Source organism: Nycticebus coucang, chromosome 7 (assembly GCF_027406575.1).
Source record: "Nycticebus coucang isolate mNycCou1 chromosome 7, mNycCou1.pri, whole genome shotgun sequence".
In the NCBI taxonomy this organism is placed as follows: domain Eukaryota; kingdom Metazoa; phylum Chordata; class Mammalia; order Primates; family Lorisidae; genus Nycticebus; species Nycticebus coucang.
The window spans coordinates 83,635,506-83,751,506 of record NC_069786.1 but is presented as its reverse complement, the minus strand read 5'-3'; the positions used below and the strand labels follow the sequence as shown (position 1 = coordinate 83,751,506).

General features: G+C 37.1%; 1 protein-coding gene and 1 non-coding gene across 4 annotated transcripts; both read right to left on the bottom strand.

Annotated features, from left to right (window-relative positions):
- Nucleotides 1–22,413: 22,413 nt before the first annotated feature.
- LOC128591047 (small nucleolar RNA SNORD56) lies at nucleotides 22,414–22,484 on the bottom strand. Its single transcript, XR_008381486.1, has one exon. It is a non-coding gene; the product is annotated as a small nucleolar RNA SNORD56 (small nucleolar RNA).
- Nucleotides 22,485–22,872: 388 nt separating this feature from the next.
- ITGAV (integrin subunit alpha V) lies at nucleotides 22,873–98,517 on the bottom strand. Of its 3 annotated transcripts, none has more exons than XM_053597730.1 (30): nucleotides 98,048–98,517; nucleotides 86,887–87,017; nucleotides 74,649–74,740; nucleotides 71,410–71,524; nucleotides 66,833–66,894; nucleotides 64,086–64,131; nucleotides 61,503–61,628; nucleotides 60,315–60,359; nucleotides 59,165–59,208; nucleotides 59,021–59,077; nucleotides 56,308–56,360; nucleotides 55,698–55,900; nucleotides 52,894–53,085; nucleotides 50,550–50,595; nucleotides 48,566–48,673; nucleotides 46,832–46,890; nucleotides 45,188–45,342; nucleotides 44,370–44,507; nucleotides 40,401–40,468; nucleotides 39,395–39,542; nucleotides 38,831–38,923; nucleotides 37,316–37,395; nucleotides 36,719–36,799; nucleotides 36,169–36,274; nucleotides 35,442–35,600; nucleotides 34,494–34,607; nucleotides 27,740–27,853; nucleotides 27,516–27,623; nucleotides 26,836–26,958; nucleotides 22,873–26,577 (listed from the first exon to the last, which is right to left on the bottom strand). In XM_053597730.1, the coding sequence occupies exons 1-30, from the start codon at nucleotides 98,227–98,229 to the stop codon at nucleotides 26,482–26,484; spliced, it is 3,144 nt and encodes a 1,047-aa protein (XP_053453705.1). In that variant the 5' UTR covers nucleotides 98,230–98,517; the 3' UTR covers nucleotides 22,873–26,481. The 3 variants fall into 3 exon arrangements, with proteins under 3 accessions (XP_053453705.1, XP_053453703.1, XP_053453704.1); XM_053597728.1 differs by having other exon boundaries at nucleotides 86,887–87,014; nucleotides 98,048–98,410; XM_053597729.1 differs by lacking the exon at nucleotides 44,370–44,507 and having other exon boundaries at nucleotides 98,048–98,429.
- Between the last annotated feature and the right edge of the window lie 17,484 nt (nucleotides 98,518–116,001).

Sequence of the window (116,001 nt, the reverse complement as noted above, 5' to 3'; positions counted from 1 at the left end):
TATATAATTATTAATAATAACAATAATGGGGATTTTGCAGCCATCATCTCATTTCCTTAGGGCAGCTCTACAAACTAGCTCTCATCCTGTTTAGCAAGTGGAAGCGCAGAGGCTCTCTGTCTTCCCAAAAGTTATACTAGTAGTATATAACTTTACTTTTCTGCACGTCTGCCATGAAACTTCTACAACAAATTTCTGTTGCTATTTTAGTGATTTCTAAACAAAAGTAAGCTTTGTGGACTGCATCATTTTGGGAAAAATAGATGTCAAAGTGAGGCCTCTGACACTAAACATTGTTTCGTCAGGGCCTGTGTCTGTGTCTCAGCTGTGTGACCGGAGAATTTCCATTAGTCTCATCAAGCTGTTTTTGCTGCAGTCTCTTCCAGGTTACCTTGCTCCTGGAGAGAAGAAAGGAGAATATAGAAATGGCTCCAAAAACCTGACTGGTTGATCAGAAGGAAAAGAATGCTGCCAAGATTTCTGCTGTCTTGCATGTGGGGGGCAACTCATTTTTAATGTATTCGAAGCAGGCCTTCTAAGGCAAAGCCACTAAATCATGACCCCTGGTAAAAGCTGGACCTCAAAGGCAGCACCTGTAGCTTAGTGGGTAGGGCGCCAGCCCCATAAACCAAGGGTGGCGGGTTCAAATCCAGTCCCGGCCAAACTGCAACAAAAAAATAGCCAGCTATTGTGGCGGCGCCTGTAGTCTCAGCTACTCAGGAGGCTGAGACAAGAGAATCTCCTAAGCCCAGGAGTTGGAAGTTGCTGTGAGCTGTGACACCACAGTACTCTACTGAGGATGATAAAGTGAGATTCTGTCTGCACAAAAAAAATAAAAAAGTTGGACCTCAAATCTTTCAAAACTATGGACTGTTTAAAGAAATAATAAGTTTTGTCAAGCAAGAACTTTGAAAAGATTTTTAAATGCTCTATTACCATATAGTTTATGCTAAATTTCTGTGCAGTATACAAAAGCCATGTTGTTTGATGCAACTGGGGCTACTAGTTGGTAATCAAAAGGGTTGATCAAGAGACATAAAAATCAATGTATCTTAAGTATATCTTATGCCATTTATTTTCTACATATTTTTGAAATGTATATCCATTCACCAATCTTTTGGTATAAGGCCAAGAATTTTTTTTTTTTTTTTTTTTTTGCAGTTTTTGCAGTTTTTGGCTGGGGCTGGGGTTGAACCCACCACCTCCAGCATATGGGGCTGATGCCCTACCCCTTTGAGCCACAGGCGCTGCCCTGACCAAGAATTGTTTTTTGGTATTTAACCACATCCCACGGTTTGAAATCATAAACCACAATTATAATATACCTTTATGATTTGCAGTTTGAGCTTAAGTGGAAGTTCTGTAAGACTCTTGCCATGTAATTTGAGTGCAAAGTCCTTTAATGTTCAATTTTTTCCTCAAATTTTTACAATTTTCTTACACAGTATGAAACTTAGTTTTCATAGAAAAGATATATTTCTTTCAAATTCATATTTAATTCATTCCTTTTAACACATAGAACTGGTGAAAAAACTCAAATTTATGAACAAATATAACTGACTTTTGGCACAGGCACAAACCCACTAGTGGGGGTAAGCACAGGTGAACATTCAGGAAAATGTATTCTGCATACTACATTTGCCTTAAATGTCAGTGGGTGTTTTACAAAATAATAAAAATCAGTTATTCCAGCAAGTTATTTCCAAGTACATCATCCATGATAATGTTTATGCAAAATAGAATGCAATGATTAATGTTAGAAATTCTTCATTTTTACAAAAAGGTTGCAAGAGCCATTGGAAAGCAAAGTACAATACATACATAATTCTTCCCTGTCTAAGACCAGGGCCTTCCCATTGCTCTTAACATAAAATCTAAAATTCCTAACATGATTTACAAAGTAATCTTTCCTGTGACTACTCAGGCTGCTCACACACACACAACAGGAGTAGGCATTCTTCTACTAATTTCTTGAAAATAGACTTTTTGATAGACCTTTATGTATGTGATATCCTGTGCCTGGAACACTACTCCTTCACCCATTTAGCTGGAAAGCTCCCATGGAGCCTCCAGGGGTCATCTTAGATATTATTTCCTCCAAGAGATGTACTCTGACACTCTTACCTAGCAGGATGTAGTAGCGTAAATATAAAAAGAATTCTTAATAACTCAACAAGAAAAACACAAGCATAATTTTTTAAATGTGCAAAGAACTTGAATAGTCGTTTTTTTCAAAGATACACAAATGGCCAATAAGCACATGAAAAGATTCTTGACATTAACAGCAAGAAAATGCAAATCAACCGCAAACATGTACAACTTTACCTTCACGAGGCTATCTGTAACTATTTTTCATGGAAAATAAATGTCAGCAAGGATGTGGAGAAATTGGAACCCTCACACATGCCTGGTAGGAATGTAAACTCATGCAGCTTCTGTGAAAAAAAGTTTGGCAGCTCCTCAAAAAGTTAAATATAAAAGCATTAACCCAGAAATTCCACTCCTATGTACACAAGAGAAGAACTGAACAAGCGTTCAACAAAAATTTGTACAAAACGTCCATAGTAATGATATGCACAATAGTCAAAAGGTGGAAACATCCCAAGTTCAGCAACAGAGCACTGGGCAAACACAATGCAGTATCTCCTAACAGTGGAATATTATTCAGCCCCCCAAAAGAATAAAGTACTTGTATATCCTTCAACATGAATAGACCATGACAACATTATGCTAAGTGAAAGAAACCAGTCACAAAAGACCCCATTTGGTATGATCCTATTTACATAAAACACCCAGAACAGGTAAATCTATAGAGATAGAAAGTAGATTAGTGGTTGCTTAGGAATGAGGACGGGGTATAGAGGAACAGAAGAATGTAACTAAAGGATAAAAGCAAGGGGTTCTCTTTGCTGTAGTAAAAATATTTTAAAATTGACTATGAAGATGGTTGCATTAACTATGAATAAACCCAAAGCCATTAAATTGTACGCTTTAAGTGGATGAATTGTACACATAGTATACATATGGTATGTGAATGGTAGATCAATAAAGCAGTTTTAAAAAAAAATTCTGGATCTAAAATGGAGGCACAGAAGCAAGTTGGTTTCGCTCCCCACCACAGAAAACAAAAAACAAATAGACAGCACTGAGATTATCACCAGAACTGAACCCTGAAGATGAGACGGTCTTTGGGGCCACAGAGAAGTAAAAAAAACTCAAAGCAGGTGGCAAGATAATCAAACTTCCACATCTGTGACAATCTTTCCCCATTCTACCAGCACCAGGCGTGGAGAAAATCTTCCCCCAACTCACTGTCCTTACACAGGAGAAAGAGTGATTGAGGTGGGCAACAAGCTTCTCGGGTTCCCTAACAGGAAACCTGAACCTGCCTTAACCCACGGGAAGCTTTGCCAGTGCCTGAAGGGAGAAATGTCCCTGAAGACAGACAGAGACGAAGTGGGCAGCCATGACTACAGCCTAGCCTTGGAAAAAGGCGCTATCAGAGGAGACACCAATCAGAGTGGCTGTTCAGCAACACCAGCAGTGCGAGGTCCGTGGCACCGGGCCCCTGGGCACTATAAAAAGGAACTCCTAAGCAGCCTTCCTGCACTGCTGGGAAGTCCCCCGGGACCTGCTTCATTCAGAGAGGGCAACACTCCAATCTGGTACTAGCGCTGAGGCAAACTTGATCTTAAGGCACCACCTAGAGCCAAAAGCGAGGCAATGACCTCTCCTAGTAGTCACAGGAGAGATTACTTTGTAAATCATGTTAGGAATTTTAGATTTTATGTTAAGACGGGTCAAGAACCTCTAAGCAAATATCAGTAAAACCTCTGTAAGTTGACCACCCAAAGTGCTGTAACAAACTGGTCAGCATATGAAGGTGGTCAACATAAGGACTGGACCTATGGTACTGATACATACATGTGGTGCATGTCTGGTCTATGAAAATTAGGTCGACTTACGGAGGGGGTCAAAGCAGGAAAGTGGTCAAGTATGGAGGTTCCACTGTGTAACTAATAAATTTCAAAACAAGCCAGATAGAGAAGACCGAAATAAATGACTATCCCTTCACTGCAAAGACTCAGACACACACCCACAAAAAACAACAGAAAACAGGAAGCCACAATGTCCACAACTGGAAAACACAGGGACCCAGTGATTGACCCTACGGAGGCAGAAATATGTGAGCTCTCTGACTGGGAATTCAGAACTACAGGTTTGAGGAAACTCAGATCTCCAAGAGAACACAGAAAATCAATTCATACATTTATCAGGTAAATTTAACAAATGAAATTTTAAAAAAAATCAAACAGAAATCTTGGAACTGAGGAATACAGTTGCTAAACTAAACAATTAGTGCTTCTCAACAGCAGAATGGATTGAGTAGAAGAAAGAAAGACAGCAGATGGAGACTTTACCTCTTTCAAGTTTACATGGATGGAGCTGGAACATATTCCTCTTAGCAAAGTATCTGAAGAATGGAAGAAAAAGTATCCAATGTGCTCAGCCCTACTTTGAAACCAATTTATAAACACCCAGACTTTCATATGAAAGCTATAACTCAACTACAGCCCAAGATTGAAGAGGAAAGAGGAGGGGAGGGGGTGTGGGTGGAGGGAGGGTAATTGGTGGGACCACACCTATGGTGCATTTTACAAGGGTACGTGTTAAATCTACTAAGTGTAGAATGTAAATGTCTTAACGCAATAGTGAGAAAATTCAGTGAAGGCTATGTTAACCAGTTTCATGAAAGTATTTCAAATTGTATATAAAACCAGCACATTGTACATAATTGCATTATTGTACACAGCTATGATTTAATAATAAAAAAAGAGTGAGAGCAAAGACAGCAAAAGACAAATGTATTAATATAAAAAGGAACAATATTCACCAAAGAGATACAGAAAATTACCCTCAAAATACCAAATCTAAGAATTATTGGTGTTTATGGGCTTGTTGAGCAAGAGCCAGGGGTAGAAAAATCATTGAAAGAAATATCAACAGAAAACTTTCCCAAATTTGAGACAGACACAAATACCCAGATGCAAGAAATTTACAGAACACCGAACATATTCAACCCAAATAAGATTATCTCAAGTGTATAATAATCAAACAACTCTCAAAAGTCAAGGACAAAAAATAGATACTAAAAGCAAGTAAAAAGAATCATAACATTTAAGGGTACTCCAACTCATCTGCAACGGATTTCTCAACAGAAACCATACAGGCCAGGAGAAAGTGGGATTAAATTTTCCAAGTGCTGAAAGAAAAACCTGGTATCCAGACAGAATAGTGTAGCCAGAAAATTTATCCTTCAAATGTGAAGGAGAGATGAAGTCTTTCCCAGACAAACAAAAACTGAGAGAATTTATCACCACCAAACCAGACATGTAAGAAATGCTGAAGAGAGGCTCAGCGCCTGTAGCACAGTGGATATAGCATACACCAAGGCTGGCAGGTTCGAACCCAGCCTGGGGCCAGCTAAACAACAATGACAACTGCAACAAAAAAATAGCTGGGCGTTGTGGTGGGCACCGGTAGCCCCAGCTCCTTGGGAGGCTGAGGCAAGAGAATCGCTTAAGCCCAAGAGTTTCAGGTTGCTATGAGCTGTGACACCAAGGCACTCTACCGAGGACAGCATAGTGAGACTCTTATCTCTAAAGTAAAAAAGAGAAAGAAAAAGAAATGCTAAATGCTAAAGAGAGCTCTTTAATCTACTGGTAAAATTCAATATGTTAACAAACTCAGAATCCGCTAATACTGTTATTGTGGTGCATAATCCACGTAAAACTCTAGTATGAAGCCCAAAAGACAAATCTGTCAAAATCGATAACAACTACGGGAACATAAGATATAGTTAATATACAAATATGGGAATTGAGACAATTAAAAGTTAAAATATGGAAAGGGTGGACCAAAAGTGTGAATTTTTTTTACTTTTTCTTTGTTTCTATTCATTGTTGTATGATCTAAGTTGTCATCTTGTTAAAACAACTTGTTATAAGATGTTTTTTGTAAGGCACATGGTAACCACCATGCAAAACCTATAATAGACTAACTAAAACTTAAACGCAATAAATTAAAACATATTACCAGAGAAAATCACTTAACCACCAAGGAAGACAGTAAGAAAGAAAGGAAATAAGAGGAGTTATGAAACAACCAGAAAACAAGAAACAAAAATGGCAGTACGAAATCCTTATCAATGACAACACTGAATATAAAAAAAACTTAATTCTTCAATTATAAGACATAGAGTTGGCTTGGCACCTGTAGCACAATAGTTAGGGTGCCAGCCACATGCACTGAGGCTGGTGGGTTTGAGCCCCGCCCGGGCCAGCTAAGCAACGACAACTGCAACAAGAAAATAGTCGGGCGTTGTGGTGAGCACCTGTAGTCCAAGCTCCTTGGAAGGCGGAGGCAAGAGAATAGCTTAAGCCGAATTGAGGTTGCTGTAAGCAAGCCCATTGAGGTTGCTGTGAGCAGTGACACAACAGCACCCTACAGAGGGTGACATAGTGAAACTCTGACTCAAAAATAAATAAATAAATAAATGGCATAGAGTAGCTGAATGGATAAACAGGACCCAACTACAAAGGGTGTCAAAAAATGCATTTTAAGAAAGGAAAAAAAAATTTTTTTTTTAATTGCTGGGGATTCAATGAGGGTACAATAAGCCAGGTTACACTGATTGCAATTGTTAGGTAAAGTCCCTCTTGCAATCATGTCTTGCCCCCATAAAGTGTGACACACACCAAGGCCCCATCCCCCTCCCTCTGTCCCTCTTTCTGCTTTTCCTCCTCCCCATAACCTTAATTGTCATTAATTGTCCTCATATCAAAATTGAGTACATAGGATTCATGCTTCTCCATTCTTGTGATACTTTACTAAGAATAATGTCTTCCACGTCCATCCAGGTTAATACGAAGGATGTAAAGTCTCCATTTTTTTTAATAGCTGAATAGTATTCCATGGTATACATAAACCACACCTTGTTAATCCATTCCTGGGTTGGTGGGCATTTAGGCTGTTTCCACATTTTGGCAATTGTAAATTGAGCTGCAATAAATAGTCTAGTACGAGTGTCCTTATCATAAAAGATTTTTTTCCCTCTGGGTAGATGCCCAGTAATGGGATTGCAGGATCAAATGGGAGGTCTAGGTTGAGTGCTTTGAGGTTTCTCCATACTTCCTTCCAGAAAGGTTGTACTAGTTTGCAGTCCCACCAGCAGTGTAAAAGTGTTCCCTTCTCTCCACATCCACGCCAGCATCTGCAGTTTTGAGATTTTGTGATGTGGGCCATTCTCACTGGGATTAGATGATATCTCAGGGTTGTTTTGATTTGCATTTCTCTAATATATAGAAATGATGAACATTTTTTCATGTGTTTGTTAGCCATTCATCTGTCATCTTTAGAAAAGGTTCTATTCATGTCTCTTGCCCATTGATACATGGGATTGTTGGCTTTTTTCATGTGGATTAATTTGAGTTCTCTATAGATCCTAGTTATCAAGCTTTTGTCTGATTGAAAATATGCAAATATCCTTTCCCATTGTGTAGGTTGTCTCTTTGCTTTGGGTATTGTCTCCTCAGCTGTACAGAAGCTTTTCAGTTTAATGAAGTCCCATTTGTTTATTTTTGTTGTTGTTGCAATTGCCATGGTAGTCTTCTTCATGAAGTCTTTCCCCAGGCCAATATCTTCCAGTATTTTTCCTATGCTTTCTTGGAGGATTTTTATTGTGTCATGCCTTAAATTTAAGTCCTTTATCCATCTTGAATCAATTTTTGTGAGTGGGGAAAGGTGTGGGTCCAGTTTCAGTCTTTTACATGTAGACATCCAGTTCTCCCAACACCATTTATTGAATAGGGAGTCTTTCTCCCAAGGTATGTTCTTGTTTGATTTATCGAAGATTAGATGGTTGTAAGATGTTAGTTTCATTTCTTGGTTTTCAATTCGATTCAAGTGTCTATGTCTCTGTTTTTTGCCAGTACCATGCTATCTTGACCACTATGGCTTTGTAGTACAGACTAAAATCTGGTATGCTGATGCCCCCAGCTTTATTTTTATTACTAAGAACTGCCTTAGCTATATGGGGTTTTTTCCGGTTCCATACAAAACGCAGAATAATTTTCTCCATATCTTGAAAGTACGATGTTGGTATTTTGATAGGAATGGCATTGAATAGGTAGATTGCTTTGGGAAGTATAGACATTTTAACAATGTTGATTCTTCCCATCCATGAGCATGGTATGTTCTTCCATTTGTTAATATCCTCTGCTGTTTCCTTTCTGAGGATTTCATAATTTTCTTTATAGAGGTCCTTCACCTCCTTCGTTAGGTATATTCCTAGGTATTTCATTTTCTGTGAGACTATGGTGAAGGGAGTTGTGTCCTTAATCAGCTTCTCATCTTGACTGTTATTGGTGTACACAAAGGCTACTGACTTGTGGACATTGATTTTATATCCTGAAACACTACTGTATTTTTTGATGACTTCTAGGAGTCTTGTGGTTGAGTCTTTGGGGTTCTCTAAGTATAAGATCATGTCGTCATCAAAGAGGGAGAGTTTGACCTCCTCTGCTCCCATTTGGATTCCCTTTATTTCCTTGTCTTGCCTAATTGTATTGGCTAGAACTTCCAGCACTATGTTGAATAGTAAAGGTGACAGAGGACAACCTTGTCTGGTTCCAGTTCTAAGAGGAAAAACTTTCAGTTTTACTCCATTCAGTAAGATATTGGCTGTGGGTTTGTCATAGATAGCTTCAATCAGTTTTAGAAATGTGTCACCTATGCCTATACTCTTCAGTGTTCTAATTAGAAAAGGATTTCTAATTCTAATCCAGCATTTGCTGGATTTTATCAAATGCTTTTTCTGCATCTATTGAGAGGATCATGTGATCTTTATTTTTGCCTCTGTTAATATGGTGGATAACGTTTATGGACTTGCGTATGTTAAACCAGCCTTGCATCCCTGGGATGAAGCCTACTTGATCATGATGAATGACTTTTTTGATGATAAGCTGTAATCTATTGGCTAGGATTTTGTTGAGAATTTTTGCATCTACATTCATGAATGAGATTGGTCTGAAATTCTCCTTTTTGTTTGGGTCTTTTCCTGATTTTGGTATCAGGGTGATGTTTGCTTCATAGAATGTGTTGGGGAAGATTCCTTCTTCCTCAATTTTTTGGAATAATTTCTGCAGTACAGGAATAAGCTCTTCCTTGAAGGTCTGATAGAATTCTGGAGTGAAGCCATCTGGACCAGGGCATTTTTTGGTTGGAAGCTTTTTTATTGTTTCTTTGATCTCAGTGCTTGAAATTGGTCTGTTCAGGAGCTCTATTTCTTCCTGGCTGAGTCTAGGGAGAGGGTGTGATTCCAAACATTGATCCATTTCCTTCACATTGTCAAATTTCTGGGCATAGAGTTTCTGGTAGTATTCAGAGATGATCTCTTGTATCTCTGTGGGAACAGTTGTTATTTCCCCTTTATCATTTCTGATTGAGGTTACTAGAGATTTTACTTTTCTTTTTCTCATTAGTCTGGCCAATGGTTTATCTATTTTATTTATTTTTTAAAAAAACAACTTCTTGTTTCATTAATTTTCTGAATGTTTCTTTTGTTTTCAATTTCATTGATCTCTGATTTGATTTTGGATATTTCTTTTCTTCTACTGAGTTTAGGCTTAGATTGTTCTTCTTTTTCCAATTCCATAAAATGGCTTGTGAGATTGTTGATGCGCTCTCTTTCTGTTTTTCGAATGTAGGCATCTAAAGCGATGAATTTTCCTCTCAAAACTGCTTTTGCAGAATCCCACAGGTTTTGGTAGCTTGTGTCTTTATTGTTGTTATGCTCAAGGAAGTTAATGATTTCCAGTTTATTTCTACCTGCATCCATCTGTTATTCAATAAAAGATTGTTTAATTTCCATGCCTTTGGGTGGGGTCGAGCATTTTTGTTAGAGTTGAGTTCCACCTTTAGTGCCTTATGGTCTGAGAAGATACAAGGTAAAATTTCAATTCTTTTGATTCTGTTGATATTTGTTTTGTGTCCCAGGATATGATCAATTTTGGAGAATGTTCCATGGGGTGATGAGAAGAATGTATATTCTTTATCTTTGGGATGGAGTATTCTATATGCGTCTATCAAGCACAGTTGTTCTAGGGTCTCATTTAAATCTCTTATATCTTTGTTTAATTTCTGTTTAGAGGATCTGTCCAGCTCTGTAAGAGGAGTGTTAAAGTCCCCTGTTATTATGGTATTATCAGATATCATATTGCTCAGACTGAGTAAGATCTGTTTCAAGAATGTGGGAGCATTTAAATTGGGTGCATAAATATTTAGAATTGAAACATCTTCTTGTTGTATTTTTCCCTTGACCAATATAAAGTGACCATCTTTTTCTTTTTTGACTTTAGTTGCTTTAAATCCACATGAATCTGAAAATAAGATTGCAACTCCTCTTTTCTTCTGAATGTCATTTGCCTGAAAAATTGTCTTCCAATCCTTGACTCAGAGCTTTAATTTGTCTTTTCAAGCCAGGTGTGTTTCTTGCAGACAGCAAATGGATGGCTTGTGTTTTTTAATCCAGTCAGCCAATCTATATCTCTTCAGTGGGGAATTCAAGCCATTAACATGTATTGACATAATTGATAAATGTGGTAGTGTTCTATTCATCTTATTTTGTGAGAGTCCATTGCTTAGTTTTATCTTTTGCATCAGTGTGGAGGTTAGGTTCTGTCCTTTAATTTCTGAGTTCTTATTTTGCTATGATCCATTGTGGTGGTCAGGGTGCAGAACAGGTTGAAGTATTTGCTGTAGAGCTGGTCTTGTTGTGGCGAATTTTCTCAATGTTTGTATATCCGTAAATGATTTGATTTCTCCATCAAATTTTAAGTTAGCTTAGCAGGGTACAGAATTCTGGGCTGGAAATTGTTCTGTTTAAGTAGATTAAAGGTAGATGACCATTGTCTTCTTGCTTGGAAAGTTTCATTAGAGAAGTCTGCAGTCACTCTGATGGATTTGCCCCTGTAGGTGAACTGGTGCTTACTCCTGGCAGCTTTCAGAATCGTTTCTTTTGTCTTGACTTTGGACAGGTTCATCACAATGTGTCTTGGAGAAGCTCGGTTAGAGTTGAGGCGACCTGGGGTCCGATAGCCCTCTGAAAGCAGTGTGTCAGAATCTTTGGTGATATTTGGGAAATTTTCTTTTATAATTTTCTCTAGTATGGCTTCCATTCCTCAGGGGCATTCTTCTTCCCCTTCTGGGATTCCTATAACTCGTATGTTGGAATGCTTCATAAAGTCCCATAATTCTGTCAGTGAACATTCTGCTTTCTCTTTCTTCTTTTCTGCCTCTTTTACTATCTGAGTTATCTCAAGAACTTTGTCTTCTACCTCTGAAATTCTTTCTTCTGCATGGTCTAACCTATTGCTGATACTTTCCATTGCATCTTTAAGTTCCCTAATTGACTATTTCAGTTACTTTAGCTCTGCTATATCCTTTTTATATTCTTCATATCGTTCATCTCTTATTTGATTCTGTTTTTGGATTTCCTTTTGGTTGTTTTCCACTTTATTAGCAGTTTCCTTCATTGTTTCCATCATTTCTTTCATTGTTTTCATCATGTGTATTTTAAATTCCCTTTCTGTCATTCCTAACATTTCTTTATAGGTGGAATCCTCTGCAGTAGCTACCTCATGGTCCCTTGGCGGGGTTGTTCTGGACTGGTTCTTCATGTTGCCTGGAGTTTTCTGCTGATTCTTCCTCATGAGTGATTTCTTTTATCTGTTTCCTTGCCCTAATTTTCCTTTCACTTCCTCTTGCTCTTTAAGTTCTCGTGCCTGTGGACTAAGGGGTAGATGAGTCCTTTTGGTACAGGACCAGAAGGGTGAGAAGATTGAACAGCAAGAAAGGGAAGAAAGAAAGGAGGACTGAGTGAAAAGAAAAAAAAAAAATAGAGAAAGGAGACGGGGTGGGTAAAAGGAATATTGACAAAAAGAAGAGAGGCACAGAAAGAGGGAGACAGAGCAACATAAGTGTACAGTAGGGTACTTTGACACAACCTTAAAAAAAAAACCACCTTCTGGGGGTGCCCAGTTGGGTGGTTCCCTTGAGGTCAGCAGCTGTTTTCTAACCTGATCAGTCACAATACCCCACCTCCACCATGTAGAGAGGAGAGACAAATGCTATAAATCAAACCAAAACAAGCAAACAGAAAACTTCATGGGAGAAAATTGGGTGAAAAACCAAATAATAGTGGTAGAAACACTAGCGAAAATGAAGTTCTAGTTATTAAAAAAGGCAGCAATGGGAAATTATAATTAAACTAGAAAAATTGAGAAAGAAAAAAGATCTGTACGGAAAAGATTGAAATTAGACAACAAAACAACATCAACAACATCAAAATAAACAAAAAAAAACAACCAAACCAAAAAACAAAAAAAAAACACAACCAAAAACAAAGCAGTATGTATATGTTGTTGAATATTGTCTGGGCAACATGTGGTCTTCTGTTAATCACATTTCTGATAAGACTGGAGGCTACTGATTTCTCAAACCCCAGCAGGTAGACACCCTAAATCTCTCTTCAGCCCACTTAAAAGGCAATTTGAACTTGTGAACTTGCTGAGCAGAAGCTTTCCCAGGAAAGTGCTTGTCGCTGGAGTCACTGCTGAAGTGGCTATCCACATATCCAGTGTGCCAAAAACAGTTTCACTCTGCCCCTGAGGGTTAGAGCTGCAAAGCGGCTCAGACCCCACCCTTAGGCTACTTGGTCACTGGGTTACCCACTCCCACCCGATTCTAGCTCTGCGACCCTGAGGGCGGAGCTTGCCGGGGCAGATCGCTCACAATGGCTCCCTGTGGCCCACAGCCAAACACTATTAGCTCTGTCTGGCTCAGCGGCTCAGACTGGGACCGTAGACAACGGCCAAAGTTCTCCACATTCCTGCTCATGCTCTCTCCAAGACAGTTCAACTGAGTGCCAAATCCAAAGACACCAAAACAGTTCACAGGTAAGGCCTTTTCGGTTGCAGTCTCGCTGCTACTGACCTTACAGTTGCAGGCGGGTTTAGACCGATTGAACACATGAGACCACTTGCCAGTTTTCCACTGTTTTAGTCCTCCTCTTGGGGTCCAGAAGTCTCTCGCTGACTCTCTGTATCCTCACAGGGGTGATGATAGGCAGATCCCACCAACCAGAGATGCCTGGAGTCCTATCTCCCCAGACTCATGGTGCCCAGATGCAGGGAAGCTGTTACTCGGCTGCCATCTTGCTCTCCTCCCTCCCAAGAAAGGAAAATTTTAAATTTCTAACATTCAAATCATATTTGACTTCTGCAATTACAAGAGGTGCTCAATGTGACTTGTATTCATTGTTTCTTATGGGTATATATTATTATAATTTTTTTTTTGAAGCAGAGTCTCACTATGTCACCCTCAGTAGAGTGCTGTGGCGTCACAGCTCACAGCAACCTCCAACCCTTGGGCTTAAGCAATTCTCTTGCCTCAGCCTCCCAAGTAGCTGGGACTACAGGCACCCACTACAACGCCTGGCCATTTTTCTGTTGCAGTTGTCAGTGCTGTTTAGCTGGCCTGGGCTGGGTTTGAACCCGCCAGCTTCGGTGTATGTGGCTGCCACTGTAACCACTGTGCTACAGGCACTGAGCCAAGTATTACAACTTTAATACAGTTTTCTCCTTTCTTAAAATGTGTATGCACAGGTCAAAGGTCAGCTGAGGAATTGAGGGAAATATTTTCTTCCTCCCACCATGTGGCTACTTCCTTTCTGGATTTTCCTGCTTAATTTCTAGCTGTTATGTTGGTCCCATCATTCCAGGAAACAGGATAGCTTTCTGTTTCTATTCTATCTATACCACCCCCAAGAGAAAAGTGTCCGTTCCCTTCTAGAAGAGTCAAATCCCCTCCAGTTTCTGCCTCTAGTTGAATGAAGAAATTCAAGTGTCTTAGAAGGGTTTATTTTTTCTCTCTGTTTTGTACCAAATTTATTATTGATATCTGATATAAGCTGTTCTATCATTATTAGAATTGGAAACTTCTTTATAATTTTAAATGTCTATCTTCCTATCCTAGGGCATTGAAATTATTTAAATTTTTTCTGTGATCAAGTTAACCCTTTTTGTAGATCTAGCTTATGTAAATACCTGAATTGAACAAATATGGAGGGCATTTTAGATATAACCTAGCCAAAGAGTATTTGATATGGCAAAGTTAGCACATAATTCTGATCCATGCATGATTTCAGTTGGCTCTTCATCCAGTCACAAACTCAAATTCCTATAGTGACCAGGCAAATTAGGCAAACACGTAACAATTCTAGTGGTATAAATAGAAGTCTTTCTGGGGTTTGTAGTCATTAAAAATTCTTTAACCATCTCTGAGCAGAACTTTTTCAGCTCTAATACTGCATCCACGCAAGAATGCAGGCTCCCATCCTTCATGATGCTGCAGGTTTTAAGAGAAGCTGGAATCTCAGTCTTTTGGGTACACTTTTATAATATATTAATGTTACCAACTAGTTCATTTATTTTTAATATACCTTGCATGCCGAATAAAACATATCGGACTATTGCTTGCAACATGTGACTCTTTTCCTGACCCAAGATATTCCCTGGAATTGTTTTACCCCTCCCTCCTTTTTTCCCCACAGCGTGTCTTAGACCTGCCTTTGTTTTCTTACCTACATCATATTCTTTTAAAATGTTTTTAACCTCAATATGTAAAACTGCTCAATTATCATATGGCTGTAAATTAAAATTTCCCACTATTATTTTCACGTCAAATTAGAGCCCTTTCTCTTTTTTAGGTCAAGTCAAGCCTAACTCACTTGTTTACTTCCTATCTACCAATTGACCAACTGTAATCTGAGTTCAGTGCTTGATCATACCACTGAATTCTGTAAGGTCTCCAAAAATCTCTTCTCCAAGCATCTTACTTGCTCTCTTCATGGTGCTTGTGTCACATCCTACCTTGAGTTTCCTTTTACTTCTATAATCAGTATTCCCGGAGTCTCCTTGCTATCTTATCTTCCGTAAGTTAATTAATAGAAAGGTAAGGTTACAAGTGCAGCTTTGTTGCATGGGCCCATTGTGTACTGTTGAAGTCTGGGCTTTTAGCGTAAGGGTTACTTGAATAATGTACATTGTAGCCCATTAACTATCCCTCTTTTAAATGCAAAAATTCCCTGCACTGCCTTCTTTTTGTCTTCTTACTTGACACCTTTTTCCTGAACAATCTCATTTGTGACTAATACCTGCTGCTGTTACCCATATTGCAATTCTGAAATTTGTTTCTCTAAGAACCTGCTGGAAATTTCCATCTGTATGGGTTGTAAGTATCTCAAACTTACTGTACCTTTTCTTCCCCGCCCCCTGCCTCTCTGCTCTTCCCCAAATCTTGGTTCCTTTGCCCCCATTTCCTGTCTCAATTCTCAACCCAGCCAGACACTCAAACCTGTGGATTCATCGTCATACATACATCCTAAACATGCCCTTTTCTTTCCATTCCCATGGTTACTGTCCTGGTTTAAGCTCTCATAACTTCTCGTTTTGGCAGCAATATGAAAATGTTACCAGCCATTATCTAAGTCTTCTACATATGCTAACATTTTACAAATAAGCACTTTATATAATATTCCAAAGATAACACTGCATAATGTTCCTATTATGCTGCCCATTACACAGTGTATAAGAAAAAGAGGTGGAGAGGGGTGGCTTGTGCAAGGAAAGACACAACTGTAGAATACATTGATTAAGACAGAATCAGCCTGAGTACATACCCACACTCTACTACTTGGTAGCTATGAGGTATTAGTTAATCACACACTCTGAGATGATTTTCAAACCAATAAAATAGGTATCAAAATGGTATCTACAATATTAGCTGTTATTACTATTCAAATTATTATTTTTTTTTTGAGACAGAGTCTCACTATGTTGCGCTCAGTAGAGTGCTGTGGTGTCACAGCTCACAGCAACCTCAAACTCTTGGGCTTAAGTGATTCTCTTGTATCAGCCTCCCAAGTAGCTGGGACTACAGGCACCTGCCACAATGCCTGGCTATTTTTTGGTTCTAATTCTTGTTGTTTGGCAAGCCTGGGCTGGATTTGAACCCAACAGCTCCCGTGTATGTGGCTGGCACCCTAGCCACTGAGCTACAGGTGCCAAACCAACTATGAAAATTATTCATGAAAGAAAAAGTAAACAGAAATATTACCAAGTATAGTGGTTTATGCCTGTATTCCCAGGACTTTGGGAGGCCAAAGTAGGAGGATCACTTGAGGCAGGAGTTCAAGGCCAGCCTGAGAAACATAGTGAAACCCCATCTCTACAAAAAAATAGAAACTTAGATGGATGTGATGGCACAAGAGTATACTCCAGGCCAGTTTGAAGGCTGAAGTGTGAGGATCAATCACTTGAGCTCAGGAGCTTGAGTTTACAGTGAGCTATGATTGTTCCACTGCACTCCAACCTGGATGACAGAAACCCTGTTGCTAAAAACAAACAAACAAACAAAAAACTTATTAAATCTAAAAAAAAAAAAAAGAACAACAGGGGCTTTATTATAAACCAAGCTACTTCTCAGAAATAAATGTTATAGTTTCTCCTTCTAAAATGCATACAGTTCTGTCACTTCTTAAATTCAACAATAGTTGAATTTTGTGATATTTCAGACCTGCTCAAGAAAGAGACTCTCTAATCAAAGGCTTGCCTAATTAATGATTTATCACCATTGTAAGTTTCAGGGAATATTTAAAATTAACCTGGGAAAAGAAGTTCACAATTCAAAGTTCTCTTCTTAGACCAATAAAGTGAATGATGATGAGACTATTATTTTTTATTTTCTGACAGAGTCTTGCTCTGACATCCAAACTGGAGTGCAGTGCACTATCATGCCCAACCTGAGACTGTCATTTTTTTTTTTTTTTTGAGACAAGTCTCAAGCTGTCACCCTAGGTAGAGTTCCATGGTGTCATAGCTCACAGCAACCTCCAACTCTTGGGATCAAGTGATCCTCTTGCCTCATTTTTTTTTTTCCTATTTTTAGTAGAGACAAGGTCTTCCTTCTGCTCTGCTGGTCCTGAACTCAGGAGCTCAAGCTATCCACCTGCCTCCCAGAGTACTAGGATTACAGGCCTAAGCCACCGGACCTGGCCTTTTTTTTTTGAGACAGAGTCTCACTTTCTTGCCCTGGGTAGAGAGCCGTGGTGTCACAGATCACAGCAACCTCAAACTCTTGGGTTCAAGTGATCCTCTTGCCTCAGCCTCCCAGGTAGCAAGGACTACAGCCTCTCACCACAACACCAATCTATTTTTTCTTTTCAGATGGGGTCTTGCTCTTACTCAGGCTAGTCTCCAACTCGTGAACTCAAATAATCCTCCTGCCTCAGCCTCCCAGAGGTTGGGATTATAAGCATGAGCCACTATGCCCAACTAACACTGTCATTTTGACAGGCACTTAACTTATGCTCTTGATAATCCTTCCTTGCATTTTCTAGTAAAGTTCTCACAATCTTAGACATAGATGGTTCTTGGGAAGGGCTCTGAACACAGGTTTAAAGTTTCATAATGACTGCATGTATGTTATCTTACGTGATCTTAAAGAGCATCTAGTAAGTCAGGTCAGACAAGACTGACCAATTTACAATTCTCACATTCATAGCAAAGGCTTGATTACCTTGTGGAGGTGCTATGAATTTTATATCTTCATTACAACCCACATATCAAGTATGGGAAATATAACATCTAATTAAACATGTAGTGTTAGAATTGAGGGCAGTGGTTACATTTGTAGAATGGGATAAGAGTCTGACCAGAAATAGACAGAAGGGCCATCTGGATGCTGGCAGTGCTTTATTTCTGAAGCCATGTGATTTAGATAGGAATCTATGGCAATGTACTATGCTACTTCTGTAATTTCCCAAGCATCTTAACACTTCTTCATTTTCTTCTGTGCTTTCATTTATGAAAATAGACATTTTGGGCTCAGCACCTGTAGCTCAGTGAGTAGGGTGCCAGCCATATACACCAAGGCTGGTGGGTTCAAGCCTGTCCCGGGCCTGCTACACAAAAATGACAACTGTAACCAAAAATAGCTGGGCGTTGTGGTGGGAGCCTGTAGTCTTAGCAACTTGGGAGGCTGAGGCAAGAGAATTGCTTAAGCCCAAGAGTTAAAGGTTGCTGTGAGCTGTAGTGCCACAGTATTCTACCAAGGGTGACATATTAAGATTCAAGATTCCGTCTCAAAAAAAAAAGAAAAAGAAAATAGACATCTTGTTGTGGGGGAAAAAACAATTCATTTAGCTCCAATCTAAGTTTGTCTCCCAATCTAGGTTTATCTTACTATTTAAGAAACTTGTACAATATTAACATTTTCATATGGGCTCTTCAAATGTAACATATTATTCCTAATTACTCCATTTGTTCCCCAAGTCAAACATGTAAATCCATTTAAAATTTATATCCTAATTTGCTAACTTATTTTTTAAAACATGTCCGTTAGCCTACTCCAAAATTTATATAAGCCCAGTTACCCAGAAAGTACTACTTATCAGAACATCCTATCCACCAATTCCTTCTCGATGTTTATGAACTTTAGCAATAGTGTTTTAAAAAGCTCACACACACACACACACACACACAGCATTTACCTCTTCTCAGTGACCTCCATAATATTTTGAACTGGCCCTTCCTCTACCTAGTCATATGTTCCCTTCTCATTTCTACTGGATTGGTCTCCAGGCCCACATTTATTATTCTGCTCATGACATATATATATTTGCACTACCAGTTTTACAACAGCAGCCAGACTATAACTTTCCACACTTAGTGAATACACCTACGACAATAACAGACCTTACCACCACTACTTTTCTTTCTGGTTATTGGAAGAGTATTTGCCAAGAAGTAACCATCTGAGGACAACTCACATTCAGCTGTATTTATTAACCAGGGTATACAAAAATACATTTTTGGCATTACCAAATTACCAATACCAAAGGTTTATAGTCTACCTGTCTGCTAATTGGCAAACACCTGACTTCCAATCTTCCTCCATTGCATTTTGGAAAAAAAATTCAAAAAATTTCCACTGTGATTAGCAGGTGGCAAAATGCTACTGTTACCAGTGCTGACAACCAGATATAGTTAGATTCAGACATATTTAACGGCATTACCTTTCTCTTTAATTAAACCTGTTTCCATTTGGTTTCAGGCAATTGTCTTTATTTATTTATTTTATTTATTTTTTATTGTTTGAGATTCATTGAGGGTACAAAGAATTAAGTTACACTGATTGCATTTGTTAGATAAAGTCCCTCTTATAATTGTATCCCACCCCCAAGAGGTTCCATACACCATGACCCCCACCCCCCCACTCCCTCTTTCCCTTACCCCACCCTGTGTATTAGCTCCTCTACTGCCTTCATATTAGAATTGAATATATTGGATTCTTTTTTCTCCATTCTTGTGATGCTTTACTAAGAAGAATGTGTTCCACCTCCATTCAGGTTAATACAAAAGATGTAAAGTCTCCATCTTTTTAAATGGCTGATTAGTATTCCATCGTATACATATACCACAGTTTGTTAATCCATTCCTGGGTTGGTGGGCACTTAGGCTGTTTCCACGGTTTGGTGATTGTAAATTTAGCTGTGATAAAGTCTAGTGCAAATGCCCTTATGATAGAAGGATTTTTTTTCGTCTGGATAGATGCCCAGTAATGGGATTACAGGATGAAATGGGAGGTCTAATTTGAGTTCTTTGAGGATTCTCCATACTTCCTTCCTAAAAGGTTGTATTAGTTTGCAGTCCCACCAGCAGTGCGAAAATGTTCCTTTCTCTCCACATCCATCCCAGCATCTGCAGTTTTGAGACTCTGCGATGTGGGCCATTCTCAGTGGTGTTAGATAATATCTCAGGTTAGTTTTGATTTGCATTTCTCCGATAATTAGGAACAGTGAGCATGTTCTTCATTTATTTGTTAGCCATTCATCTGTCTTCTTTAAAGAAGTTTCTATATACAGTCATCTGGTATTTGATAAACCAACTAGAACCTACAGTGGGGAAAAGAATCCCTATTCAATAAATGGTGCTGGGAGAACTGGATAATCACCTGCAAAATACTGTACCTCTCACCACTTAAAAAAATTGATTCAAGACAGGTAAAAGATTTAAATCTAAGGCATGAAACAATAAAAACTGTCAAAGGAAGTGTGGGGAAAACACTTGAAAATATCAGCTTGGGGAAAGATTTTATGAAGAAGACTTCTGTGGCAATTCCAACAACAAAAATAAACAAATAGGACTTAAACTGAAAAGCTTCTGTACAGCTAAGGAAACAACAACCAAAGCAAACAAATAATCTTCAGAATGGGAAAAGATATTTGCATATTACGAATCGGACAAAAGCTTGATTACTAGGATCTACAGAGAACTCAAATTAATCAACAAAAGAAGAGACAACAATCCCACATATCACTGGTCTTCATTTGTTTTTAAGGATCCTAAAAATACGAGGTCACACAATTAAGTTAGCAAACTCATCTTATAAAAAATGCTTTGAAGGGTAGACTAGGCACTGGCATTGATGTGTAGCTTTCCAAGGTACTCCTCAAAGGCGACTGTAGATATTTGGCAATGGGTATGTAGCACCTTTGCCGAAAGTTTCGATGCTACAAATATTTCCTATACTATTGAAATAAATTACCATACTAAAAATGGTAATATCCTTTATGTGTCTATGGCTTTTAGAAACATTTTAAACATTTCCCTACCAGGAGTGGAAAACCAGTCTTATCAGCATTTTTTTTTTTTTTTTTTTACTGGTTGACTTTGTTCGTATCTATTCCCCAACCATGAAAATAGCCAGTTTTTAAGATCCAATAAGGGATGAAAGCCTAATTTTTACCACTTTTGCCTTACCTAATAATTTCAATCTTTATTACCACACTTGCACTGTCATTTTTCCAATTTTCGTTTTTTTAGTGACAAAGTCAATTTTTTTAAATTAATGGCACAATTGCCATACAACGATGCTGTTGTTGCTAAAACTAACCTACCTTTTTGTCTCTGAGAGGACCACTCTGCGATGGGAAAACATGTCTAGTCATCAAATAAAGCCTAATACCCCTAATGTGTACCTAAGTGTAGATTATGCAGGAAGGTAATTTTTTCCCCCAGCAACAGCAAAAAATAGTATGCCTTCACAATTTGAAGGTGGAGAAGCACAGTGCAAAACCAAAACTCTCAAAAAACCAATGGACAGCATAACTGTATTTTTGGGAAAAAATACTAGTAAAATGTCATAATTATATTAATTCACACCTTCCAGGGTAACTTTTATTGGAGACTGCTGGGCGTAAACTATCTCTTTTTTTAACAATACAAAATCAATCGCTGTTCACTCAGTGGAAAGCAAACCACTAGATGTATGAAAGGCTATTTTATTGACACATTTAGTGAATAAAAATAGGTTTCTATGTTTGCCCTTGTATCACAACATTAATTTAAAATTGTATTTGTAACTAAAATCATTGTGCTTTTCAACAAATAGTCTCACTTTTCAGAACAAGAGCTTTCTTTGGATAAAAAAGACTTAGGAGTTATTAGTTGTCTATTTTTTGAGACTTTGGGAAAAAGAAAGTAAGAACTAATGACTCCATACTGACCCTCAGAGTCAAAGCATTCTATAATAGACATACTCTTATCTGACAATGTGAATGCTACTTTCTTTGCATTATTATTATTATTGCTTAATATTTCGATGCAGTAATCACCTGATTTTTTAATGTATTTATTGTTGCTCATGCTTTACGAGGTTTTTGTTTCTAGTCCTTATCTTAAACATTGTTATTGTTATTAAATTTTAAGCCTTTTTAATTCTGTGAAGGCAAAAGTGGAAACCTAATAAACATATGTATATGTAAAAAATTAAAAAATAAAAAAAAGACTTAGGAGAAAGAAAATCTGTCGTATTTGGAATGATACTTCAACAGCATACTAGTAGAAATTATAAAATGTTTTCTTTGAACAAATAGTTGGTCTGAATTCCCTTTGATAAACTCTAAGAGGAATATATATTATTTTTCTGCTACTTAAGAAAGGTATGTAATTATCAGATATGTAAAATATTAGGAAATAAAGAGGTAAATAAATGAAAAAATTTTAAAGCAATATGGAAACTTAAAAATAATAAAGGTCAATGTAACAAAATCTAGAAATAAATTTGTTTAGAAACCAAAGAATTTTTATATTTCAGGTAAATACGTAACATACCTTTCTAAGAATATACAGTACGTTAATATTTGGTTCCTTTTGCTCTTTTTGTATTTCCTTTCTTCAAATAACTGACACTCTTAAGAATTTGACCTTTTTCTTTTTCATTTCTTCAGCTTCACTCAGAACCAAAGTACCAACATTCATTAGGTGAACTATTGTTGATGAAAAGTACTACTATCTTTGTAGCTGCCTCTAAGGCAGTCAGCTCCCCACCTCAGCCTCTTCTCACAACCACCAACCCTCCAACCCTACCAGAGAAGTAATCTGGCGAGGCAATACTGCATTTGTTTGCCAGGTAACAGGAGATTTGACCTTTATTCTTGGCAGCTGCTTGGCCAATGAGAGTGGAATGAAGGAAAATAAGTCCATATTTTGGTGTGTTACCCCTTGTCCTCACAGCTCTGGAAACTTGATCCCTTTGCCTGGCCCTGGGAATGAAGAATTTGAACTTTTCGAGACGTGTATCACTTCTTTGAGATCATCCTTTTAGTGTATTATTGCTGAATCATGCAATCAAAAACCAAAACAAACAACATCAAAGAAAGGAAGAATAAAATCCACACACAAAAGTGGCACCATATGCTCAAGTTTATTGTACAGACACAAGTTACATGTTGGGAACTAAATAGAACACTGTACCAGTTTTCACTAACTCAAATCAAGTTAGCAAATGACAAATTTTAGAACGGACTCATTCTATGTCTCGCCCAATGTGGGTGATTACAAAAATATTTACTTTCTATGTTATTAGTTAGCAAATTAATTTGATATACTACACAGCTTGCAAGTTACCTTAAGATATTTCTAACCTTTTTAAAACTGGTAGGGAAAAGTTCATGTCCACCCTGAAATAAAATGTAGAATGGACCAACTATTTAGGAATAAACAACTTCACTTGTTTATCTACAGCAGAATCACTCTCTCCTGCTAACAGTAATAATAAATCTCTGTTTAGATGAGGCTTACTAAATTAACAATGATTTTGAAATTATCTAGGTTTGATTACATTGTTATATTGCACTTGAGAACAATGATGATGACTAAAAAAAACAAAGATTCAGTACCTTCCCAAAGAATTCATTATGTATCAGAAATTAAAATGCAAGCATATATTGCAGGCTGCATATCCACAGATTCATTCTTCAAACTAGCCACTTAACAAGTTAAAAAGACACTCTCTAAAACACTGAGTATTAAGAAATTTCATTCACCTTTTTTTGATCCTATAATTTTCAAAATTTTGTTTCTTTAAAAAGCATCAAACTACAAGCTACCCAAGATTACAGAGTGACACTGAGATGGACGATGCTACACATCGCTACTCCGAGATTTACTTACCAAGTAAATCTTCTCTACCAAACTCGTCACTACATTCTGCAACATAGCAACATCACAAATTCTGTTTGCCTTAAAAAACCCACCTGATCTATTGTATACTATAATTCTCCCCCTTCGGATCATGATTTACTATCAAAAATCTTTCAGAGCCTCTTAAAGAAGCTATTAAAGGATCTTCTAATTCTTCAATTTTCTCTTTATATAAATACTATGTGTCAAAGAGATTAACTATGAATAAGTAGTTTCAAAACACAAGTAGAATTGCGGTAATAATATTTTGATTAATTGTTTTGCCTTTCAGAATCACTGAGAACTTAATCAGAATTACAATGATAAACAGTCATGAAAGAAAGGCAAAGGGAGGGGAAAAAAATGACCCTACCACAAGTGTTTTTCAAAGTATCAATTCTGAAATAAATATCCACGTAACAAATCAGTATCAGCATCAATGCCAAATGCTTTAAACATCATCTAGCTCATTCTCATTTTTTAAAAACCAAATCAGATTTTAAGAACTTTATCCATCGAAAAGGATTTTAACTCAATAAATCCCAAACATAGTAGTATTTAAAATGCTTGAGATTAAAACAGTTTTCATAGGACATTTTTGATAATTAATCAAATATTCTCACATGCTACTTTAGGGTAAAAAGAATCTCAACATTTTTCTCACAGAGTAGACTTTCAAATTATACTTCTCTATAGTTTTGTAGAGATATAAATTTTCATTTTAAGAAAATCTATACTATATTGGTTAAAACTACACTTCATAAAGGAAATTGAGGATATCATGTTAATTTCTAATTACAGCAATTTCAATCTCCAATACTAGATTATATCTTGAGATAGAGGCCATTAAGGGAATAGATAATGCAAAAGCAATTATTAATAACAATACTTTTATTAAAGAGTGAATTTCTATCCAATGTTTTCAGGAATGACTGGTATTGAGTTAAAAAACAGACAAGGTGAAATTTGTTGTAGACTAACTTAGTTGCCTGTTCGGTGGCAGGCAACACTTGGCCCTAGGATAAATATTATTTTTTTCTTAAGAAATTTTTAATTTCTGGTAATAAAAATACTTATTGGATATGATTAGGCCCTTTTAAGTTACTAATAAAGTCTATACTCCAAAATCTATTCATTTTGAAATTCCTTAAAGCTATCTATAGGGTCTTGTCTATGTTCTGTCTTGTATAACACAAATAAAAGTGCTTCTATTTTATGAATACATCCTCAAGATTAGGAAAGCCACTATACATGGAATTTAACACAAGACAAGAAAAATTTATGGCAAGATAAATTTCAATTATTTTTAAAACGTAGAAAAATAGTCAATGATTTAAGGGAAATATTTATCACTGCCTAATAAGGACAATAGTTAGGAAGCTACTAAACTCTCAATTTCTACTATACAACATGATGTAACTGCACAAAAATAGGCGTAACTGACAGTCATCCCTGGCATTGAGGAACTGTAAATAGATCACATACTCCACTAAAAAGATTCATCACCCTACAGGCGTATAAAACCACAACTTGCCACCACCTATGTAGCTTTTATTAAAAATCCTATATAAGTAATTTATGTTAACAAATCTAAAAAAGTTTTCAATCACTTGAACTACTTATAAAAATATCTTTTAGAAGTTATTCTGATAGCCAAGCCTGGTTTTACACATTACCTTTCTTAAACTGAGGGAATATTCACATGAGTAACATCATGCTATTACTAGAAATAAACAAGCAAGCAAACAAGTTAAAGAAGAGTTTTGATTCTAAGTATTTCTCATGGGGTAGGAGTGAGGGATTCCTATAAGAATTCCTATAAGTTGTAAAGATTCTTCACGGATCTTGACTCATTCTCAGTAACAGTTTTAGAAACATAAGGAAAAATGCATGTATAGGAGGAAAATAAATTAATACCAACTAAAATTCTACTCTAAGAATGCACTATTATATTAATAAGTACCTCAAAGAACTACAAACAAGTATTTTATTAAAATGCTTTCTTTTTTGTATTGTAAATAGCCAGACTAAAACATTGGAATAAATATGCTTTGGAAATGATTTCCAACTCCATATGGCTTTCAGTATCATGATACTTAGATAAAACTAAACATTACACAAAAATAGCATTTGTGATTACAGGATTCATTTTTAGTTTAGGCTGGCTTACAGGATTTGACATAAAACAAACTATACAAAGTAAAATGTAATGAAATAAATTGAAGTTAAACATAAATAAAAATTTAATAGCAATAACCCAATTTTCATATTAAAACAAAATATTCCACCTTTGCTATTACAGGCAAGAATTCTGATATTATCATGTATTTTTTTTTTTTTACTAAAGTTCTCCCTTATAGGTGATATTCAAATCTAAGTTCATGCAGTTATAAAATCTTTAGTAGTTTGAAAAGTCAACTGTAGTGTAATGTATATTAAGTACTTGCACAAAAGACATGGATGCTTATGTCCAAATTTGGGTTGCTTAAAACAACAACAGCAAAATCCAACATCCTAAACAGAAACAGTAATTGTAGGAGGTATTAGTCTATATAAAGTAGTATCTGAGGCACTACCTGTCTTATGTACACTGAATAAGAAGGTCTCTTAAAATTTTATTATTAAATACCTAAAAACACAGGTTACTGTACGTGTATTAAAAGTGTATCTGAACTTATTTCTAATGAGAAGACTGACAAATATTGTTCTCATTTTGTGGTTTATGCCAATAGGCATGATGATCAGTACAGTCTGGAAATTTCATTCCTCGTGAAGGAAATTTAAATCTACAATGAAGCCGGTAATTCTAATGAGTCAGGAGGTGCCATAAAATCGGTTAAGTTTCTGAGTTTCCTTCACCATTTTCATGAGGTTGAAGCTGTTCCCTCTCTTGTTCTTCTTGAGGTGGCCGGACACGTTTAAAAAAGCCCATCTGTCAGTTGAAGAAAAACCAACATTATCGTCACATCACTGTAGAATTTTAAAAAATATTTTTTGAGTGACTGTGTTATCCCCAAGAAAATTTAAATAGCACTTCACAAAATTTCTTTCCTTCCAAAAATAACTAATGCTCATCTATCATTATTATAGGTTCCTTTCCTCCCTTACTTTTTTATTCTCTCTTTCCCTCCCTCCCTTCTCCTTTTCTTCAGCTTTCTTCCCTTTTCCCCCTTTTAAGTCTATTACTTACCCTGTACATTACAAATACCAAAACAGCCAGTAGCAACAATCCTGCTAGCACTGCTAAAATTATCACCCACACGGGCACAGGCATGGGTGCTGGTTGAATGCCCCAGGTGACATTAGTCATAACCTATGGAGGAAAAGTTTTCAGATTTGAAAATAGTTCACTGACGTAATCAACAAATATTTAAGTGGCTATTGCATTTTATTATATTTTTAATTTAATAATATTCGCTTTATGTTCTTTCTTGGCATATGATAATTTAGTGAACTCATGATTGATATCTATAGTATGCACATATGCCCCATGACGGGGTAATGTCTGATCGGATCTGAAATCATTTTTAAATAATCCAACTTAGTTTATGATGTGCTCTTTAACCTTTAAAGATCTTTAAAATATCTCACTTGTCGTAGTTAACTTCCAACTTTCTTATTTATTACTAGTATATACCAGGAAATCTCTTACATAGAACAAGATGCTAAAGTGAAAGGTCTAGCTTTAATAATTCTAGGGTGGAATAATAATAATAAAATAATAATATTACACTAGGGGATAATCTTATCAAATAGCTTCATTACTTTAAATAATCAAAATACTTAAACTGAAAATTTAAAAAAAAATGAAAACATCTACAGCCCTTGAACTCAGTGCATTTATTCCATTTCTGTAAATTTATGACTTACAAATGTGGAGTTGCCAATATCCTCAATTGGAAGGTTCTTATATGGAAACTCTATGACATTAAATAAAGCAGATGACTTCAGAGAGTATGAATGATTCTGATTTTCCTTCTGTAGGGAAAAACAGTGAAATGATTTCCCAGAAGTTAGGTCTTTTGTATTTCTTTGGGGGAAAAAAAAAAAAAAAAAAAGGACACGTTCGCTAAATTCCATATCTGTTTACTTACATTCATAAAGGTCTCCGTCCACAGTAGAGACTTTACATACAGGATAGCACTCTTTCCTCTATCTAATCGCCCCACCTGGCAGACAATCTTCAAGCATTGAGCGATTCCACAGCCCTGCCAAAATGAACTCTTTACTTACAAAGAATGGTCATCCTATCATTTCTTTAACACTTAAAAATTAGGTGTGTTTTTCCTCTTACATGACAAAGAGAGATTATCCAGAGAATTATCTTATACGAATAATGCTTAAAATGAGAAGGCTAATAGCTCAGTTTATGAATGTTTTTTATTAGGAAGGGGGTGATCAAATGTGTTTTTTAATAGAAGAATAAGATTTAAATATTAAAAAATTCATTTATGACTAGAACTCAACATTTTTAGGCAAAGCAAGGTGATAATGGTAAGGTAGGGAAATCAAATCACAACATCCTTGGGGTTAAAAGAAAAGGGAACAGAGTGCACTTGTAATGATTATTCTATGTTGGACCTGTAGAAATCAAATGGCATCCTGATGGCCTCTGCCATATTTAGTGTTTTGATCAGTAAACTTAAAGGTTGGCAGCCAAAGGAAACCAATATTAACTACCTCCTATGTGGGGTCAGACTGCATTAGACATGTCACAACACTGCTATCCAGTAAGTGGTACTGTCTGTCAGTGATTAGGAATAAGAGAGCTTCCTTGATTTGATAAAAGGGATCCTACTGCCCACATCATAAGAAGAGTGAAAGACTAGACAGTTTTTACTCTCCGCCTAAGATTAGGAACAAGACAAGGATCCCCATTCATGCCACTTTCATTGAACATTGTAGAAGGTTCTGTAAAACAGAAGGTTTTAGCGAGTGCAACTAAGAAAGAAAAAAAATAATTAAAGCCATCCAGATTAGAAAGGATGAAGTAAAGCTACCTCTTCACAGATGACAGGATCTTAAATATAGAAAAAACTAGGTAATCCACCCTAAAACTTAATATACAAATATGAATTGTACTTCAGTATAACAGCAATGAGGAATCCAAAAAGGAAATTAAGAAAACAGTTCCTGGGCGGCGCCTGTGGCTCAAGGAGTAGGGCGCCGGTCCCATATGCCGGAGGTGGCTGGTTCAAACCCAGCCCCGGCCAAAAACCACAAAAAAAAAAAAAAAAAAAAAAAAGAAAACAGTTCCATTTTAAATAGCATTGAAATGAATAAAATACGTACAAGTAATTTAACCAAGGAAGTGCGAGACTTGTACTGAAAACTACAAAATATTTTTGAAAGAAATTAGTGACTAAATGAGTGGAAAGACATGTGTGCTGATGGCCTGAAAGATGTAGGTTGTTAAGATGGCAACACTCCTTAAATTGACAAACAAACTCAACAAATGGCTATCAAAACTCCAACTATCTTTTTTGCAGAAATAGACAAACTAATCTTAAAATCCATATGAACTGTAAGGGACTCCAAGTAGTCAAAACATTCTTTAAGAAGAAGAAAACGTATTCAGAATTCCTAAGTTCAAAACATACTACAGAGCTCCAAAGTCAAAATAATTTGGTACTAGTATTAAGGATTCAATGAAATAGAATTGAGAGTCCAGAAATAAGCCCCAGACATCTATATAGGTCAATTCATTTTCAAGAAGAGTGCCAAGACCATTTAAGGGGGAAGAGTCTTCAGCAAATGTAGCTGGGACAATTGGATAGCCACATACAAAAGAATTGATTTGGGCCCCTACCTCACACAATACATGAAAATTAACTCAGAATGAATCTGACATGTAAATATAAGAGCATAAAGCATAAAACTTATAAAACTGAAAAACAAAGGTAATAAATCTCTATGACCTTGAGTTAGACAATGGCTTTATAAACATGACAATACAACTAGAAGCAACAAAAGATGACAGAGATAAATTATATTTCTTCAAATTTTAAATCTTTTGCATATCAAGCCAAGTGTGGTCACTAATGCCTGTAATCCTAACACTGTGGGAGGCTGAGGCAGGATTGCTTGAGGTTAGAAGTTTTGAGACCAGCATGAGCAAGAGGGAGACTTGTTTCAAAAATGTTTCAAAAAATAGAAACATTAGCTCAGCATGGTGGCACATGCCTAAAGCCCTAACTACTGCTTACTCAGTAGCAGATCACTCGAGCCCAAGAGTTTGAGGTTGCAGTGCACTATGATAAGACCACTGCACTCTAGCCCAGGCCTGTACAAGCAAACCCACTTTTGTGCAAGACATTATCAAGAAAGGGAAAAGATAATTCATAAAGAATGAGAGACAATATGTGCAATCAGATATCTGATCAAGCAGTATCCAGGATATTTATAAAAAAAAAACCTTTTACAATTCAACAATAAAGGGTAAATAACCCAATTTAAAAATGGGCAAAAGATATGAATAGACATTTCTCCAAAGAAGATGCAGAAATGAAAAGATGCTGAACATGATCAGTCAATAGGGAAAGGCAATTGAAAACTACAATGAAATACCTCTTCACACCCATGCTGATAATATGAAAAAGCAAAAAAATAAACAAAAAGATAATGATAAGAGTTGACAAGGAAATGAACCCTTCATACACTGCTGACTTCTACTGTAAAATGATGCAGCCAGTATGGAAGCAGTTTGGCAATTCTCCAAAAAGTTAAATATAGAGTTTTCATATAACCCACAATTCCATTTCTAGGTCTAGAGAATTTAAAAATATATATTTGCACAAAAACTTGTGTGTGAATATTCACAGTGGCACTAGTCAAAATAGATAAAATGCCAAAGAAGATCAACTATTTGGGAGTATACCTAACAAAGGACGCGGAAGAACTCTACAAAGAGAACTATGAAACTTTAAGAAAATAAATAGCTGAAGATGTTAACAAATGGAAAAACATACCATGCTCATGGCTGGGAAGAATCAACATTGTTAAAATGTCTATACTGCCCAGAGCAATATATAATTTTAATGCAATTCCTATTAAAGCTCCATTGTCATATTTTAAAGATCTTGAAAAAATAATATTTCGTTTTATATGGAATCAGAAAAAATCTCGAGTAGCCAAAACATTACTCAGCAATAAAAACACAGCAGGAGGAATCATGCTACCAGACCTGACACTGTACTATAAATTGATAGTGATCAAAACAGCATGGTACTGGCACAAAAACAGAGAAGTAGATGTCTGGAACAGAATAGAGAACCAAGAGATGAATCCAGCAACTTACCGTTATTTGATCTTTGACAAGCCAATTAAAAACATTCAGGGGGGAAAAGATTCCCTATTTAACAAATGGTGCTGGGCAAACTAGCTGGCAACCTGTAGAAGACTGAAACTGGACCCACACCTTTCACCATTAACTAAGATAGACTCTCACTGAATAAAAGATTTAAACTTAAGACATGAAACTATATAAATACTTGAATAAAGTGCAGAGGAAACGCTTGAAGGAATCGGCCTGGGTGAATATTTTATGAGGAGAACTCCCCAGGCAATTGAAGCAGTATCAAAAATACACTACTGGGACCTGATCAAACTAAAAACCTCTGCACAGCCAAGAACATATTAAGTAAAGCAAGCAGACAGCCCTCAGAATGGGAGAAAATATTTGTAGATTATACCTCCGATAAAGGTCTAATAACCAGAATCCACAGAGAACTCAAGCGTATTAGCAAGAAAAGAACACGTGACCCCATCTCAGGGTGGGCAAGGGACTTGAAGAGAAACTTCTCTAAAAGACAGACGCATGATCTACAAACACATGAAAAAAAGCTCATCATCCTTAATCATCAGAGAAATGGAAATCAAAACTACTTTGAGATATCACCTAACCCCAGTAAGAATAGCCCACATGACAAAATCCCAAAACCAGAAATGTTGGCGTGGATGTGGAGAAAAGGGCACACTTCTACACTGCTGGTGGGAATGCACACTAATACGTTCCTTCTGGAAGGATGTTTGGAGAATACTTAAAGACCTAAAAATAGACCTGCCATTCGATCCTATGATTCCTTTACTAGGTTTATACCCAGAAGACCAAAAATCACAATATAACAAAGACATCTGTACCAGAATGTTTATTGCAACCCAATTCATAATTGCTAAGTCATGGAAGAAGCCCAAGTACCCATCAACCCACGAATGGACTAGCAAATTGTGGTACATGTATACCATGGAATATTATGCAGCCTTAAAGAAAGATGGAGACTTTACCTCTTTCATGTTTACATGGATGGAGCTGGAACATATTCTTCTTAGCAAAGTATCTCAGGAATGGAAGAAAAAGTATCCAATGTACTCAGCCCTACTATGAAGCTAAATTATAGCTTCCACATGAAGGCTATAACCCAACTATAGCACAAGACTATGGGGAAAAGGCCAAGAAAGGGAAGGGAGGGGGGAGGTTAGGGTGGAGGTAGGGTAATGGGTGGGTTCACACCTACGGTGCGTCTTAGAATGGGTACAGGCGAAACTTACTAAATGCAGAACACAAATGTCTACATACAATAACTAAGAAAATGCCACGAAGGCTAGGTTGAACAGTTTGATGAGAATATTTCAGATTGTATATGAAACCAGAACATTGTACCCCTTGATTGCCCTAAAGTACACAGCTATGAGTTAACAATATAAAAAAAAAAAAATAGACAAAATGTGGCAACATTCCAAGAGTCCATCAACTGAACAGATAAACAAAAGGTGTCTGTACACACAACAGAGTATTATTCAGCCATAAAAATAAAGTAATAATACACGCTACAACAGGGATAGCTCTTGAAAACATGCCAAGTGAAAGGAGCTAGACATAGAAAGCCACATATTGTCTGATGCTGTGTATATGAAATGTCCAACACAGGAACGCAGGTTAGCAGTTACCAGAGGCTGCGGAGAGACTGCTTAAAGGACATAGCATTTTTGTGGAGGGAGGGAGTGACAAAAATGTTTGGTGTTATAGTGGTGATGGTTACACAATGTTGTGAATGGTTAAAAGAGCACATTTTATGTTATGTAAGTTTTGTTTCAACTATAATGCTAACAGAATAGAGAGTATAGAATCCAAAGTAGGGAGGGGGGCATAGCTTGTTTCTATCTCACATGGGTTAGGCAGGAAGTCCTCTGTCATAATTTGACATTTAGGGACATGGGAAGAAGATAGGCAAGTAAGCCACCATGACTTCCGGACAAAGAGTATTCCAGGGTGACGGAAGAGCTATTTTCAAAGCCAGGAAGAAGAAATATGCTTGGGCTGTCTGTTTGATGAAAACCAAGGTGGAGAGTGGAGCAGCAGAGTGAGCAAGGAGAGGAGACGCGGGCAGGGAGGCAGGACAGGCCCAGATCACGCTGGACACTGGCGCTCTCTGCGTTAGATGGGAAGGCCCTGGGGTGACATGACTTGACCTATATATTTAAAAGGATCCCTGTGGCTTCCGTGCAGCAAATAATCCAGAGTGAGGAGAAGGGTAGAAATACAGAGACCAGCTCGGGGTCTGGCCATAGTCCAAATGCCAGAGTAAGGTGGCCTGGGTTAGCTTGTGGCAGTGGTGGAAGGAGCCAGATTCTGGATATTTTGAAAATAGATACTGATAGAATTTGCTGAAATATAGAATGCGATGATTTGAAAGAAAGAAAAGACCCAGTGTGAGGGCAGGTTTCAGACAAAGAACAGAGTTGATATTTAATAACGTGTAAGACACTGTGGAAAGAGCAAAGTTGGGAAAACTCAAGGGCATGTTTTTAGAATTAAGTTTGAAATTCCTATTAGATATTGAAAAAATTCTAATAGGTTGTTGGATATTGGAGTTTGGAGTTCAACACAAAGGATCAGACTAGAAATACAAATTAAGGGCATCCGCACCAGATGATATTTATAGCCACAGAAGTCGATAAGACCATTGAGTGCAGCACTGTCTGCTACAACTTTCTATGATGTAAATTGTCAATATAGGAGATGCCCATACTTCCTGATAGATGGACTCATGCGGCTACTGGACACATGAAATATAGCTGGTGTCTAGGATACTGGACAGCACAGAGCCAGTGAAAGAATGCAGATAGAGCAGAAATAACCCCCAGAGATCTGAGCCACAGAATACTCCAGAGTTTAAAGGTCTGAACAGAGAGATTAAGTAGTTAGTGGTAGGTAGAGAACCAGAAGAGAGTGGTGTCCTTGAAATGACTAAGGAATGTTTCACGAATGAGGAAGTGATTGAGCTAGAAGCCACTGCACGGTTGAACTGGATGGGGACTAAGAAGGACCACAGAATTTGGTGAAGTCAAAGTAACTGGTGATCACTACTGAACATAAACCCATATGGGGCTTTTCTACTAGATGATGATTTGCGGACCTGTTAATTTTCAAACACATAAATAATAAGCTTCTTTATAACATTATACAGGCTGACTCAATATAAGTTAATCATGATGATAATTATTCTTCTAATCTACAGTATTTTTGTTGGGGTTTTCTGGTTTTTCCTGCAATATTGCACTAAAGGCTCAAAAATCAGGGGGAGGCCAAGAAAGATCAGTTGAAGGAGTGCAGCCAGAAAATTAAGGTAGAACGTAAAATATTTTTATTAGTAATCTAGAAAGATCATTTAAAGAAGATTTGGCAGGAATTTGACTAGGAGAAAGGAATGTAAGTAAACTGAATGGTATAAAAATATGTGTGCTTCTGTCAGGCACAGCTGTTGTTATTTTTGAAACGTTCATTGGCATTAGTCCTCTAATCACATAGCTGAAAATGCTTACAGAGCCTGTAATTGAAATGGCACTTACCAAAGTGTGAATATCTCCTTCACTGAGGGCGAGATCCCGCTTGGTGATGAGATGGTTCCGGTCACCTTGCCCAGCACTTGTGTCATTCTTTTCAGTTGTTTGCAAAGATGAGATCTAGGATTGTATTAATAAAATGGTAGTAATGAAAAACATTCCCACTGACATTCTACATTGTCATTTTACATTGACACTTTGACATAAGCTCTGATATATGACTAAAATAGAGTGAATGAAAATTTAGTATGACACAAAATTCACTACTTGATGTACAATCAACAGCAAGTACAGAAAATGAAGTCCTTAATATGTACCAAAAAAGTTGGCTCTCTTTAGCTATTCCTTTCTCCCCTTGCCCAGCTGGAGAAGAAAAAGTACATATAATTCCATAAAACCACATTTTTCTAGGTCACGTGAGTCAAAAGTCATGAAGAAATGCTGTATCTTATCCCAAAGATGGAAATTCCAACAACAGAACACCCTTGATGCAATATTATATCTTAGATAAACCACAACGCAATGAAGCAAGGTTAACTTGAGTCACTTAAGAATATCCCTGAGGCCGGGCGGTGGCTCACACTTATAATCCTAGCACTCTGGGAGGCTGAGTCCAAAGAATCACTTGAACCCGAGAGTTTGAGGTTGCTGTGAGCCATGATACCACAGCACTCATACAGAGGGTGACAAAAGTGAGATTCTGCCTCAAAAAAAAAAAAAAAAATCCCCTGACTTACTCCATAGATACATGGTTTACCAGGACCTTACAGAATTAATTCTTACCCATTATACAAATAATCTAATCCTCAGTATACTGGTTATGAACTAACATATTTTTACAGACTGGGTTTTTGTCTTTAAATGGTTATTTTATTTCATAACAATTCTTTTAATAGTTTTGAAAGAAAGCAATAAAATACTGTCATAATGAAGAGCTGCTATTAAGCACATTACCTTAATCTTCAAAGGGTTGATCTCCATGTCTGAAGTGCAGTTCATTGGCCCATCAATATCATAATGAAGGATGTACAACAAAGTGTTATTGTTATATTTGTAAGGCCACTGAAGATGTAGCATTGCCTTGCTGAATGAACTTGGACCACTGTTTCTCAGCTAATGGAAAAAAAAAACACAGAAGAAGAAGAAAATGTATATACCTTGGGTAAAAATTTATTCCCCTACATCAACTTTAGAAATCATACTAGCAACAAAGTTTGAATAACATTACTGTTTCCTCAGTTAGATTCTAATATTAAAATGTGATCATATTTATGCAAAAAAAAAGAACGCTCCACATATGTCTCTAGAGTAATATATGTCAGGATGAAACTATAAACAAAAGAGGATAACATTAAAAAGTTATTCATATACAATGACAAAGAAAATTTTCTTCCTACAGGAACAAAATCTTGATTATTTACAATGAATTATTTTTTTTTATTCAAGTAGAATTAGCTTTACACAACAAACTATATAAATTGCTTTCTTTAAGCACAACAAGCTATTTGTCAAATGAAAACAAACTTATGAATAGGAAAATATCCAAAGAAATCTAATACATACTTAACCTATGCAGAGTTTACATAAAAATTACATAGAACTATTTTTAAAAAGTAGCTTAGCTGTTCCTTTCGTTGTTGGCTCTCTCACTAGGTTTCAGTTAAAACCAACAGCTGCAAACCTCATAGATGTGCTGAACAACTGGCCCAACATCATCTTCAGTCTCTGGGTTCTCCTTGTACTCCCAATTTGGAATCGGAAGAAAGATATGATCAGGACTTGAGACTCTAAACAATGACCAAAGAAAACCTACCATGAATATCAAAATGATATAGTCAGTTCATTTTCAAAAGCATCTTGTATTCAAATGAATAAAATAAGATTTAATTGTTAAAAGTTTTAAGAAAAAAACCAACAAATGTACATATACAAGAAAAGCTCCTATTTAATGTACAGGTGAATGGCTAAGTTACTTTTTGCAAAAGTTCAATAAACTTATTGCTTCTTCTTGGTATTTCTCATTCCTTTTACTCCTTTTCAGAGGATCACCCAGTAAGTATTTAGAGCTTTGGAACACACCTAGGACCTTATTTCTACATATGCTATGGCTCTAGGAAAACCACCACCAATTGTGGAGTGTCTACTATCCTGAAGAAGCCAGGGAGGGCCTAGTAGTTACTTTTGAAAAGCAATCATGAGAATGAGATACTCAACTTAGAAATCATACTGACCCTCTTATCTCCACAGCAGCTAAAACAGCAAGATCAGCTTTGTAAGAGACAAGTGGGCTTACTTTGTCAAAAAGATTAGAGCTGAAAAAAAAAAAAAAAAAAAAACACAAACATATTTAGGACTGAATTAAACATAACCACCATCAAAATCATACAGAAGTAAACTCACTAAAACTAAAAATGAACAAATCAAAAGCAATAAATGAAATACTCACAAATCAACATAATTATTTTCATTAGCATTTAATTATAAGAAAATGATCGTTTTATTTCTTTTGTTTTGTAAATTTAAACCTGACAAAATTATTGTTACAATATAAATACTGATTTTAAAAAATGCTATAATAAAGTGCTAATTTTTTTTTTTTAAGAGGTGGGGGTAGGGGAGTCTTGTTATGTTGCCCAGGCTAGTCTTGAACTCCTGGCTTCAGGGGATATGCCCACCTTGGGCCCCCTATGTTGTGGCTACAATAGACACAAGCCACTGAAATTTTAATCTATCCTGTTCTACAATATTTAAAGTGTATTACACAATATATTTATAAAAGTAATATTTACTCAACAGTTATTGTAAGCCAATACAAGTTGTTTTCATACCTTTGAATTTGTAAATCAAATTTCACAGAAGTATCCATCTCTGATTGCTGGTGAACACTGAAACGAAGACCAGCTAAGAGCTAACGAGGAGAGGAAAGATGAGAATGTCAGTCAATGAATCATTAGTGAGCTCACAAGGTAACTGAACAAAGATAATTAAATCTGATTTTCTACCAAATCTCTTTAAGATGCTTGGACCAATCCACAACAGAGCCTGATTAACAACAATTATTAATCACAACTGTACCTCCTTATATTACATATTTTCCTAAAAAATGCAAAAGTCGATGTTTGTTGATCCAATTAAAGTATGGTAACTAGACACAATGATTTGGTAACAAAAAGATAACAAATGAACTGTGCTGGGTTAACGGGCTAGGAAAGAAGAAAGGAATGGTTTGTACGACTGAGAGAATCCAGTTAAAGAAGGTATCAGTAAGGCCAGACCAGAATTTCTCCTCTCACAAACCCCCAACACCAAATATCCTACCTCTCCCAGCTGGAAAACTCATAAGTTTTAAAGAAAACAGCTGAATTACAAGGTACAAGAAAGCAGGCTTCTTGGGGATAATATTAATATAATAAAAACTGTATTTCTTGGGACCTGCCTCCGGTTTTACAAAGCCTGGAGCTGGCCACTTGGAATAACCAGGAACTATCTGTACTGAATGAGGCATCAGCCGGAAAGCTAGGGAGAAGTAGACATGAGAAAATAAAAGGGGAGCTCATTTGTCAATGAGACACTGAATACAGGAGAACAAGTGAAACTTCAGGTCTGTGTTCTTTCCTGAGATACCATACATACAGAAATAATAATGCCTTTAAAGGAAAATATAGTTAAAGAAATAGGCAATATTTAGCACCATATTCACGCAGATCTTCAAATTACCAATATCAATGTGCCATTAAATAAAATAAGGTCTATTTTAAAAAGTCATAAAATGTATACTGCCATTTTTTTTCCTTGATACTAGGAATTCTACAAGGTATGTTTTGTTTACTTTTTACAGGATTTGGAAAGAAAACAATTAGATGCTTCTTCTCGAGCTTCTGGGCTCCCTGCTCCACCATCTGCCAGGGAGCCTAATCCAGCTAAACTTCTTATAAATTCTGTGTATGGGACCCCATTATAGTGTTCGAGTTAACAAGGTCACTCTATGTCACCTAAGAATGACAGTCTTGGTATTTTCTAGAGTGGCTTTTGAGATTCCATTAACGCATCCATCTGAAATACCAAAATTATAATTTCAGTTTTTAGTTTAAACCATGCTCTCACCCCTTTACCAAACTGAAGGTGGTATAGGGTGGCTTATTAACACAGTGTAACAACATAACCCATTATTTTAGCATCTTAGGTAAAACTAAATAAAACTCTGCTAATCATTTAACCTTTAAACCCACTATTTTAAAGTGTTTATTAAGAAAAATTACTATGAACAAACCCAGAGAAAAAAATATGCTATTCTATTTGTGGCAAAAAAAAAAAAAAAAAGCCATTTAATTAAAATGTCTTACTTGAGTTCCAGCCTTCATTGGGTTTCCAAGGTCACACACCACCTGGCGGGTTTGGTTTTCTGTCTTAAATGCACAGGAAAGTCTTGCCAAAGCCTTTGTTTGACAAAGAAAAAGAATGTAAAAGAGAATAAAAATGACATGCCATTAGATATTTTTCTTTTTTTTACAAAGCAAATAAATCTATTTGAGCAAACTGGGAGGAAGGGAGAAGTCAGAAAGGTATACAGTTGCCATACAGAAACATAAAAGTGTCTTGAAAGATCCCTAGAGACTTAGATACATAACCATACTGTGTCTGACAAATAATTTGATGGGCAAGCTTAGATACTTTATCTATCTGACCTCCTTTTCAGGCACTTAGCTAGCAATTCTAAAAACGCCCTATCAATGCATTATGCGACTTATTAGGCTTGAAAAGAACTCTGTAAGATAGACACTCAATTGTCTAGCAATCTAGCCGGAGGTAGAATGCCTAAGCTTGTGCTTCACTAAATAGTGGAGCAGCTCATTAATGTTAATAAGACTGGTGAGTGCTTTCGATTTTTAAAGAGGCAGCTTGCTTACTTCACTGTTTCGCACCACCCCGATAAAATCAGCCTGCGGTGGTATGGAAACGAGGAGCTCGGCTTCGTAGGCACCTTCTCCTTGATTCTGAGCCTTAACAATCAACGTCAGGGGGTTGTCATCCCCAATGTAGATCTTCTTCTGATCACTACAATAAAAATCCACACTAAGCAAAAAGACTACATGGGAAGCACGTGATTGTTGAAAGAAACAAGACCATACAGGGACACCACTGATGTGTTCAACAGTGTCTCAAGATATTTTAAGAGTACTTCACAGCTCAACAGAAAACAGAAAATAGCACACTGGGTGTAAACCCAATGTATCAGTAAAAGAAAACATTGATGCTACTAATATGTCACTATTGTTTATATCTATGACTGAAGTAGTTTTCTATCTCTGTATGTACTTTTTAATTCTCTGATTTTTTTCTAAAAGCTGAGTTACCCATTTTTCACGATTTTTGACAATTATTCTTTATAACTTATATGCCATATAAATGGTAAGGACAAGGTGGGTGGATTGCTTGAGCTCACGGGTTTGAGACTAGCCTGAGCAAAAGCAAGACCCCATCTCTACTAAAAATAGAAAAACTGAGGCAAGAGGATAGCTTGAGTCCAAGAGTTGGAGGTTGCTGTGAGCTAAGATGCCATGACACTCTACCCAGGGCAACAACTTCAGACTCTGTTTCAAAAAAAAAATAGTCAGGATACCCCTTGAGCTCAGAGTATGTCTACAACAAAGCAGATCTTTAAGATCATATAATATTGCTGTGTAATACTACCCAAAGCTAATTGGTAACAAATCTGTCAATCTAGGTAACTATTGAAAACACATTGGATGTTCTTTTTGAAGCTCCACATTGATAGTTTTATTATTATGGAAAATCATACATGTATTCCAACATAACTAACTCTTATTAAAATATATTAGCACTTTGAATAGAAAAATGGGCTCTTTTGTTTGTATTTCTGTTATAGTGTTTATTATTTGGGGCAAAACTTACCTATCTACAGAAACTTCCAGCTTGGGTTTACAAACATTGTCTTCACCACAGTCAAGCAGAATATGAGCCTAGAAAAACATTTTATTTTTTCTACATGAAAAAATAGCAATACAGGTTGCATATAAAATGTATATTAGTATACATGTGGACGTATATGTATTCATGTTATATTTATACACACTCATCAGCTTATTTCCATACCTAAATGAGCAAGATTATGGCCACTTATTTTTAAATACGTCAGTGTAGCTAACTTAAAATGAGAAAGAAAACAAAAAGATTCATAGGCTATAATACAATTATCTGGAGACGAGAGTTCATTTTGACTCTGTTGCTAAGTTGTATGATATTGGGCAAAATGCAGTCTCTTCTGCATCTCTGCCATTATCCTGGATCCAGAGAAACAATTCAGACAGGCAGACAGAACAAAGGCGGACAGAAACTGGATAAAATGAGTTCCGTGTGTACGTGGCCACGTGGAAGGAGATGCGGGAAAGGAATGAGAAGTGTTACAGCTAGCTAATCAGAGTGGGGAAAATGAGCAAAAACCAGAACTTTTTCCCCTCTGGATCTGGCCAGGACAATATTTTAGCTAAAGCAGTATGGAAAAGCCCAAAAAGAGAATTAGTGGAAGGAAGCAGAAGAGCTCAAATAGGATGCAAATATAAAATTAAGAAAAGAAGTAAAAATAAAGATGAAGCCATTCTTGTTTGTCCATTGTTAACATCCAAAGGCCTTTAGGAGCAGAGGTAAAGGATAAGAAAGAAAAGCATTTAAACAGGAAGAAAATGAACAGAATTATTCAAGAGAAAGGTAACGATTGTATACATCTAAGTCATAAGAGTATCTGTAATAAAAATATATGACAGAAATCTTTACTGTCAGTTTAATTGAGAGGAAACCCCAACATATATATGAATTAATTCAATTATCTAGACATAAGCAGTTGATATAATCCTCAATAAAAAAAAGGTCAGAACTATTAGAAGAACTTTATGGTGATTCTTCATCCTTTATTATGCCAAGTATAAATCACTGCTCAAATGATTCAGGAATAGAGCATGGATTTTGGCGATGATAAATGAACCAGTGAGGTGTATGTGAACTATTCTCATGGTGTATATACCATTCCCAGTTGCAATGTTAGATGAGTATCTGCAGTTTGGAATGAAAAATATGTATGAAATACTAATACAACTTTGATTAAAGAATATTTGGCTAACTACTACAAGGAAGAAAAAGGATTTACATGACACTGGAACAGCTGTAGTATTAAAATATGCTATTGGGGAAGATAGTTCAGAAATGGAAAAGCAAAAAGCAATATATCCCAGGCCCAGAGAACCAAATCTCTGCAGTTACATACTTTATATCTCTCACAGAGTAAGAACTTAAGATGTATTTGAACAAAAAATAGAGGGGAAAAAAATAAACTCTGCACAAAGCACTAAATCTCTAACTCTAAAGGATTAGGATACAGAGAAGGAAACTCTAGAGCTTCGCTGTCCAATTTGGAAGTCAATATGGAAGGAACTGATTTTTAAATTTTATTTAATTTTAATTAAAGTTCAAGATAGATACTTAGTTCTGTTACTGCAAATGGTTAGTATGTTTAGAACAACTTGAGTGTGGGAATACACTTTTTCAACTGTAAATTATATGAATTCTAAATATTTAAATTTAGATGCACTGTAAGTGTTTTATAATATCGTCTGCATTTTGAAGACAATAAGAAAGAGAACATAAAATATTTCACTGATAATTTTTTTTTTAATTTGTTTTGAGGCAGGTTCTCACTCTCTTGTCCCAGGCTGGAATGGCTTGGTGATAAAGCTGATAGCAACCTCAAACTCCTGGGTTCAAACTATCCTCTTGCCTCAGCCTCCCGAATAACTGGGATTACAGGTGCCCACCACAATGCCTGTAGTTTTTAGTAGAGATAAGGTCTCATTTTTTTGCTCAGGCTGGTCTGGAATTTCTGAGTTCAAGCAGTACACCCACCTGGACCTCCCAGAGTGCTAAGATTATAGGCGTGAGCCACTGTACCCAGCACACTGATAATTTTTAAATTGATAACATGTAGAAATGATATTTTAGATACTAGGGGGCAAACTGTATCCCCTCAAAATTCATATGCTAAATACTTAATCCCTGGTATCTCAGAATCTAACTATGTTTGGCAATATGGTCTTCGAAGAGGAAATTAAGTCGCAACAAAATCTTCAGGATGGGCCCTAACCTTCCCTAATCTCCTCTTACCATACTTAAGACACACACACCAAGGGAAGACCATGTAAAGACACAAGGAAAAGATGACCATCCCCAAGCCAGGGAGGGAAAGAGACCTCAGGAGAAATCAGCACTGCTGAGACCTTAATCTCAAGACGTCTAGCCCCAGAATTGTGAGAGAATAAATTTCTTTTAAGCCATCCAGTCTCTCTGTTATGGCAGCCTTAGCAAACTGTTAATAATACAGATATATAATTAAAATTAATGTCACCTATACTTTCTCTATACTTTTTAAAAGTTGTTAACCAGTAAATTTTAAATTGCATTATATTTCTGTTAAGACAACCAAGATAGAGGCAGTAGAAGAGTCTGTAATATAACAAGTGAAAATGAAGGACCTGTTTTAGAGAAAACAATATAAAAGGGCAGGGTAGGTAATTAATATAGAAACAAAAGTAAATAATAAAGCTAAGAATACAGAAAGAAAGATGCTTAACTGCAAATAATGTCACTGTTGGAACAAATGTAGGACTCTAAGGAGATTAAAATAAAATAAAATAGATTCAAATAATGGAAGAATGAAAATTGGTGGGGTAAAAAGGTGGGGCCAAATATTACTGAAGTTATTTTTGCCCCCCAACAAGGTCCCAAAAGTTAACCTATTTGATCAGCTGACTTTAAAATGGTATTGGTATTAAAGAGATTGGTGAGTTCAGAAAGTTAATCAAAAGTAAGGGTAACCATAATAATAAAAGATTTCTCTTAAAAGGTCTAAAAGTATAAAGAGTAAATAATCATAACCTATATATCAAAATACATAATGTAAAGGGACAAGTAACAACTAACTTTTAAAGAAATCATAATATTGAATGGCAGACTGTAAGAGGCTCAGATGGCCATTATTAAATTAGTAATCAACATATTGTGTTATCCACTAAAAATTAAAAATACAAAGAATATACATAAATCAACACAAAATTATGGTTATAAGTTCTATAGTAATGGACAGTTAAAAACCAGCACATACACTATGATTATGCATGTGCAAAATTAAGCCTAAAAATAAATTGTTAAAATATAAAAATTACAGAAAACTTTTAAAATATTTTAATTTTTAAAAGTTTTAGCTGCTGTCTTATACTTACAAAAAGAAAAAAAACAAAAAAATAACTTATGAGATCTTAATAAAAAGAAATGACAACCTACCTAACCTAAATTTAGGGTAGATTCTATGAGAGAAGAAATATGAATGTAAAAATATGAACATGTTAAAAGAAAGAAATAAGATACACAGTAACAATATTTAAATACGCAAGTTTACATAGGAATCTCTAAAATTACAATATAACCTTTATAACATTTTATGTTGCTTTAATTGGCTTATGAAAGGAATCATTTATGTACTATACATATATATGTACTTTTTTATAATTAAAATATCCATAAAAGATAGTATCAGTATCAAAGATGTTTGGCAAAATGCTAAAACACTATGTAAATAAACTGGTGTTTTGCTGTTTGCCTTGAATTATTTTACTATTTTATGGACATGAAACGTGACCCTGACTTTCTCTACATAACAAATATCTCTGACATGAAAATTCAGATTTCTTTCCCCTGACTTTAACATCTACCAACATTATAAAAGCATTCTCTAAAAATATTTAAAAATATAAATTGTAAAATCTTAAAAAAAGGTCAAAGTATGAAATTCGTGATAAACTGAGAAAGGAAAAGTACCTGTCGACTAACGTTGGCAGGCGTGAACTGGTTAAGAATGGGTTGCAAGCCTGTTGTATCAGCAGCTGTTCTATAATCCAATCGATACTCCATAAAAATCGTAATTGGAGTAAGTTTGTCTCTGAACTCAGATTCATCCTAGAACGCGAGAGCTGTGATTAATGATGACTTCACCTAAATTATCTGGAGAAATCCCTAAGTGTACATCACAAAGGCAGATGTGTTCATCCCTTGATCCTTCAGTTCTATCAAAAATATCTGGAAAATTAACTTACATGGGGATAGAAGACCCAAAAAAGAAGATTATTGTTATCCACTGAGAGTTCTCAATCCCTTAATGTTTCTGTTTTATACTGCAATATTTGATTTGCACACAAATATACAAAGCATGCTAATAAAATGAACATTCACACACTCCTAATAAAAAGAATATTACCAATATTTTTAATGATGCCTAAATGCCGCTTTCTCTCTTCTTCCCTCTGCCTTCCTTCTCAGAGATAACCACCTTCCTGAATTTCAGGTTTGCCATTCTTTTGCTTTATGGTAGTAAAGCAGTAGTTTTGCTATATTGTACAGATCCCTAAACAGTATTTTTCACCTTTTTCTTTTTTTTAATTAAAAATGGGATCACATGTAGTGTTCTGTGATTTTTCTGTCCAACATTCTTTTTTACAAGATTCATCTATGTTATCGCATATAGCTCACGTTAATTTTTATTGTCGAGTAATATTTCATAAATACACCCAATTTATTTATCCATTCTCATGTCCAGTGATGAGAAAGAAATGATACTATAGCAGAAAAGGATCTCTTACCCGCAGATATGCTATCAGTTCCTCACACTGCATCTGTCCCCCCCTTGAAATAGTCATGTTCTTGGAGTGACCTGGGGACCTGTTATGGAGAAACAGTGCTCGTCGAATTGCTCCCTTTTGCTTGAGTTTATCCAAAAGAAGCTCCACCTGGAAGTCTATACAAACCAAAGGATTTATAACCAAGATACTCTGACAGACACCTGTCTGTCCTATAGTATTCATGTAAACAGAGATTATCTACTCTTCAAGAAGTCATTTGCCTCTAATTCATTAAAAAGTCTGTACATTGTAAATTACAAATATTTAATTATATTTAAGTCATTATCCCAAAAGAATATCATACACAATTCCAAATGATACAAGTAAAATAATAATCAGGCTGAGGAGAAATTTTGTCTCTTAGGCCAAGAGGAGAGAGTCCAAGATGAAGCATGGGAACCAAGATTTCTGCCATTAATGCAAGTTGCAAGAGTTTTGCTGATTTTGATTAAGAAGTATTTACGAATATGCACCCACACTGGTAAACACTACTGAACGAACAGGGTGCACACCTGGTAACTACTGCTTCTTACGACGCATACCAAATCAAATTGTACCATATTGTACCATATCAAATTGTAAGAAAAATGGACCCCTCTGGAAGCAAGTAACCAGACAGAGGTAAGCAGGTCAAGAATCATCTTCAAATGAACGTGAGGCGAAGGGTTTGAAGCATGGTTGTTAGGATTATGGCCTTCTAAGATTCAGTTCTTTAGTTTCTTAAAAGAAACAGAGTACAAATCTTTGAAAACACAAGTTTCTCTAAATATTGACCCTCATCTCAAATTTAGGTATAAAACCGGGGTAACGTGTGTTCTGTTCTACCCAGCCCCAGTGTCCTCTCTCAGTTTCTCAATACTGAGCATGCTCCTGCTTCACCGCCTCCCCTCTGTGTGAAACAGCCCTCCAGTCCTGTAGGTCCCCCGCTCCCTTCTGGCCTCTACTGAAAAGTTCTCTTCCCATGAGACCTTGCTTGGCTGCCCTGTGTAAACGCTCACACACAAACACACACCCAAGAGCTTTGTTATCTTCTCTGCTTTATCATTCATTGCTCCTTAGCACTAGCCACTGTCTAACATACTGACAGAACTTGGCAATAATTACTTAAAGCTCCTACCTTGCTCTCAGGGACCACATCAACCATTTTAGGAAAAGAAGAGAGTAAAGTTTGCGGTGTGGAATAAATTTAGTGACCAGACTTTTTTCCCTTCTCACTACTTCTAAACTGCCTCTACTCCTGAGATTGCGGGAGCTTCCCCAAGACATAAAATATAAACTTCTCAGGAAATCATCTACTCATAAATAATGATCCTCATATTTCCCATGGAATTCATTTATCTCATGTTGGTAACTGACCGTCCAAAGATCATATGCTTAACATTCGGTGAGCTGTTTTGCTTACAATGTCCATAAATAAGTGTATCATTTCTAAATTGCCTTAAGAATTGCCAAAGTGATTATGTTGCAATCTTAAATATCATTAAGCATAAATATTCAAATAAAAAGCAATCAAAATTTTGAATAGCCATTCAAATATCCTAAAACATTTTAGGTGCTTTATATGCAGTATCATTAAAATACCAAGATTTTCCATAGAATACTTACTAAGTTTCCTGGGAAGTGCCCCTTTGCCATCTGCCTTTAAGCAGAATTTGACATTAAAACTGTGGGAAAATAAAATATATAAAAATCCTATAATCCAGTTTAGACATATTTTAATACGTTTCTAATGCACGGTTTATATTGTGAAGTCTTATATCTTTCCTCATGTCTTAATATTATTCTTAAAACTCAAAACTATACAGATTAAACTAATGCATCCTACCGTAATTTAAGCACATTTCCTTTCATTGTATCTTAATGAGAAAAAGAAAAAGAATTTCCTAAACTCCTCTCAAGTTTATAGAACTCATTGATAAATCTAAATAAGGAAAGTGATAGTTCACATTTAAAATACTGTTTCATTTAATAAAAGGATCCACCAAACTTCCTTTAATTAGCAAGTTCCTCTGGAGAAGTGTTTTTCACAATTTATTAACAAGCTGACATCTATTTAATGTGCTGTGTCCAGCATCTTAAAAAAACAAATTAAATAAATCAAATTGACTTAAGTATCAAGAGTATATATATGATTTCACAAAACTATTATTTTATTACATATGTGTTTACCGGAATTATAATGCAAAATGTATTTCTTACCAAGTCATTTAGGCAAAAATTGTATGAAAGCTAATTCTACACTGACATGTGCTGTAGTTGTGTATTTGTAGCCTTTGAATTACTAGCATAATTATAAGCATATTATTGGCAACTTCACAGAGACATTCAGGGTGAGTGAGGGGAAGAAGGTAGTAACACTTATCAATAAAACCAAAATCTTGAAAACAACTTCATTGCTAATCATAAAAATGAAGACTATTATTAAATTTCTAATGTGCTCTAATAAAAAATTAAAATTTCTCACATTTAGTAACTATAATAATTTTAATATAATTCAAAATTAATGCACAAATAAAACAGGAAAACTATTTGATTAGCTCTTTTGAAATAAAATTTTTCTAGCTACCAATCTTTCTCCTCTGCAGTTTTTCTGTGTGAAAAAAGGTTTCCCAAAATGGGCTACACATAGTGATTTTAATAGTATATTATGGGTCAAGATTTTTCATTAGTTTGTATTTATTTTGACATGTATGAGAAAGATACTGGTTTCTACGTTTCATTTTTAAATATTTTGAAGAAAAAGATGAGTCAATTTAAAGAAAATATTAAAAAATTATAATACACCTAGAATAAAAATAGAGCAAAATTCATGAAATTTGCATACAAATGATGAAGACTAGAGAAAGAAGGGGCCGGAGAAGAATTCAATTCTGATAGTGAATTTGTGAAAAAAAATATTATATTTTTCTTTGGAAACTAGTAAAAAACCAAGTAGAAGACCAATATACAATAGCAAAATATTTTTATTCATACAGCTATTCACAGATATTAAACTGAAGAGAATACAACTTTTAAAAATTTAAATGTTCACAAACCTATCTAGAATTAAATATATATGAACTCTGACATATTTGCTTTTCCTTCTTTTTGAAAATATTCATTAACCATGAATTATTCTTTAAAAACTAATTTTATTACTAATTGATAGAGTAATTTTTAGAACCTTCTAGATATCTTATTTGGAGCACTATTTCAATAATCCAACCCATGACATAAAAATAGAGCATATTCACACAAACTCTTTTAGCAATATTTCAGCCCTACTGCCTTCATTTCCATTTATTCTTACAATGATTGTCATAATCACAATAATAACTATTACTAAACAAATATCCTTACCAGGAAACTTTGAGAGCTGTCCCTGGCAGTGGGCAGGTCTTATTGTCTTGATTTAAAATGCTAGGGTATACTTCAAGGCCAGCATTTACGGTGATCACTGGTCTGGCCCTAGTTTGAAAGAGAGAGAGAGAAAGAGAGAGAGAGAAGAGGAAAGGAAGAAAGAAGAAGAAAAAAAGAAGACAAGGAGGAGGAAAAAGAGGAAAATAGTTATTTAAAGTCAGGTGATTCTAACCATTCAGGTTCCCATTCACTGCACACACAGAGCAGTGTCGTCTGCAACAGTAAAAAGAGAAGCAACAACCTACATGGAGATCACCAATTGCCTTAATTTTAACACAGAAAGTCCTGTGTCCTGGGACACTGCTCAGTTCCAGGCAAAGTGGGACAATTGGACAGTGTATCTAAATTCAGTCCCTTAAAGCAGAATGGTTCAGTACATTGTGGAAAATCTACCTAATGCAGCACACTACAGTGGCGAAAACGTGCACATAAATCCATCTGTGTTGGATGGGGTGAACTGCAAGATATAGTGAAAATACAATTGTACTTTGGAAATACAATTTCCAAAATTGTAGGAGGGAAAAAAGCCCACAAGGTACAAAAGATGCCTGTAGACAAACACATGATTTGTTAATGCACAGAATATTTCTGGTAGAATATACTAATAAATGAGTAATTGGTTTGAGAGAAAATAGACTTTTTAGTGTATGCTTTTTGTATTGTTTGAATTTTTACCACATGCATGTATGTACCTATCACTTCTTAACAGTGGTTTTAAGAAACTAAAACAGTAAGTTCCAATAAATATAATTTTCCAAATTCAGATACACAGGTCTAAATCCTATACCAAAAGATAGGAGGCTTACTTCAATGTGCCTGTCTCAAAAATGGTAAATTTGAAATCTGTGAAGTGCACATTTTCTACCTATAGCTATAATTAAACTGATCTAACACAAACTCTGAACACAGCACCCACATTAGCTTTCTTGCCATGTATAAACTCAGCCCACAGAAATGTAAATATCTTAATTTTCTTGGGATGCCAATTGATACTCCAAGTCAGCAAGAATTCATGAAAAACAGAGAATAACTGAGAACATGTATGAAGCTAAGAAACAGAGACACACAAATTCATAGATACTACGTAAATAAAAATGTTCACTTGGGGATTCATTACACACAGCTGTTGTAGTCACAGAATATGGAGACACAGCAGCAAGTTAATTTCCTGCTTCTTACAGGAAAATGTAAATGCATACAATTTTTAAAGAGAGATTTTAAAAAGCATAGGACAGTATCTTTGAACATAATTTAAAAGGTAGAAAAATTCTGACTGCTTTTCTAAATAAAAAAAAAAAAAATCCACAGCTTTCTCTTCTTTGGAACCTCTGAATGTTACCTGCATAGTTAGATAGAAAGAATAAGTTCTAGTGTTCAATAGCACAATAGGGTGACCATAGTCAAAAATAATTTATTATATATTTCAAAACAGCTGGAAGAAATAGACGGGCCTTGTGGCAGGCGCTTGTAGTCCCAGCTGCTCGGGAGGCTGAGGCAAGAGAATCGCGTAAGCCCAAGAGTTAGAGGTTGCTGTGAGCCGTGTGACGCCACAGCACTCTACCCGAGGGCGATACAGTGAGACTCTGTCTCTACAAAAAAAAAAAAAAAAATAGCTGGAAGAGAGAATTTTGAATGTTCCCAACACAAATAAATGATAAATGTTTGAAGTGAAAATATCCTGATTACCCTTCTTTGGCCATTAAATGCTGTATGGATATATTGAAATATTATTTGTACCCCATAAATATGTACTACTATTACATATCAGTAAAAAAATACTATTTGCCTGTAGCAAATCTTGAATAAGAAGAACAAATACTATCATCACTTCAAGACAATTTAACTGGAATTCTAACATTAGCACTTACTAAAAAACTGTCTAATGCAGAATATTCCTGTATTACAAGATATAAAACATGCTCACCTGTACAAGACAGCGCGATCTACACCAAAAGCTCCTACAATTAAGTCTTGAGAGAGAGTGAAAAAAACATGTTAATAACAATAATGGTTTTAAAAATTTATATACTATTCTATAAAACTTAAAATGCACATAAAAGATTTAAACATAGTCTCAAAACTATTCATTAAGAGGTGATAAGGTAATACATACAGGGCTAAAAATATATGAAAACTATATATAAAGTAGCACCTGTGTTAAATGTTCATCACAGACTAGTCTTTCATCTAGGTGGATGTAAATATTTTTTAATAGATACTAGTAAAAAATAAGGAAGTATATGTTTCCAAACATACATAAGCTCAAAGAAAAAAACCTTTAAACATGCCTGTGGATTGGATTTTATAATTTCACTGTAAAATTTCTTTTTTATTCCTATTTCTCATTTCAAAAACAAAGCAAACAAAACCAAAAAGCACATTACATATATGTTGAATAGGATACCAGATAGCAACAAATCAGCAAAAATAGAATGTATTAACTTTTATATGTCACTGGTTCAACTGGCTCATGATTCAGAAAAAGCAAACTCAGAGCTCTGCCTCTGTATACCCAGGATAAATTTGAGGATGTCCTTTCTAAGCAGAAAAGCACACGAGAAAACATAAAAAGAGGAAGACTGAAATACATAAAAATTTAAAACCTCCCCTTACACCCAAAAAGCTAATGCGACAAACTGGGAAATATATAGAAGGATTAACAAGTTAATATTCATGATATTTAAGGCACTGCACAAGTTTTTAAAACTGAATGAGTGAGAGAAAAAAAATACAACATCCCAATAGGAGGAAAAAGACACAAAAAGGAAATTCGTAAAAATTTCAAATAAACAAAATAAAGAAAATAAACAAATATAACAAAAATAAACAAAATAAACAAAAATACTTATAAATAAACAAAATATTTACCTTCACTAATAAGCAAAAATACTTACCTTCACTAATAAGCAAAAACGGTTACTTAAAATAACTTTACTTATTATATAGTAAAAAAGATTATTTAAAAAAAGGTACAAGTGTAGGAAAACGATCACTCATTTACCTCTGGTGAGTACTCAAAAAAAGTTGACAAAAACCTTCCCAGGGAGGGAATAGGACTACAGTTTGACAATGTCTTAAAAAAAAAAAGAAGTGTACATCTTTAACACAGAATTTAGTCCAAAGGATATATAATCAGAGGTATGTAGCAGAATTATAAACAAAAATGTAAAAGCTCCCAAATAAGGAAGAATACGATATGGTACAGCTATTTGTTACAATGAAAACACAAGATTCGTGTTTTAGAATAATAAAATGAAATGTTTCTTGATACGTTAAATGAATAAAATATACTACGAACAGCACATAAACTATGATACCACTTTGTTTTAAAAAAGTATATCAGTACCTAGGGAAAAATATTTTATAAAAGTTCTATAATACATTGAATTTATAACAAAAAACTCTTTGTAGTAGTGCTAATTTATAGGTGAGAATCACCTTCGTGTCGTTTTTCCAGAAGCACTTCAGCATGCTCATATATTGAGCTGATATTAACTATCTCAACAACAAAAGTCATTTAAATGTTCTGTGTTATGTTTCTCTTAACAAAAGGATCCATTTTGATCCTAGATCTATAATAATACTCTAAAGTGTGTAAGAACCAGAAGAAGGGCCTTACTACTCTACTGGATTAGCCCAGTGGACAACCGTGGGCAAATTACCATTCGCAGTCTCTTCACATTCAGAAAATGGTATTAATAGGGAGCTACCCCAGCCTTATTGTGAGAATTAAATAAAATCACAATGACTAGTCAAGTCCATAAAAATACTGGATAATTAAAAAGAAATAAAAGTGGCTAACCTCTGATGGCTATATACAGATATTAAAATATAACATGTACCCTAAAAACATGTACAACTGTTATATATCAATAAAAATAAATAAATAAAAAGAAGCTCTGGGTACATCAATAAATGAAATGTATTTCTAGTTAAAGTAAAAAAAAACAAACAAACAAACACATAGAATGAGCATTTAGCTTTTTTTTATAGCTTCTACAACATCTTCCTCCGACACTTTATTATAGACTTCCGGGAAATAAAAAAAACTCAGTGTGTTTCAGTTGTTTATCCTCAGGAAGTAAAGCCATCTTTTTTCATGTCCCCGTCAATGATGGGACCAATGCCTTCAATATAGTAGAGGGATGATCAATACTTGAAATATTGAATTGAAATGGTTTAAAATATAAATCAAGACAACGGTAACTAATACTTCTTGCAATTAGGACTGAAAAATCTCCAAGATGTATGTATTTATAGGAAAGCACCTGGATATCCGTTTTTGTCTATGTCTGTAGCGCCTTTCATTGAGTAGCCGAAGCTGGGGGGCATGCTTCGAGCAGCCCACTGCCCTTCCAGGATTTGAGATGGTGCTGCGTTCAAGCCTGTCAATCTTCCATTAAAGATATAAACAATTCCTTTTTTATCTTCACCCCCATATGGAGCAGCAATTGCAATATCTGTGGGGCAAAATGAGGAAGAGAAAAAGAAAAGAAAGAAAAGAAGGAGGATAAGGAAGGATGGAGAGAAGAGAGGGAAGAGAACAGAAGGGAGAGAATTGTTTACTTACAATTATTTATATGAAGATCTCAATATTTATAAAACCCATTTATCATGATAAGTACTGATTCAAAGTTCAATAGGGAACTCTTCATGCATAAGGAACAATCTAAATCAAGGAAATTCAAGCAAAACTGAGTAGAAATGACACTAATTTAGAGCCAGAGATTCTGGATCTGACCTTCGATAAATCACTTAACCTTTCTGCACCTCAAATGCTTCATCTTTATATTAGGAAGGGGGGAGGTGTGGAAGGAAGACATCAAATGTTCATCTAAAGTTCATTTTGGTTCTCAAAACTTTAGTTAATTTATTTATGCATTTTTTTTTTTCTGAAAAGAAGTCAATCTGGCTCAGGAATTTAAAAGTTAGGATTTCATCCTGATCTTGCTCAACTTATACTGAAATAACATAATTTTAAATGAAGAAAAAATTAAACACCAAATATGTTGATGTGGCTGTGTCTTGCTAAGTGGTGTTCATTGTTGTTGCATGCTTTTGTGGGCCGTATAATGATGTCTCTGATGGTCATTACAAAAAAAAAGCACTGGCATTGGTGCACAGCTTCCTTAGGGGAGTACTCAGCAAGTACTGAGTGGTGGTATTCAGCAAGGAAGTATGGAACACTTTTTCCAGAATGAGTTCATGAACTTAATTGTCACACATATGTAACTACATATCATAGCGAAGTAAAATGAAAGTAAATTCATTTCCCACTGAAGGTATTATCCACCAAATCTCCTTTGGGACAGTAAGACCCAAGAAGAAACCCTGGGAGACCAGAATCATCCTCTATGGTATCAATTTTAAAAAGCAAAACCTTGCTGTAAAATCTTCATAAAGCTTCACTTTTTTTAGCTCTTATTCACATTTGTTGTGTTAACAGATAATGTATTTCAATAAAAAGAAAGCAGAACAAGATGTTGTCTGGATCATGACATTAAGAAAACTCTCCATTAAAGTGGCTATGGTACCCTTAAGATATAGTGACAGGTCTTCCCAGAAAACCTTAGAGTCAGACGCCTTGCTGTATGACAAAGAACTCCCTAACATCTTTCAGGGTAGAACCTCAGACATGGCTTTGTATTTTGCAGGTAGTTTCAGTTATCAGTAAGTAGTGATTTGGTCTATTCTATAGTTTTATTTTCATGTTTTATTATGAAATTTATACTATTACTTGACTTAATTTATGTTACGCTCTCTTGATAGTAAAAAATACAGTATTTTAAGGAGCAAAATGTACCTTTCAGCAGTTCTTTACTAACATTGAAACTTCTTGGGTTAATCTTAAAGATGACATTTCTAGTACATGACATATCTACTCAAAAGGCAGGTGTGGAATCTTGAGGCCAAACATTTCCTTTTCTACTACTTTTTCAGACCTGTAAATCATTTGTAATTTTGAAGTTTTCTTCTTAATATAACCTTTCTTTAAATTTTAAGGGGACTAAGGCCTTTTATAATAAATTGTTATTGATCACAAATCTCCATCTGTGATCTCTACAAAGGTTTTTAATAGTGTCTTTAAAAAAAAACTTGGTAATTTGTCACCAATATTTCATGTTTCTGAAAAGAGTTCTATAGTAAAAGCCAACTTTATTTTATAAACATAATGACAGCTATTGAAATGGGAATATTATAAAACAATGGGCTTAGCACTCTGGGATGCTGAGATGGGAGGATTGCTGGAAGTGAGGAGTTCAAGACCAGCCTGAGCAAGAGCAAGACCCCTGTCTCTGAAAACTAGCCAGGTGTTATGGCGGGCGCCTGTAGTTCCAGCTACTTGGGGGGCTGAGATGAGAGGATCACTTGAGCATGGAAGGTTGCTGTGAGCTATGATGCCATGGCACTCTACCAAGGGCAACACAGTGAGATGCTGTCTCAAAAATAAATAAATAAGCAAACAAATAAATTAATAAATAATACAATAATGGGCTTATGACTTTTAAGGGACCAATGAAAAAAATATAATTGCTGTCAAAACATTTCAGACAGCCAGAACAAAATTATGCCTTTAAAAATATTAATGGCTCGTTGTCTGCTAGTCAACTGGTAAATTAAAAAAAAAACTCCAAACATAAAAATATACAGCAATGGCAAAGCATAACTTTGAGGTTTGCATTGGTCAGAATTGCCTTGACAATGAGCCAAGGAACGTTTTTTTACAATTGTAGCCAAATAGCCAGCAGAGGGCACTACTGCCAAGCAGGACACAGCGACCCATGCTAATCACAACCTAGCCCTCTCAGCTGGCTCCAAGGGGATGAAATTTCCTTTTAGAAATTAATTGTTCTGACACTCTAATTTGAGGCTACATGAATAATAACTCATGTGAGTCAATTTTTGAAAACTCTGATCTGATTTTTAATAAATCAAAATGGAATCTGCTTTTAAATTTTGTGTGTCACACCCAATCCATCTTTCCAGGAAGGTTTGCTCATGTTGCAGTCATGGGACTTTCCAGGTGAACATGGGTAATCGGGGACACACAGTTGCTGTGCTTTAATTTTACCGTTGAAGCCGTCCTGGTCCAGATCTCCCAAAGGAGCTATGGCACTGCCGAACCGTGCAAAGACCTCAAACCCATTCAGCTTTGTCATCTGGAAGTCTCCTGAGGCTCTCTGCAGAGACACTGAGACCTGCCCCACCTCTTGGAGTTTGCCATCAGAGCCGCGATCCATGAATAAAGGTGCTCCAATAAACACATCTGCATAACTAAAAGAACACAACCTTCTCACCAAAGCCAAGATCATAGTCCAACTACCAGTAGGCATTTTCTTTGCTATTAAAAACTGTTTCCCTCTTTCTGTTCCTCTCACAGTCACACTGAAGCACAAAATGATTACCATAGCAGTCATTTTAAATTCAAACCTTCCTTAATTCTTTCAAGAAACTGTGAGTAATTCATGAATTTTTCTTATCTTTTCATGTTATAAAAGCTATTGAAAAAAATGTGACCAACGTAGAGGTTTTCTAGTACTTGTGAAGCTTCAGATTGCTTCCTTACAGAGAAAGATTAGCAGGAAGGGTACAGACAAACAAAAGAAAGAATGTTTAGTTTTAGTAAAGCGTTCATAAACATGAGAGAAAAACTGTTTCTGGAAACATTTTTTTAAACTTACTCATCCCCATTAATGTCAGTGGCAGCTACAGAAAATCCAAAATATGCAGCCATCTGGATAACAAGATGAAAATGAAATGTTTATGTCTCATCCAACTAGTTTAGATAATTAACATTTGTAGTACATGTATCAAAGTGAAAAGGTTTTTTTTTTTTCCTATATATACAGTGCTTCGAGCTAAATTTCTTCTCTTATTTATTCTGACAACACAATGACAATCAGGTAAGGAGGCTTGTTTGTTTTCCTAGAGCGAAAACATACTCATATATCGTTTCAATGTCATCAACACATGCCACTTAAGCCCAAGTATAAGTAACTCTCTTTCCAAAGACTAGACTAATCACCCTTTCTTCCCACTCCCCAAAGCATATCAGACACAGGCATACGAACAGAAAGACATGCAGCTACAGACACATTTTTTAACTGAACCAACAAGTTATACATAAATGCCTATGCGGTGAGGATAACAGATAATAATTATTAATGATAGATAATAAGGAGCTCTCCCTATGTGAAATTATTACTACTCTAAAGAAATTGCTGTTTGTAAAAATGTGGACAGAACTCAACTTTATCTCTCATCTCATTCAATAACTTGACAAATGGTTTTGCTTTTGAATTACATACAGTACAAACGTATTTGTGTTTATTATGAGCTTAGGATGCACATGGGAAAGAAATGTCTTCTCCCCTACCCCAAGGGTACACTGGCTATCATAGACAGAGAAACCTAGCTGGAAATTAACGTGAAAAAAGGAAGTTCTAAAGAAAGTCCAACATGCAAAACAAAACTAAAAGAGATGATAGATAAAATACAAACCAAGGTGAAGAATAAGTCATACCAAAAAGAAAGGAAAGTTAGGAATTCTTCCAAAATTTGACTAGCTCAGATATCAAGAAGGGATGATAAGGGAGATTCCCACATTACCTATTTGGAGTTGGCACAATGTAGCTGAGAAAATAAAAGGTGTGTTCTGTATTCAGTGACAAGATGGGAGCCCGTGGAACAGTGTGCTATGTTTGGGGATGTTGATGTGCTGACTGGAATGTAATGGAAATATCCAGGGGCCTGAGTCTCTTAGGGTGTTGGCCTGAAGGCATAAAGAAATGATGCCATTTACTGAGACAAGTTTTGCCTTGCACCCTATGATAAAGTTTTCAAGGGATTCTTACAACTCCCCCAGGAGGAAGTTACCAGCGTCCTTATTGGTAAAGACAAGGAATCAGATTTACAGTGGTAAATACCATGTCTAAGGCGGTAACAGACTAAGCAGAGACAGTTCAGGTTTGTCTTCATCCAAAACCCCTTTCCCTCTCCGTGCTCCCCGACAGTTGAGGAGGAATAAAGCAAGCATCACTCACTGACCACGTGCAATAGGGTTCAAAGACAAACAGGGACACGAGACAGGAGGAGCTGTCTGACCTGACGACGTCAAAATAGCACAGAGACCGGCTGCCGAGCAGCGATGCTACCCGCCTTGCAGTTACAGCCTCTCCATGTTCCACATAAGTCCTGGTGACCACACAGACGGGAAGAGGTTTCTGGGGACTCTGAGCTAGTCACCCATTCAATCAATCCTCTCCCAAAGCCCCACAATCTCAACCAAACGGAAGTCGGGCTTGAATCTCAGACACGCAAACTATGAGGTTTTTCTTCTCTACTACTGTTTAATTTTTCCTTTATCTCTACCAACTTATTTAAGTCTCTGAGATATATAATATAAAACATTATAATATGCCTATACTTGCACAGAATGTCTACTAATTAAAATACTTTTTTCTAATTTGACCATTCAGATTGTTCTTTTCTTTTCTTTTTAAATTATTATGGGTACATAGTAAGTGTGTATCTTTATAAGATACATGTGATGTTTTGATACAGGCATATAATGTGAATTAATCAAATCAGGGGAATTGGAGTATCCATTACCTCAGACACGTATCATTTCTGTGTATTGGGAACATTCTAATACTGTTCATTTTATCTAACTATATTTTTGTGCTCATAAGGTGGGGATGGCTAATGGGTGCAAAAAGTACTACTTCTTAACTGAAGAATAGTTTATTTCAGGCAGTACAAATGAACTTTGCCTAAAATACCTATAATTTACACATGTGTGCCATGATTTCTTCTTTAAAAACTTCTTCTTAGCTAATAAAACTAAAAGGTATAGATTATTCCTTAAAGGAGACTGTAATGTCATTATCAAAGAAAAGAAAGCTTTAAGGTTTTATTTGTGAGCAATTTAATTTTGTATTTCCTAAAAAAGAAAATAATGACAATAAAAATAAGCCAAAATACGGAAATACAAACGGTTTTGCTTATAAAACTACTTTGGTTAAAACTAAGGTGAAATATTTAAAGCTTATCTTATATCTACAAGGTAAGTGATACAAAATCATTAAACCATTCTGATACTGGCCAGAAAATTTTCAAGACATTAGAAAATGCAGATGATAAAATGTTGAATGAAAAAAGACATAAAATTAGAGAGGGAGCAAATCAGTTTGTACTTATGCACACAAGAGCACACGCATACACACAAACTACAGAAACATACCAAAATGATAATAGTTTGATAGATTATCTCCTTGATTGGATTACAGGTGGGATTTTTTTCATTTTATACTTTTCTTTCTTCCCCAAATTTTCTCCACCGAATATGCACTGCTTTTATAATAGAGGGCAGGGGATGACATTTTAAAAGCATACCTGCTCACCAGTAAAATTGTATAAAGAGGACATGTTCTTCCCATCATAAATATAAACCTGTGCAGGAAATATAAAAGTATATGAAATATAGCAAAATAAGACAACTCAGAAATTTTTTTAAGAAACACATGTTAGCTTTCCTACCATTCCCAAAGTCCTTGCTGCTCTTGGAACTCCTGAAACAAAATCTGGGGAAAAACAAAACAAAACAAAACAAATCATTCATTTTTAAGACCAAGACTGAAAATTACAGAAGAAAGTGGCTAAGTCAGAAAGCTTTAGGTTTTCTTTTATTACTTGAGTAGAAAATAAACAATAGATTTATAAAAACTGATACTCCAACCTAATAATCGCAGCATTTGTTCTACAAAATCAAAATTTATGAAATAAGAAATATTCTTAAAGATTCTCAAATATATGCAAATAAGCTCTTAAGCCTTTTTTAATCTTGTTAAACAAGAACAAGATATGGCCGGGCACAGTGGCTCAGACCTATAATCCTAGCACTCTGGAAGCCAAGGCAAGAGGATTACTTCAGCTAAGGAGTTTGAGACCAGCCTTACAGCAAGAGCAAGACCCTGCCTCTACCAAAAACAGAAAAAGTTAGGCAGGTGTCATGGTGGGCACCAGTAGTCCCAGCTACTGGGGAGGCTGAGGCAGGAGGATTGCTTGAGGCCAGGAGTTTGAGGTTGCTCTGAACTAGGCTGATGCCAGGTCACTCTAGCCTGGGCAACAAAATGAGAATCTTCCTCACAAAATAAAGCGACCGACAACTGAAGAAAAGCTATACTTACAGTAATGGGGAATAATACAGAGCAAACTGAAATGTAGACGTGGCTGTGCCACAGACATGTGATGAAAATCAGGTAAAGTCTCTGATTCCTAAACTGAGCTCCCATGGAAGATGGATGAGCAAAGACAGGATGGGATAATAACCTTGCAGACAAAGTCCAGAAGATGGCAAATCATGGCTAAAGAAAGAAAAAACCAAACCTGTCCCAGGATTGAATTTCCTGAAAACAAGGAGGAAGAGGCTTAGGAAGTCCCTGACAGTGCTAGAGACTGGAAAGGAGCAGAAGAAAGAGGCTGAGGCTGACGGTGGCCCTGGCAGTCTCAGTGGACACTGAGCAAGCTCACCACAGACCACGCTCACCGTACTACTACCACCCCCCTTGTTTCTCCTTCTAAATCCATAACAGTGGTTTCAAATTGCTGAAAATTTTCGATACAGATGTTTCAAATGCTTAATCTAAATTTTTTAAAAAGGATTAAAAATAGTTCAAATACTTCATACCATCTACACCATCACCATTGAAATCTCCTACAGCCACTGAGTAACCTAAATGGGAAACCAAAGGTAAGACACCATTAGGGCAAGGAACAACTACCTTCAGCATACTTGCTGGATAACCTTTTCTTACAAATATTTTCGAGTAGGCTCAAGGCCCGTAGCCCAGTGCTTACGGTGCCAGCCATATGCATCAAGGCTGGTGGGTTCGAAACTGGCCTGGGCCACCTAAACAACTATGACAAGTACAACAAAAAAATAGCCGGGCTTTGTGGCAGGTGCCTGTAGTCCCAGCTACTTGGGAGGCTGAGGCAAGAGAATCGCTTAAGCCTAAGAGTCTGTGGTTGCTGTGAGCTGTGACACCACAGTACTCTACCAAGGGCGAAATAGTGAGACTCTGTCTCAAAAAAAAATTTTTTCGAGTAACTCCTTTAATTATGTAATAAGTTTGTCCTCGAGGGGTAACAGATTCATATACCTGAAATAAATAAATTTTATAAGCAAATTTGAGTTAAATATGGAAATAGTATCCCTCTATTCAAAAAATATGATTGTTTTATTAACTTTACAAAGAAGTTGGTTAAAAACAGAGAATATCTACAATTCATCAAAGTGAAGCAAAAGACTCTTTTAGTCAGCAAGGACTATTTCTGTCATGTATGACGTATTCTAATAATTAAATAAGAGAGAAATGTAAAGAGAGAGGACAAACATTAATAAATCCTAAAGACCAAAACTGTAGTTTAAAATAATGAATAAAAGTTCAAGAGTCAGACTGCCCGGGTCTGAATCTCAGAACAGCAAGCAAGTTATAAACAAGTGACTCTGGGCAAGTTATTTTGCCTTTCTGTGCTTCAGTGTTCATGCCTACAAAATGAAAGTAATAACAATATATTTTCACAGCCTGATGAAGATTAAATGAGCAAATACAGGTAAAGCCCAGTACCCAGCACATAGTAAACACATTTTAAAGGTCAGCCATTATTGCTATCATAAATAAATAATTACTCTTCAATTACTGAACTGTAACATAACCTAAGTACTCAAATAATAATTAGAAATTGTACATTTTTTACATCTTAAAAAATCAGTCTATTTCGCATAAAAGACATTCCTATTTAAAGTAACATATAAAGATACAGGGTAAATATACTACAGCTCCACAAAATAAGTCTATATTTTGGTTTTACTTACCCAAATAACTGTCATCAAAAATAGCTTGTGCAGTCCGAGTTGCTAATTGGTTGTTATACTTGATGCTGTAAACCCTGGGATCGTATTTAGATACAATTTCTGCCACTTGATCTGAAATGAGCTGACCTTAAAAAAACAAAAACAACAAAAAACAATATATATATAACTTCCTAATGATAACTTTATGCTGACAATAGACGACTCCTGCATGAATTAAAAATAGTATTAGATATCAGTGTTTGTAATTATTAGTCTTCAATAAATATATTTGATAATACTAAACCTGAAATTTGATATTCTCTTTTAACTTATGATTGTTTCTATTTAAGCTAGTACTTAAAATTAGTTGCTGCTAATAAAAATTTTAAAAAACAGGATGTCTTACCTCACTGAGAATTAATGTTCAATAAATGAAATAATAAAATCAGAGACTATTTCACAAAAAAAATTCATTGAAATTAAGATTTTACAGAAACAATTCAATACTGGTACTGCTACAATGAGAATAATTGGTTCAAGTGATTTTTTAAAAACTAGCTCTTTGGTCACCTTCATGAAGCAATGTGAATGGATAAGTTCACTTCTGAGCACAACTTTACATTATTAAGTAGAGAAGAAATCTAGATGACGTCACAAAAATGAGGCTGCCCTCCAGCCCAAGAAAGACTGGCTGATTCATCAAAGGTCACTTCCATAAAACGGAAAAAATAATTTCTTCTTATTTCTGCTATTTTAGAAAAAAGTTCTCAGCAGTTCAAGTTTTCAGTTCTATTCCAATCTGTTCAGTCAATGGGACGACTCTATAGAGCAGAAACACTTTGAGATACTATTTTATCTTCTGTGCCTAAAAAGTACTGGAAACATAAAGGGAATTCTGAAAGTATTTCATGACTCAAAGAGGACTGGAAAATTCTCATCCTTTTTGAATACAACAATATTACCATTTTCTCCATTCTTACAAAGACAATTGTGAGATCTATAGAAAAATTCATTCTTACATACCTCCTTATCCAAGGTGAAACCTACTGATTTTAATCTTAACTAAAACAAAATGTTCTCTGCCAGTTTACTGAGTCTTAGTTACATTTTACACACAAGTTGACCACCTACAATAAAATGTCAATAAATATAATATCAGGAGTATCTATCTGTCCTAGCATAATAAATAGGAATCCATACAGACATTGTTTAATACCCAGGTTATTAAAAGAACACATCGTTTAACTATGTCAATTAAAAAGATAGAGTTAATAAGCAGTCCTAACCAAGCATCACAAAATCTAACTTTCTTGACAGTTTTAGTTCCCAGGAAGCTATCTCCTTCTTTACCCATGGAATAGTCAGCAAAAAAGAAGAAAAATAAGTAAATCCATGTTTTTATAATTAGAGGAATTTATATCCCCTAGCTTCTGCTATGCACTTTAGAATTGTTATTCTGTAACAGTAGAATTCAATTATAATTTTGCTAAGTCATTTCATTTCCCAATGAGGTAATTTGTAGAAAATCAAACTTTTCAGCTTTAGTACATCCCACATACTGATCTTTGACAACTGATTTTTCTTTTCTTCATTCCTTCCTTTGCCTTCCCTTTCAACTTTACACTTACTGATATTTCTCATTCCTTCTTATTCTGCCTCCATCCTTCAACAAATATATTTCTCTAGTTTCCTTCCATATAAAGCAAAAGCAAGTATGAATTTTTCTGCAGAGGAGGAAGTAAAGGAAGCATACGATAGGATAAAGAAGTAAGGTTTGAAACTAAACAATGCCATCAAATTAATATAGTCATAGGTTTTCCCATTCTTACAAGTATGCTTGAACATCATAATGCTAAATAAACAAGAGTTCATCTTGTAAATAACGCTTTTTAGCAAAAACTAAACATTCATATATTAATGAAATAAGTAATTGTGTATCTCTAATGATAAATGAAACAAACATTTTTTAGTTACCTGTTTTCAAACTGTTGGGAATAATGATCTGTTGTACAGTTGTTCACATGGTAACTAAAGCCTCCCAGAATGACTAAACAACACAGTATTGCATCTTTACATCAATGCCAGTTTAATAATTTTTTTAAAAAAAACTTAATAAGGTCCTCTATCTTTAAAAAAACCAAACTATGTAAAGAGATCATTCTTGATGTCAGAGATTAATGAGAAAATAATCATTCAAATATTCCAATGAACAACTTCAAAATACTTTTACAATGCTGAGCTTTCAGAATATCATAATTTGCCTATGTTGATTGGTTCCACGTACTTTCTAATGATTATATCATAGTCTCTAAAGTACAGAGAGGGAGAAGTATTTATCACACACAATATAAATAAATTTGAAATTACTTAATGCATTTGCTTTTAAAATGTTCAATATATTTTCTATTAGGAATATATATATATTCAATATATATTATATATGTTATACTTTTTTAAAAAACACTCTGTAATGGAATGTTTATACACTTAAGTTGTATTTTCCATTTCTTTCTTTAAAATAATTTTTAAAATGTCATAGGCACATGATAAGCAAAATCAGAAACACATTGTCAGCTTTGGGTAATTTAAAAATTATTAACCTACCTTGCCAATAAAAGCTACCAGGACCACCAAGAAGTACTCGATCAGCCTAGAAGGAACCAAACAACAAAAATATATATTCTTAAAAACAAATAGCTTTAAAAATAGAACAGAAAGGGCATATACACGTGTGTGTATATGTTATTTATAGTATGTACTCATCATACTATATACTAGTCTATATACTAGATATATATATGCATGATATATAAACACACACTATATACATGTCTAAATACTAGAGATATATATACATATATGTTAAAGCAAAAAAAAATTATAAATCTCAAATTCACCTAGTTCAGTTTCAATATTACCATTATTGGAGGTCTCCATTGTACCTTCTCTAAAATAAAATTTTTTTTAAAGTTATAATATATTCATCTAATATATGACAATAGAAAAACATACTTTTTGTTCCTGTGGATCTTTCCTGCTTCACACATTTGGAATAAGGTATTAGTGCAAAATATTATTGAACTATAATTAAAAAAACGCTTCTCAAATTTTGTATATTAGATTCGTAACTATATAAACAAATTTTCTTTCTAATAATCACTGAAGAATTTCCTGCTGAAATAAAACTATTTTTAGTGTCTTACAGATCTAAATAGGACTTAAGTTAGAAAGTAAAATTTTCAGGGTATATTATACATATCTAAATTATGGGCTCGGCGCAAGTAGCTCAAGTGGCTAGGGCACCATCCACATACACCAAAGCTGGCAGGTTCGAACCCGGCCCAGGACTGCCAAACAACAGTGACAATTACAACCAAAAAATATCCGGGTGTTGTGGCAGGCACCTGTAGTCCCAGCTACTTGGGAGGCTGAGGCAAGAGAATCGCTTAAGCCCAAGAGTTTGAGGTTGCTGTGAGCTGGGATGCTACAGCACTCTACTGAGGGTGACACAGGAGACACTGTCTCAAAATAAATAAAAAATAAATAAATTCAGAGTATTTTGAGTTTCAGCACAGTACTTTGAAAATTCCTTCTTGCTGGAGGTCAGAAAAAAAAAATTTTTCTCCTCTAAATACACATACAGAACTTTAAAGCTCTCATAATCTCCTGCCTTAGCTATATAGGTTAAAAAAAAATCCTTCTAAGTTGTCTGCCTCAAAATGACATCATTTTTCCTGAAATGGGTTTAAGAAAATCAACAGCAAATTCAGCAATGACATTCACAACCTGAGATTACTTCTAGGATTACAGTTATATAGGCATAAGTATAGAAAATATATACACACATTTTTCTGAAAACAAAACAAAAGCACCTATCTGGAAATTTATCATGCAAGTTTAAACCAAATATTTATTAATATACTTTATTTCTCTTTGTTTGGCTTCCTTAACTTTTGAATTATGAGTAACGTAATAAGAAATTAAGTGTATTAAAAATCAACTGCCTGGGCGGCACCTGTGGCTCAGTGGGTAAGGTGCCGGCCCCATATACCGAGGGTGGCAGGTTCAAACCCGGCCCCGGCCAAACTGCAACCAAAAAAAAATAGCCGGGCATTGTGGCGGGCGCCTGTAGTCCCAGCTACTCGGGAGGCTGAGGCAAGAGAATCGCTTCAGCCCAGGAGTTGGAGGTTGCTGTGAGCTGTGTGATGCCATGGCACTCTACCCAGGGCCATAAAGTGAGACTCTGTCTCTACAAAAAAAAAAAAAAAAATCAACTGCCTGGAAAAGAGAGTTAAATATAATTATCAGTACCTAGCCTAGCAAAAATAAAGGTAAAACACAAATTTTTGAAAAATAAAATGTTAATTAATTTTTCTGTATCATATGATTTTTAGTTTCAGTTATTTTTATGAATTTAAGACACTCCTCTTTGTTCACATTTCTAAGAAAGTCATATTAAATTTTCTAAGGAAATTCTACTGTTAAACAAATAACATTATTTTCCTTCTCTAGAAGGAATTAATTTTCTCAAAATTGGATATTCAAAATGTTCATATATCCCACTAAAAAATAAGTAAATAATATATAAAAGAAAAGTACTTAAGAAAATTTACCTTTGAAAATATAAATGAAAAAAATGGGCAAAAAAAACATGATTGCAAGAGGGACTTTACCTAACAATTACAATCAGTGTAACCTGGCTTATTGTACCCTCAATGAATCCCCAACAATAAAACGAAAACAAAAACAAAAAAAAAACGTATACACATTTTAAGAGAGGAAAAACAGTATTAAAATTGTGATATTCAATATATACCAATAACGTCTGTTATCTTGCATATTATATCATGTATCTCTTGTAACTGCAGAAGCCAAATGTTGACTTGAGCATTCCAATTTTAATACAGTTTTTTTCTTAAAAAAAAAAAATGGGCAAAATAGGCAAATAAGCATGTTTCTCTGAATTTGTGAAACTAAACTCTATTCAGTAATAAAAGCTCCCACTGACAGCTTTGGTGAAAAAAACAATTTTAGTTGAAAATAGAAACTATAATATTCTATAAGTTCATGTAACTTGAAATTTAATACTAAGTCGTCATATTTACCTACCATTTACTAAGGAGACTCTCTACTTCTCCCCCCTCCCAGCGTGGTGTTTCCCTAGTTCAAGTAAGTAATGTTTAGTAGGGAGGGAATATAAGACAAAGCATGTCACGTTGAATGGGTTATTTTATTAGCTGTTTTCATTAAACAATAATTATAAAGTAGCTGAAATAGATCACTTTACTTTTAACTGTACTTTAGTCAATAAGAATGATCTGAATCTCATTCAATCTTAAATGAGAACTTACTTTAGTAAAATCAATGCTGAATCCTCCTTGACAAAATCCCTGTCCATCAGCATCAATATTTTCTAAAATAAAAAGATTGGAAACATACACAAAACCAAAAACAAATAAATAAATAAATAACACAAAATAAAACATGAGAAAACCTGATATCACTATAATCTTAACAATGTACTGATTTCTCAAAAGGATAAATCAGGTGCTTCATTATTAGCACATTCTAAAAAAGGTAGTATGCGTGTTACCAGCATCATTTCCTCAGATGGAAAACAGAGGGATCAAAGTACCTGGACCCGACTCCAGGAAACAAAAAGACAAACTGAAATGGCAGCTTTCAACTTTTTTGGGGGGGGCCACAACCCACAAGACTATAACTGAAAACACATATTGTGTGTTATGTGTAATATAACTTAGACAAAATTTTGCAAAATAATATTACTATTACTGTATACAATACATTCTGATATTTTAAATCTCCTTTTTTAAAAACTTACCAGTTATGACCCACGATACTGATTTTGTAAAACATTACTGAGTTATGCCCTGCAGTTTACAAACTCCGATCTGTCATTCCTTTCTCTCTATCATCTGATATCAACTTCACTATAACAATTAATAGCAAAGAGATACATACATTTTTATAGGCAACAAAAATTAAAAACTATAAATAATATATTTAAGAATTTCAAGAAATGCCAAGGCCAGAACTTAACGTTCTGTGAAGAACAAAATATGAAACTATCCTCACAACACACTTAGTACTGGGGTCTAATTAAATTGAACATCTTTTTAAGAGTATTTTTCAATGCTAGTAGACTCAATAGTTTTGCTCTTTTAAAGTTAACCCTCTTTTCTTTACAGGTCTCACAAAAAGGGACTTATTCTGAACAATTAACCAATTAATCTAAAAAAACTTTAATTATAAGCAATACTGTACCTAGAACATAAGTATGAATGAATCAAGACTCTCCCCTTATTTTATTTTGAGAATAACAAGGAAGAATGAAAAACACTACCCCTCAGTTAAGAAAGAATTCTTGTAAGAAGTGTTAGAAATATATAAAAAGTTTTATTACTACTATATTTTCCATCCAAATACAGAAACCAAAAATACTTATTTTCAGCCATAAGGAAAAACTTCCAGAAATTTTTATCAAATAATCCCATCAAAAATTTTCAACACATTTTTAAAACCTGGAAACTACCCCAAGATTATCCAGTTAATATCTAAATTTTTTTTAAAGTTTTTTCTTTTAGAAAATAGCCTCAACAGCATGATGTTATACCAATGTAAATTTTTCTAACCAAGAGGGAATGGGAAAATGTGGGACTGGGGTTTCCAGCATCTAGTGAATCATACGAAAGAATTCTGCTCTAACCTCAAACAGCCCTTTATTTTCCTTATTCAGGCTGCATCTGGGGAACTGTTTCAGGCTATTTTTTCAGATGTCTTTTTTTGATTAGCTGTATAATTACCTACTTTATTTGGATTCCCGACATCCAGCTAAAAAATATGACTGTCCAGCTGGGTGCATGCAGTGGGTCACGCCTGTAATAGCACTCTAGGAGGCCAGGGTGGGTGGATCGCCTGAGCTCATAAGTTCAAGACCAGCTTGAGCCAGAGTGAGACCTCATCTCTAAAAAAATAGCCAGGTGTTTTGGCAGGCACTTGTAGTCCCAGTTACTTGGAAGGTTGAGGCAAGAGAATAACTTGAGCCCAAGAGTTTGAGGTGGCGGTGAGCTGTGATGTCATGGTGCTCTGCCGAGGGCAAAAACGTGGGACTCTGTCTCAAAAAAAAAAAGACTATCCTTTAACATGTGCTTAACAGGTACATATTAAACTGAGTGTTTTTGCCAATTTAAAGACTGTCGTGTTGAATATAACCTAATCCAATGATGGCTATGACATTTATTTCTATAGATGATTAATACTTCTCTCATCTGTTAAGTCCGGCAATGATATTATAAATAGTAGTATAATTGATTCTGACAGTAACATCAGCTAGTATTTATGAAGCCTTACTGTGAGCCAGGTTATTTACGGTTACAAACAGAGCCTCATTCTCTCACCCAGGCTAGAGTACAGTGGCATAATCATACCTCGCTGCAGCCTTGAACTCCTGGGCTCAGCAATCCTCCTGCCTCTGCCTCTCCAGTAGCTAGCACTACAGGCACATACCACCACACCTGGGTATTTTTTTATTTTATGTGACATTATCTTTTTAAGTAATTAATTGGTTAATTTTCATTGACAGGGTCTTTCTATGTTGGTCTCAAACTCTTGGCCTCAAGCAGTTGTCCCACCTCTGCCTCCTAAAGTGCCGAGATCATGGGCATGAACCACTAAGCCTAGTGGCATTACTTTTTTAAGTCTTTATAGCACTCCTATGAGAGATATTATTATTATTCACAATTTGTACTGGAAATTCACACTTAGGGAATTTAAGTAACTTGACATGGTCAACCAGCTACAAAGAGAGTACAGACCTGAATCCATGTATGGCCGTACCATTTCACTACATTAATCTCAAATCAGCAATGTATTTATCATTCCCTAAGTAAAAAGGGAAGGGAAAGCCAGCTAGACATCATAACTGAGAAAGTACATGTTCAAATAATATTATCATCAGCAAATAGACAGAGGCATGAAAGATTCTGTCTGACCATGCAGTGACCGTGCAGTTACATCCTATGATTTGTGGCTTGGGCAGTATTAGAGAAGGAGAATGTGCAGCCTACTGCATAATACTGAAAATGGTCACAGATGCAGTTATAAAAAGCCCAAGCAAATGTAATGATTAATAAGGTAACTTGGTGAAACAATGAAATTCCTTGTCCAGGGTGTCCACATAGATCATGCTAAAAACAAAACCAACCTAACACATACACCCAAAACTACAAGTAAAATGATCAAAAAGTTAGCAATATAGCTCTACAAAACTAGCATCAACATGTGAAATTAATTGTTGGTGACACAATTTACTGAAGAGTGGTAAAGACACAAAATCAGGGCGGCGTCTGTGGCTCAGTGAGTAGGGGGGCGCCAGCCCCATATACCGAGGGTGGTGGGTTCAAACCTGACCCCGGCCAAACTGCAATTAAAAAATAGCCAGGCATGGCAGGCGCCTGTAGTCCCAGTTACTGGGTAGGCTGAGGCAAGAGAATACTTAAGCCCAAGAGTTTGAGGTTGCTGTGAACTGTGATGCCACAGCACTCTACTGAGGGTGACATAGTGAGACTCTGTCTAAAAAAAAAAAGACACAAAATTATAAATTTGTACTTCTTAAGTTTTTATGTGAATTAGTGTTTTACCAATAATGAAACAAAGGCCCAGAATGGTTAAGTGAATTACTCACAGCTATTAAGAGGCTGTCAGCAGAATGTGAGAATATGACCCAGGTTCTCAAACTCCCAGTTGAGTTTTTTTTTTTCCTGGACAGGCTGCCCCTTGTAATTAAGGGCTATAGAAAACTTACTATTTAAAAGGTTGAATCGAAAAACATAGACACTATTCAAAGGTTGCTGAAAGTCAAGCCTTTTAAGAAGAAAGGCATTCACTTTGTCTTTTTGTTTTTGAAGCTGTTCTCTGAGCCCTTCTTTTTTTTTGCAGTTTTTGGTCAGGGCCAGGTTTGAATCCACCACCTCCAGTATATGGGGCCAGCTTCCTACTCCTTGAGCCACAAGTGCCGGCCCTCTGAGCCCTTCTTAAGATTTGAAGTTTTGTTATTTAGATGAGGGTTTGGCAAACTTCTTCCATAGAGTACTATATAGTACATATTTTAGGCTCAGGGGCCAAACAGTGTGGCAACTATTCAACTCTGAGAACTCACCTTTCCCATTAAACATAAGATGTATATGGGTAGGGCTGTGTTCCACTAAAACTTTATTTACAAAATCAAGTCCACAGGCTACCACAGCTTGCTGACTTGATTTGGGATATGGTTTAAAGTGATTTTATAATCTCTGTACCTAAAGCAAATAAATAAGACCATTCATTATGTGACACTCAACAGATCATCACTAGAATACATGTTTTTAGGAAGTTTCTTCATGCTCGTACATATCAGGGGTTATCCAAACCTATACTCATGAAAGCAGGATATATTCTATGTAGAGAAGATGTGCTAATTTAGAAGTAACTAAGAAGGGAAGCATTTTCTGTTGTTGGTAATGCAGGGGAACGTTTCCTTTGAATAATAGGGCTGGGTTCAAATCCTCCTTTGACCCCTTGATTCCATAAAATGTTGAAAAAAATTGCTCAGTTCCCACATCTGCCAAATGAGAATAAGAGTAATTTTGTATGCGTGTACATCATATAACTAGTAATTCACAAACGTGATGTATATACATATGAGTTCTTAGGGAAGAAAGGTTGTCTGTTTACTTCACATTTGCAAATTCTTTATATGAATAGGATTACTTCTTTTTTTTTAGTAGGACTGCTTTCATTTTTGCTCTCATCAATGTCACAATATGTCTACATATTCTCTCTCTCTCTCACACATACATGCACACACATTTTTAATAAACTAGGATTCCCATCTCTCTTCCTAAAAGCTGGTACAACTTAATATACGTACTTGATCTGCACGGAGCATACTCAACAGTCTTTGTTCCAGCTTGAAGAAAGCATGTTCCCACAGGCTCTCTCTCCTGTTTCACCTCAGTCCTCCAGTGGTACAAGGGAGCACAGGCCTAAAATCAAACATTTAGTCTATGACATAAAAATTGTCTGAAAAGTGTTTCACGGAATCTATATTCCCAAGCGCTAATCAAAATTAACTAAGCCTATCCTATACCTAAAATCTTATCATAGTAGTGGATAAAGATTTTAAAGGAAGTATTTTTCTCACATTCTTCTGAAGGCCACATTTTGGGTACATATTTTTTTTTTCAAAGTAGCAAAATTATTACTTAAGTTATATTATTTCTTTTCTTTTTCTTTTCTTTCTTTTTTTTTTTTAGTCAGACTCTCACTATGTTGTCAGGCTAGAGTGCTTGGCTTCAGCCTAGCTCACAGCAACTTGAAATCCTTGGGTTCAAACAATCCTTCTGACTCAGCTTGCCAAGTAGCCGGGATTATAGGCACCCACCACGACTCCTGGCTAATTTTTATGTTTTTTTTGGCCGGGGCTGGGTTTGAACCTGCCACCTCCGGCATATGGGGCCGGTGCCCTACTCCTTTGAGCCACAGTCTTACTCTTGCTCAGGCTGGTCTAGAATTCCTGAATTCAAGTGATCCTCCCACTTGGGCCTCCCAGAGTGCAAGGATTACAGACATGAGCCACAGCACCTGGTCAAGTATCATATTTCTTGATGTTATATACTAATCAGATTGCCACAAATGAATCAACTTTTGAGCTAAATAATATTCGTCCAGATAGGATATACTCCTAATACAGCAAATTATTAAGAAACAAGTAAAAGACTTTGCAGTGCTTATTTTATTTACTTTACAAATAAACTGTTACCTTTTTGTTTTCACAGTTCTGGATTTTCATACCATGTACAAGTAGAATAACCGATGTTTAAAAGCATAGCAATGTACCAAATAGGTAACAATTTAATTTACTAGAAAAAAGCTCAAAGGATTTTCTGTTATAGTTTTTGAAGCAAAGAGCCAACATAAGCACTGCAGACATCAACACTGGGCTATTTTGTATCAATCCTTAAAAATCTGAAGATAGGTAATCTTGCTACTTCCTTACCCTCACTTTATGCTCTGGAGGGGATAATTTGCTCCTTTTGCTTACTTCTGCTTGGTTGTACCTTTTTCTGCCTAGAATACCACCACTCTCAACCCCACTCTTCACTTTCAAGTGCTAAAACGTAACACATCCTTCACAGACCTGCAGACGCTTCACCTCCTAAACCAAGCCTGCCTTACACAGTACCTCATGATCAGATGGGGAAAAAAGGAAAAATAAATACTATGTATTGATAAGCAATTAAAATAGGAAAGGCCTCTCTGGGGAAATAAAATGAAAGCCAAAAGCTAAGTGAAAATCAACAAAGACAACAGATACAAGCAAAGGGCACACAGACAGTAAGGTGCCAACTGAAATGATTTGGCCTGTGGAAGAGTCTGCCGTGGCTGAAGCAGGTGAGATGGAGTGAGAAGGTACCAGATTGCCAGCTACCTGACCACGGACATGCTTATATGCTAGGATGAGCTTCTGATTTAAAGAATGATGGAGAGTGATGTAACTATTTTAATCAAAAAGATAAAACATTCTGGGGTTCTCTCTGGTCCCTCCACAGAGAACAGATTATAGATGGAGCAAGAGAGTAAGCAGAGAGATGAGAAGAACCATGGCCTGGGCCCCTGTGAGTAATGATGGTGGCTTGGTGTAGGGTGGAAATAGTGGCGATGGAGCTCTATAGATAGATGTAGGATGTGTTTTGGACGCAGAATTGACAGGACTCATAATAGGGTGGAGAGCCATGCTTCCTAAAAAATTGAGGAAGATTTGTACGACAAGAGTTATTTTTTGGTTTTTGTTCTTTGAAAGAAGGCAATAAGAGTTCTCTTCTGGCCATGTTCATTTTGAATAATATATTAGCTATCCAAATGGAAATGTCAAATTGGTAGTTTAGAAACATGCATTTAAGGATCTAGGGAGAATTAAGAGCTAGAGGTATAGATTTGGAAATTATGACCTACAGATTTTACTTACAGCCCATGGGAACACCTAGGTAAAAGATGTAGTTAGAGAAAACAAAGGGGCCCAGAATAGAGTTCAAGGATACCATAATACTCAGAAAATGAGAAGAAAAGCCATTAAAGAATGCGGCAAAGGAACAGCCAGCAAGATAGAAGAAAAACCAGGAAAGCACAGCATCAGAGAGACCGAGGGAAGAAAAGTACTATTTTTAAAAAGGGGGAGGGGGGTGAGTGGCTACTTCGAATGATGCTCAGAGGGCAAGAAAGATAAAATTTTTACCAATGGGGGCAGCGCCTGTGGCTCAGTGAGTAGGGCGCCGGCCCCATATGCTGAGGGTGGCAGGTTCAAACCCAGGCCCGGCCAAACTGCAACAAAAAAATAGCCGGGCGTTGTGGCGGGCGCCTGTAGTCCCAGCTGCTCGGGAGGCAGAGGCAAGAGAATCACGTAAGCCCAAGAGTTAGAGGTTGCTGTGAGCCGTGTGACGTCATGGTACTCTACCCAAGGGCAGTACAGTGAAACTCTGTTTCTACAAAAAAAAATTTTTTTACCAATGGATAAAATAAAACATCATGGATTCATGGATACGTATCACACATACATGCACATACATAAGCAGATATACACCCGCAAATGTTAGCAACCTGCAAGTCCACAGTGACCTTGGCCTTGCCTACATATTCCTGATTGGAGTGGCTGAAAAGAGAAGGAAAAGTGAAAAAGTAGAGATGGTTACTACAGAAAACATTTTCAAAAAGTGTTTGAGAAGAGAAGCAGAGGGGTAGGGCAGTGGAAGAGGTACGGGGACAACAGCTGTTAGCTGTCACCTATACTTTTAAAGAGCGGCAGTACTGAAGCATTTGATAATCAAAAACATACTATGCTTAAATTTGACTGGATGGAAATAAACTGATAGGAACTATCAAGAAGGGCAGGAAAAATGAACAGTACAGGAATGAAAGTGAAAAGCAAGAAGCCCTGTCTGAAAAGGATAAGAGAGATGATCATCTGAGATGAGGTGGCCTTTGATCAGAGCTATCTTATTTCATTATGCCCTGCACCCTTGAACTTTACTGTCAGCTTGAAAACATAAAACTTCTTGCATTTCCACATAAATTGACTAAACTCACCTGTAAGTAAATATACAAAAGACTTACCAAAATTTTATCCTGTTTTGACCTCACAGATGCTCCAAACCACTGGTGGGACTTAAACTCCAATGGATCATCCTTGGCATAATCTCTATTGCCTAAAAAATATATTGTAAGGAGTAAGAAACCAAATATACTGTTCTTAGCATAACAAAGTTCATTTCTATCCAGCCAGGTTAAGAAACACTATACCTCTGACTAACCAAATATTAGACTCGCTAATCAAATACTACTATGTCCTCACATTACATGAGAGACTTTCAACTAATCAGAAAAACAGAAACACATGATGACTTAGAAGGGTCTCAGGGTTGCTATTAACCTCATCAATTATCATACTGCAGGTGTGAAAAAACAATTGTAAATGAAATGTTCTAGTAGCTAAACTGTTGATAATTAACTATAAAGCAAATATTTACGATGATTTAACCATATTCTCAACAGTTCTTTCTGTGGCATAAAGATATGAAAATTAAAGGCTATGAAACACTGGTAGTAAAAGACAAAAATAGGATGTCTGTCAATGACATTTTAAGAGTGAGATCTGAGGAGACATGATTCGGCCAGTGGAAAAAAAGAAATCTAGCATGCTACTTTCAAACGTTTATTTTTATTAGCCCCATTATTGAGAAAATTATGCCCACAGTCTAAAATTATGCCCATAGTTTGTGTCAAAACAAGCAGATGCCATGGGATAGATCCAACATCACTACATTCTTGCCAACACAAATACTCCTGCCCACAAGGTACCTGGATAGATTCCTCAAAAATGTCACTATCATGAAAGACAGGAAGTCACTCAAGACTTAAAGAGAGCAAGAGAAACAGCAATGGAAGATGAGGTCCTTGACTGAATCTTGTGTCGGAACGTATTTTTTTTTAAAGTTACAAAGAACTTTATTAGGGTGATTGTGGAAATTTGAAATATGGACTGTACATTACATAAAAGTATCATAATAATGATGCATTTCCAATGCATGGTGATCATATTGTGGTTATAGAAAGGAAATGTCCTGATTTTTAGGAGATAATATGCTGAAGTATGTAAGAGTAAAGTGTCAGTGTCAGCAGCAGTGAGCGAAGCTAAGTGAATGGAATACTGATCTCTGTGTTCTCATTTCAAATTGTCTACAGGCCTGAAAATTTTCAAATTAATTTTAAAAAATAGCAAACAAGTACATAATATGTGTACTACAAGACTAACAACAGGATACCTTCTGTTTCTTTTTTAACTCTTTACTATATTTACTCTAATTATAAAGGCTTACTCATTAAAGAACATAAAATAGAGCTATATGTAAAGGTGAATATACCCCAGCCTAAAAACATTTCATGAATATATGTATATCCTTTTATATGATAAATAGATGCTGTAAGTCACTATTTAAGTTAACATTACAATTTTACTATACATAAACACATGTATGTTTTCCCCCAACTCTCTGCCAATAAAGGTAGACACATAGTTATGATTTTCATTACTGTGGAGTGCCCCATTATACAGCCATATAATAGCTTGTTCAATCGATTTCCTATATCCTTCACTTTCAAATTTAGGATTATTTCTATTTCAATTTAAGAGATCTACATATTTCATCAAAGCCACATCTACTGTCTTCTTTAATATACAGCAAAGCATATCATTAGGGTCTGAGACAGAGGTTCCTTATCAAATAAAGGTGATAAGCCCTCTATGGTGTATGATTCAATGGTATCTAGTACGAAATTTTATTCTGATGGATAAAATCTACTACTGAGGCTCCAAGGTATACTTATTTTATCCATCAGTGTTCCCTTATCATCGGTTCCCAGTCTGTAAATCAAGTCATGCTCATTCCGACCCACAGTCCTTTGCACCCAAGGCCCTCTTGCCAGGAAAACTTTATTTCTTCCATTCTGGATACACACCTTACCTCAAAATGCAGTTAATTATCCATTCATGACACTAACTCATAATGAAATGGTAGACTACTTGTTAAAAAATGTTTGTCTAACAGAAGAGCCATCATAGGAATAAGCAATTACTACAGAGGAAGAGTAGAGGAAGGTGTAAAGAGTTGTGGAAGAGGGGCACACGTGAGGGAAGCCTTCCTGGGCCAAGAGAAACTCTTGTGGAAAGAAACAAAAAAGATAACTTTGGATACTTTAGAGAATTGTGTTCCCCACTATAACTAGAAAGAAAAGTCAGGAGAGGAGTGGTAGTGGACATCATGGTGAGAACAGGCTTTGTGGGAGTTGTGAATTGCTCTCTATGCTAAGCAATTTTTCATCAATATAATTATTCCAGGAAAGTTAAAGAGAAGATTCTTCTTTTTAAAATGTTATCCAATACTCCTCCAGGCACTTAGAAAAACTGTCTCCATAAATGTTTCTCTGAACAAATACATTTTCTCTAAATTTGTATAAGTGGCACAAGATGCTGAGGTGCACTGTCAAGTAAAGCTGTGTTTGTCACAGCTGCCATGCTCTAGTTCCTATTTTAAAAAAATGTATCAAAAACATTCTCTGCCATAATGATTGTGAATATCTTTCTTTACGAACATGGTGAATAGCTGAAGTTAGAAGATTCATAGAAAATAAGCACAAATTTTACCTTTGAAGTTTTATATTCATCAAGAATTGTGTAGCACTGGAAGGATGTTTGGAGACTACTTAGAGATCTAAAAATAGACCTGCCATTCGATCCTATAATTCCTTTACTAGGTATATACCCAGAAGACCAAAAATCACAATATAACAAAGACATCTGTACCAGAACGTTTATTGCAGCCCAATTCATAATGGCTAAGTCATGGAAGAAGCCCAAGTGCCCATCGACCCACAAATGGACTAGCAAATTATGGTACATGTATACCATGGGATATTATGCAGCCTTAAAGAATGATGGAGACTTTACCTCTTTCATGCTTTCATGGATGGAGCTGGAACATATTCTTCTTAGCAAAGTATCTCAAGAATGGAAGACAAAGTATCCAATGTACTCAGCCCTACTATGAAGCTAATTTATAGCTTTCATATGAAGGCTATAACCCAACTATAGCACAAGAATATGGGGAAAGGGCCAAGGGAGGGGAAGGGAGGGGGGAGATTAGGGTGGAAGGAGGGTAATGGGTGGGGCCACACCTACCGTGCATCTTAGAATGGGTACAGGCGAAACCTACTAAATGCAGAATACAAATGTCTACATACAATAACTAAGAAAATGCCATGAAGAAAGCTATGTTGAACAGATTGATGAGAATATTTCAGATCGTACATAAAACCAGCACATTTTACCCCTTGATTGCACAAATGTACACAGCTATGATTTAACAAAAAATAAAGAAAGAAACAAAGTCAATACCAAAAAAAAAAAAAAAAGAATTGTGTAGCAGAAAAAATCCACAGTTCTTTCAATAGGAAAAGCTATTTACCAATAATATTTAATGAGAGTGAAGAATCATCAAAGGTGAAAAAGCATCACTTAGCTTTCCATGATGAAAAAGTAAATTTGCAGTCAAATGTTCTATCCCTGAACCATCTCCTCGAAAAAGTAAATTTGAAAAACTAACTTAAAAAGTAAACTGAGAGCTTTCCTAAAACTGAGACACACTCAAAACAACAAACTTGTCTTAATATACCATATAATTAAACTTGTTTTCCAGTGTATCATCAAAATCTCCCTCTCCTTCTATAAGCAATTCCAATGGTTATGCTGGAGCCCAACGCAAAGAATACAGTCCTTTTGAAAACCCTCTGCTGTATCAATGCTGGTTTGTTTCCGCTTGGTGATGACAGGAAGTGATCCTGAAAGCATCTAACATTCTAAAACAAAACTCTTTAGTGGAGATTTAAAAGAAAGAAAAAAGCCAATCCAATGTTAAGTCTTAGAATGAGTATAAGCTAGGTCAAAGTGAACAGGGAAGAGGATGAACTTTAAAAGATCATGTAAGTTTAGCTTCAGTAACACACCAAAAACTGCTTGAAAAGATAGTAATTTGAGATTTTAACTTTGTATACTGAAGCAGAAGGCATTAAAAGCAATGAATACTTTTTTATATTTTTAAATAATATTGACTAAGTTTATAGTGCCAATGTATGCCAGTGCATTATATCCAATTATATTTTATTTATTTTCTTTCATAAACTAATTATAGGATTGTTAGACAATTAATAATAATGGAATGGAACTGAATGATTTCTAAAATGCTTACCAGCTTCTAATTGTGTAATTCTGTAGCAAAGGGTGACAGATTATATCAAGAGAACATTTTCAGTAAAAAAAAATCCTTAATATAAATTTATTTTCTATTAGCAAGGTAAGAAATTATTTTATTTTTCATTTTTTAATTTACAGGGCCATTGCAACTGAAGAAATACCTAGACACAACTCTGAAAGACAGACTATTTCACCAAGAGAAGAAGTAAACTTGGGAGCAATTCTACAGTCTGAGTGCTCTAACTGCAATGAGATAAAAATTGTATAGCACAGATGCCAGAAAACAACTAAAAGTTTTATATTCTCTGTTAAATTCAAAGCCTAGTAATATTCAGAAAATACTCCACAGGATTTTTCTTGACCAGAGAACTGGCATGGCTAGGGTTTACCCACACCCTACAGCCAAGCCCTTCTGGAAATAAACGGTAAATTTTCCAGCAAGCCATGTGGGTGGGAAGTAGAGTAATCTGACTTCTGACCTTTTCTAGCACAAACATGGTTGGCAGAAGTTGACATCTATTCGCTATATTTTGAATATAAAGACAGGAGGCTCTTTTTATTTTAAAAAACATGTAACAAGCATGCAGGTAAGTTTATATTTCTAAGCAAAGAGATTTTTCTAAGCCAGTGATACATATTCTCCCACTATATAGAGTGGCAAACTACAAAAAAAAAAAAAAGACCTATTATTATTATTGAGAAAGCTGAGCAATGATGAGTCTGTTAGTAACATCTGCTTCCCTGGAAAAGGAAAACATGTTGCAAGTAAGGGTTTTTCCCAAGTGTCACACTAATGGAGGTTAAAATGCAAACCAAGATATAATCCATTTAAATCTGTCTATAATTCTCTATACTTCTGTACTTTTCCCACAGTTTTAGTACAGACATTATCTTATTTGGATATCTGACCTCCAGAACTAAAGATAAAAATATACCTGAGGCTGGGTAATTTATAAGGAAAAGAGGCTTATTTGGCTCCTGGTTCTTCATACTGTATGAGAAGCATTGTGCCAGAATCTGCTTCTGGTGAGGATTTCAGGCAGCTTCCAATCCAAAGGGATCAGGTGTGTAACATGGCGAGAGTGGGACAGAGAGAGGGAAGAGGTGGTGCTAGTCTCTTAAACAACCAGCTTTCTCATGAACTAGTAAAGTGAAAAACCACTCATTATCAAGGGGGTGGAAACAAGCTGCTTATGAGGGATCTGCCCTATTAACCAAACTCCTTCCACCAGGCCCCACATTCAATATTGGGGATCAAATCTCAACATGAGATTTGGAGAGGTCAAACATCCAACTGTGTCACCTGCCCTTCTATATTATATACTATATTCCTGGGGCGATCATGAAGAGTTAAGTAGTTCATTTACTTTACTTTATTGTGTTTCCCTGTCCAGAAGAGATTCCAGTGTCTACAAGGGTTTTATCCTCAGGTTTTTAATATTTGGAAAATAATTTAATCTATAAAATAGGCTCAGGAAAATTAGCCCGGATATATGATGTGGTGGAACTCATCACGTTTCTAAAAATTTTGTGTGCACTCAAACTTGAAAACACAGAGGAAATGAACAAATTCCTGGAAGCCCACAGCCTCCCAATACTTAGTTGGGAAGAAACAGAACTCTGGACCAATAATGAGTAACAATATTGAAGTATCAGTAAAAAATCTTTAAACAAACAAAAAAAAAAAGCCCTGGAGCAGGTGGATTCACAGCTGAATTATCTCAGACCTACAAAAAAGAGTTGGCACCCATACTGCAGAAATTATTCCATATTATCAAGGAGGGAATCCTCCCCTCCTCATTCTATAAAGCCAGTAGCACCTTGATACCAAAGCCAGGTAAGGACACAACAAAAAAATAAAACTACAGACCATACTCACCATTAAAGCCTAGTGTGTATCGACTATTGTATTTAAAATAGAAAGATCTTGATAGAGTTCAGTGTGTAGATCTTGTATCCTTGGTTTCATGTCATGCTAAGTAGATTAGACATAAAATTACAGAAAAACTAACTCAGTATGCATTTTAATTTTCCTAGTCATTTTTTTGTAAAATCATACAAGCTATGGGAAATAATGAATATTATCATATGGATATCTTCAACATATTATAGAAATATCTTCTACAAAGTGGAGTTCAGTAATGAAAATTTAATTTAGGGTGGTGCCTATGGGTCAGTGAGTAGGGCATTGGCCCTGCCAAAAACTGCAACAAAAAAGTAGCTGGGCATTGTGGTGGGCACCTGTAGTCCCAGCTACTCGGGAGGCTGAGGCAAGAGAATCGCCTACGCCCAAGAGCTGGAGGTTGCTGTGAGCTGTGATAGCTGTGAAAGCACAGCACTCTACTGAGGGGGACATAATAAGACTCTGTCTCTAAAAAAAAAAAAAAGAAGAAAGAAAATTCAATTTAGTGGAAAATTCAATCCAATACTAAGACTGTTCGTGTAACAGGCAAGGGAGTATCTGTCACATCCATTTTGTCCTCGTGTGGCATTTGTTTCCTGTTGCTGCTGTTGTAAGTTACCATAAACTTGGTGGCTTTGGTGGCTTAAAACAACAAATAACACAAATTTTTATAGTAATTCAAAATGGACTAATACAGTTGGTAATTTTCCCAAAGTAACCTGAAAAAAAAATGACAGATCCTGGATAGGAATTCAAGTCTGTTCGACCACAAGGCCTATTTCGACAATGATAAATATACAAATTATGGAATAAGTGATGAAGGAACAGCCAAAGAGAAAAGTCTACAAAAATATCAAGAAGCTTAAGAAAGAAGAAGGACAATGACAGTTCAGGCAAAGAGAAGAAACTCTAAAGTAAGAGGGGGTTTAATGGGGTGAATTATAACAAAGCAGTCCAGGAAGATAAAGACGTAAAGTACCCTTTGAAGTTGGTAACTAGGATGCTGCTAATGATGCCAGTTAGAACCATGCCTGGGCTGGGTAGGTGCCAGACTGAAGTGGCTGAAGCATGGGCAGTAATGAAGAGAGAACAGTATTCAAAAATCACAGATGTGAAGAAAAGGCGAGAAAAGGGGAAATGACTAAGAGAAGATACATATTCAAGGGGAAGCTGTTTTCATGAATTATTCAGGTAGAAAAGATTTAAATATACTTGAAAGGTGGGGTGGGGGAAGGGTAAATATTGTAGGGATATAAGAGTAAATGGAGAAACAAGCAGAATAACGACATAGAACACCTGTGTTTACTGAGCCATTGCAACATGCCAGTCCCTGTTCCAAGCACTTTATGGGTCTTTACTTATATATAAATGGACCCATTTGGCTTAATCCACACTTCTGGAGTAGGTGTGATGATAATACTCTCCAGGGGAGTTGAGAGTAACCTGACGGCAACATGTGCAAAACCAACAGCTGGTAAATAGCAGAAACAGGGTTTGCGCCCCTGACAGTTTGCTTCCAGAACCTACATCCACTCAGCCTCTAACTCCCCTGAGATGCCAGAAAATCAGAAGACATTTGTGGTGCCAAACGCATAAAAATCAGAGATATTTATGCATTTGAGCAAGAACGGAGTGACTGAGGTTTAGGAGGATGCTATAAATGATAAATACTTTCTCTATGAAAGTATTTCCATATATACATTTTCTTGACTATATTATCAAACCCTATATTGTCCTCTTAAGTTCGAATAAATACCATTTGGATAAAAATTCTAATGTAAAATAATGAAGTCTTAACTTGTATATTTCTTCATGAGGGTATCTCAGAAGTTATATAAAAGATTATAGCAATATAACAAGCAAGGGCAGGCTCAGCGCCTACAGCACACTGGTTACAGCACCAGCCACGCACACCAACCATGCAGGTTCGTACCCGTCCCGGGCCAGCTAAACAACAATGACAACTGCAACAAAAAATAGTCAGGCGTTGTGGTGAACGCCTATAGTCCCAGCTACTTGGGAGGCTGAAGCAAAAGAATCACTTAAGCCCAAGAGTTGGGAGGTTGCTGTGAGCTGTGATGCTACAGCACTCTGCACTCTACCGAGGGTGACACAGTGAGACTCTTGTCTCAAAAAATAAACAAAAACAAAAAAAACAAGGGCTAAAGAAAACAGATAAAAATTAATATACATATGCATATATATACACATGTATATGTACGTACAACTAAGATAACTAAAGGAGTTTATTTCCTCACTATTCAAAAAGCACTTATGATTTCACTCATTCATTCATCTATTCAAGGTATCGGGCATTGACTTTTACCAGGCATTGTTCTAGATCCTGGGGTTTCAGCAGTAAACAAAACAGATTAAATTAAAAAAAATAAAATAAAACCTGTTCTCATGGGAATTACATCTTAATTGAGAAAAACAGACATTCACTAATAATAAATAACCTATATACAAGTGTAAGTACTACAGGGAAAATAAAACAGAAGCACAGGGTGAGAATGGGGGAGCTGCAATTTTAAATACAATAATGGCCAGGGCATTATTGAGAAGATAATATTTAAACAATTCTCAAAGATAGTGGTAAAGGGGTCACTCAGTGGACATGGAAAGAATGTTCCAGGCAGAGGAAACAGTCCAGGTAAGGGTAAGGTGGAAATGTGCCCACTGTTTATGAGGAAAGAGACCCAGAGAATAAAAGGGAAGGAGAACAGTGAGCTTAGGGCTTTAACCTCCTGTTCCTTCCTTCCAGTCATTTTGGGCTGGATCCTATCAGGTGGATCTCTCCATTCAGCCCTGTGCTTTTGGATTCTTGTGATTACTCCCTGAAGGCCTAGAGGCCAAATTTTAACTCAGGGTGCGTGTCTTACAAATATACTACCAATCCCCTGATCCCCTACACAATCCTCTGTAAGTAGTCAAGCTGCTCAGATTGCCCTAATTCAAGTGTGCCATCTCATTCCTGGCAGTGCCTGACTAATTCACAAGTCTAGGGCAATAATCCAGGTGGGAGACAATGGTGGTTTGGATCAGAATGTTAGCAGTGGAATGAGGAGAAGCAGTGAGATTTTTGACTTGCTAATAGATTTAATATAAAGTTTGACTACTAATTTTGGCCTAAGCATCAGAAAGATAGAATGCAAAGATTAACTTTTACAAATTCACAAATCAACTGAAAATATTGTACAAATATACTGAAAGTTGCTCACAGGAAAAGAGATATTTATGGCTTACAAACAGTCTTACTGGTCATGAAAGCAAATTAGTAGAATGGATATCATTTTCTCCAATAAAATCAACAAAGACAAAACATACCATGATAAATGGTGTTTGCATAGGTTACAGAAAACATAACTGGAGAAATACAAATCTTTGTGAGGGATAATTTGCAATACCTAACACAATTTTAAATCTACATATACTTTGATCCACAAATCCCTTTTATTCTACAGATATCTGAGTAGATATTTGTACAAATACCTAAGCATAAGATTTTCAGTTAATCCACTTGGCACCCATAGCACAATGGTTATGGCACCAGCCACATACACCAAGGGTGGCAGGTTCAAACCCAGCCCAGGCCAGCTAAGCAACAATGGCAATTGCAACAGAAAAACAGCCGGGTGTTGTGGCAGGTGCCTGTAGTCCCAGCTACTTGGAAGGCTGAAGCAAGAGAATCGCTTAAGCCCAAGAGTGTGAGGTTGCTATGAGCTGTAAAATGCCATGGCACTCTACAAAGAAGGCGACATAGTGAGACCCTGTCTCAAAAAAAAAAAAAAAAAAAAAGATTTTCAGCGTATCAGTGTTAATAACAAAAGACTGGAAACAACCTAAGTATTCATCAATAGGAAACATGAGTTAAATTAATTAGTATGTATACACACACACACACAATAGAATACGACCAGTGATCTACCAAAAATAAGGAAAATCCTCATATCAACATGGGAAGATCTATAAGACATCTATATACATATATGTATATGACAATATATCTATATTGTCAGATGGGGAGGGATGGTATGTCAGGTGTCTACCAGAATATTTAGTAAGTTTCTACTTATGAGTTCCTTTTTCCTTTTTTAAGAGAAGGGGTCTCACTCTGTCACTGAGGCTAGAATTCCATGGCATCATCATGCTCACTACAGCCTTGAACTCCTGGGCTCCAGTGATCCTCCTTCCTCAGCCTCCTGAGTAGCTGGGACTAAAGAAAGGCATAAGCACATGGCTGACTGAGAGTTGCATTTTTTTTTAAGGATGCATACATACATACAAATGAGAAAATTCTAGAACGATAAAAGAAATTAGTAAAAGTGATTGCCTCTGAGCAGGCTGATGTGAGATAGTTTCTTTTTTTTCTTTTTTGAGACAGAGTCTCAAGCTATTGCCCTGGGTAGAGTGCCGTGGCATCACAGCTTACAGCAACCTCCAACTCAGGCTCAAGAGATCCTCTTGCCTCAGTTTTTCTATTTTTAGTAAAGACTGGGTCTCACTTTTGCTCAGGCTGGTCTCAAACTCATGAACTCAAGCAATCCACCCACCTCGGCCTCCCAGAGAGGTAGGATCACAGGCATGAGCCACCGTGCCCAGCCGTGAGCTAGTTTTTTATTATATATACTTTTGGAAGATTTTAAATTTGTCTTATCAAGTGCATGTATTATCTTTATAATAAAAAAAAATTATCTAAAGCCAACTTTCAAACCAGCAATAAACTATACTGTAGTACACAAAAACCTACCTGAACAGTTCAACCTACCAAAACTGAACTATGGTTTCATTTTATTAGTATTCATATTTTGTTAAAAGATAAATGACCCACACTATCATAGAATCTTAGGTTATTTTTTATTTGTGGTAAAATTGAGCCTATTTACAAACTCTTGGGGTTTTCCAAATATTAGCCACATATGGAAAAAAACAAGTAAGTTTAATGTAGATGGTTACAAATGGAAAAAAAACAAAAACATGTGATCTGGTTCCCATTAACAGCTGGCTTAATGACTAACAATCATTTTGGCACTGATCACCATGTCAAACGGAACAGTCTACATCATGATTCCTGTTTTACTGATATAATTCCCAGAATCAATATGTTTTAGAACAGGAAATAACAATATGGAAAAAAGGATTTAGTTCAAATTTATATCAAAGCATTCGATCAAAGCCAGCAAATAAGGATCACAAAGAACTTTGTAAGACTACTTTACTAGAAGAACGTCAAACAATTTCTCTGAGGAATTGCTAAGATTTCACAAATATATTTGAATATCAATACAAATGTCTATAAGCTTATGTATATTTTATTTCACTAATAAAAATATAAAACTTATGGGTGGCACCTGTGACTCAAAGGAGTAGGGCACTGGCCCCATATGCCTGAGATGGCAGGTTCAAACCCAGCTCCGGCCAAAAACTGCCAACAACAACAACAACAACAAAAAAATATATATATATATGTATATATATATATTTTTATATATAAAAAGAATTTTTTTTAGTTATATATATAACTTATTTATTTTCCTTATGCCATTTTTCTCCTTACTACCACAATCCTGACACTGAAATTTGTCCCCAAGATAAAAAAATCCAATTATTAGAATCATAAGACATAACTTTCCCAAAAAATTTTGAATAAAAGTTGTTTTAGTAACCTAAATCTACAAAAGATGCCTCAACTAGTTTTCATAGCACAACCCAAGGCTTACATGTATTCATGATTAGAGAGTTGGTCTTCTATAAGAATCAGTGAGTGAGTCATGCCTCAATCTGGCTGACAAAAAAACAACAAAAGGCCTTTCTGTGCCTATGAGCGCCCTCTACTCAGAAGAGATGCAAAAAGATTTTAATAGATCCTCCCCAAATTTCTGCAGGTTGATACCATCAGTTTAAAGCACAGGACATCAAACCAGTGGAAACACAATATATTTTTAATGCTTTCATATACCACAAAATTGTGGGAGAAAATGATATAATATTAATAATTTGTCTTATGTAACTTTCCCTGTGGATATCAGGTGCTTTTATACATCGCTTTATTAATCTTGTTTCATTTAAACGAAAGCAATTACTGTTAAAAACTCAAATGATAAATCAACTAAGAGAAAGGACCCCTGAGGAGTAGCACTTACCTGTTGCATCAAATTCAATTGGCTGGCACCGACGAGTGGAAGACCAGTCACACTTGAGGACTTGCCCTCCTTCCACAATCCCAGGCTGGGTAGTGTTGGCCTTGGGAGCTCCCACCAACAGAAACATCCTGCTAAAATGCAAAGGAGGAAGATGAGATTTTAAACGACACAAAGCACAACTAATAATTAGGAGCCAAAATTTTTGTTTGTTTGTTTGTTTATTTAAGACAAGAGTCTTGCTCTGTCACCTGGGCTAGAGTGCAGTGGCATTATCATAGCTCACTACAACCTCAAACTTCGGGGCTCAAGCATCCTACCATCTCGGCCTTTGGAGTGTCTCGGACGAACTACAGGTGTGCATCATCATGCTCAGCTAATTTTTCTATTCTTTTGGAATTTTCTATTCATTCAAAAACAGGGATGAAATGCCATGTCTCCTCTTGGACAGTAGAGATACCAGGAAGAATGAAATAATCTTGGTTCCTAGTCTTAGTGTGGTTTACGTTCTTGGAGGTTAGCCAACAAGAAACAAATTACTGTTATAATTTCAGTAAACAATTGGCTGAAAGATTATCTGGGAAAAGGTGAGGGAGACTTTCAGACAAAGTAAAGTTACCTATAAAGAACTAGATGGGAGAGACTTCCTTTAGGTAAAGGGAAGTCTAAGAAAATTATTTTTAAAGGATGGGAAGAAGAAATCTCTTTTAGATTGAGTAGTCAGAGACATTACCACTAAGGAGTGCACCAGAGAATAGAGAAGTACAGGAAGGCACCTAAGAGCTTTTGTGCGCTGGGGCATTGGGGGGGGGGAGGGGGCAATGGGGCAGTCAGGCGTGAATAGAAGAGGTAGATGGGAGCACGCCGTGCAAAAGTGGAAAAATCCTGGACAGAAAAGAATTTAGTCTCCAGAGTTAAAAGAAGTATGGTTGAACTGGGAGAGCAACTAAAAGTGGCATAAGCAAAGTCAGAAAGCCTGGTAAGAGCCAAGTCTAGCAGGGTCTTTGGCCTTAAACTCAGTATTACATGCTTAGGGCCATGCCTTTGAATGTTTTTTCAGAATAATCATCTAATAAAATTAAATTTCATGACTCATGGGGAAAGCATTAAGGGAGAAGAAAACAAAGATGGAACAAGGAAAGCAAGACTGGCTGGCACAGCTCAAGGAGGTGATAGGGACCCAATGGAGGAGAGTAGGTGGACAAAGAGATGGGGGGCAGATCAGAAACATCTAGAGTAGAAGGGACAGGAATGGCTGAGGCTAGAATAGGAGAGAAAGGGAAGATTAAAGAATGCGAACTAGGTTTCCTCCTTGAATGCAGGGACGGGACAGGGGTGCAGAGAGTAGGGAAGCAGGGGAGGATGAAATATGCACAGGAAAACCACAAATTCAGTTTCTTTTCTTCTTCTTCTTCTTTTTTTTTTTTTTTTGAGATAGGGTTTCATGCTGTCTTCCAGGCTATAGTGCAGTGGCTTCATCATAGCTCGGTGCAACACTGAACTCTCAGACTCAAGTGATCTTCCTGCCTCAACCTCCCAAGTACCTGAGACTACAGGAACATGCTAATTTATATATGTTTGTTTGTTTTTAAAAAAGAGAGATGGGGTCGCACTATGTTAGCTCAGGTGGGCCTTGAACTCCTAGCCTGAAGCAATCCTTAAGATTACAGGCCTGAGTCACCACACTAGGACTGACTTCAGTTTTTAACATGTTAGTTTAAAGACCTCTGTGAGACATCTAATGGAGTGTTCTGCATGTGAGATAATGTGTTGAGAGGGTTAGAACACAGATGGAAGAGTTCACCCAGGAGAAGCTGCGGAGAGAAGAAGACCAAGGCATGAGTTCAGAGATGCCATGGCAATGAAGAGTCAGGAAGAGAAAGAAGACAGAATAAAAGAGATGCTCAGTCTTTTTTCTTAAGTAATTAATTGGAAAATAGGAGGAAAAAAAATCTACAATACAAGTTGACCCAAACAGCCCTAAATAAATGCTATCGCTATTATCATTTCATTTTGCTAAACACTGTATCACTTAAATTCTTCTGGCAAAGGGAATATTCATAATTGCCCTTCACCTTTGTGTGAAATTATAAATAAACCTACATCTTAAATACAAAATACATTTATTAAACTTTTTAAATCAATTTCATGTATTCTGGATAGTAGCTGTCAAATTTCATCTAAACTAGACTAAAGCTGGTGGTGTGACTGCTGGGTTATGAAAATCCTGCTCTCTGATACTTACCTTAAAACCCACAAATTCAAAATAAAGATGAAACTCCCAACCAAACCACACCCTACTTAATAAAGCTTTATGCAGTCATATTTGGCATCAGTAAAACACCATTTCTGGCTCATTCCCATCACAGCAAAATGATTCTGGGTAAGAAATTAATTTAGTTTTCATTCAGCAAGAATCTTTCATGGAAAAAAAATGTTATGAGTAGGAGAGTAACTCATCCTTTTCCTAAAACAGAGTTGGGTAACACAGCTAAATAACATGTAAATTGTAAATATATACATTTGTATATTATATAGGTAAATATATAAAAATTATGTGTATGATTGTTTTTCCTTTCAATCATGAAAATCACAAAAATGCCCCCTTCATCTGAATTAAACAATTTTTCAATGCATGCTGAAAAAAAAAGAACATTTCCAGCAAATGTCCTTTTTGAAGGTCTGTACCTTAAAAAAGCCTCAGGTAAATTCCCACAGTAGTTCTAAGAAGAGCAATAGAAACAAAGGTATGCACGTGTTTTTAAAAACTGTTGTGGATAAGGCCACGCTCCAAGAGGTTAGGACAAAAGAGCTGGTTCTCAGAGTCTGCCTAGAAACCCGTGAGCGAAACTCATTTGGGGCCTGTCATCACATAGCACTTTCTAGAATCTTTCACAATTTTTTGTCAAAACTTTTCTTCCCACTTTATGATAAATTGCTTTTATGAATGCAGGGAACTCTAATTCATCTTTATGACTGCTACATAATAAGAACTTAAGAAAAGTTTAAGTTGACAGAGTAGCAAGTAAATTTGATAGCTATAGGTCTCAATCTTAAAACAGTCATACAGAAATAGGTCATTTCCACTGTGCCCCAATCCCGCAAGAATGCAAAAATCGTCCTCTATTAAATACTCAATTATTTAAATTATTCTTGAAACAATTTCCTTATGTAACATTGCTACTTAATTTAGAGTTGCAGATTCTTTATTTGGCACTGTAAGACAGGGAGAGCTGGGAGGTTATTAGGGGATGGCCTTCAGCAAAGACAGAAAAAGGGCACAGTAGCAGAGTTCTCTGAAAAGAAACCTCACTCTATTGGCAGCACATAGCTGGAGTTCCTTGGATAAGACCAGGAACAAGGCTGCTGCTTTTCATCAGAACATTTGCACATTATAGGCATGAAATCATGGTAATTAGATGTACAAATATGGATGTTCATCAAGTTTTCCTGAACATACCTTCATGTACAGTCTTGTACATGGGTGAAATGCTAGAATAATGTAAAAGGAGATGTCAGTATCTACGTGCTGAATGTGCAGAGAAAAAACACTAAGGAATAAAGTTCTTTGTCCAAAACATCATCATGATATTTAAGTCATTTAAGATTTTTAAAGAGAAAAATGGAGAGACAGAGAAAGAAAAACGACCTTAAGACATTATGACAATTATGGTTATGGGGGGGGAAACAGAAAGAGGGAAGGAGGGAGGTGGGTGGGGCCTTGGTGTGTGTCACACTTTATGGGGGCAAGACATGATTGCAAGAGGGACTTTACCTAACAATTGCAATCAGTGTAACCTGGCTTATTGTACCCTCAATGAATCCCCAACAATAAAAAATAAATAAATAAATAAAAAAAAAAAAAAAAAAAAAAAAAAAAGACATTATGTTAAAGTCTTTTTTTTTTTTTGGAGACAGAGCCTCACTTTGTTGCCCTCGGTAGAGTGCCATAGCGTCACAGCTCACAGCAACCTCCAACTCTTGGCCTTAGGCGATTCTCTTGCCTCAGCCTCATGACTGGCTGGAACTACAGGCGCCTGCCACAGCACCCGACTATTTTTTTTTTTGTTGTTGTTGTTGTTGCAGTTTGGCCGGGGCTGGGTTTGAACCCACCACCCTAGGTTAAATCTTAACAGAGAGTTATGCAGTGAAAAAAATAACTATTTGAAATAGAATAAAGAGTTCAGGATGGTAAAAGGTGCTATGTGAGAAAACTAAGGAACATAAAAAGTAACACATACTACAGGAAAAAAGACAATGAAATACTTCATAAAAAAATTGTTACTGGAAGTTCATTTAAGACTGTAGAGTGAATGTTTACAACAGCTTAATTTGTGTATGAGAACTGACAGACCAGGAAAAAATGTTTGCAACACACGCAGCACTGTCTGATGGAAAAGGAGACTAAGAGTTACAAATACTCCAAGTTAACTGAGGCAGTCACTTTAAATCTTAGTCTCTGCTCCCTTTTCTACTGAATGGAGAGGACAACGCCTTCTGTAATCACTTTAAAAATAAATTTTCTGAAGGTGGATAGTAGATAAATGCAAACTTAGAAAATCTGAAAGCATCAAGAAAGAACAAGACAATGGCATTAGAACTAACAATTACTAAAATTAATAAGCGATTCCTAACAATTCAAGAAATAAAAAACTAAAAATCTGTTTTGAAGAGGGCTGTTCTCTTCTCAGTGTCTGAAAGGGTTATTAATGGTCAAGTAATTCACTCAAATGAAGGAGAAAAAGAAAGGAAGGGAAGTTGGCTCAACATTGGCAGATGGCAAGAGTTAAGTGAGGCTGACAACAAGAGATCATTGATTAGCAGAGAAAACCTGAAGCTAGCAACTTAGTTTCATACGCCCACAGCTTTCTCCTATAGACTCTATTTTTCTCCAAAAAGTATGTCCAGGATCATTTTCAGGATCCCCAATCTCACCATTCTGTTTAAATGACTAGAGAAATTTCCATTAAACGACTCTTTAGGACTTACATCCATGCCACGACATGCTAAAATATAAAAGGGAAGGGGGGACAGAATGATGAACAGTGAGACAGGAAAGGAGACAGAGGAAGTAAAGGAAAGAAAGAAGGAGGGAAAGAGATGGGAAAGGAAATACAGGGATAGGGAGAGAGAGGCATAGCAAGAAGAAATGGCAAAGAGACAGACATGAGATCAGAGAAACCAACAAGGATTCACTCTGGATGCACTTCCTATCCAAAGTGTACTTGAAGGGCAGATGCTTCGGGGGGGTGCGACCTTGACTACCAAGGAGAGGCAACTTGCCAAACAATGACAAGTACATTTTTCAAACCCGCCAAATAAACTAAGTTGCTTGCTGATTTCAGCACTGACCTTTCCAAGATAGAGCTTGTTTAATATATTTAGTTGATTCTGGTTTAACCACTGAGTTTTCATCAAAAGGACCTTCTGCAAATAATCACACATGTATATAAAAAAAAATCTGTATAAAATGGTGCTGAATGTTATTTCCATAGCTATAATTCCAGTTCAGATTTAATTTCCATTAAAAACAAAAGTGCCATAGAGTGGACAGTTACATGATGTAAAACAGAAGCAGAAACTACAAGTTCCATACGTTTTCCTTCCTCTTTTATAATGTCCTATAAACCTATGGCCTTTATCAGGAGTAATCCACATAGGATTTGCTTTCTAAATAATAAGACTATAGGCCATGCACAGTGGCTCATGCCTGTAATCCTAGCACTTGGGAGGCCGAGGAGGGTGGATTGCCTGAGCTCATGGGTTCGAGACCAGCCTGAGCCAGAGGAAGACTTCATCTCTAAAAACAGCCAGGCATTGTGTGCCTATAGTCCCAGCTATTTGGGAGGTTGAGGCAAGAGAATAGCTTGAGCCCAAGAGTTTGAGGTTGCTGTAAACTATGACGCCATGGCACTCTATCAAGGGTGACCAAGTAAGACTCTTGTCTCAAAAAAAAAAAAAAAAAAAGACTACAGTCCGTGCATGCGTATTATTTATACTGAGAAAAAAAACCCACCAGTATAGCCATAGCCACACTAAATGAAAATGACCTGGAAGCATTTTATAAAGTATTATGAAGATAGTTACGATGTTGAGGGGAGAATTAATACACAAAGTTATTGTGTTATTAAAGTTATTAATCTCCTTATTGTATGGGCAGTTCACACCTGTAACTCCAGCACTCTGGGAGACGGAGGCGGGTGGATCACCTGAGCTCATGAGTTCCAGACCATCCTGAGCTAACACAAGACCCCCATCTCTAAAATTAGCCGGGCATTGTGACAGGCACCTACAGTCCCAGCTACTAGGGAGGCTGAGGCAAGAAAATCGCTGGAGCCCAGTGGGGTTGCTGTGAGCTGTGATGCAATGGCACCCTTAGAATGACAAAGTGAGACTCTGTCTCAAAAAAATTTAAAAAATGAAAATAAATAAAAAGTGTGTACAGGTTGAGACAGACAACAAGGGGACTTAATCCAGGTTAAGCAGTTTGGACTTTCTTTCTGGTAATGGAAGCCTTGTTGAGGGAATTTTCACAGCAGAACACCAGGATCAAAAAGGATGTTTCAGAAAGATAAAACTAGGAGAAATAAATAAGATGTTTTGCAGGGCTAAGAGCCAAATGATGAGCAGAGGGATGGGGAAGGACCTGAGTGCCACAAACCACACTGGTGATGACTGGGCTGAAATAAGAAAGAGTAGCAGAAAGCAGTGGTGGATTCAGGAAAGCCTTACAAGAAGAATTTCTAGGACCTTCAGCCTGGTGACTAATCACTGACTAACACTGGGGGAGTGAAGTAGAAAAGACAAAGAAAAATAGAAAATGAGAGGGAGGAATATAAAATTATTTCTAGGGCAACAGAGAAAATGATGGTACCATTAATAGACACAGAAGTGTAACTGACATCTCCTGGTGCAAAAGAATTCATTTTTAGTCTGAGTTAAAATGGGCTAGTCAAAGAGAAATGACCCCTAAGCCACACTGCAATATCAAGTTAGAGCTCTATTTTAGATAAAATACAACCAGGGCAGCAGTTTTATTTAAAAAGTTTTCTTGGCCAGTCATGGTGGCTCATTCCTGTAATCTCAGCACTTTGGGAGGCTGAAGTGAAAAGACTGCTTGACCCCAGGAGTTCAAGATCCCCAGACCCATGACTCCATCTCTACAAAACTAAAAAAATTAGCTGGGTGTGGTGGCTCTTGCCTGTTGTACCAGCTACTTGGGAGGCTGAGGTGTGAGAGGATCACTGGAGGCTGGGAGGTCAAGGGTGCAGTGAGCTCCGTTAGTGACACTGCACTTGGTACCACTGCACACCAGCCTGTAACAGAGTAAGAACCTGTTTAAAAAAAGAAAAACATGCCCACACCTTGTCTTTGGAGTCACAGAACACATATAACTGTAAATAATGCTCCATTGGTAATTTTTTTTAGAGACAGAGTCTCACCTTCTAGCCTTCAGTAGAGGGCATCACAGCTCACAGCAACCTCCAGCTCTTGGGCTTAGGTGATTCTCTTGCCTCAGCCTCCCGAGTAGCTGAGACTACAGGCGGCCGCCACAATGCCCGGCTATTATTTTGTTGCAGTTTGGCCGGGGCTGGGTTTGAACCCGCCACCCTCAGTATATGAGGCCGGTGCCCTACTCACTGAGCCACAGGCACAGCCCATCTCCACTGGTATTTAATAGGGGAAAAGGCAAGAATTCAAATCATCTGTCATTCCTTACTTTAAAATAAATAAAAATATATGTTAAAATGAGAACTGTATATGTATTTTTGAAAAAATAGGAAATTATTCAATTATTTTCTTCTTTAAAAAAATTCAATATTGGGGCGGCGCCTGTGGCTCAAGGAGTAAGGTGCCAGTCCCATATGCCGGAGGTGGCGGGTTCAAACCCAGCCCCGGCCAAAAACTACAAAAAAAAAAAAAAAAAAATTCAATATTTCTGAATTTCACATCCTATCTTTTGACCAACCTGCTCAAACAACTAAAGACTGCAAACTCTTCTGCTTCAGTTTCCACATCTATCAGCTTGAGTTTCTCTGCTTTCCCCTACTTCCCCTGGTGATTTGGACTGTAGAATGAAAGGAAATTTTTAAAAAAAGTAAATAGGTTTACCAGTGTAAGATATCATCATTATCACTAAACATAGGAGACAATTTTTAATTTCTCCAATTAGTCTCCACAAGAAAAACATAACTTTAATTCTTGGCCTACATACGATCCTTAAATTTCATGAGTTTAACAATACAGTCACCATAAATTAATGGTTACAAGAGAAAAATGGAATGCTAATTTGTATTACTCATAATTTTTAAAATCATTCTTTCTCTGAATTTTCACTTCATGCCTAAACTACATTTTTAGGGGGAATTTTTTTCTGAAGGGGCATCTCAACATTTTTGCATAGTATTTTATCATTTCTTTTCTTTAATAAATATTGATTTATTAATTGTACAATATAGGAATAATTTAATAATAATTTTTACAACCAAAAAAAGGGTCACAACACAATTCTACAGCCTGCCCAAGGCACTCAGACACCTAAAGGAAAGAAATGGCCAGAGTAGACTTCATCCCCATTAATTACTTCCCACTAATCCTTCCTCCCTCAGAAAAAAAGGAATTTTTTAATTAGCAAACACATTTTTTTTTTTTTTTAGAGACAGATTCTTACTTTATCGCCCTCATTAGAGGGCTGTGGCATCACAGCTCACAGCAACCTCCAACTCCGGGACTTAAGCGATTCTCTTGCCTCAGCCTCCTGAGTCACTGGGACTACAGGTGCAGGCCATAAGGCCAAGCTATTTTTTGTTGCAGTTTGGCCAGGGTCAGGTTCAAACTCGCCGCCCTCGATATATGGGCTGGTGCCCTACCCACTGAGCCACAGGTACCGCCCGCAAACACATTTTTTATTGTGTGGACTTTTTTTTCTCTAGAAGTTCATGATAACACTAAACGACAGTAACAATAAATCCAGCTGGTAATATTATAAATGGCATCCCATGTACCTTGGATTCCAATGCTTGTTAAATTTAAAAGTGTCTTTTTACAAAATTCAGCATTATTTTACATTAATCTTCATTAAATCTGAAAAGCTTGGTCAATAGGAAACTTTGTTTATATGAATTATTTTGGTTTTTGAAAAAAATCTCAAACTTGGTTTCCATTTTTTATGTTAGGCTCTACCCTAAAGCTTCCTAGTCTTATCAGTAACAAAGTTCCTGACAAAGATTTTGAAATATTGTATGAAACCAAACTCAAGTTCAATTTTAGCTTACCACTGAAGGCTCATGGGTGAGGTCATGCAAATATGTGAGGTCATGTAAAAATGTGTGAACTTCTATATAGCACTTTCAGTGATCAAAGTGACAAGACTAACCACAATGCCAACAATAGCAAATTGTAACCAACAATAGTTTCATCAGTAGTTCAACATTATTTAATTTTCCATGTAGAAACACTGGAAGTTTATCAGTTAGCCATGTTTCTTTACACTAAATTAAGAGTGGTGGCAAAGAATTAACAGCAACATTGGTAAAACACTCCATCAATTTTGATGGAGTTGGTATCAACAGTAAATGGTAACTCTTAACAAAAGACGGATACATATTTTCAAAATCATTAGAATTTCTATACAAATTAAACCTAAAAGTGTACCCTCAGGAGCAACTGAAATGCTCTGTACTCTAAAGGTATACACTTAAAAATACCTGGAAACCAACGTTTTTTAAAAGATAAGCCTGACAAAACGATTAAATCAAATGTGAAAGAGGTAAACATGGTCTAAAGTTAAGGATTATTTTTTATCATTTTGGAAAATCTGTGCTCTGGTTTCACAGAAAGCACAGTAACTGGAAACAACAAACAAAACTGAGTTCTCTACACAAATCAATGTTTAGTTTCCACTAACTGCATCCAATGCATGTATTGCTGTAAAGGCTGTTATTAAAATGAGTAATATTCAATAACATTCAGAAAAATGCTGTGAAGACTAAATTCTGCTATATGTTCTAATAGTAATAGAAAAATATTCAGATATTTTTCTCAAAGTAGACATTTTTGTAGTTGAAAAGTGGTCTTGTCCAAGCACAGACTAAAAACTATCCTCCCCTGCTTTCCAAAAGGATACACATGTATCTTACAGAGAAAATACAGAAACAAAAAATACGCGATTTTTAAGAGGTTAGAAGGAACCCTAAGAAAATTTCTTTCTTGAAAATAAGATTAAAACATCACAAAACATCCAGTGAACACTCATTAAATCAGTGTTTCTAATGCTAATATGGGGGTGGTGTGGTGAGAGTGATGTCTGCGCTCAGCAGAGTCAGAGACAACTTTTAATCCAGTAATGACAGTAACTATCACAACCCTGCCGGATGGTGCCCGAAACACAGAAGGTTGGCAAAATGAAAACATCACTGAATCAGTACACACTGCAGTATTCGAACGACCTGCAGCGAGTGAAAACTAGCAAACACCCTTGTTCTTTCTGAACAATGACCTAAATAGTGAATCACTATAAAAAGAACCGATGACACATTCAATTCATCTGTTCAACCTCCCATGTGCAAAGGTCTGAAAGTCCCAGAAAGAAGGCAGAATGCATTTAATACAAATGGTCATTTAAAGTCATCAGAATGCTTGGAAAAGGAGTGAGAAGGAACAGAATTAGACTGAGACGAAAAGAGTGGAGGAGGCTTAAGGAGAGCCAGGACAAGCGTGAAGTCTGCGGAGCAGGCTAAGTGGTACCGGAGAGAAAGAAGTTCAGGGATGACACTGGCCCGGTCCTGCACACTGGCAGCGGACTGTATGTTCTAATAGTAATAGAAACGTATTCAGATATTTTTCTCAAAGAATCCTGCAGAACCAGCCTTGGTTGATTTCCCACTTTTCCCGTGTGTTGAGCACAGGTCAGCTTCAACCCTTTCCCTCTGCCCCTAACCAATTTTAAGAAGCGAGGAGCGGGGTGGAACTGGACGAAGGTTGCATAGGGGAGGTTCATTCCCCAGTAGTCCCTCCACCCAGGATACAATCCACCCACAAGGGTGAGATGGGTGGTACAAACAGACGGCGAGAGGTCCCTGGAAATCAACCCTGGCGGGGAAACTCAGCACGGGAGCGCGCGGTGGGGAGGAGGTCGATTCCCGTTCCAAGTGCGGCCACTTACGAAGACGCGCTGGGGACGAAGAAATCCACCGCGAAGCCGAAGTAACTTCCCTCCGGCCCGGAGTACTCGGCAGGACTCTCCACGTCGAGGTTGAAGGCGCCGCAGAGAGGCAGCAGGAGTCCGTGGAGAAGCAGCAGGAGGCGGCGGGGGCGACAGAGCAGCCCCCGCCGCGACGAAGCCATCGCCACAGCGCGCGCGGGACGCTGAGCCCGGAGCCGCGGCCACCCCCTGCCCGCCGGGGCGCCCGGAGCCGCGGCCCGCCGCCTGCGCGCCCAAACTCGCCGCCGCTCGGGGGCCTGAGCGCCCGGGACAGCGCGGGGAGGCGGGAGGCTGAGATTCGCAGCGGCCGCCGGGGAAGTGGGGCGCAGGGCGCGCGGGGCGGGGACCGCAGAGCAGGCGATCCCCCGCGTCCCTTCCTCCCGGCCGCTCCACGCAGCGTCGGAGGCCGGACACTGGCCGGGCGAGCGCCGCTCCTCCGGCCTCAGCGCAGCCCCTGCCAAGGGAGGAGGAGGCGGAGGCGGAGCCCGCCCCGGGGAGGAAGTGGGGGAGGAGTCGTCCCTCCACCCGGGAGAGCCCGGGCACTTCCGTGCGCGCTGTCGCCGCCTGTCCCGAGACCCGGGAACCTGTGCCCAGGCCCAGGCCCTCGGAGCGCGGTCACTGCGGGGCGTCTGGACTAGGGCGCCCAGAATGAGCACCGGGAGCCGAGGGGGGGCGAAAGGGAGTCAAGCGTCCCAGTCCGGCGGGGCCGCACGAGCGGCGAGGCCAGTCCACGTTCCTTGGTCGGGCCGGGAACTTAGGCGACTTTTGTTTAAAAATGAGGAAAGCTTTATCCGCTTCTCGTGTTTCTGCTGCTTAGCCTGGCAGACTCTCAACGGGCGAAACTCTATAATTAATGGCCGTTTCCCTCCCACCCCATCCCACACACAAACACTGAACTTAATTATAAACTTCCAGAATGCTGGCACAGCCTCTTCCCAGAGAGCTGTGTTAAAGCTGGACTTTGGGGTTGAAGAAAGGATTGCCTAGGCAAAGAATCGGACAATAATCATTTTAAATCAAGTCAGAATAGTGGAAACCTTATTTCTAGTTAACTGGAGTTGTATCATTTCGGAAAACTAATGTCTTGATTCAGAACCTGTGAGTAGGTACATATTTTAGAGCTAGAAGAAGCCCGTAGCGTTGAAGGAAGGCCCCTCGCGGCTGACTGGCTGGCTGGTGGTGTTTGCCGCCAAGCCTTGACAACACTGGACTGGTCAGAGGTCCTTGGGGTCAAGGAACCTTGCCCTTTTTCTCTGTATTCCCTTTTTTAGCACTTTACCAAGTAGATGGTAGCTAATCAATAAAATGTGGAATCAGTGAATGAATAGCGGATGAAATGATGAGTAAACTTTGCTCAGAGAAATGACTCTCCCATACCGTGTATGATGTGCTAAATAATTTGGTGAACAAGATAAAGTATATTGTGTGGTCCTTAACTTACAAGGGCTGAAACAGTTATTTTGGTCTATTTTCCTAACGTAACTATTAAAACTCAAATCACAAAAATCCATCAATAACAATCCGTAGGAATCTACGCATAAATTAAAATGAAATGCCTAATTTGAATGTATAATGATTGCATTAAATCCTTTTATTTTTAAATTTAGCTAAAAGGTATGCAGCAAAACCTTTGGCATATTTTACAAGCTATGGTCCAGCACCTGACTAAAAGAATTTACCAATTGAGAGAGGAAATCCTGTGCAAATACTTACACATAAATGCAAATACACCTTTTCTCCTAGCTATGTTTCCTAAAACAACGAAGAGGCCTTTTATACCTTAAAAAAACTGAGAGTCCATCCTAATGGAAATTCATCCAGATAAGGACAGAAGCATTTACACTGTCTAGACCCAGTAAGTTCCCCACTCTACTTCTGCTTCCAGGACAGAGGTCTGACCAAGAAAAGGGAGGCCAGAAATGTGAGAGGATCAGAGAGAGGAAGAAGCCAAAGGAATGACAGCACAGTGTGTGCACCAAAGCACAAGTGAACAACACCCCCATGAAGAGTCCTGCAGACAGCTGCTAATCGCATTTGCTCTTGAGCCATTCTTTGAGTTTACTTCAAACAAGCAATTCTGTAAATCAAGGAATTGTTTTTAAAAACTACATTTCTATTAAGAGACGATGAAGATGACTACTAACCCAGTGCCTTTAGAAATGAGGAATTATAAAGGCAGGCATATTTATTTGTAAGTGTGGCGATGCTTGAGCAGCTACCCAGACAGGGGCCTTCTAAATGTTGTTATAGAACATGTCAATTCAGTCAGCATTTATGCAGAATGCACATTGTGCCAGGTACTTGAGTGCATGGTGAAGGAAAAGGCATGGTTTATTCTATAGAAGAAAAGAGGGCTGGGTGCAGTGGCTCACACTTATAATCCTAGCACCCTAGGAGGCAGAGGTGGAAGGATTGCTTGAATCAGGAGTTTGAGACCAGCCTAAGCAAAGCCCTGGTCTCTACTAAAAATAGAAAAACTTGTCAGGTGATCATGGCATGCCTCAGCTACTTGGGAGGCTGAGACAGGAGGATCACTTTAGCAGAGAATTTGAGGTTGTTATGAGCTAGGCTGAGACCATGGCAGTCTAGTCTGGGGGACAGAGTGAGACTCTATCTCTAAAAAAAAAAAAAAAAGAAGAAAAGAAAAGTGATGTTCCTCCTTCACCTCCTGGCACTATTCTTCAAACTACATTTGTGACAGTTTTCCAACATAAAGTATAATGGCTTTCTTACAGAGAAAATGAAGTATTAGGCAGTAAATGGGATTTTTAACTTGAATTTTACCTTCTACCACTCTGTCCTTTAGTTAAATCTTGATTCCCGTGGTTTCTGTCAATTCAGGTGTCTGGGTTCAGTCCCTGGCTTCATCAGGTACTAGTTGTATGACCCTGGAAAAATCAATCCAACTATCATGTGCCTCAGTTTGTTTTTTTATCCATAAAATGGAAATAATACCAATACCATCGTGTAGAATTGAACAGGCCTTGTTACCATTAGATTAGCACAGCAATAATAGTAAATTTTTATTACTTTCATTACACTCTCTTGTTTCTCCTAGTACCTATCTTCCAGTTTCTTCAATAACCATGATCTAACCAGGGATCCACCTGTCCCTATCTAGGCACACAAAGAAGCTCAGTCCATGGGTGGCGCCTGTGGCTCAGTGAGTAGGGCGCCAGCCCCATATGCCGAGGGTGGCGGGTTCAAACCCAGCCCCGGCCAAACTGCAACCAAAAAATAGCCGGGCGTTGTGGCGGGCGCCTGTAGTCCCAGCTGCTCGGGAGGCTGAGGCAAGAGAATCGCGTAAGCCCAAGAGTTAAGAGGTTGCTGTGAGCTGTGTGACGCCACGGCACTCTACCTGAGGGCGGTACAGTGAGACTCGGTCTCTACAAAAAAAAAAAAAAAAAAAAAAGAAGCTCAGTCCAGTTACACCAAAATAAGAGGAATTTTTAATTTTATCTCTCAAAGAACATCAAAGGAGGTTCAGTTCATAACCCAAGGGACATCCTCCTGAAATCCCTTTCTTGTACTCTTTATTTCTCCAGAGACTTTAACCTATTCAACCCAGCCCTAGAGTTTGTGTTGCTGTTTGTTTTTCTAACTCTCTTGCCACCCCCTCCCAGCTATTTATTAGGGAGATTGACTTGGCTTCTCTGGCATCACCCAAACATCCATCCCAAAGCCACCTTTTCCTAGCTGATCTGTATCAGCAAAGATCCTAGCCAGCATCAGTGCTCCTTGGATAAGAGGGAAAGAAGGAAAGGAAAGTAGGAAACTTAGCTCCTTTCTGGGCCTTGTTCCATAAACTACTCCTTCAGTGCTAGGGTTTCCCAAGTCTCTGTCCCAATACACTGCGTTTCTCATTCTACACGTCCTCACCGTGATCTACGACACTGTGTGGCTCTTGACCCTCCACTTGAACCTCTTCCTGCCTCACAGAGGAACTCTGGCCACATTAAATTACCTACCATTTCCCATGAAAGCATGTCGTCCTCCCCACAGGACTTCATCTTCCTTGGGAACTTTAGCCCTTCTCTGTAACCACTTCTCCTTAGCCCCCTTCTCTGTCACACACAATCCCGCATGATGTCCCTGCCTGGCCATTTCCTTCTCTTCTTTTAAGACTGGTAACAGACATCAGCATGTCCTTCAGGAGACATCTCTCAGGAACCATTCCTTATAACCTCTGTATCCTCTGAGCTCAACACAGGACCTTAGGAATTAATTCCATTGGCCAGAGACTTAACAGTAACTGACCTTTTTATTGAGTTTACTCATTACAAGTAATAGGTGTTGTGCTAAGCATTTTGTGTATATATTAAGTCACTTGTTAGTCACAAAACCCTACTGGGTAGGTTGTATTAGTACCCTAATTCAAAGATGAAGACAATTCTGTGTAAAATTGAATAATTTTTTAAAGGCCACAAAGTTAGTGTGACAGAGGCAGATTTTGAACATAAAAAGGTCTTAATAAAAGTTTAGGCTCATTACACTTACATTGCCTTTACCACTAAAGCAGGGGATTGCTTGAGGCCAGGAGTTCTAGCCTGGGCAAAATAGAGAGACCCCATTTCTGCAAAAAATAGAAAAATTATCCAGGCATCTTGGCACACACCTCTAGTCCCAGCTACTTAGGAGTCTGAGGCAGCGGGGTTGCTTGAGCCCAGGAGTTTGAGGTTGCAGTATGATGAGCTGGGATCATGCCACTACACTCTACCCCTGGTGAAAGAGCAAGACACTGTATCAAACAAAACAAAACACACATGCACAATACAGTAATAAGCTGCATAACAAATTTTAGGTCAACAGTGGACTGCATAGATGGCAGTGGTTCCATAAGAGTATAATTCCACATTTTTATTGTACCTTCTCTGTGGTTAGATATATTTAGATACACAAATACTTACAATTGTGCTACAACTGCCTATACAGTACAATTAACATGCTGTACAAGTTTGTAGATGAGGAGCAATAGGCTACACTGTATAGCCTGGGTATGTAATAGGCTATACCATCTAGGTTTGTGTAAGTACACTTCATGTTGTTTGCACATCAAAATTATCCAAGGATCATATTAGGACAGGGAAGATGTATCCACGTCCATGTCAGCTTTCCATCAGTCACAGAGATAGAAGTCTACAAACACTACTATTTGGCAGGTGCTGACCCACGTGATGTGAACCACTAGCACGTTCCTTTGTTTCGGTGGCATCACCTTGATATTGACGGAGGAGAAAAGCCCCACTCCCAAGCCATCTGGCCACCTGTGTGTCCTCATCTACCGGCTGAAGGAAAAAGAACACAAAGGAGGTTAGAAAACCACAGAGTGGGGAAGGGCCTGGGCCTCTCCTTCTGTGAAGGTCCATAGGACTCAAATGAGAGGCCTGTTTGCTTTGGGTGTCATTCTCCCCCCACCTCCATGCAGCTGCACCGGAAGAAAGTGATTTTCAACTTTTTGCTTGACTGCCTGAGCGCCCACTTACAGAGAGTATCTATAGAGAGCTGACCACGATGGTTCCCCTACATGGGTGGCTCTCAGCCAAAAACAGATGTCCCTTCTGAGATGGAGGGGAATCTGTCTCAACTTTAATATTACAAAAGCAAACTGTGTGACCGACCCAGTCATATTCAACCCATGTTAAACTTAATATTAAAAAAAAATATAAGATTAAAAAATAAAATAAATGCTCATGTCTAAAAAACAAAACAAAATAAAATTATCTAAGGACATATTTCTCAAAACATATCACCATCACTGAAACACATAACTCTGTAACAGCACAGAATGAACGAAGGTAAAAGTGACGCAATATATTCAAAGTGATCTGAAAATTTGCTTAAAAAAGTATCTTTACCTGAATCCATCTGAATTTTTTATAGCATATTGTTTACCTATAAAATATTTTTTTTTTTTTTTTTTTTTTTTAGAGACAGAGTCTCACTTTGTTGCCCTTGGTGGAGTGCAGTGGTGTCACAGTTCACAGCAACCTCTAACTCTTGGGCTTAGGCGATTCTCTTCCCTCAACATCCCGAGTAACTGGGACTACAGGTGCCCACCACAAGGCCTGGCTATTTTTTTGTTGTTGTAGCAGTTTGGCCAGGGCCACCCTTGGTATATGAGGCTGGTGCCTTACTCACTGACCCACAGGAGCCACCCTGTCGATAAAAGATTTTAATCAAACTTTATCATTGGTTGTATTCATTGAATAAATTCCACTATGTTGGCAAGGTTTGTCCATAAAGAAATTACAAAAGTATACCTGAACAAAGGTTTTATTCAAGACTAAAAATGTTCTTCATTTACCGAAGTATTACTATCAATCAATAAAATAGGTTTAAGTGGATATTTTGTGAGGCTAATATGAAAGGGAAGAGACACTAGGTATGGATATTCTTTCTGCTACTCTGATCACATCTCCTGACCTTCCTAGGGGCAATGAAAGGAGCTAGTGGCAATCTCACAGATCTTTCCCACCCCCCAGGGCCAGAGATTTGGAGATATGCCCCGAGTAACAAGGGTGGCAGTTCATAGTCCCAAGAACTGCCTGGCCTCATTCAAGTATCTTTTCCAGCTGATGCAGGAGGATTGCTTGAGGCTAAGAGTTCAAGACCACCCTGAGCAACACAGCAAGACCCTGTCTCTACAAAAAATAAAAATTAAAAAAAGACACTCTTCTGTAGTCCTCGCTACCCAAGAGGCTTAGGCAGAAGGATTACTTGAGCCCGAGTTTTGGATGCTGCAAGGAGCTATGATCACACCACTGCACCCCAGCCTGGGTAACAGAGTGAAACCCTGTCTCTAAAACAAATAAAATAAAACAAATATATTTCCTCCAAACTAGGCAGAATAATAATGTTCAAGAAGGATAAACTGGCTCATGTTCATGAATATTGGGAATGAAAAAGAACAATGTTCCTCATCCTCATCTATAGGTAAAGTGTTTATGTTTTTATAGCACTAAGAAATCAATCATTTGTTACTTTTAGATCAAACACTTCTTCCATGGACTAAGAATAGTGAGTTACAAACTTAAAAAGTTTCAGATAAATGTTCAGGGACATGTAGAAATATATTATCTCCCTTATTTAAAGAATAAGACACAGATAACCAATCTTTTGAAGTTTCAAAAGCAAAAATGCAACTCTTGTCTCAGAACAGTATTTTTAATGGTGTAACTTAAAAGTACTATTGCTTAATCAAAGTATCTACCCTAGAAGCCTCTTTGGGTCTTTCCTCTAGGACTGAATATGTTGATAAGACAAAAATATCTCCTGTCTTTATCTGTAGTTTGAGTTACAGCTAACATTCCACCATCTGAACGTCTCTTTTCTCTCCAGCATGCATGTAGTCTACTCATTGCAGTTATAAAAATGGGTTTTAATATTTTCACCTTTTCTTTTTAATGCCATGGGACTTAACAGCCAAACTGAAAAGACCATATTGAATACTGATCGCTATAACTCCTAAGACTGGTAACATGTACAAATGCTGGAATTGAAAACTAATACATAAAATTTCAATTGTAAAGAGGAAGTTAATGAGTGGATTAAGAAAATACGCATTAAAACTTGTTTCTATTGGAGTCAAACTTAAGTTTTAAATATCCAGTCATATTTCTTCCTGGAGATGTACATTTATTGAGTGACTTCCTTGTATTCCTATTGCTATAAGAGTCCTTTTACAAACTTATCTTCCCAGGTTTGTGTGTGAGAAGATATCATAAAAAATGGAGATTCAAAGCATCAAAACAGTAATCACAACATGAGGAACTTTCATACCTATCAACAGACACTTGGAATTCTACGCATGAGGCTGAGCACTGCGTATTGGGGAGGAAACTGCTCTAGGCTATGAACTGGTGCAGGCCGCCTCAGGTCTCACAAATACGCCAGGATCATCACTTCTTTGGTGCCTCTGCTCCTGAGGTTATGAAAAGCTGGTTTTCTTTAACATGAATAACACAAATTTGTTTATATGACTATTACACTGTTTTTGTTTCCTTTTATAGACACATTCCAGCTAACTGGTCTTATTAAAGAATATGTCAATCATTCATTTAACTGCTGAATATGTATTAAGTACCCCTATATGCCCAGTACTTCGATTGGAGCTTGCACTATCTAAATAAATCAGATGTGACCCCTGTCAAAAACCATATAGCTTGCCCAACTACTTAAAGAAACAATATTAGCTAACATGACAGTGCTATATGCCATGTCTTGTATGAATTATGTCATATAGTACCAATATAATATTGCATATAATTAACTTATCCCATTTTATAGATAAGAGAAATAAGTGTGGTTAGTCTAAAATATGCTATACTCAAAAGGAGCCTAATTCCCCATGCCTGCAGAGAGAACTGGACTTAGTGAATTACTTTTACTGAATAGAACAAAGAGGAAATGACTGTGAGACTTTATTGACTAGGGCACTTAGGCTTCCGTTAGCACTCTCTTGGATGGCAAGCTGGCTGCCATATCAGAACACATGGCTACCCTACCCACATGGTGAGGACTCGAGGCCTCCTGCCAACAGCCATGTGAGTCATTCTCAAAGTGGATCTTCCTTCCTACTCAGGTCTTCAGGTGGTAGTAGCTCATGCTACATCTAACCTCAAGAGAGACCCTGGGCCTGAACTATCCATCTAAGCCAGTGGTTCTCAATCTATGGGTTGAGACCCCTTTGTAACAATGAAAATACATGGTGGCATTAGGAAGGTTGAGAACCACTGATCTAAGCAGCTTTTTAATTACTGAGACAGTGAAACTGGGAGATAATGTTTGTTGTTTGAGGGAGTAATTGGTTATTCAGTGATAGATAACTAATATTAATACAACGAGCTTAGAGAAGTTAATAATTTGTTGAGGTCATAGAGTTAGGAAGTGTTAGAGATGTTCCAATCAGTTTATTATAGCTAAGGTAACTGTACAATTTATTGTCCAACAGAGACGTTTCAGAGAGTAACAGAAGCACAATAATAATTAATTATATTGGTACAACTGCTATACACTAGAAGTCCAAGGAAAACAGGAACTAAGACTCGTCCTAATTACTGCTATGCTCTTCACTAGTACACAGTACTGTTTCCAATATGAATAGGCATGTACAATGTGCTCAGAACCAACAGTGGAATTTTAGCACCAAGAAAGGATAATCCTACTATTCTGACAGAGATTGCTAGTTACCCTTCTTTTTTGGTAATAAAACCTCTGTAATGTGTGATGTAGTCATGTGTATACCTAAAAAAAGAAATTGCATGTCCTACTCCCTTATAGATGGCCAGAAGAATCAGTGAAAGCTGTCGAGTAGAGCTTCCAGCCATGTGTATCAAGAACCCTTTTTGCTCTGCAGTTTCTTTATAGGACATGGATGGGATGGTTGGAGCTTCAATAGCCATATTCTGAACATGGAGACATATTCTGTAATAGAGGTCATAATCTATCTAAGAATTACAAAACAGAAAGTTCAGGTTTCTGATAACCAGGGACCCATCATCCCGGCATCGTCATACTGTATTATGCAAGAGAAAAATATACCTCTAACCTTTTTTAAGATGTTATGATTTGGGTTTTCAGTTATAACCAACCTAGTACTAACTGATATGTTCACCTAATTCCTCAAACAAGAGAGTTATATTTTGAGTGCCAAACATTTTTATTCTTAATCTATTTTGATGGGAATTATTCTAGAAACACTGAATATTCTTCCTACTTCTTTAAGTAGATAAAACAGGGCATTTTCTGTCAGTTTTCTTGATGATATGAGGTTATTACTACTTTAGGAAACAGAGTCTGTTCACTTTTTAGGGTCTCTGAGAGTTTTATATGCTCTGTGGAACATAATAGTAAAACAAGTATGAATTCAGTTCTTGTAAGCAATACAGTAACTTTAAATGAGCTGATGCTTTCATTCATTTTGTCCTTTTTAAATGATTCATTTGAGAGGTTTTCTAAAATCTCCATTCTTATTTCCTCTAAAACCTGAAGACTAATTAAGGATTTCCACCTTTCAGTCATTATGGAAATATGTCAGGGGATTTTAATGAAATGTTAAATATTTGGTTTTAATAGAAATTGATTATGTTCACTAAAGATTTAGACACTGAACTTTTAAAAAAATTTTTTTTATTAAATCATAGCTGTGTACAATAATGCAATCACGAGGTACAATTTGCTGGTTCCATATACAGTCTGAAATATTTTCACTGAACTGGTAACATAGCCTTCATGGCATTTTCTTAATTGCCATGTGTTCAAACCCTTATACTCTACACTTAGTAAACTTCACCTGCATCCTTCCAAGATGCACCCTAGGTGTCTCACTCTGCTGCCCCAGCTAGGGCGAGAGCTTCAGCCACCTGAAACTCCTGGGTTCAAGCCTCACTCTCCAGAGTTGCTGGGACTACTGGGGCCTGACACAACACCCTGCTAATCATGCTATTTTTAGGAGAGGCAGGGCCTCCCTCTAGCCCATGATGTTCTCAAATATTTAAGCTTAAACGATCCTCTTTTCTTGACCTTCCAGAGTGCTGGGATTACAGGACTGAGCCACCACACTGGGCCCAAAACACTTAATTGCATAATTAGATTAGGTGTAGCCAGAAACAAAAATAAATAAATAAATAAGGCTCAGCGCCTGTAGCTCAAGTGGCTAAGGCGCCAGCCACATACACCAGAGCTGGCAGGTTCAAATCCAGCCTGGGCCTGCCAAACAACAATGACAACTACAACCAAAAAATAGCTGGGCTTTGTGGCAGGCACCTGTAATCCCAGCTACTTGGGAGGCTGAGGCAAGAGAATCCCTTAAGCTCAGGAGCTGGAGGTTGCTGTGAGATGTGATGCCACAACACTCTAACCAGGGCCACAACTTGAGGCTTTGTCTAAAAAACAAACCAACAAACAAACAAACAAACAAAACAAATAAATAAGAAGTTTTATTTATGTTCAGCATCTTTTTGATGATAAAGGTATTTACACAGTTAGTTTTGAATTATTTATTCAAAAGGTATTTATACGGTTAGTTTGAATTATTTATTCAAAACTGTTCGGAGATGGTTATATGAATCAATTCAGACATAAGTGAGAGTCTTTAAGAAAAGAGTTAACTGGGCGGTGCCTGTGGCTCAAAGGGGTAGAGCACCGGTCCCATATGCCGAAGGTGGCGGGTTCAAACCTAGCCCCGGCCAAAAAAAAAAAAAAAAAAAGAAAAGAGTTAACTTTTCTTCTTTCATTTTGGTTATTCTTACTATTTTTGTTTAGAATATATTTGTCACTAATAAAATATTTAAACAATTACTGTAATGAAATACTCCTTTTAGAGAGAATAAATCTTTTAATTACATATGAAAAATCTAGGATAAACATATGAAAGAAAACTTTAAGGACAATGCAACAATTATGGCTAGCCCAAATGCAATAGTGAATGACATTCATTAAGAAGATGAAAGTGACCAGGCATGGTGGCTCACAGCTGTAATCCTAGCACTCTGGGAGGCTGAGGCAGGTGTATGGCTTGACATCAGGAGTTCAAGACCAGCCTGAGCAAGAGCAAGATCCCCATCTCTGCTAAAAATGGAAAAACTAGCCAGGTGTAGTGCCCACACCTGTAGTCTCCCACCTACTCGGAGTCTGAGGCAAAAGGATCACTTCAACCCAAGAGTTTGAGATTGCTGTGAGCTATGATGCCACAGCAATCTACCCAGGGCAACAGAATGAGACTCTGTCTCAAAAAGAAAAAATAAATGATGAAAGAGATGATCATTCGATAGGAATGTAATAGAGCTATTGTTTAATAGAACTTTTTGCAATTGTAGAAATATTCTATATCTATACTATCTAAATACTTGCATTACCCACCTGTGGCTATTGAACACTTAAAATGTGGCTATTATGACTGAGAAATTAAATTTCAATTAAAAAAATTTCCATAGCCACATGTGGCCTGTGGCTCCTCAATTGTACAGTACAGTTATCAATGGTACTCACACAGAGGTTAAAGAATCAGATTTGATAGATTCTAAAGTCTCTTGTCGCTTCCAAATTTATATTGCCATAGCTGCAAAAATAAAAGGTAAAGTCTTTATTTTTTCTCTGTTTCTGTTCCATTCTGCACTGAATTTTTCCCTGTTTCTGATATTTGGAATTCTTCCATTCATTAATTTAGTCATCACAGAAATAGTATGCCAAAATGCCGTGGAAAAAAAACAGAAGCTGCTCTTGTATCAACATTTCTGACCTTAATTTTCCTTTTCACTGTTTTCAATAGCTCTTCCCCTCTGAGGCACATCTTTCATCATTAAATGGGATGGCAAGGTACCAGGCTGTGGAGATCAAACCCTAAGTGCATGGACTTACAGAGCTTCTCTCCTTTACAGGAGCAAAGCTACATAAATTGACAGGTTCCTTAGGGACCTGTAAGGGTACTGAATCAGATCAAGTTGATTTTAAAGTAAATAATGTGATATTACCTGCCCACCTGAATTGTAGTCTGTAAGTAGTTCCTTTCTTTCTTTCTTTTTTTTTTTTTTTTTTTGAGACACAGTCTCACTCTGTTGCACAGGCTGGAGTGCCATTGCATCAGCCCAGCTCACAGCAACCTCAAATTCTTGGTCTCAAGCGATCCTCCTGCCTCAGCCTTCCATGTAGCTGAGACTAAAGGTGCCTGCCACAACACCCAGCTAATTTTTCTAATTTTGGTAGAGATGTTGTCTCACTCTTGCTCAGGCTGGTCTGGAACTCCTGAGCTCAAGCCGTCTTCCTGACTTGACCGCCCAGAGTTTTGCTAGCACCCCACTCTGTGTTTCCAAGAATTAGAATTCTCTCTCTCTGTGTTTTTTTTTTTTTGGAGACAGAGTCTCACTCTGTTGCCCTGGGGAGAGCTCATGACTCTACCATGTCATGGCTGGCCTCATGACTCACTGCAACCTCAAACTCTTGGGCTCAAGAGATTGTCTTTGTGCAGCCTCCTGAATAGCTGAGACTACAGGAGCCCCCCACAACGCCAAACTAGTTTTTTCTATTTTTAGTAAAGACAGGAGGCTCGCTTTTGCTCAGACTAGTCTCAAACTCCTGAGCTCAAGCAATCCAGCCATGTTGGCCTCCCAGAGTTGTAGGATTACAGGCGTGAACCATCAGGTGCCACCTACCAGGAATTCTCAAAGGGTAAAGCAATATGGTGTTCTCAGTCTCACTGGCACCTCACTTTCTTTATTTGGTCTGTTCACTCAACTCTGCACATACTCCATGGCACCCCAGAGATGGAACATAGACCCTTTTACATTGACTCCACAAAGCAACCCAAATGCAGGGTGATTGCATATAGCAGAATTCTATAGAAAATTTGAGGGTAATGACAAGGGTAATGTTAGAGAGTAAAGCAGTGGGGACCAGCTCATCACTTACAGGTGAGTGCTAGATATTCCTAGTTTTTTAGAGCTCAGCCAAACCAATCCTACCTTAGGAACTTTTCATGGACTGTGTCTCCTTCTCAGCCTCCTGGCAGCCCTGTCATGGTATATGTACCCTCCTCCATCAGACCTTTTTTTTTTTTTCTCTTCTTCTCCTCACCTTGGCCACTGTTTCTTTCTTCTGGGCCAAGGTCGTGTCTAAAACTCTCTCACATTTCATGCAGAGCAATTCAGACTTTTCTTTCTTTTGCCTTATTTTTTTTTTTCAGATTGTGTTTGAGTATTGCCAGACTCAAAATTTCAAATAAAAAACCAAGTAAAAAAAATTCTTACTCTAAAAAGAATTCTAGCTCTAGATTTGAAATAAAAATTTCTCTTTTTAAATATAACTATATATGCTATACAACTAAATATTGTTATAAGAAGAATACATTTCAGAGAGGACTTGGACATAGTCACAAATTTCACCAAAGGAAGGAGTTACTGGGATGAGACAGCAGTTCTCAACCTGTGGGTCACGACCCCTTTGGGGGTCTCCTGCATATCAGATATTTATATTACAATTCATAACAGCAGCAAAATTATAGTTATGAAGTAGCAACAAAAATAATTTCATGGTTGGGGGTCACCACAACATGAGGAACTGTATTAAAGGGTCGCAGGATTAGGAAGGTTGAGAACCACTGGACTAGAAGATAGATCCCCTTAAGAGTGTTAATATTTCCATTATAGCCATAAACAATTTGTATTAAATAAAATTTTATAAACATGTATAAGAATCTCATAATCACTTTATTTTTATTTATTTATTTTTTTTGAGACAGAGTCTCACTTTGTCACCCTCGGTAGAGTGCTGTGCTGTGGCATCATAGCTCACGGCAACCTCAAACTCTTGGACTCAAGCGATTCTCTTGCCTCAGCCTCCCAAGTAGCTGGGAAAACAGGTGTCCACCATAGTGCCCAGCTATTTTTAGAGACACAGACTTGCTTTGGCTCAGGCTGGTCTTGAACTCGTGAGCTCAGGTGATGCACCCGCCTTGGGCCTCCCAGAGTGCTGGCATTATAGGCTTGAGCTACTGCACCCAGCCACTCATAATCATTATTATATCTTTCCAATAAAAAATATTACATGAGTACCAGAAAAATGGCATAATATTTAGAAAATAAATTATATAAAAATAAAAAATGTATAGGTGAAAAAGTGTTTGACTATAACTTGATATACATATACACACACACCTATGTATATATATTTATGATACTTCACATAGGTTTGCATAGATACATTAATTAAGAATTCAGCCAATACTGTAAGGATCCAATGTTACATATAGAAAGCGGAATTTTATTTTATTTAATTTTTTTAGAGACAGAGTCTCACTATGTTGCCCTTGGTAGAGTACCATGCTGTCACAGCTCACAGCAACCTCCAACTCCTGGGCTTAAGTAATTCTCTTGCCTCAGCCTCCTGAGTAGCTGGGACTACAGGCACCTGTCACAACACCTGGCTGTTTTTTGTTGCAGTTTGGCTGGGGCCAGGTTCAAAGCCACCACCCTTAGTATATGGGGCCGGCACCCTACCCACTGAGCCACAGACGCTGTCCTAGAAAATGAAATTTTAAAGAAAAGAAAGATAATTTTTTCCCCTTGGAGGTAAGTAAGAGAAGCAAGGAGGTAATGATAATTATGAATACTTTGACAAAATTATGCCGTGCTCATCTACAACACCTTTTAATGAGGCCAGAAGACAGATTTACCAATGTTTATTCACATATAAAACTTTACTAACTCATTGCTACATCCAAGATGTGGCATGTGGCAGATCCAATGGCACTTCAAGAAGGAATTACAGTACAACCTCTGTAAGTTGACCACCCAAGGGACTGTAACCAACTTGTCAGGACATGGAGGTAGTTAACATAAGGAACTAGAACTACTGTACTGATACGTATGTATGGTGCATGGCCGTTCATTGAAAACTAGGTCAGCTTAAAAAGGTGGTCAAGGTAGGGAGGTGGTCAACTATGGAGGCTCTACTTTGTCAGGACTCTTTCAATTGCAAGTGACTCACATTAGCTAAAGGAAAAAAGAGAATATTTTGGTTCACATAACCAGGAAGTGTAAGGTTGGTTCTGGCTTCAAACACAACACAATTCCTTTTCTAGCTCTGCTTCCTTCCTTGTGTTGGCCTTACCCTCTTCTATGGCTTCAGGCTCTTCTGTTGACCAGGGGAAATGGTTATTTACAATGGGTCCAGTTGAGCAATTCCTAGATGAAAGAGCTACCCTCCTCTCAAATCAGCAAATCAGTAATTGGTTCCAGCCAGTAATTTTTTTTTTTTTTTTAGACAATCTCAAGCTGTCACCCTGGGTAGGCTGCCGTGGTGTCACAGCTCAGCTACCTCAAACTCTTGGGCTTAAGCAATTCTCTTACCTCAGTCTCCCAAGTAACTGGGACTACTGGTGCCCACTATAATGCCCGGCTACTTTTTTGTTGTTGTTGCAGTTGTCATTGTTGTTTATAGCTGGCCGGGGCCGGGTTTGAACCAGCCAGCCTTAGTGTATGTGGCTGGTGCCCTACCCACTGAGTGATGTATACTGCCCAGCCAGTGATTTTTGTTGGCTCAGTTTATAATACCTGTTCACCTGGTAGCAATCACTGTATTCAGAGAAGCATAATATTGTGATTGACAATGCCTGGGTCAGGTGATCGCTCCTGTGGCCAGGATGTGGCACAGTATTAAGACTGGTGGATGTTCTTTCTATTTAGGATGGATGAACTGTGGTTTCACATAGAAAGGGATGCCATCAGGCCTTCAAATACAACGTATGGCTACTATGGATTGAGAAGTAACATGTCTTGTCCTCAAGGAGTTTTCCTATATAATTCTTGGTACTTATGTAAAGAGAAAAGAATCCTCACAGATGCTCCCAAATTCTAATTTTGATGTTAATCAGTTCTTTTGGTTACAAAACTTTTTTCTTTTTCTTTTGAGACAGAGTCGTACTCTGTCACTCTGGGTAGAGAGCCCTGGCTTCAGAACTCCCAGCAACCTCAAACTCCTGGGCTCTAGGGATCCTCTTGTCTCAGACTCTCAAGTAGCTGGGTTAGAGGCATGCACCACCATGCCTGGCTATTTTTTTCTATTTTTAGTACAGATGGAGTCTTGCTCTTGCTCAGGCTGGTCTCAAACTCCTGAGCTCAAGCAATCCACCCATCTCAGACTCCCAGAGTGCTAGAATTACAGCCATGAGCCACTGTGCTGGCTGGTTACAAAAGTTTAACTCTTTCAGTCCTTGTTATTATTATTTAAATCTGGGAGAGGGTTTGTTTGTTTTTGTTTTGTTTGTTTATTTGTTTAGATGGAGCCTCATTCTGTTGCCTTAAGGTTGAGTGCCTTGGTATCATCATAGCTCATAGAAACCTCAAACTCTTTGGCTCCAGCGATCCTCTTGCCTCAGCCTCCCAAGTAGCTGGGACTACATATGCCTGCCACCAAACCCTGCTAATTTTTTTTTTTTTTTCTACTTTTAGTAAAGACGGCGTCTCTCTCTTGCTCAGGCTAGTTTCAATCTCCTGAGCTGAAGCAATCCACCCGCCCCAGGCTACCAGCATACCAGGATTACAGACGTGAGTCACCATGCCTGACCTATTTTTTTTTTTAATTTTAAATCAAGTGTGAAAATTGTATGATCCTTGGCATACAATTCTTGTGGTCAAAATTCAATGCTGGCTTAAACTTGTTTTCTGTTGTGTAAATGATAAATTTATCTTTAGATATTATGGGAACTAGGTCAACCTAACAAGCCATTTCCTCTGTTAATCCTAGTTCTGTGGTTGTGATGGTTTGAAAACTATTTCTAAATTTAGATTGGTATTATGTTTAGAGATGATTTATTTTAGCTTCAACAACAAGATTCAGGGCGGCGCCTGTGGCTCAGTGAGTAGGGAGCCGGCCCCATATGCCGAGGGTGGCCGGTTCAAACCCAGCCCCGGCCAAACTGCAACAAAAAAATAGCCGGGCGTTGTGGCGGGCGCCTGTGGTCCCAGCTGCTCGGGAGGCTGAGGCAGGAGAATCGCGTAAGCCCAAGAGTTAGAGGTTGCTGTGAGCCGTGTGACGCCACGGCACTCTACCCGAGGGCGGTACAGTGAGACTCTGTCTCTACAAAAAAAAAAAAAAACAACAAGATTCATCATTATTTTTCTAGAAATTTTATTTGGTCAAAAACACGATTTGTATTATTTTCTTCTCATGCTGCCTTGGTATATAGAACGAACTGAAAACATGTTTGCATCACATATTTTTGTTAAATGTGTCTCATATGCAATAGAGTAAAATACAAACTTTTGTTGCATTAAGCCACCAAGATCTGTATATTAATTCGATATTATAATATAGCGTAGCTTTCTTAAGCAATAAAGATACATTAAATTGCAAGTAGGCATAAGTTAAAAACAAAAACAATTCTCACAGTAATTGTACAAGTGTTACATATTTTCTATTAC

Coding starts and splice junctions, on each gene's coding strand:
- ITGAV (XM_053597730.1), bottom strand. CDS start 98,229: ATGGCTTCGTCGCGGCGGGGGCTGCTCTGTCGCCCCCGCCGCCTCCTG. Junction 55,901..56,307: donor ACTGACATTAATGGGGATGA/GTAAGTTTAAAA, acceptor GTGTTCTTTTAG/TTATGCAGATGTGTTTATTG. Junction 26,578..26,835: donor TGGTATTTGTAATGTACAGG/GTAAGTAATAGA, acceptor TTCAACTGACAG/ATGGGCTTTTTTAAACGTGT.